This window comes from Arachis stenosperma, chromosome 8, assembly GCF_014773155.1.
Source record: "Arachis stenosperma cultivar V10309 chromosome 8, arast.V10309.gnm1.PFL2, whole genome shotgun sequence".
Classification (NCBI taxonomy): Eukaryota; Viridiplantae; Streptophyta; class Magnoliopsida; order Fabales; family Fabaceae; genus Arachis; species Arachis stenosperma.
Window position 1 is genome coordinate 25,437,956 of NC_080384.1, and position 110,418 is coordinate 25,548,373.

At 34.9% G+C, this 110,418-nt stretch overlaps 8 protein-coding genes and 2 pseudogenes across 8 annotated transcripts; 7 read left to right on the top strand and 3 right to left on the bottom strand.

Annotated features, from left to right (window-relative positions):
- Positions 1-3,128: 3,128 nt before the first annotated feature.
- LOC130943804 (protein SHORT-ROOT-like) lies at positions 3,129-4,825 on the top strand. Its single transcript, XM_057871826.1, has one exon. The coding sequence runs from the start codon at positions 3,221-3,223 to the stop codon at positions 4,613-4,615; it is 1,395 nt and encodes a 464-aa protein (XP_057727809.1). The 5' UTR covers positions 3,129-3,220; the 3' UTR covers positions 4,616-4,825.
- Positions 4,826-9,671: 4,846 nt separating this feature from the next.
- On the top strand, positions 9,672-10,520 carry LOC130944043 (60S ribosomal protein L38). The gene is made up of 3 exons (XM_057872169.1): positions 9,672-9,794; positions 10,002-10,185; positions 10,371-10,520. Exons 1-3 carry the CDS (start codon positions 9,792-9,794, stop codon positions 10,391-10,393), a joined length of 210 nt encoding a protein of 69 aa, XP_057728152.1. The 5' UTR covers positions 9,672-9,791; the 3' UTR covers positions 10,394-10,520.
- A 9,132-nt stretch (positions 10,521-19,652) lies between these two features.
- Positions 19,653-23,883, top strand: LOC130944981 (uncharacterized). The gene is made up of 4 exons (XM_057873606.1): positions 19,653-20,829; positions 20,998-21,306; positions 21,403-21,494; positions 22,206-23,883. Exons 1-4 carry the CDS (start codon positions 19,843-19,845, stop codon positions 23,065-23,067), a joined length of 2,250 nt encoding a protein of 749 aa, XP_057729589.1. The 5' UTR covers positions 19,653-19,842; the 3' UTR covers positions 23,068-23,883.
- Positions 23,884-25,734: 1,851 nt separating this feature from the next.
- On the top strand, positions 25,735-29,144 carry LOC130943375 (probable hydroxyacylglutathione hydrolase 2, chloroplastic). The gene is made up of 8 exons (XM_057871220.1): positions 25,735-25,966; positions 26,465-26,647; positions 26,780-26,983; positions 27,164-27,287; positions 27,383-27,483; positions 28,031-28,105; positions 28,503-28,601; positions 28,687-29,144. Exons 1-8 carry the CDS (start codon positions 25,913-25,915, stop codon positions 28,831-28,833), a joined length of 987 nt encoding a protein of 328 aa, XP_057727203.1. The 5' UTR covers positions 25,735-25,912; the 3' UTR covers positions 28,834-29,144.
- A 4,685-nt stretch (positions 29,145-33,829) lies between these two features.
- On the top strand, positions 33,830-36,994 carry LOC130946363 (probable transcription factor PosF21). Its single transcript, XM_057875088.1, has 5 exons — positions 33,830-34,119; positions 34,266-35,093; positions 35,508-35,640; positions 35,803-35,887; positions 36,226-36,994. Exons 2-5 carry the CDS (start codon positions 34,384-34,386, stop codon positions 36,591-36,593), a joined length of 1,296 nt encoding a protein of 431 aa, XP_057731071.1. The 5' UTR covers positions 33,830-34,119; positions 34,266-34,383; the 3' UTR covers positions 36,594-36,994.
- A 6,536-nt stretch (positions 36,995-43,530) lies between these two features.
- On the top strand, positions 43,531-49,145 carry LOC130945649 (uncharacterized; annotated as a pseudogene).
- Positions 49,146-49,697: 552 nt separating this feature from the next.
- Positions 49,698-55,131, bottom strand: LOC130946835 (electron transfer flavoprotein-ubiquinone oxidoreductase, mitochondrial). Its single transcript, XM_057875708.1, has 18 exons — positions 54,719-55,131; positions 54,542-54,618; positions 54,347-54,453; positions 54,150-54,231; positions 53,968-54,076; positions 53,606-53,652; positions 53,429-53,503; positions 53,206-53,322; positions 52,655-52,723; positions 52,416-52,508; positions 52,190-52,292; positions 51,660-51,784; positions 51,445-51,494; positions 51,264-51,330; positions 50,988-51,067; positions 50,383-50,511; positions 50,216-50,282; positions 49,698-50,010 (listed from the first exon to the last, which is right to left on the bottom strand). Exons 1-18 carry the CDS (start codon positions 55,071-55,073, stop codon positions 49,927-49,929), a joined length of 1,836 nt encoding a protein of 611 aa, XP_057731691.1. The 5' UTR covers positions 55,074-55,131; the 3' UTR covers positions 49,698-49,926.
- A 10,357-nt stretch (positions 55,132-65,488) lies between these two features.
- LOC130946752 (protein STRICTOSIDINE SYNTHASE-LIKE 13) lies at positions 65,489-67,909 on the bottom strand. Its single transcript, XM_057875595.1, has 4 exons — positions 67,503-67,909; positions 66,962-67,246; positions 66,710-66,877; positions 65,489-66,000 (listed from the first exon to the last, which is right to left on the bottom strand). The coding sequence occupies exons 1-4, from the start codon at positions 67,874-67,876 to the stop codon at positions 65,601-65,603; spliced, it is 1,227 nt and encodes a 408-aa protein (XP_057731578.1). The 5' UTR covers positions 67,877-67,909; the 3' UTR covers positions 65,489-65,600.
- A 1,166-nt stretch (positions 67,910-69,075) lies between these two features.
- On the top strand, positions 69,076-102,708 carry LOC130945650 (pentatricopeptide repeat-containing protein At1g03540-like; annotated as a pseudogene).
- Positions 102,709-105,786: 3,078 nt separating this feature from the next.
- LOC130945651 (transcription factor bHLH52-like) lies at positions 105,787-107,850 on the bottom strand. The gene is made up of 2 exons (XM_057874353.1): positions 107,083-107,850; positions 105,787-105,999 (listed from the first exon to the last, which is right to left on the bottom strand). Exons 1-2 carry the CDS (start codon positions 107,848-107,850, stop codon positions 105,787-105,789), a joined length of 981 nt encoding a protein of 326 aa, XP_057730336.1.
- Between the last annotated feature and the right edge of the window lie 2,568 nt (positions 107,851-110,418).

Sequence of the window (110,418 nt, forward strand, 5' to 3'; positions counted from 1 at the left end):
CGGATCAGTGTTAGAATTTTATTATAATTATGATCTAATTTGTTAATATAAAAAATTAAAAGTTAATTTTGGATAGTATTATAATTATTAAAAAAATTTATTAGTTAATTATATTGGGTTAATTAATTATCTGATGGAAGAAAATATGATTGTTCACAAAAAGTATAATTTGAGTTTTTAATTTTAATTATCATAATTCATAATAGACATTCTAGTTCCATCTTTATTGGTGGTTCAAAAATTGAAAATTCTAAATTTAGATTAAAGATTATTGATTATTGACAATAACTAGAGATAACTAAATTATTAGTTTTATGAGCATAAAAAATGAGTAGAAACTTTTTATGATTTTTCTCCTAAATTAATTCTAAAATTGTGAAAAGCTCAAAAACGCCTGTTTTAAAAATATGTTAGTCCATAAAAAATAAAAGAGAAAAAGACAAATAGGTCCCTAATTTTTTAAACTTTTGACAAATACATCCCTGACAAATTTTAAATACAAAAAAGTCCCTGACTTTAACAAACGGAGGACAATTTAGTCCTTCCGTCTATTTGCCTCTCATACACCTAACGGAACTGGCTGACGTGGCTGAAACGGTGTTCAGATGTCCGTTACGGTGCCACGTTGGAAGGAGAAAAAAGTTCAAAGGACAAATAAGTCCTTGACGTCATTTTACAAATAAAGTTCGAAAGACAAATAGGTCCTTGAGAATTTTTTTTTCAAAATTAAACTCATTCCTAAATTTCTACCTACCTCTCTCCTTTTTAATTTTAGATAACGAATGTTAAAATTAATTACTAATAAAAAATTAGACTTTTTCATATAAAAATAATAACTAAAAATCTTATTATTTAATTTTTTATCTGCAGATATCTTGGTTCTTATCAACTTACGACTTTTTTGTAAAAGTAGTTTGATTTATAAATCTTTTGTGTCATGCATAATTTATACTGTTAGAATAAAGTGAACTAATTTAAAAAAAAATTCTCGTAATGTTATTATGCATAAAAATACTAGTTCTAATATAATACACAAATGCACTAATGCTAACTTAATACATGAATGATGCACAAATGAACTAATGCTAACTTGATGCATAAATGAACTGATGCTAACTAATGCCACTGGTATGATGAAAACTGAATTAATGCAATTTAACAAATTCTAATATAATACACAAATGCACTAAAGCTAAACTAATGCAATTTAAGAAAAAGAGTAGAAACATAACAAGCCCAATTTCTACAATTTTAATACAAATAATTTAAATTGTAGAATAAAACAAGTTAACTAGATTTCAAAATACAAGCATAATTTTATCAGGAATTATTTTTAATATGGAAAAAAAATTGGTGTTTTGGTTGGATATTGACATTTGAAGTGTATTACAGTATTGTGGAAATTATTCAACACGCCCCCACGTGTTGGCTAAGATGCTGCCACGTGTTCAACACGCCTCCCACGTGTTGGCCAGAATGATGCCACGTGTTCACCACGCCCCCCACGTGTTGCACCACGCCCCCCACGTGTTGACTTTCCACAAAAAAAATCCACACATCTATAATTACACCACATTCTCCTATTTTCAACAAAAACACCAATATTTTTTCCATACAAAAAAATAGCCTAATTTTATAAACTAAATTCTCATAATAGAAGTATAATAGAAGTATAATGAAAAAAAAAAATTCTCAAGGACCTATTTGTCCTTCGAACTTTATTTGTAAAATGACGTTAAGGACTTATTTGTCCTTCGAACTTTTTTCCCCTTCCAATGTGGCACCGTAACGGACACCTGGACACCGTTACAGCCACGTCAGCCATAGACAGAAGGACTAAATTGTCCTCCGTTTGTTAAAGTCGGAGACTTTTTTGTATTTAAATTTTGTTAGGGATGTATTTGTCAAAAACTTAAAAAGTTAGGGACCTATTTGTCTTTTTCCCAAAATAAAATCTAAATCATATTCACCTAAGATCTTTTGTATATTTTACACATCTTCTTAAAAATCTTTTAAATTTTACTTTCAAACGCTATAAATAGAGGACTTTTAAGTACGTTATTAATCCATAATTATTCTTATAATTAAATCTCTTATAAATACAATCCATCACCATGAATATACTAATCTAGCTAGAGCGATTTACATATTGTTAATCCTACAAATTACAAGTAATCTAGGTCTCACCTCCGAATCAGAGCAATATATATAAATCATCATCGGAAACATGGATCGGAGCCGCAATATAAACTTTGTCATTGTCACTACTTCATAGCTAGATAATTAATAATTCTGCTTAAACTAAGAGATATATATCTTGCTAGCATAGCATTGATGAATGATGATGTTATTTTTCACGCAAGTTTAACTGCTGCTTCGCAACAAACAAATGTATAATTCCTTCTACAATCTGCTCAAACAGGACATAAATATAATATAATAATTTCTATTGAAGTTTCGCGCGGTAATTCAATCTTCTTTTCTTAAGAAAAAAAATTAGTACTTTATTTATTCTATACTTATAAGACGACCAAAAAAAAGATAAAATGTAATTTTTTTAAAAAAATAGTTTAAAATTTTTAAAATATCTATAAATTTTATTTTATTTTAATTTTATCCAAAAAAAATTTTTCGCATCAACTTTATCTATAATAATTTATTTTTTAAAAAATATATGACTAATTCAGCAATAATTTTATAAAAATAATAATCTTAACACAAATAAATTAGAGACCGTTATTAAGAATATATTTAATACAAATACAAAAATTTAAAATAAAATAAAACTTCAAAATATTTTTAAATTTTTAAAAAACTTTAAAAGTATACTTTATTCTAAACCCTAAAAGAAATATGTGAAAAAGGATCATTGTAATGACCATCCCCCCCCCCCCCCCCCCCCCAAAAAAAAAAAAAAAAAAAAACAGCAAAGATGCATATGGATGTGGCAACCACTACGTGCAGGCTAGAGAAGGCAATTAAGTACACAATGTATATCCCTAACACCACAAACTCCCTTAGCCTGTACTTCCATCTTATTATTATTATATTATAAAATAAAGTACTGTATCAATGACAAACTGTGACAACGACCCTATATATAATTTCCCAAATCATCAATGTCTAAAGTGAAATCTGAATTTTCCACCACAATATCTCCTTATTAGCACAAATTCTCACAAACTAAGAATAATGAATTAGAATACTAGAACCTACCACCATGCACCTAAGCCCTTACAAAAAAACACACTTCAATAACAACATTCCTCATCTTCATCATCATCATCATCATCATATCCATGATGATGATGCTTCAGCCATAGACATGCATAACAACACCACCACCACCAACTCAACCAGCCGGTGTTCTTCCGATTCCGGTGAGCCATGTGAGGATGGTAAATGGGCTTGCAAGCTCCTCAAGGAGTGTGCCATCGCCATCTCACAAAGAGACTCCACCAAAATCCACCACCTTCTATGGATGCTCAACGAACTCGCTTCCCCTTACGGCGACTTGGATCAGAAGCTCGCCTCTTACTTCTTGCAAGCCTTGTTCTGCAAGGCCACGGAATCCGGCCACCGTTGCTACAAGACTCTCTCAACCGTCGCTCAAAAGAGCAACAACTTCGACTCCGCCAGAAAATTGATTCTCAAATTCCAAGAAGTCTCCCCTTGGACAACCTTCGGACACGTGGCAGCCAACGGAGCAATACTCGAGGCCTTGGAAGGCGAGTCCAACCTCCATATAATTGACATAAGCAACACTCTTTGCACCCAGTGGCCAACGCTGTTCGAAGCCCTGGCCACCAGGAATGACGAAACTCCTCGTCTCAGACTTACCGTGGTGGCGCTCAGCTCCACCACAGTAAGTTCTGTTATGAAGGAGGTTGGACAGAGAATGGAGAAGTTCGCGAGACTCATGGGAGTTCCCTTTGAATTCAACGTAATCAACGGTCTCGATCGCCTGGGAGAGCTCACGAAGGAATCGTTAGGGATTACAAACGACGAAGCCATCGCCGTGAATTGCATCGGAGCGTTGAGGAGGATCGAGGTTGAAGAAAGAGAATCGGCAATTCGCATGTTCAGATCGCTTAATCCGAAAGTGGTAACCGTGGTTGAGGAAGAAGCCGATTTCAGCAGCAATCGAAACGATTTCGTTCAGTGCTTTGAAGAGTGCCTTAAATTCTACGGCTTATACTTCGAGATGTTGGAAGAGAGTTTTCCATTAACGAGCAACGAAAGGTTGATGTTAGAGAGAGATTGTTCTCGAAGCATAGTTAGGGTTTTGGCTTGTGGCGGTGGTGATGAACAAAACAATAATGATGAAAATAATAATAAAGAAGAGTTTGAAGATTGTTGTGAGAGAAGAGAGAGAGGGACACAGTGGTGTGAGAAGCTGAAGAAGGAGTTTTCAGGCGCAAAGTTCAGCGATGATGTGGTTGACGATGTTAAAGCATTGCTCAAGAGATACCGTGGAGGTTGGTCACTGGTTTTGCCACAACAACAACAACAAGAAGAAGGACATAATAGTAATTACAATAATAATACTCTCTCAGGAATTTTCTTGACATGGAAGGAGGAACCTGTAGTTTGGGCATCAGCATGGAAACCCTAGATATAGCTTATGATGATTCAATAATTCAATTGAATGTGTATTTATATATTATATATCACTGAAATTGTTTTCATATATATATATATATATATATATATATAGAGGTTGCTAAATTCTTAATTAGAAAACTCTAAATTGATGAGAATGGCTTAGCAATGGATATATATGTATATATATGGATGGATTTTGTTTTTGACTTTCTATTATGATTTATATTGCATGCATTTGTTTGTAAGTTTTCTTATAGCTTTATATATTGCATCGGAATTTGTGCTGTTATAGGGTTGGTTGGTGTTCTTTATGGTTTCCTTGTTTGAAGGTGTTTGAACTTGTGCTCTTTTTATGAATTCTATGGTGATTGCTTACTTTCCCCCTTTTTGCGCATCCATCATCAATACCATGGATGATTATTATTGTTTCATCAACTTTCTTTTCTTTAAGTGCATTGGTGCTATGTTGTCAGATCAGATCAGATTTCAAAGTGATTCACATATAGCATTCTCATCATATCCATGTTGATTTACACTATGGATTTTGAGGAACATTTTGCGTGCACTTATATCAATTTCCATGTTAATTATCTTTTTATAATCAACTTGATTTGTTAGAATAGTTAGTTGTTTTTGTATTTTGAAGTTCGAATTTTGTCTTGTATATACAATAATTTATTAGTCGACAATAAATTTTTAAGTAAAATTTAGATTTACAACAAATTATTTTTTAATTTATTGGATTGGAAAAGAATATTGTAAAAAATAAAATAAAATAAAATTTTTTGACATGGTAAAGATTAATTTTCTCTTGTTTAGTTTAAAAAAATGTTTTATTCGTATATTAAAATTGGTCACTAAAATCAATTACAACTAATATATTTATGTATAAATACATATATAGTTTAATTTATTTTTAATATGTATTTATATTTTATACAAGTGATTGATTTTGGTGACTTATTTTAATGTACTCGTAATATAGTAGTTAATTTAATTATATATTGTCAATTAGGTCACTCTCTATAAGTGTCTATCCATTATTAAAATAGCATAAAGCATATATAATAACAACATGGTGCATTAGGGTAAATAAGATAACACGGACAAGGAAAAGCACCATTATTCTCTTTATTTATTTTGCTTCAAACAATGAAATAACATAGATAATAGAATGGATTATATAATATTAATGACATTGTTACGTCATCTAACTAAAACGCATCTCTCTCACTGCATAGTAAGCTACTGATTTTCAGTTCCAAAAAGAACAAAACAAGATAAACTCAAATCGAATTAAGATATGCGATGATGTGGATTCTATTGATCACAATTGAGGTATATTATGGTTCCCCCCGTTGCACGACTCAGGGTTAGCATATATAATATACCTATTAATAATTGATAATATAGAACACATTTTAAAATTTAACAATTGGCCATCCCCTCTTAATTAAATGTCAAGGGTTTAATTATTTATTCTCACATTATATGTAATAAAACTTATATATGTATTTTTTAGATGTGTTTTTTTATATATGTTTTTAAAATATAATAATTAATTATTATTGGTAATAAATTAATAAATAGTATATTGGTATCTATACTTTTTCAAACTTTACATTTACGAGTCAACAAAAGAAAAATCGATGAGTCAATGTCACAATATGTTTGACAATAAATAAATACATCTTGATGAATTAGATGCCATGCATGAGCATTAATAATATATGTTTTATTGGATTGCAAAAGAAGGTAGGTTTTGGGGGAAAGGATCAAAAGAGAAAGACATAGATGAGTAGCATGAGTGAACCCAATGTACAGGCTTTAAAAAGGCAACTTGGTGGAAAGTGAGATCTCAGTGGGAAACATGGAAACGTACATGTGCTATAATTTTCAAAAGTTATCATCCTCTCCAATTTATCCATGGCCCATCCTCCTACTTTTAATTTCCACACTTTTCTATTCCTTTCTCTTTCTCTTTATATATCTATCTTTTATCATCACCTGCCTTGCTTCCATACAATTTTCTTTCCCAACATCTCCGAAGGGAAAGCACAAAGCGTTCTCAAACTTATCTAGAATCAAGGTGATTTCGATATGAACGTAAGATCTAAACGTCTTTAGGTAAAAATTTCAATATTTTTTTTTAATAAAGATGAAGTTGTTCGATTTTTTTGTAAGAAGATGGAAGTAATACCTGTAAAAAAAATTCTAATATTTAAGTTAACAATAATTTTAGGTAAATTTTTAATAAATTAGAGTTCAAAAAATATTTGAGAATATTAAGGTATTTTTGAACGACAAAGTTAATAACAAAGTAGTTTTATATTTTTTATGATGGATTTATTACTCCATTTAGTTGAAGGGATTGTTGAGATCTTTTTTTAGATGAATCGGAGAGATTATAAAATTTAGTTACTCATTTAGATAAGTAAGATTAGACTCATATTGCTGAGTCTGACCCCTATGAGATCAGATAAATAATAGTGTAAATCTAAGTTTTGTTTGTAGAATATTGATTAGATTTTATCTCTTTTGAACCTGATTAAGTTGTATACCAGAACATGAACACAAAACAAACTTAAATATCAACATCAATTTTTGAATAGATAATTACTAAAGATATCGTTTATCGAAAAAGACCGAATTACATGATTAAAATTAGTCTTGATCCCATAATGAGCTAATCAATCTGTTTTTTTATTTATTTTCTGCAGAATCCAATCAAATTGAAATATCCCATTGTTGAAAGAGGAGTTTTTGAATTTTGAAATCAAAATCATACTCTTCACATCTGTTCAAACCATAGAGATTTTGCAAAAAGAAAACATCTAAACAATCAATCAGCTCTTCATATAACCTTTTTAATATAACTTTTTTTAAACCAAAACACTCCAAACCACAAACAAGTCACATTTAAAAATATTTCAAGAAAAAATATTTCTTAACTAACCTAAAACTCACGTACCATCAGATTTTCTAATAGAATACAACTAAATTCAGGCATACCCAAATCAAAAAAAGATACTAGCATCATAATTAATTAAAAAAAAAAAAAACTCTGATCAGCCAAAAACTGAAAATCATTAGCTATTCTTTTAGCATTAGTAGCAACTTTGTAGTCAATCAAAGAGTCCTTAGCATTAAAGATATCATTGCGACAGTGTGTCTCCAAATCTACCAAAATTGGAACCACAAAGAAACTCTCTCCCACGCGATATCTTTCGGATTAGACAACAAAATTACCCTCTTCGACATTATCAAGAATGAAAGGGTCCAGCAATCTCCATATCATACTGGATTTTTCACAATCTCTTAGACAATGTTCTATGGTTTTAATCTCTACTCTGCATCTCGTGCAAACATCTGAAGCGAAAAAGATAACGCTTAAAACAAAACACTTTCGTTGAAAGAACCAAATGCAAAGCAACCCAAATAAAAAATTCGATCTTTTTAGAAAGACTAAGTTTTCATACCCATTTTGGGTTGTTCACTTGTTTGATCATCATTTCATATAATATATTATATGGAATGATCATCACTACTACACACTTAAATTACAAATCCATTTTGTAGTTGGTAAATATAAAAATGATTATATATTTGTATTTATATTTTTGAAAATTTAAGTTTTTTTTTTGAAAAGAATCTTTTTAAAATTAGTTTATATTTATTAAAATTAAAAAATAACTTTATCTATTATATTTAGATTTTTTTTAATTAAATTTCTTATTTTAAATTTATTCATAATCATTTGTTTCTCTATTTATGTATATTATGATATTTTAAATTTAAAAATGTTTTGTTAAATACAAATATTATTACTTAAACTTGTTAAAATTTATTTTCAATTTGATATATTAAACATAAGTGCCACAATTAAAAAAAAAGGTATTTTTTTTAAATACCATCTTTAATAAATTATTAATAAAATCGAACTAAGTATAACTATATGCTGTATGGAACAAAAATCACATTATTTTCCCCTAATGAAAAAAATGAACATGATTTAATTAAATGAATTTGGTGCTTAATGAGCTTTGTTTATAAAATATAAATAGAGAAAAGGGATGGAGGGCCCCACCCCATGGGAGGGGTTGATTGCTAGCAAAGATGGTAGCCGACTGAATGCACTGTGGCTTTTATGGTCCATTGATTTGATATGAATAGCAAATATTATTTGCTTTTAAGTAATCGAGTCTCTTTGCCTTGCATTGCTCTTTAGTGTTTAATAGGCCAACATTACATAGTGGCAAGCAATGAAACCTTTTCTTGCTTTGGATTGGACTTGTTGGTTTGGTACCATTAGTACTCTTTTATACGTTACTTGTCTATCATCACTGCCATGCCACAATCACTTCATTTTTTGTTTCTCCTTTTCGTTCTCATAGATATATACATTCATATCAGTGCAAACATAACAAACCAAATCATATATCATTATTATTATTATTCCTCTAATTCATAACTAATTTTATGCAAGTGCAACGAGTTTTCGTTGTAAAAGACAAGCAAATAAACCATTACTCATTACAAGGAGACAGGAATTTGCATTAAGCAATTGAAACACAAGGAAGTAGACTATAATAACACCAATATCAATAAGAAATAATAGAGGAGTATATATCCATAACGAAAATTATATTTGTATATCTGAATATGTATTTCAATTTTATGCATCTAATATAATATTGATTTAAATGTCATTTTCATATATTTTGATAGTGTTAAATATTTTTATATTCTCATCTAATTAATTAGATATTTTTCTTGGAGGATTATTTAAGCATCTCCTCTGAAAGATAGTTTATTGAGAAATTTTGAGGAGAAAAAGGGGTTAAATACAATAAGTAATTATTTTCTATGATAGTTGACAGTTTTTAGTTTTTTTTTTTAATATATAAATGTAAAAAAATTCTCTTTTTTTGGTGTTCAAATATGCAACACAAATGGATCCAAATGAAACATATTCAGTGGACAGAGTGAAACAAAAGAACCCAAATATTTTGGGCCTAGCCCAGATCGAGGCCCATCTTTCGAAGGTTAGAAACGGCATTTTGCATTATGGTATCTAGGGTTTAGTTTCCAAACCCTAAAAAGGGACGATTCTAAATCTGAATTGAGTGTGGAGCTTGCAGCTTCTGTTTGAGCCTTCGAGACGGAAACCCTAATCGAAGTCCACAATGGTACTTCATTCTATTCCCATCCAATTTTACATACCTTTGTTGTTCATTTTATCTGTTCAGTGTTCACGGTTTCTCTACCTGTGAAATCGATTCGCATTTTCTGCTTGTTGAATCCTCTAGATCTGAATATCTGAAACGTTCAGTATGTATTGGTTTTTTTTCTGTTCTTTAGCTTAATTTTCTGAACTTCTGTGTGATTTGGTGCAGCCTAAGCAGATTCATGAGATTAAGGACTTCCTTCTAACTGCAAGGAGGAAGGATGCACGATCGGTGAAGATCAAGAGGAGCAGAGATGTGGTGAAGTTCAAGGTTCGATGCTCCAAGTACCTCTACACTCTTTGTGTCTTTGACTCTGAGAAAGCTGATAAGTTGAAGCAATCACTTCCTCCAGGTTCGATTTCTTTTCTTTCCGTCAATATTTCAAGACTTTAGGAACCTGAATTGCATAGATAAATGGTCATGTGCGTTTAGCTGAATTGAAATTACCATGGATTTTAAAACTGATATGGTGTGAGGAAAAGTACAGTGGAGAATTCGATTGATTTTCATGCTGTTTATCCCGATTTATTCTTGCAGGTTTGAGCGTTCAGGATCTGTGATTCAGAGTAGAACAAGTTTTGTCTGCAAGATTGTTGTTCTTTTTTGTTGCATTTGATTATGAATTATATATTATGTTCATGACTGATTCAACTTAAACCTTCGTCAATTTAATTGTTTGCATTGCGACATTCCAGTTTCTTCGTTTTGGCATTGAGATTTGCGATTAAAGTTGCATTCCTTCCAGTAATTTACTCAATAGAAACCAGCTACTGAAACTTGCATCTGAAAACAACTGTAGAAGGCCGTGTGAGATATACACTAGAATCCATTTTATCCACATTTTTTTTTCTCTGTTTCAACAAGAAAGTGGAAACTCACATTCTAACAAAAAAAAAGAGTAAATTAATAAATTAATCCCTGAGGATTTATAGTTCGGACAGATTAGTCCCTAAAGAAAAAAACACCAATAAAGTCTTCTAGAATAGTAGATGTGCACACGCTACCTTCAAATTAGCCTCTATAATTAGGGTAGAATGTCTTAATTTGAACTAATTTGTCTATAAATTAGCCTCTATAATTAGGGTAGAATGTCTTAATTTGAACTAATTTGTCTATGTTTGTTATCTTGAAGGATTTTATTGGTTTTTTTTAGAGACTAATCTATCTGAAATATAAATCTACATGGGTTTATTCGTCACTTTACTAAAAAAAAAGGTGGTCTATGCCTCTAAGAGGGCGTCTTTGTTGGTATAGGACACAACAATGTTGAAACTTGTGTAACTGATTTGGATGAAACATACTTGAGTTTATAAATATTTTTAACAGATTTGAGAATATTCATAATGGTTCTCGTATGGTCTCTTAACTATAAAGATAGTTCACACTTCACAAGTTAATTTTTATGGTTAATAATACTATTATTTCTGAACAAAATATCAGAACTACTTGTAAATTCCATTAGAGATTGACTCATACAATATCACTGGAATTGTAGTATGAAGATGGAGTGTAAGTTATGTTGGCGGTTACCCGCAACCTACGAATCCTACTTAATCTCTATTTTTGTTTTAGTTCTGTAAGAATAATTTTAGGATTTTACTTCTTAACATATAAGCCATTGCTTGAACAAGCCTCTTCCATAATTTTGCCCATTGATTCCAAAAAGGAAATACCAATTTGACACTTGTAAGAAAGCAAACAACCAATAATTACAAAAAGAGTTTGAATTTTCTCAACAATTATAAGAGGAAAAAGTGGCAAGAACAATTTAAAATTTGTTTTCTTATAATTAAATTGTTTGCTCCCTTTTAATGGTCAAATTAACATTCTTTCGTGTGTTATTATTGCTTTCAATAAATCTTTTCATTTCGTTTCTCTATTGTATAGTAAACCAAGAATTTTTGTCGTGTAACTTTGGCCTATGCCCTATACTATTTTATTAGCATGTTGGTTGGCTCATTCATGGCTTGGTTTGTGGGAGTATAAAATATGATCTCTTTCTACATTTCATTTATTTCATTCTAAGCTTTATTTTCCATTTCATTTAATAAAAAGTCAAGGTATTGTTGTGTATAACAATCGCACCATCAATCATGGTCCTAAAGGTTGGCACTTGGCAGTTCAACTATTGGTGTGGAACTCGTGAAGATAAGAAATCAGAATACATGCCAACTCTGCTTTTAATACTTTTATTTTTATAAAAATAATTGAAACAGCACACACACACACACATATATATATATATATATATATATATATATATATATATATATATATATAACCTGAAATAATTCTGTAGCTAGCTAGAAGCTTACCTACTTTGATACACCAAATAAAGTCAGACCCGTGCCTTAGGGTAGTGGAGCGGTTGCTGCCTCTTAATTAATGTTTCGAAATACCTTTGATAATTAGAAGAGCGGCAAATCCCTTAAATAGAACGTTGATTTATGATGGATTAGTTTTTATCTTGTTGGATTAGGAGATATTATAAAAAATTGTTGATATACATTCATGTACTAATGTTTGTTATATTCTTTTGTATTTTTCTTTTGAAGTAAAAAGACTCAAAGTATGCAGATGATCGCAAAAAAATTAACCAACCACCACTTCCGTTCTATCTTTCTCGTTGATATATATGTCTAACTTTGATAGTGTTGCTTGAGCATACTTGGAATAGTCCATATCTTTTCAAAAGCGAATAATCAAGCACACAATACTTGCTAAGTGAGCTCACAACCAATAAACAAATAAAAAGTAGTTTCAACAGACTTATGACATAATATACACATGTTATCATTCTGGCTAACACAGTTTTTCCCTTGTATTCATCCTATCAACCGGTACAAACCAAGTAAACAACTTAACTTTTTGGTGGGACGAATTTTCTCCAAATAGTACTAGTGAAGTTATAGCTTATGATATCCATTGGAAGTACCTCTACCTGCAACACCTACACAAACGAATTAGTAGAATAAACACATTTTTTTTTATCAAATTTTCAGACCACTTTGTCCTCTCTTTCAGTTTTCAGTTTCACTAGAACCGCATGAAGCTGGTTTACTAGTTCTAGCTGCCATTAAAATAACTCTCGTCACCGTTGTAAATTCCAAATCTACTCTAACCCATTTCAAAACCCACAATCTCCTATGGCAGATCTTTGAAGATTTGAGACTTAGAAAAGTCTTAGAAAAGTAACTTTTAAAACACCACATGGTAACTAGCTATCCTTCCAGAAGTGGATTATCCTATCATTAACTAGTTCCATAGCCAAGCTTCTGATAATCTTCTCTTTCACTTGTGGCTCTCTTATTTATAGTTGACAAATATTCTTCTAATGATCCTTTCTTGTAGGTACAGGTTGATCACAAATCATCTCAAAAAAATTTAAGTTATTACAGGAACATACATTTTTTTTTTCAAAATGAATAAATCATTTTTCGAAAACCTCAACCACCACTTAAATAAGAGCGCTGTGTTCTTTTGTATTAGTAACAAATGTGAGAGTTATTATAACAAAATTATAAATTTTAATTTATCGATTAATTTCATAGGTCAGGGTATTTATATTTTTAATTGGTTAGGTTATCGTACATTTTAACCAGAATTTTAATTAATAAAATAAAAAATAAAATTTCAAAGTTTTTGTTTGGTCAATTGTTTTCGGCCCTATCCTCGACCAATTCAATTCCTAAACCAACATTTGCAATTATAATTTTTCAACACCGACATAAACAAGAAGTTGATAGGGAAAGATTCTTACATGCAATTATACGTTTCAATCATCAACCAACGACCCTGCAACCAAAAGTAATCAACACTATCAACGAAAAAAAGGTAATATAGTGGTTTATTGATTAGATGATGAGAAAACTAATCCTAGAACTTGTTCAGAGCATGTCAAATTTTGGATCAGGTGTTTTAATTTTTATTTGGTAATTTTTGGTTGGTTTAGTAGTTAATTCACTAATTTATTTAATTAAATGTCGGAAGTTTGAATTTAGTATTGTGCGTGCAATAACTCATTGATCAGTAATAAATTTTTAAATAAAGTTCAAATATACGATGAATTAATTTTTGACTTGTGAGATTAAAAATATCATGAAAAAAAAAGTCATATGTTACTTCTATGCTTGGTTCTCTTGTACATTCTTTTGCTTTAACTTTCATTTGATATTATAATGAATTTAATGTAGAAGCTTAAAATTGTTACTTTCTCTTTAATTAACTTCAAATTAGCGCATTAATAACCGGATTACTTTAATATACACGATTCCTTATGTTACACATGTCTGATAGAGGATATCTAACTTTAACCTATCTGTCTAATTGGCTAACCTATATTGCCCGTCCTTTAATTTCAATTTTCAACATAGTTAATTTTTGGTGATTAAACAAAAACGAAAAAGAAAAAAAAAGAAAAAAAGATAAAGCCAAATCAATTAGTTAGGATCAGGTTTAAATCTATTTGATGTTAAAGTTTATTCCACAATTAAATTCAATTCGAGTATGTATGTACTAAAAATAGCTATTTTAGTCATATAATTTACAATATTATTCACATTTTTTTAAATTAAAAGAATAAAAATTCTCTAATTCTAATTTGTAATCTCTTATATATGTTTCGTAAAATTTTATTCTGAATTAGTTAGCTTAATTTATTAGCTAGTTCAAGAAAACAAATTAAAAATTTGGAAAATTAGAAATAAAATGTACGTTATATATCTATAAAAAAGAAAGATAATTTATTAAATACTACATTAATTTTTTTTAAAATCCATAAACATATACACTCATATACTAAAAACAGTTGCAACTTAGAAAAGTAATTAAAAATAACCTCATTTTTATCCATAAACATATACACTATCATAATGTCATTCACATGTTTGCTAGAGTGTCATACATATAGCTCTTTGCTGTTTTCAGAAAGGTTGATCAATAAAAATAAAAAGAGAAAAAGAGAAATAAGTTTTTGATCTTTTGATTAGGAGATATTTAAATTTTTAAAAATTTAAAATATATTTAAATTTATGATTTTTTTTTAAAATTTGAACATATTGATTTATAGGTCTAATTTATTTTATTTTAAAAAAATTTTTATGTATATATCCGTATATTGATTAAGTCAATGTAATAAAAGTTATGTTTGATTTTTCTATTAAATTTGACAGACCCAAATGAATAGAAAAATAGATGTATTTAGATGTTAAAATGATCAAATTTTTAAAAATTTAAATATAGTGGATCAAAAAGTCAATAATTTATTTATTATTTTTTTCAAAATAAAATTATGTTATATACTTGCAAATGGTTATTTTTAGATATTATCGCATAACTGCTTGCTATTTACTCGCTCTATTGGTTTGGTATAAAATATTTGATTTCCAGTCCAAAAAGGTAAAAATATATATATTTTATTATATTTAGGATGTAATTAGTTTACCATAAAACATCTTTGTTGACTGGAAACTCTCGGAAAAAGTCTTTGTTGACTGGATTTAATTCTGTCTACCCCAAAACATTAGTTGCTCTTTTATGATAATTGAATGTACGATAAGTATATAGGTAAAAAATTATTCAATAAATTAATCATTTATATAGAATATAATTTAAAATATATATTTATATATAAATATAAAATGATTAGTTGATCTTTTTAGACACGTAATATTTTTAATTGATATAATACAGAATTAACAAGCGAACCACCGTAGGTTTTATTATTTTTATGAATATCCAGTTATTAACTTACACGTCAAGATTTTTAAACCCAAACATAATCAAACTCATCCAAGTTCTTTAGTTTTAGGTTAAAAGTTATTTTGACGGTAACAATAATATATCCTTATCGTTAATCGGTTAAAAGAATTAGGTGAGGAATATTAGGTGCAATTCATAGATTTGAGAACAAAATTGAAATACTTTTTGAATTTCGTCAATACTACATCCCTATACGGTAACCCAACTCGGTTACGGCATTCCTAATTTTCCCAGCCACCAAATCAAATGACCTATGACCAAACCATTGCAGACAAAATATTCCATATTATTATTATTTAATATTTAATATATTTCGTAATGTTAGTATAGGTTTATACTTTATAGCCATGGAATAAAGAATAAAGGTCGTATTTAATTTGTTCCACGTTATAATATAAGGTTGTATTTGAAATGGAAAGAAATAGAAAGGAAAAGACAAAGACTAAAGACAAAAATTAAATTAAATATTTGTATTATATTTGATATAAAATATATTGAAGTAAATTATATTTTAATATTATGATTAGTTTAAAATAAATATAGAGATTAATAGGTAAATTTAAAATTTAAATAAATATATAAGAGTATTTTTTAAAAAAACTATTAAAATTAATTTCTATCTTTAGAAATTTGAGTTTGTGTCTCTATTTTTTAGAAATACTAAAGTAGCATTTAGAAGACAGACACCGAAATAAATCTAGGAAAATTCTAGGGTGCTGATCCATATTATCAGCATGGGATGATGATAATGCGTGGCAGTTTGAGAGTGTGACACTTGGTTAATACTTCTTCTTTTCGTTAATGTTGTTTATTTTCCGTTCCATCACTTTTCTTAGTTATAATTAATAAAATTGCTAAGTATTTTTGGTTTGTGGGCTGATAATGGACTTTAGTGAATAATACTTTATACGATTCCCAATAAAAAAAGAAAACATTATCCCAACTAAAAAACATAAAAAAATTTTATTTGTTTAATAATTAAAATTTGCTAAATAATAGAGTTTTTTTTTAAACTTTGAAATACATAAAATAGATGATTTTATTTTATTTAAGAATTTCAATTAACTTGTCCTTATCTTTTTAAATGTATAAAATATCAAAAATATATTTTTTTTTATAAATAAGTGTCTAGCAAAAATAGTTTTATCAAAGATAGAATTATTTACAAATTAAATGAAAATTTAATATATTTAACAGTAATTTTAATTCAAAAAATAGAATTCAATTCTACTTATATATTAAAATCATTCCAAATCAAGAAAGAAAAAACTAAATTCTAAATAAAAATAAATTCTTTTTTTCATAGAATGCAATCCTTATCTCATATTAAAAAAAATTTCACACACAATTTTTAAAAATACAAACTTATCAACTGGATAATTTTGTATTTTCAAAGAGTGTGTTTGAATTTTTTTTTAATATGAGATAAGGATTGTATTTTATGAAAAAAATTATTTTTATTTAAAATTTAATTTTTTGATTTAGAATGATTTTAATATATATATAAGTAAAATTGAATTCTATTTTTTGGATTGAAATTATTGTTAAATATGTTAAATTTTTATTTGATTTGTAAATAACTCTATCTTTGATAAAAAAAATTTTGCTAGAGACTTATTTATAAAAAAAAAAGATATTTTTGATATTTTATACCTTTAAAAAGATAAAGACAAGTGAATTGAAATTCTTAAATAAAATAAAATCATCTATTTTATGTATTTCAAAGTAAAAAAAGAAAGTTCTATTCTTTAGCGAATTTTAATTATTAAACAAATAAAAATAATTTATGTTTTTTATTGGGATAATTTTTTTTTATTGGGAATGGTATGAAGTATTATCTACTATGGTCCATTAACAGCCACAAACCAAAAATACTTAGGAGTATCATTAATCATAACTAAATAAAGTAACGAGAACGGAAAATAAACATCAACGAAAAAAAAAGCTATTAACTGTCACACTCTCAAGCCGCCACGCATTATCATCATCTCATGCTGATAATATGCATCAGCACCGTAGAATCCCCCATAAATTTATTGTGTTTGTGTGTTTGTTGTAAAATATAAGACAAATACTGAAATATAATGAAACTCTAATTTAATTTGCACAAAAAATAGAATTAGAATTAATTAATTGAAATTGAATATTTTGGATATAAAATGTTATTAAAGTTTCAATCTGTGTTTTTAAAAATTCCAATTTCTTGTGTTTCTATTTTTTTGAAAGCACTGTGAAGTATTGAAATCTTAATACCAAATTCTAAATTAACAAATCTCTCAATCTCTATTTCAATACCTCAAAATAAATGCTATCTAAAAAAACTAATTTTATATCGCAGTAATAAAATTTTAGTTCTAATGTTTAATCACTATACTCAATATTCAGTTCCAATTCTTCATCTAAGTCCCTCTAATATTTTTTCCAGATAGCCGACACAGCATTACCTTGATCCGAACACCAATGTTACCTTGCACATGCACCCATTTGCAAATTGGCTATGTCACAGAGAGAAAGTTAAACCATAATCGTTATACAACATTATAAATATGGAACCAAACTTCTTTATCAATGAATATAACAATTTAGGCGAATGTGATAAAAATAGAATCATATTTGAGACCCCGTCACTCAGGTTCTCCTTTTGTCCCTCTTTGTATTCGGCTTTAAAACTTCTCTTCAGGTTTTGGCTTTTCAACTGCCCCCACACATTTTATGTGTTTGTTTGTGAAAGCAAATAAAACCATGGCAATAAGAGGAGTGGGTCAGGTCCCTCATATTATGTTGTGTGAATGAGATGAAATCCCTGAAGGAATTGCATGTGTGTTTATATGCATTTGTCAGACACTGACAGCTCTTTGCTTCTCAATCATGCAATGCACATTATTACACCTTCTTCACTCCTTCATTCACCCATCCCTTTCTTCTATCAAAACTCTCCCCCAATTCCATGGAAAAAAGAGTACCATTCAAGGGTTTATAATATTGACATTATCCTAACTTTTAAAAAGTCATTTCACTTTCACCAATTCTAAATTTGATGCGAGTTTAATCTTGATATATTAATGACTATTTATAATGTAAAAAATAATTATTTTTATTAATGTAATATTATGTAATTAGATGTATATATAAAACGATTTTATATTGTACATTAAAATTAAATTCAATTTTATATTGCTTATTTTCTTTTTGAGGAAGAAAAAAAACAATTTTGACAATGTTTAAGTAAAAGAAATATTTTATCTAAATAATATAGTAGCATAGTGTTTTGGACTTTTTGCAAGCAAGCTTGCTTTTGTTAGGTTAAATTTTACTTATTTAAAAATATTATTATTGTCAATGAATCATAAATTACACGGAATTTTGTCCTCTCCCCATCTCAAAAGTCTCGGACTCAAGTTCTATCAACTGCAATCGAAAAAAAAATAGTAAATATATGAAGAGTGTATGAATGTATATTGTGTACATAAAATTGAGAGTTGTCCAATTCACCTACCTAAAAAAAACTATTGTTATTAGAATACAAAACCATATATATGATTGTTTATAGAATTTGCATTTGATGCCAGAAGTTCTAAGATTAATTGATTATTAAAAGTCTAGTCCTTGCGTTTTGGGTCATGATTGGTGGGTTATCCTTCCTTCTCAAGTCCTTAGCTTAGCTGTACCCACCACTCACTTAAAAAAAAAAAAGACCATATGAACATTTTCTTGGTGAAGTAAACCCTCCTTCTTCTTTTGTTGTTATTGATATACCTTGAAAGTAATAATTTACCTGATTCTTGTCTTATTTGGTGATATTATTATCATTATTGCGAGCATGAAATATATTTTATTATTTTTTACTTTGACTAAAAAAAAATGTATTCCAAAAAGAGTTATATTTTTTAACCATGAATTAAAAAATTAGCTAGATATATTAATAGACTATTTGATTATCTATGTAAAATTTTTTCATACTGATGAAAATAAAATTCTTTCAGAGATAAAAAATACGACAAATGTTAAGTAACGAGATTGTATTCTATTTTGTATATATTCTACCTAAACTGGATTTTTCAAATCTGAAAATAAATTCCAAATATTTAATCCATTTTGCGGAGAAAAATATTATATCTGAAATTCTGGTACAAACGAGAGAGAGTCTTGTGCTTCTGCCACCAAAATCTGTGCTTGCAGAACGAAAAAAGCTTGCTTTCCGCCATTTGAGAGGAATAACTGATGCATATTGAAGCTGCTTCACACAACAATGGCGAATCTGGTTCCCGGCGTCCTTCTCAAGCTCCTTCAGCATATGAACACAGATGTCAAAGTCGCCGGCGAGCACCGCTCCTCACTGCTTCAGGTGGTCAGCATCGTGCCGGCGCTGGCCGGCGGAGAACTCTTCCCCAACCAGGGGTTCTACCTTAAAGTCTCCGATTCGTCGCATGCTACCTACGTGTCGCTACCTGATGAACACGACGATCTCATCCTGAGCGACAAGATTCAGTTAGGGCAGTTCGTGTTCGTTGATCGGTTGGAAAATGCTTCACCGGTTCCCATTCTTCGTGGCGTGAGACCTGTCCCTGGTAGACACCCTTGTGTTGGAACCCCTCAAGACATTGTTGCCACTCACCAACTTGGTTTTCTTGATAGCAATGACAAGAACAAGGACAAAGACAAAGACAAGAACAGTGTTTCTTCTGTTTCTACCATTGACTTTGAGAGATCCAAGTCTCCGAGGAAAATTCCTGTGAAGGATAAGGATAAGGATAAGGAGAAGGAGAAGAAGAGTAAGGAGAAAGAGAGATCAAATGTTGGTGCTGGTGGTGGTTTTGATAGGAGTTATAGGTCTTTGTCTCAAACAACTAAGCCACCACCATTAAAGGTTGATGTGAAGAGGGAATCTTTGTCTAGATTGAGGTCTTTGAATTCGAGGTCGATTCCTTCCTCCCCTAGCAGCTGCTATTCATTGCCAAGCTCCTTTGAGAAGTTTGCCAATGGAGTGAAGCAGCACCAGCAGGCGAAGGCGAAGAAGGTGGGAGTGGTGGAGGCAGGGAAGAAGGCTGCCCCTGCTGCAAAGAAGGAGTCTTTGGTGGTGAATCCAATAAGGAATTTGGTGCAAGGGATTGGATTGGGGGCGAAAGCGCTGCGCAAGAGCTGGGAAGGGACTATGGAGGTTAAGACAAAAGAGTCTTCGCCCAAACCCCGGCCTGCAAAGTTTGATCCCAAGTCTGATGCTCGAAATTCAGTTAGTGTGAGTCACAATCTAGAATCTGCACTTTCTGAAATGTTTGAATGAATTGAATCATATGCTCTATACTTTTTTTAATTTGATAGTTTGCTTATGGGTAATTTACATTGTCTCTAGTTTTGGGTTAATCCAGCAATTTTGATGTTATCCTTTCATTTTGTGGTGTGGCAGACTCCTAGGAGAAGCACTTCGAGTGACAAGTTGCCGTCTAAAGTGGAGAGCAGGATCCAAGCTCCGGCGAAGCCATCTAAGGAAGAACATAAGACTCAAGTGTCTGTGAAGAAGGCCAGTGCCAATGGAACTGTTGAGGAGCAAGAGAAATCAAGTAGGCTAAGAACTTCCAACGGAAAGAAGGCGGCCGATATTTCCAGCAGTGGATTGCCAGGAAACTTGGTTAGAGTTCCTGTAAATAGTAGACGAGTGACGGATGCAAGTGTTCAGTGGTCGTCGCTCCCATCATCTATTTCAAAGCTTGGAAGGGTATATTGACTTGAACTCATAGCCTTTTGCATTTGACTAGTTGACAATTCTGTTGAAAAATGAAAGGAGCTTATTCTTTGTTAAAATTTATGGCAGGAAGTAATGAAGCACAGAGATGCAGCGCAGATGGCAGCAACTGAGGCTATGCAAGAGGCTGCTGCTGCAGATAGTTTGCTGCAATGCCTAAGGTATGAATGTTGAATTGTTCTGAGCTGCTGAAATGATTTAGATCAGGTATTTAGTGACATGGTCAAGATTGCAAACTTCACACACCTGAAATTGCAATTTGTATTTGTATTTGAGTCCAAGATACTCTACTTATATATTGTTCTTTTGTGAAGGAGAGCACCTCTAGAATACGCTAAACAACGCTTTTTGCTAACTTCGGTAAAATGTAAATCAGTGTCATTCCAGAAAAGTAAAGATTGTTTTCAGAGAAATCTGTTTTCTGTCAGTTCTGTAATAATTCATACAAGCTTTGGACAATGCTGATAAGATTGAATATGAAACAGTTGGATAATTGAAATTGTATATTGAGGCAAAGTGAACAATGTGACCTTTTGAAATCACAAGTAAATAAAGCGAACAATCTCTACTACAGTTGTTGGATATATCAAGACTAAAAGTGAAGAACTATGCAAATGATTGTAATTCATGTTAAACTGTTAATTAGAATGTGAATTGTGGTTTGGTTTGAAATTTGGAAGCATAATTTTGATAGAATATAGTTGAATTTTGGTTTGGTTTGGTCTATATTTCACTAAATGTACAGCATGATTTCTGGTTCGGCCATAAATAAAATTAAACCATTTCGATTGGCAATTATGTTGGAATCTCATAATGCAATGCAACCTGCTATGTTGTCGCTGACACTTTTTCCCGATGTTTGTTTTTGGCAGTATGTATGTGGAGCTAACTAATTCTTCTAAGGAACACAACCCACAACCAGCAGTAGAGCAGTTTTTAGTTCTTCATGCTAGCTTGAATAGCACCCGAACAATTGCTGAATCCTTATCTAAACCTGTTCTAGACTGTTCGTCTCCTGATTATGAAAGGATCACAGCAGAAGAAGCACTAAAAGTGAAATCAGAGAGACAGAAACATGCTGCTTCATGGGTCCAGGCAGCCCTCGCAACCAACCTATCATCTTTCGCTGTTTTTGTGAAAGACCCTCAATCATCCAAGCTTCCAGCTTCAAGTAATTCTCAAAATCAAAAAACTGTTTTAGGAAGTCAACACATGCTAATCCTACAAAATTCGAGCGAAGATGCTTCATCTAAAGCCCCTGTAAAGCATCGTCTAATAGCTAACTCGAAGCATACCTCACAAGGAACTACTCGCAGACCAGGTGATGGGTTAGCAACAGGGCAGAAGCAACCAGTCCAACCGCTCCCGGATTGGTTTAGAGGAAATGGCCTTGGTGAGGTGGTTAATTTGACTGAAATGCTGCTACAACAGTCCCGAGACTGGTTTTTGGGATTTGTTGAGAGGTTCTTGGACTCTGATGGGGATGCTATCCTGTCAGATAATGGCCAAATAGCAGGTATGCTCACTCAACTAAAGAGTGTAAATGATTGGTTAGATGAGATAGGGTCGAGCAAAGATGAGGAAGAAGCGATATCACCAGATACAATCGATCGACTGAGGAAGAAAATATACGAATATCTTCTTACACACGTTGAATCTGCCGCGGCTGCACTCAGTGGTGGATCACAATCATCGCCTCCGTTGCAAACAACAGAGGCTAAAGCCAAAAGGTGAATGAGTACATAGTTTGGTATTTAAGGGTGCAATAGACTCCACTCTTTGTTTGTACATAAATCCTATATGGGGTTTGAGGTATAGATTGACTGCTAATTATTTGTTAGGGAAGGTAGCAAATGTGATTTGTGATTTTTTATTTCATTTTTTCCTCTGAATATAATTTATACGAAGTGAAACGTTGGAGGATATAGGCAGAGAGATAATCTTTCCTAATCACTTGCCTTCAATGTGTTCTTGTAAAACTAATTCCTGAATTCTTTTTGGCTCCATTTTCACCTCTATATCAAACTCACCCCTTAGATTCACAATAATATGGTTAGTTACCAAGGCTTGGAATCTTTTGTGACACACACAAGTACACAACCATGCTCATGAAGTCAATGCAAGTAGTCTAATAGACTAATGTTCTGAAAACTTTGTAGTTTATCCAAATTGAAATTATGCCAAATCATGATAACAAGCATTTTGCAACAAGTGCAAACATAGCAGAGTTGAGGAATAAGAGGAGAACTATGATTATGTCAAGTTGTGTGTGACATCTGCAACAGAATGATCATGTTTTGATCCATCACATAAAATTGGTGGGATCTTTGAAAAATAAGTGTATGTACAGTGTACTATATACAAAGGGCTGTGTAAATTGCAGAATGCTATCTTCATTGGCATCTTTCATGTGTGTGGAGTGTAGGACCCAAGCTGCAATTGCAATATGTTGGCCTATATATAGTGGATAAGAGACATAGTCCATAAATAAGAGTGGCTTGATTCGCATGATTGCTTTTGAATTATTAGATAGATTATATCACAGCTCAAAACTGTAACGAAACTTCCCCCACCCCACGTGTTCAGAATTCAGTTTTTCTTAACCAGCAGTAATATTTTCCATTTGCAATGCATGCATGTTTTGGCCTTTTCTGCCATCTTTTCATATGTGGCTTTGACCTTATCCTAAGCCTAAAAGGTACAAAAAGATTGACAACAATGTCAAATGAGTAGTAAACTAGCTTGGAATATGAACGCAATAGTTTTTTACTTTTTTTTTCTTTTTTCAAAATTTTCTTTTTCTTTTTGTAATCTTTATTCATTAATTATTTTGTTATAAACTACATGACATAATTCATATCTACATCTCAACTATCATGGTCTTTTTGTCAAAATAGAGTAAACGAATAAATAAGTCTCTCACTTTTTAGTTGGAAGATAAATAAATTATTAACTAATTAAAATATAAAAATGTCTCTTACTTTTTAAAATATGAGACATCTAAATTTATTCTTATATATTTTGGAGGAATTTAAATACTTTGTATTTTAAAAAATCGAGACGCTTTTATATTTTTAATTGTCTTTTCCTCAAAATAATTTTTACATAAGTAGTCATTTATTTTTTGAAAAAAAAAGTTATTAAACAAAATTGTATTAGATTTGTTAAATAAGTTAGAAAAAAGAATAAATCAATTCCTAATTTTTTGATCCGTATATATTTAAATTTTTAAAAATTTAAAAATATATTTAAGTTCTCGACTTCTTTAAAATTTGAACACATCGATCAGTGAGTCTAATTTGTCTCATTTTAAAAATTCTCTCACGTGTATATCTATATTAACCAGGTCAGTACAACGAAAGTTATGTTTGATTTTTTTGTTAAGTCTAACAGACCCAAATAAATATGAGAGATCGATATGTTCAAATTTTAAAAAAATCAAACTTAAATGTATTTTTAAATTTTCAACAACTTAAATATCTATAAATCGAAAGTTCAAAGACCTATTTATTTTTTCTCAATAAGTTATATAATTAGTATGGTTTTGACGTTGTCTATTTCTAGTCCTATGCATGTGAGAACTTAGAAGAATAGAAGACAATGGAAGCAAGATAAATTCAAGTTGATCTATGAATCTTATGTCAATTCCCATTTGATGGCTATCTAACTTAGGTATGGGGATTAAATGCTCTTCTTCTTTGACTTCCTTTCGGCACATAAAGCACTTGGTGGCCATTGACCACCCATCTAATGTCATTTTCAGTTTTTCTCCCACACCCAACTCAATTAAGCTCATTAATACAGTTATTTGGTTTAAAACTTTAAATTGAAATTTTGAGAATAATAATAATAATAATAAGAAGCAGCAGCAGCATAGACTTATCACATATCCATTCAATTATTATAAATAAAGTGATAAGTAGTATCCCCTAATCTCTTTTTGTTCTTATTCTATATTATATACCTACAACTATATAATATATTTTTTTTAGTTATTTTTTTAAGTGGTCTTAACACATTAGGTATATAAAAGTCTCTTATGGGTTAAATCAATTATTTAAATAGTTAGAAATTTATTAAAAAAAATAATTGTAAAAAAGACGTTTTGTTTTTCAAGCAAATGATCAATAACCAAAAATGATATTTATCCTTTTTAAAACTAAATTAAAATTGAAAATGAATATAATTTATACTTTGTAAAACAAATAAAGAGGGAAAAAAGGGGAGAAGTGGAGAACTTGGTAGAGAATATAAAAAGGGGTGATTCTAGGGGCCATGCCATGCCATGCCATGATGGTGACAAAGGAAGATTTGAGAGTATGTCCACGTGGAATACATTAACAATACTCATTCATGCCTTTGTGTGATGCATAAACAGGATTAAAATCTAAAATTCAAGTGGGTGTTGTAATTTTGTAGCCAATTTCACACCTCACAAAAAAGGTTATATATAAAAAACAGTTGAAATTGAAAATGAATAAACGAATGAATGCATGAAGAGGTGCAAGACAGTGTGGTGTGAAAAAGGAAGGAAACAGCAACTTGGTTTTCAACCAAACAAGAACAGTAGTAAACATAGATGCAGATGCTCTCAAGGGCTTCATCTGCCATGGCCACCTTCCCTCCCTCTAGGGTTCTTATCTCTCTCTCTCTCCCCCTCTCTCTGTGATATGCCTATTCTGTAATTAGCTTGTCAAATTGAAAGTGGTAGCAGCATAATATTGATTCTATCCTTCAAATTTTCTCCTTTTGTTCTTGGGGAGCAAAAAAAATTTAATTTTTTGCCTCGCCTATGCTTCTTGTTCGCATATGAAGTTGTTCTGTTTTCTGACCGTACTCTCCGTGCCAGAAATTGTTTCACCCCATCATCTGAAATCATGGAAAGATTAGTTTTTTAATGTTTAAAGAGAGAGATCATTGATTCTATTATTTTACTTGGAAGTAATATGAATAATTTGTGTGTTCATTTGTTTATTTGGTGTTTGTATTTGTTTGTTTGTTGTTATAGCATATGACTATATGAGTGTGTTGTGTCAGCAGGAATTGTTTACTTTCACACAGATTGAGCTTTAAGAGGTGAATGTTTGGTTTTATGGTAATATATGCTGGGTTATTCTGTGTTTTTATTCAGGTGAGAAGTGGGTTTTGTATGTGGCCAAATGCAAGACAACTTTGCTTTAGAAAAGGCATTCTGTATGGATTCATGAGGTTGTTTTCTACACCATTGAAAACGCTTCGGGTAGCTAGTCGTTCGATCCGAGTAGGACGATTTTGCAGTGTTGCCAGCATGTCTTCCTCCTTGCAGATTGAATTGGTGAGGAGGGGAGCAGGTCTTCCTCATCATAATGTCACTCTAGCTGGTTATGGTTTTGGTTTCTGATATAAAGAAACTGTGCTAGAAAACTAGATTTTTTATGTGTTACTGATTATTGCTCTTAATTTTTAGGTACCATGCTTGAGAGACAATTATGCTTATCTTTTGCATGATGTGAACACGGGTACTGTTGGTGTCGTCGATCCTTCTGAAGCTGTGCCTATCATTGATGCATTGAGCAGGAAAAATATAAATTTGACATACATACTCAACACTCACCATCATTATGATCACACTGGTGGAAATGAAGAGTTGAAAGCAAGATATGGAGCAAAGGTATCCTTGTCTATCTCACTTATCTAGTTTATTCTTTGCTATATGTATTTTCGGTGAACATTATGGGATAATTATAATAATGTAGTATGTGTTTGAAGTACAATTTCTCATGTGAAGAGCAAATTTAAAGTGATACTGCTACTTTTTACAAATGTCCATGCTTCCTTTATTTCGTTGTAGGTGATTGGTTCAGGAATTGACAAGGAAAGGATTCCTGGCATTGATATCTATTTGAATGATGGTGATAAGTGGATGTTTGCTGGCCATGAGGTGCATGTTATGGACACACCTGGTCACACTCGAGGTCGCATTGATCACCCATTTGCATTATGAAGTCCTCTCATTACTTTTATAGCGTCATTTTTTTTCATGATATCTTTTTACTTATATTGTAAGCAGGCCACATAAGCTTTTACTTTCCTGGATCTAAGGCGATATTTACCGGAGACACTCTGTTCAGCTTATCGTGTGGCAAGCTTTTTGAAGGAACTCCTGAACAGGTTGATTTGAGTGCCATTTATATTTCCAGTTTGTTCTAAGGTTTGAGATTTTTATCATAAGTGATGAGTTGATGCATCTTGTGCCTTGTGATGTGGCATAATAGTTTGCAGATCATGGTATATCCCTTTGTCTGCAGTCCTTGTAGATTTTAAATCCCTGCATAAATTGCAAGTAACTGGGGACAATTTCTTATTCTAGAGTAACTAGTATCCCTTGGGGCAAATCACAACTTTGTAAAAGTAGATGCTTTCATAATATACGTTACATTTATTTGATGACGGAGTTGTTTAAAATGAGTTTAGGAAAGTGTTTTCTGTAACCCTTACACATGCTTTAACCTTAGTATAGAATACAATTGAATTGAATTTTCTTATTGTTGTCATTTCTCTTTTTTATTTTCTTTTATTTTTTAATATATGTTATTAGCAGATTTACTTAAAAAGCATCCTAGCCAATTTTACGCAGCGATGCTGCTAGTTACTTTAGAAAACTTGTAATGCATGTGTTGTTATCAGCTATTGAGAGTTTTATCCATGTTTGTTACAGATGCAATCGTCTCTTACAAAGATAATGTCCTTGCCAGACGAAACAAGCATCTACTGTGGACATGAGTATACATTGGTTGGTCATTTTTTCCTCTTCGTATCGTATATTCTTTACGGCTAGGACTGGACACACTAGCAATTAGACTAGATAGGATTAAGATTTAGGTCATAGAATTTTGTCTTAGGCAGTATGGACATGTTCAAAGAAGGCTTGCAGAGACTCCAATTGAGTTAAGTTAGTCCTGTAGCTAGAGGTAACAAGAAATCTAAGAAAACCTTATAGGAAGTTATTGGAAGAGATTTAAATATAAATTATTTAAACAAAAATATGATTCATGAGAGAGCGCAATGGCGTTGTGTGTTTCGTATAATATACCAAGGCTTAGTTACTTCTTGTACTATTCATATTCTTTGCCTTTGTTTTCTTAGCTTATATGCTGCGGCCTTGACCTTCGGCCTTCGTAATTTGGCAGAGTAATTCAAAGTTTGCACTGTCCATTGAGCCTGGAAACAAGGAGCTTCAATCGTATGCTGCGCACGTAGCTTCCCTTCGAAGCAAGGGCATGCCGACGGTGAGATTCATTAATTGATGTTATCAAACTCATGGAATCCCTTTAGTATTGTCTAAACCAAACTAGCAAGTACCATTTTCCCCAGATTCCAACAACACTGAAGACGGAAAAGGCCACAAATCCATTCCTTCGAACGTCCAGCGCAGAAATCCGGCGAGTATTAAAGATTGCAGATACGGCCGACGATGCAGAAGCCCTGGGCGTCATTCGGCAAGCAAAGGATAATTTTTAGGAAATTTTTATTTTAATTTCAAAACCCTGAAGATACTTATTCTGTATAGGGTGATAGGTTTAATGAATCCACTTGGGTCATAATAATCTAAGCTTGATGCTGTATTCTCAACATGATTTTTGAGTTTAAATTGTGAGTCATTGTAAGGAATTAGATTAAGTAGTGTTGGCATGAGGGTACATGGAACTAAGGAAGTTGGAAGAGTAGCATTTACACTCCCTCATGCTAGCATTGTTGGTTGGTGCTTGAAAAAGTTTCCTTGTAAAGTTATCACTCCATATTGTCCAATAAAAAATCAACTCTTAAAATCAGTTATTATATATTTATATATAACTATATATAGTTTAATTAAAATATTATTTATACATTAAAATCAGTTATGAATAAATACATATGTTATGTTGTTTAAGTTTCGTTATAAAGTTATCACTCCATATTATTGAATAAAAAATATTATATGTATATCAAAATTAATTATTATGTATTTCAGTATTTATGTATAAATATATATAATTTAATAAAAATATTATTTGTTTAGTAAAATTAGCTATGTATAAATATATGTGTTATTTAATTTATTTTTGATATATATTTTTTATTTTAATATATATTTTATATTAGTAATTGATTTTGGTGTACATCTAATATGATTAAATTTTTAATGTGTCTTTTATATTTTAATATATATTATATATTGGTTACTGATTTTAGTATACATTTAACATAATTATTATTAAATATAATGTATGAAAAACGGATTAATTTGTTAAGTTCGTATATACTTGTTACTCGTAATGCATAATAAGTGTAAATAATTTTCTTACATAAATACTCAATTATGAATAATTATGTTTTGCATATTTTTTTATTAAATTACTTATTGTTTTAAAAGTTTTATAGTTAAAGTAATCATATCTTTATATTGGCAACGGTATCAATTTTTTTAAAATTTTATAATAGCTAATGCAAAGTCACGTATAAAGTCAGGAATTTAAAATCTCTATATTAATAGTGATATATTATAGTAAAATCAATTTTATAAATTACAATCATTAGCCATTTCTATATTATTTTTCTTATAGACTTATTTAACTAGAAAAGTATGTATGTTTATTATGTATAATATGTTTTGTTTTTACAAGATATGCATGTATACAACTTTAAGAAGATAATAATCTAAAGTAAAAATAATAATTTAAAATTATGTGATTTAATTTAATATTTATAATTTTATATATGTAAGATTTATTATATTATTAAATATTTTAACAGTAATTAAAAAATATATAATAAAGTAGTTCTGAATTATTTTAGATTAATTTTTTTATTATTTTTCAAATATTTTGAAGGATACAACATTATTTGCATTGACTATATAGAACTTGCTATTAAATAGAGTTCCTTAATTATGGTTATTATTTGACTTTTTGTGCGTACATCTTTATTTCTATTTCTTTAATGCAGGTCAAAGTTGTGTGTGGTCGAATTAAAAAATTAAAATATAATAAGAATCCATGCATTGCTGTTGAAAGAATTGTTTGATCTCTGTATGTCTAAGCAAGTGTGAGTGGGTGGTAGAATACTAGAATCTAACGGTTTAGCATGGGTTTGATTTGTGTTTTTATTTTTAATATTTTTTATTTTTATATTTTGTAAAAAGAAAAAAGTAAAAATTATAATTTTATTTTCTGTTTTTATATAATATTTTTATTTTTTCTTTCACAAAATTTAAAAATAGAAAATACTGAAAATAAAAACGTAAATCAAATGCAAGTTTTTTATATTTTTTTAGATGGCACTGAAAGATCTACTTTCATAAAATTCATGTGTTTAAATGATTTTTTAAATAATAAGTTTAAAAATTATTTATCAACAAACTATAACCAACATGATATAGTCTTTTTATACTCACTTAAAAATCGCGAGTTTAACTCTCCTTATTTTTAGTAAAAAAGAACAAAATTTTAAAATTATTTATTTTTGCTGATATAATAATATATGATAACTCTTTTTTATTGCACATGAAAATTAAATTATTTTTCTTCTAGAATTAATGACAATATGTAAAATAATTTAAGTGACTACCCTATCAACATTGAAAAGTTCTTTTGATTGCAACAACTGGAGGGAGGAGCTGAGGAACTAAGGCTTCAACTTTTTGGGATATGTTTTATTATCTGCCACAATCCACAATAATTTTCCATGGGAGAAAATGAACAGGATTTTACGTGTGCGAAGGGAAACAAAAAGAATGTAGACACATTACGATGTTAGTTGCAAAGTACCAACATACTTATTGACAGGTTACAAAATCACATGCATCCTAATCGTGTCGTTTAATAATGTATCTACGTGCATACTTATTCACAGATTTACAAAATCAACATCATATAATCACATGCATCCTAATCGGGTCCTTTAATAATGTATCTACGTGTAAGTAATGGATATGCCTGCACCTATATAGAATTTTGAGTTTCAGATGATAGTAATAATATTTTCTAAAATCATAATCCAAAGTCCCACATTAACATCACTAATTGAACAATTGAATCATATATGATCCTCTCTGCCTGCTCTTCTAATGGCTATTTTTTTTGGGAGTAAATTATCATTTTTACTAATAAAAGTTATAAATGTTAATAAATTTATTTGTGAAAAAACGAAATTAAAATTTATACTCATAAAAGATGACTTTCAACGATAAAATTATTTTGTATATGTTTTTATTCATATAAGAAAATTATTAATAATATATATGAAGTCTTTATATAAGTAAACTTTTATAATAAAATAATAATTCTTATAACAATTAAGTTTTATGAAACTAGTAAAAACTTGACTAGTCAAATTTCTTATTCAAATTTGCTTTAAATTTTTTATGTATAGTCATCAACTTAAAGCTTTAAATTCATGATTCTTTTAGTATGGAGGTGCTGAGTGTAACTTGTTATATAGACACTTTATGGCTTTTTCTTTATTTGTTTTATCAAAACTAACTTAATCTTATAGCTTTCAATTTTAACTAAAAGATAAAATTTGTCTTATAATTTTTGTAGTTTTAATTTTATGAAAGTTTTAATATAGTGCAAGATGATTTAACTTTTACTAACATTAGTGGAGGATTGATATTTAGAGGAGGAAGGGTTGATGTTTGGGGAGTCAGATAGTGAAAATTGAAAGGGACAAAAAAATCAAGATAATTAGCGTTAGAAAAAAGATAAAAGTTTTTGAGTAATTAATATTTGAATATTTTGTCGTAGGAAACCATCTTTAATAAGTACAATTTTAATTTTATTTTTTCGTAAATCTGTTAATGTTTAAAATTTTTGTAAGTAGAACTAGAAATAGTAGTTTAATTTTGTTATTTAAACTCTCTTTTTCTCTCGAGAGACGAGAGGGGTATTTTGAATTTTGTTTGTTAATAGGTGCTATTTTGTTAGGGTAAATTAATTACGTGACGTGCACGGTGAGGCATGATCTACAACTAGGATGCTACATTTAGTTGATTATGTGTTATTATTATATTTTGCATCATTACTTTGGTTGCGCAACCACGTGAATCAGTGAATGAAGGAGCCCAGCATGTATATATTAATCTTTTCCCCTCCTTTTTTCCCAGCACTCACAATAAAAACATATATGCTTGAATTCAATGACTCCAACCAATTGTCAATTGACATTTTGCTTCAAAATGGGAATAGTGTTACAATTCCTACTGCCCATGCATCTTCTTATTATTTTCTTTGGATATATGTATATAGCTGGCAGATAATAATGTGGATACATAATTAAATATAATTTATCACACAGACTGCACCTATCAGAGATGAAAATTCAACTATATATTATTGATGAAAAATTTGTTACTAGTAGAGTCAAATATGTAACTAACATATAATATTGTATTTCAACATAGGAGTACAGTGTAGGCATGGGCATGGCAAATTATAGCTATCAAATTCACATTGAAGGTTCATGTGCACATGCTGAAAGGAGGGCTATTTGAACCATAGTTATCAGAACCGAACCGGTAATTGACTCGGTCATACGACTGGGTCACTGGGTTACTGGTTCAACCGGTGGGTCACTGATTTACCCGGTTGATCCGGTCATAATTAAATAAAAATATAAAATTATAAAAATAAAATTAGAATTAAAAGTTAAATGCATATTTTTAAAAATATATTAATAACAATTAAATATCAATTCTTAAATATAATTTATAATGCAAAAAGAAATAATAAATTAGTTACTAATACAAAATATTTTTTTAATTTAAATAAATAAAAAAAGATAACACAATTAATATTAATATATCAATATATTTATATATTATATGTTGTTACTTGTTTGGTATCATGTGAATTGATACTTAAATGAATAAAAAAAATAAAAAATCATTCATGTTTTGTTATATATATAATATTTGTTATGTATTCTAATAACAAGCAAGTCTGGCATAGTGGCAAGGGGGAGGGTATCTTCCCACGTAGTCCCGTGTTCGAAACCCATGGTAACCATTTTTGGGTACCGTACTAGTGGGAGGCTAAGATGGTTCGGCGGTCCGCGGGTGTACCGTGGACCCGCGGCGGGTCTAATCCGATCTGACGCACGAACCGGCCGGTTTTCAACGGGTTTGACCACCGTTGACCGGTTTGAATGCTTGTCCGGTCCAATTTATCAACCGAACCGGTCAGACCACCGGTTCATCGGTTTTCCGGTCGAACCGGCCGGTCTGGTCCGGTTCTGATAACTATGATTTGAACACATAATCATATTGTCAATATAAAAATTTCATTTTGAAAAATATATTTTATTAATGAGAAACCAGAAAAAATATTTTGGACAATAAAACAGTGTAGCGGAAGATGAGGGATGGAAGGAAATGGGAAAATAAATTGAACAATAATATTGTCGCATAATAATTAATAAATAAAAAATAATAATAATTGCAGCACTTGTATATCTGTGTTGCAATGAATTTTATGTCTTGAATTGGAAGCTTCCCTCCTCTCTGCTCTCTCTTTTTTTTTTCCTCTTTCTTTCTATCAAAATTCAGATCTCATTTTCTCTCTCTTCGAACACACAGAAACCCTATCTCATCCTTTCGCATCCATTTCCCCGAACAAATTCCCATCTATCTCCTCCATTATCTCTCCCATTGTGCATCTCGTTCCCTCTAGGGTTTCAATCTGAATCTTGAGCTCCATCGTTTGTGGCTCTCTTCGATTCTTCGAACTCTCTGCTTCTCACTGCGATCTCACGCTACTGATCTGCGATAAGGTAAAGGCTTCACTCCTTCCCGATTCATTGATATCGATTCCGTATGCGATGATGCTTATTGTTTATCATTTTTAGAATTACCATTACTCGGACTTTCATATTAGAAAATTGATTTTTTTTTGCCTTTTTTCCTTCTTCGATTCTAGGGCTGTCATATTTCGTGGAATGAGATATACTGGAGGTTTGGAGTGATTGGACTGTATTAGCTTAGCAGTAAGATTGCAATTGCATAGTGTTCGTTAGGGTTGAAATTAAGGAATCTGCATGGACAAGGACAAACCTCTTGTTCATGGTGGAGGTCTTCCACCTCCATCAGGACGTTATCCGGGTTACTCACCCACTGGAAATGCCTTCAATGTGAAATCCGAGCCGTCTTCATCGTCGTCATATCCTCCAATGGTTCCAGGTTCTAGCCCAGACTCCAGTCACTTTGGTCATGGAATGTCCGCAGATTCTAGTGGATTTAGTCACGATATTAGCAGAATGCCCGATAATCCTCCAAGAAATAGGGGACACAGGCGTGCTCATTCAGAGATTCTAACCCTACCTGATGATATCAGCTTCGACAGTGACCTTGGTGTTGTTGGAGGTGCCGATGTGCCGTCGTTTTCTGATGACACAGAGGAGGACTTACTTTCAATGTACCTCGATATGGATAAATTCAATTCGTCATCTGCTACGTCAACATTTCAAATGGGTGAGCCATCTAATGCTGCTGCAGCTTCAGGTTCGGCACCCACATCAGCTCCTGCATCAGGAGGGCCTACCTCTTCTGCAGAGAACAGTGTCCTTGGTAACAATGAACGGCCTAGAGTTAGACACCAGCACAGCCAATCCATGGATGGGTCAACAACCATCAAACCTGAGATGCTAGTCTCTGGTTCAGAAGACATATCTGCAGCTGATTCTAAAAAAGCAATGTCAGCTGCCAAGCTTGCCGAACTAGCCTTAATTGATCCCAAGCGTGCAAAGAGGTATCGTTTCTGAATAAGTCCTATTTGTTTTGTCATTATCTTTAGCTTGGGGAGACTGAACCAATTATGGACTGGTGTGTGATTTTGTGCCTTATTTAATTCTGAAATTTAGATATGTTTATATACTGTATTTTGGTTGCTGTAGTTGAATTTAGAAGCATTTATCATATACTGTCCTGTTAACATCAATATTCTAATTTGATTTATGAAAAAAGTTCTTTGCCTTTTCTTATTCTCTGGGTTTACTACCTGCTAGGGGAAATTCTAGAAACTGCTTTGATAGAATGGCCCTTGTTGAGGGCATATTCAGTTGTATGGCTGGTTGTTGTCAATTTGTTATGTCGTTCCTTTTTTTCCCTTAATGAGCGGGAAAAATCTATATTGATAAGTGCTGTCTTTTGATGTGTGAAACAGGATTTGGGCAAATAGGCAGTCTGCTGCAAGGTCAAAAGAGAGGAAGATGCGCTACATTGCTGAACTTGAAAGGAAGGTGCAGACATTGCAAACTGAAGCAACATCTTTGTCTGCACAGTTAACTCTATTGCAGGTATTGTCCTTGTTCATTATCTACAACTTATGTTTCATGGTTTTCTATTGACTTGTGCACATGTCATTTGGATGTTGTATAGTGTATTACTTCTGTATTGTCATGCACCCTTCTTATTGAAAAGACAATTATAATCAATGCATTTTGGTCTATTATGAGCAGAGAGATACCAATGGACTTAATTCGGAGAACAATGAGCTGAAGTTGCGATTGCAAACCATGGAACAACAAGTTCACTTGCAAGATGGTAAGGTCATGTTATGATCAAGTTTCAAAATCTAGTCCTCTACTGATATCATCACTTCCCATCTTTTAAAACGTTGGCTCAATAGTTATGAGAGGACATTAGTTAACGATTCCCTTGTATTATCTCGAATTTTCTTTATAATTTATAATGATTCATGTTTAGTTTGAACCTGGCTGCAAAATTTGATTTTGAGTTTGGGTTCTTTTCCTTTTTAAAGGCAAAATGTGCTCGTGTATGAAATTTGATGTTCAAGGTTTTTAGCATATGCAAGGTAGATAGCTCATGCTCACCATGGAGCTTCTAGTATCATGATAACTAACCAACGTATGTACTTGCAGCATTAAATGATGCGTTGAAAGAGGAAATTCAGCATTTGAAAATACTGACCGGTCAAGCTATGCCACCTAATAATGGAGGGCCTATGATGAACTTTGCTTCTTTTGGAGGGGGACAGCAATTCTACCCGAATAATCATGCGATGCACACACTTCTAGCTGCCCAGCAATTTCAACAGCTCCAGATCCATCCTCAGAAGCAGCAGCAGCAGCATCAGTTTCAGCAGCTTCAGCAACAGATGTTGCAGCAACAGCAGGAACAGATGCATCAACAGTCAGGAGAATTGAAAATTAGGTCATCCACACCTTCTCCTGGCCCCAAAGATAATGCATCATCAGATGTAAATCCTTCAATGGGCAAGGATTGTTGAGTGAGGCTGCACATTGTTCTCTCCACCTCTTCATTTCCCTTCTCGTGTCTTAGTGCGTCTAGGTTTTGGCCTTCTGTTAAAATTTGTTCATTCTTAAACAGTAGTTACAAACGGGTCCTAGATAGGGATTGAGAATAACAAGTCGCGTATTTGCTATGTACAATACTAAAATTCTTTGGCACTTAGTTAATTGGTCATGGATATACAACTACAGTTATAGGGTAGATTTATGTTTGTTAAGTCTGCCTTCAGTTCCAGTTGCTCTGGGTTACCCTTTAGCTACCTGTTTAGTTTAACATACCTCGCCGTTTTTAGATGCATGATTTCAGAGGAGCTGTTTCTTCTCGTAGATTACTAACATTTTACATCAATTAGAAATATTAACTAACATGGTTTATCAATTTTTTAACTCTTTCTAGCAATGGACATGTTTTAAAGTAGTTAATCCATTCGCATCAATAATATTCGGGAAAATCATACAGTGCACACATTCTTAAACAAATATATCTATTCATCTGGTGGGCTTTTGAACTCTATATCTATTTAGAGTTTGGATCAATCATTAATACACGATATACTCTATATCTACGGTTTTAAAAACTATAAATATAAAAATCTAAGGTTTTATACTTTAAAAAACAATTATGAAATTGTTTAGTGTTTTAAACGCTACGGAAAATAAAAGCGTGTTGTGAACGATAAATAATTATACATTCATTTTTTTTTAGAAATTTAAATTTATATTATAAAATTATTTAGGATTTTAAACTCCAAAAAATGCTTATTTGTAGGGGGTTGCAAACCTTTATTACTATAGGAAAAACTTTTAAATATATTCGTACACTGGTGTTTCAGTGAATTTTAATTGTTTATCTTTAATTATATATATTATATATTTTTATAATTAAACCCTAGTAGAGAAAGAGTACGTACTCAGAGAGAATGAGAGAAGGAGAGAGCGGGAACGAGTGTTTGAGGGCGAAACACAATGAGAATGGCGGCCATGCTGTCGGAAGAGATAAGGGGGAGAGTGTGGGTGGGGTTGCATCCGGTGCCAAGGAGGGTTTTTCACGGGAGGGTTTTTCAAAGTCTACAAAGATCTCCTTTAGAGATAAAGTCATTGGTCAAGAGAAATCGAAAGCCTTTGCACTTGCAGGATCTCTATTTGGGAATAGTATAGCGACAGTGGTGGGCAAGCAGGGCGATCCCCAACCTCCATGTGTAAACTTCACTGAAGAAGCCAAGCTTTGTTTGGCAGAGCCTTATCGAGAAGCTTTGGTGATAAAGGTTCTTGATAAAAATTATAGTTACACAGCTCTTTCACACAAGCTTTGGATGGTTTGGCGTATCAAAGGTGGCTTTGATCTGCTTGATGTGGGGTTTGGGTACTTCATGGTAAAATTCGATGCAGGTGAAGATTGTGAGAAGGTCATGCTTGGTGGCCCGTGGTTGATTGAGGGACACTATGTTGCTGTAAAACCGTGGGATATAGATTTTCGGCCATGTGAGGAATCCTTCGGGTCTACACCTGTATGGGTTCGGATTTCGGGGCTCCCAATCTGGTGCTATCAGGAACAAGCCATGATGCGTATTGCTTCTGCAATAGGAGTTCCCATCAAAGTGGACTTAGCCACTAAGTTGGCTGAGAGAGGACGATATGCCCGAGTATGTGTTCAAATAAATTTAGGACTGCCAGTGATCAAGCATATCATTGTGGAAGGCGTAACTCATGTAGTGGAGTATGAAAGTTTAAATTTAATTTGTAACTCTTGTGCACGTTATGGTCACGATATGGCACAGTGCTTGGGTAGAGACTCTAGGAAAGGAAAGAGTGCTGATTCCGATGCCACCAAGCCACGAGATAGTACAAAGGCAGTGCCACATCCTGAGACCAAAATTCACAATTCAAATGAAGTAGAACCTGATGTGGTAGGTGGCGTTACTGGCGAGAATCCTGCACCGAGTTTACAAAAGGATTTAGAGGCTAATAATTTGGAAGGAAATAATGTTGAGGAGGCTTGCATGCATGATGAACCAGGCTGGGAGCAAGTTGTGAGGAAAGGTAAAACCAAGCTGGGCCAGAAGCAATCTAACAAGGTCCAAAGAGGCACTAAATCCAGAACCGATTCGGATAGAGTAATCAGGCCCACCATCCACTTCTCTCACACGAGTGGATCCAGCTCTTATCGCGCCAGGGTCGGGTCACGAGTCAAGGTCGCACACAGCGCTTTCCGTGTTGGTGAGACGTCGATCTCCTCAACCCGACACACCCCAGTGCCTTGCGGGTCCTCTCTCCGAAAACGACCAAGGCCGGGGTCCCTACAAAGCTCGCCAGTTGAGAAGAATGGAGGCACGGTGGTGGAAGCATCGTCATGTCTTCCTGCAACCGTGAAGGAGGATGTTACCGTGGCGGTTCCATTGGTGAAGGAAGGCGCATTGCCGGCTGTTATTGCGTCGGTATGCGAGAATAAGGAGACATTCCATGGAGATCCGAAAAACCTGAAGGTCACGAGAGTCACTTCTGCTGGGCAAGCCTCGGTTTGAGGTTGGTGAAGCACTTTGATTTCCTTGTTTTATAATTTTATATTTTATATTATGGATAGCTTAAATATAATAGTTTGGAATATTAGGAGTGCTTCTAATAAGTTAACCCGGGTGAATTGTAAAGAGCTGGTTAGGAAATTTAAACCTGTAATTTTTATTGTGGTTGAAACTCATTGTCCTTTTCAACACTTGGAACTGTTCTGGGAAAGACTTGGTTATCACCCTATTGGTATAGTGGAGGCGTCAGGACATAAGGGGGGTATCTGGTTCTTTTCTGCAATGCAGGGTGTTCACTGCAAATGGGTTGATGCTTTCGATCAGTGTGTTACAGTTGAGGTTCAGGTAAATAATGTGATTTGGAGGTGCAGTGGTATCTATGGTAGTCCTCAATTTAATACTAGAGTTCTGCTATGGGATTATCTTGTTACTCAGTCTTCGTCTTTCTGCGGGCCATGGATTGTTCTTGGTGATTTTAATGAAGTACTATTCTCTCATGAATCTAAGGGTTGCCTCTTCTCAAGTCGTCATGCAGATCGGCTTGCTACATCTCTAGGGGATAGTAATCCGTTTGACTTGAAGACTATTGGAAGACGGTTTTCTTGGTACAGAAGGGTTAAAAATGGTGTTGAGGTGGTGAAAAAACTTGGCCGGGTCTGTATCAATAGTGGCTGGCTATCTCTCTTTCCAGAGGCTTATGCAGAGATTTTAAATAGGCTTCAGTCTGATCATTGTCCTATCCTAGTGCGCTGTGCAGGTCGTCCCCAACCGAAAAAGAATAAACCTTTTCGGTTTATTGCGGCTTGGGCAACTCATCCGGAGTACAGAAATATTGTGAACCAGTCATGGCAGGTTGGCTACAGAGAGATGCATGGCAAGCTTTCAGAAGTGCAGAAGAACTCTTTGGAGTTTAATTCTAAAGTATTCGGCAACATTTTCATTAGGAAATGCAAATTGGAGAGACAGATTAATTTCCTTCAGAAGCGACTTAAAGTAATGGAGGATTTGTCTATACGGCAAAAAGAAAAACAACTGATTGAGGAATTTAATAACACGCTTGTGCAGGAGGAACTTCTATGGTTTCAAAAATCTAGAGAGCAGTGGGTAAAATTTGGGGATAGAAATACCAAATTCTTTCATGTCCAGACTCTTGTGCGGAGAAAACATAATAAGATTCATGGTCTCTTTCTTCAAGATGGGGTATGGGAAACGGACCCGGATGTCCTTAGAAGGGAAGCTGAATCCTTTTATAAACACCTTTTCTGCCAGTCGGAGGATGTAGACTTAGGTTGTCTTGGTGATGTGCCGCTACCTTCCCTGAATGATGAAGCCTGTTGTAGCCTCACAGCGCCAGTTACTCTGGAAGAAGTTAAGTCAGCCGTTTTCAGTATGCATTCTTTTAAGGCGCCGGGCCCTGATGGGTTTCAAGCTTTATTCTTTAAAGAATACTGGGAGATTGTTGGTTTTGATGTTTGGACTATGGTTCGTCATGCGTTCTCTGGTTTGGATATGGATCCAAGGATGATGGAAACTCTTGTGGTTCTTATTCCGAAGGTAGAAAACCCGATTTCCATGAAGGATTTCCGACCAATTAGTCTCTGTAATGTGGTTTACAAAGTTATAATGAAGGTCCTGGTCAATAGACTTCGTCCCCATCTCAAAGAGATTATTGGGCCCCTTCAAGGAGGGTTTATCCCGGGGAGAGGAACGCCAGACAATATCATTGTAGCACAAGAGGTTCTCTATTTCATGAAGAAGACAAAGTCAAAGAAAGGCACCTTGGCCTTTAAGATTGATCTAGAGAAAGCGTACGATAGAGTGGATTGGGGATTCCTGAAACAAACCCTGGTGAGTTTTGGCTTTCCTCCTTCGACAGTCAATCTGATTATGCGTTGTGTCACTGCTTCTTCACTGTCTATCCTCTGGAATGGGGATAGATTAAATAGCTTCACTCCGAGCAGGGGTCTTAGGCAAGGAGATCCTATATCACCGTATCTGTTTGTGTTGTGTATGGAGAGATTGTCTTGTTCTATTAATCAGCAAGTTGATAAGGGCTTGTGGAAGCCGGTTGCGATTTCTAGAGGGGGTCCAAGAATTTCTCATTTGATGTTTGCCGATGATTTGCTTCTTTTCTGTAAAGCTGAAAAACAGCAAGTTCAAACTGTAATGGTAGCTTTGGAAAATTTCTGCAAAGCCTCTGGGATGAAGGTTAATGTGGAGAAATCTAAAGCGCTATGCTCTAGGAATGTTTCAGCAACAAGAAAAGAGATTTTCACTGGAGTCTCCTCCATCAGATTTGTCCAGAACTTGGGCAAGTATTTAAGGGTGAACCTTAATCACTCTCGGGTGACACGCGCAACTTTCAATGATGTTCTGGACAAGATTCGGGGAAGGCTAGCCAGCTGGAAAGGGAGATTGCTTAATAAGGCAGGTAGACTCTGTTTGCTCAACTCGGTAGTGACTGCGATTCCTACTTATCGTATGCAAGTATCTCTCTTCCCTAAAGGGGTAACTAATAAGATAGAATCCATGATGCAAAACTTTCTATGGAAGGGTCAAGCTGATGGTAGAGGCCTGAATCTAGTTAACTGGAAAGTGTTGGTCACCCCTAAGAAGTTTGGAGGTCTGGGAATTAGAGATCCTTTTTGTGCCAATATTGCTCTTCTTGGAAAACTAGTTTGGCAACTTTTTCACCATCCCGATAAGCTATGGGTTCAACTGTTGACGGAGAAATACCATTCTTCTAAGGATGATTGTCTTAGTCGGTCTCGAGAAAGGGGATCTTATGTTTGGAAGAGTATATGTCGAGCTTGGGATATCTTGAAGGAAGGTTTTATTTGGTGCATTGGGGATTTGGAACAAAACTTTTGGTTTTCTAAATGGAGAAGAGAGGGGCGACTGTGTCAGGAGATGGATTATGTTCACATTTCTGATTCGGATCTCAGGATCTTGGACCTTTGGTCATCTGGACAGTGGAACCTTGAGAATATCTATTCTCCTCTGAATCAATCACTACAGAGCAACATTAACTCTTATAACCCAGATGTTCAAGCTGGTTCAGAGGTCGGTTGGTGTTGGACTGGTGCGGTTTCAAAGGTTTATGATGCTCATAGTGGTTATTTGTGGCTCAGTAAGAAGATGTTTAGTTGGGAGGATAGGGGTAATTGGCTTTGGCTTTGGCGTCAACATGTTTCAGAAAAGCACAAATTTTTGGCCTAGCTATGTCTTCGGGAGGCTCTTCCTACTGCTGCATTTCATTTTAGGAGGGGCATTTCGCACACGGATAGCTGTCCACGATGTTTCTCAGGTCAGGAATCGGTATTACATTATATTCGGGATTGTCCAAAAGCCCAACTTGTTTGGCAAGCTTTAGGGATCTCCGATCAACCAGTGGATTTGATGAGTTGGTTCTTACATAATAGCAAACAGCGCCCCTTTAGATTCTTTTCTGGTCTCTGGTGGATTTGGCGTTCGAGGAATAACGAGATCTTTCATCCTCACGACCATTGGACCACAGACAAGGTGATTGGTATGGCTTTGTCCTTGGAAAAGGAGCTCCGAAATATTTTTGAGTTGCAACGACTATCTATCCCCTCAACCATTAGTGGCTCTTGGATTCCCCCCTCAGTGGGTACCTTTAAGATTAATTGTGATGCTAGCTATCCTGGCAGTGGTGCTCGAGTTGGTTTTGCTTGTGTTAGCAGAGATTGGAAGGGAAGGTGGCAACGAGGCTGTTTGGAAACAATTGAGAGTCATAGCATTTTGCAAGGAGAGTTGTTTGCTATTTGGAGAGGCTTTCTTTTAGCATGAGACTCGGGACAAAGAGACATTATATGTGAGACAGATTGTGTGGAGGCTTTTACTATTGTCAATAATTTACAAGATTGCTCTGGGTTTATTGATCCTTTGGTGTTAAAAATTCGAGATATCATGTCTTGGAAATGGCGTGCTGATCTTCGGTTGATCTTGAGAGATGCAAATACAGTAGCAGACATCATGGCAAAGACCGCAATGAGGACCCTTTCTCCCCAAGTGGAGCTTCCGTTGTCTTGGAAAGAATTTGAGAGTAGTATTCAGCGGGACTGTCTTTCTTAAGCAGTTTCTTGTTTTTTTTCTCGTTCTTAGTTTTTTTTTATTTTCTTTTAAGTCACAAAAAAAAACATCAGTGTACCGATATACTTAAAAGTTTTCTATTACTAATCTATCATAATATATAAAAGAAGAGCCAAAGTAATATTATGGTAAATAAACGACACAATTTTAATTCATACAAAGTATTTAAATTCTATTATAAGAGAAAAATGATTATAAATCCAAGTATATTTTCAAATTAAAAAACTGACAGAGAAAAAAAAACCCTAGCAGAGAAAGAGTACGTACTCCGTGCTCAAGGAGAATGAGAGAAGGAGAGAGCGGGGGCAAGCAGTTGAGGGTGAAACACGGTGAGGAGGATGGTCATGCCATCGGAAGAGATAAGGGGGAGAGCGTGGGTGGGTGTGTATCCGGTGTTAAGGAGGGTTCTTCTCGATATGGGTTAGAAAAGCCATCCAATGTCTCTTTTCGAGATAAAGTTATTGGTGCAGAAAAGTCTAAGGCCTTTGCATTAGTATGGTCTTTATCTGGGGATGGTATCGCGACGATCACAGGTAAGCAGGGTGATTCTCGTCCACCAAGGGTCAATTTTACCAAGGAGGCAAAGAGCTGTCTGGCTGAACCTTATAAGGAAGCCATCGTGATCAAGGTGCTGGATAAGCATTATGGCTACACGGCTCTCATGCATAAGCTTCGGATAGTATGACGCATCAAAGGAGGGTTTGATTTGTTGGATGTGGGGTTTGGATATTTTTTGGTTAAATTTGATATTGCTGCAGATCGTGAGAAAGTCATTCTTGGTGGCCCGTGGTTGCCCGTGGTTGATAGACGGTCACTATGTTGCAGTAAAGCCATGGGATGTGGATTTTAGGCCATGCGAAAAATCCCTTTGATCAACGCTGGTATGGATTCGAGTCTCGGGACTTCCAATTTGGTGCTACCAGGAACAAGCAATGCTGTGAATTGCTTCTGCAATAGGGATTCCGGTGAAAGTAGATTTGGCCACTAAGCTTGCAGAAAGAGGAAAGTATGCCCGAGCTTGTGTTCAAATTAATCTTGAGTTGCCTGTAATTAAACATATTATAGTGGAGGGTGTGACTTATGAAGTGGAGTATGAGAGTTTACAGTTGATTTGTGCTACTTGTGCACGGTATGGGCATGATAAATCGTTGTGCATGGAGAAGGAGTCTTTGGAAGGAAACGGAAATTCCTTTGGTGATGGAAAAAATAATGAATCCCCGACACTAGTGCCACACAACAATCATGAGATTCAAAAAGAGACTGAATCAGAAGCTCGTGATTTAGGTGAGAATCCTCGTAATTTGTGTGAGAAATTAGGAGTTGTTAAAGGGAAGGATGTGGTTATGGAATCATTGGCTCCTCACGTGCCTGATGGTCATGTTAATGAGGCATGCATGGATGATGAAGAGGGCTGGCAACAAGTGCTGCGTAAGGGAAAATTCACAATGGGCCAGTCATCAAGTTTGAAGGACCAAGATGGAAAGCAGCACAAGTTTGATTCGAGAAGGGTTCCAAGGCCCAATTTGCATGGTGATGGAGGCAAATCAATTGGCATTAGGATGGGGAAGCGAGAAAAACATGAAATTGCGCCATCTCCATCGCGCAGAACTCCTGCGCATCGTGGAATTTCTCTACGGAAGCGTCCTCGGCCTTCCTCCTTGCAGAACTCGCCAGTTGATAAAAATGGTGGCACAACGGAGAAAACTTTAGTAGATGGAAGCATGGCAGGTACAGTGTCAGGAGGTCCGAAGGTGGCAATTATTAAGGATCAGAGTGTGCTAGTACCGCAGGACAAACCACCTATTGAGGTTGATGATTCTGTTTAGAGTTTATATTCTTATTTATTCTGTCCCTATTATTTATGGATAGTTTAAATATGATTGTTTGGAATATTAGGGGTGCTTCTAATAAGTTAGCCCGGGTGCATTGTAAGGAACTTGTTAGGAAATTTAGACCTATTTTCTTTATTGTGGTTGAAACTCACTCCCCTTTTCAGCATTTAAAATTATTTTGGGAAAGGTTGGGGTATTACTCTGTTGGTATAGTAGAAGCAGAGGGGCATAAGAGAGGTATTTGGTTTCTATCCTCTATGAAGGGTGTTTGTTGTAAGTTCATTGATGCTTTTGATCAGGGTGTTACTGTTGAGGTTCACTTTGATAATTTAATTTGGAGGTGTAGTGGTATTTATGGCAGTCCTCAATTTAAGAAAAGGGTTCTCCTTTGGGATTATCTTGTTGCACAATCCATGGTTTTTCAAGGACCTTGGATTGTTCTTGGTGATTTTAATGAATTCAAATTTTCTCATGAATCTAAAGGCTGTCAATTTTCTCATCAAAGAGCAGACATGTTTGCTACTTCATTAGGGGATAGTGGTTTGTTTGATCTGAAGACTATTGGGAGGCAATTTTCTTGGTACAGGAGGGTGAAAAATTATATTGACGTGGCAAAAAAGCTTGATCGAGTCTGTATAAATAGTAGTTGGTTATCTATCTTTCCAGAGGCTTATGCAGAAGTTTTAAATAGGCTTCAGTCTGATCATTGCCCTATTCTGGTGCGTTGTAAAGGTCGTCCTCAGCTTAAAGGGAATCGACCTTTCCGATTTGTTGCTGCTTGGGCTACTCATCCTGGGTATAGGGATATTGTGAACCAGTCATGGTGGTCTGGTAATAGAGGGATTCATGGCAAGCTTTCGGAAGTACAGAAGAATTCACTAAAGTTTAACTCGAAGGTATTTGGTAACATTTTTGTTAAGAAATGTGAATTAGAGCAGCAGATTAATTATTTACAAAAGCGTTTGGAAGTGGTGGATAGTATTTATTTGCGTCAGAAAGAGCAACAGTTGCTTGATGATTATAATAATACTCTAGTGCAAGAAGAGCTCCTATGGTTCCAAAAGTCTAGAGAGCAGTGGGTTAGGTTCGGGGATAGGAATACAAGATTCTTTCATATTCAAACTCTTGCGCGAAGGAAGCATAATAAGATTCATGGCCTTTTTCTCAAGGATGGAGTGTGGAAAACTGATCCAGAGGTTCTGAGTCAAGAAGCAGAGTCTTTCTATAAAAGTTTATTCTGTCATTTGGATGATGTTGATTTGGGTTGCCTTGTTGATGTGCCTCTTCCTTCTCTAAATGAGGAAGCTTGCAATAATCTTACGGCACCAGTTACTATGGAGGAAGTCAGAACAGCTGTTTTTCACATGAACTCTTTTAAAGCTCCGGGTCCTGATGGATTTCAAGCTTTCTTCTTCAAAGAATATTGGGAGATCATTGGTCTTGATGTTTGCAAGATGGTTAAGCAGGAATTCTCCGGTGTTACTCTTGATCCGAGAATGTTGGAGACTTTACTGGTTCTCATTCCAAAGGTTGAATCACTGGTATCTATGAAAGATTTCAGGCCGATTAGTCTCTGCGATGTAGTTTACAAGATCATCACGAAGGTCCTTATTAATAGGCTTCGTCCTCATCTTGCGGATATTGTTGGCCCGCTTCAAGGAGGATTTATTCCGGGATGAGGAACTCCTGACAACATCATTATTGCTCAAGAAGTCCTCCACTTTATGAAGAAAACTAAATCAAAGAAAGGCACACTGGCCTTTAAGATTGATCTGGAGAAGGCTTATGACAGAGTTGACTGGAGGTTTTTAGCTCATACTCTTAAGAGTTTTGGTTTTCCTATTCCTACACTTAATTTGATTATGAATTGTGTCACTGCTTCTTCTTTATCTATTCTTTGGAATGGGAGTCGTGTGAATGGCTTTACTCCTAGTCGAGGTCTTAGACAAGGAGACCCTATGTCACCCTATCTTTTTGTGTTGTGTATGGAGCGATTGGCATGCTTTATTAGTCATCAGGTTGATTTGGGCTTGTGGGAGCCGGTTGCTATTTCTAGAGGGGGACCAAGAATATCCCACTTAATGTTTGCGGATGACTTGCTTCTATTCTGTAAAGCTACAAAGAGACAAGTGCAAAATGTGATGTTGGTTTTAAAGACTTTTTGCAAAGCATCTGGGATGAAGATTAATGTGGAGAAGTCTAAAGCGCTTTGCTCTAAGAATGTCTCTGCAACAAGGAAAGAGATTTTCACTGGGGTATCTTCTATCAGATTTGTCCAGGACTTGGGCAAGTATCTTGGAGTTACTCTTAGCCATTCTAGGGTGACTCGTTCAGCTTTCAATGGTGTCCTGGATAAGGTTCGGAGTAGGCTAGCAAGCTGGAAAGGGAGTTTACTCAATCGGGCTGGTAGACTCTGCTTGGTTAATTCTGTTGCCGCCGCTATTCCCACGTACCAGATGCAGGTCTCTATTTTTCCCAAAGGAATCATTAGTAAATTGGAGTCTATGATGAGAAATTTTCTTTGGAAAGGATAAGTTGATGGAAGAGGATTGAATCTTGTTAGTTGGAAGGTACTAGTTACTCCAAAAAAATATGGAGGTTTGGGGATTAGAGATCCTTATTGTGTAAATATTGCTCTTCTTGGGAAGCTAGTTTGGACTTTTTTCCAGCAGCCAAACAAGCTATGGGTCCAATTGTTGGATGCCAAGTACCGATCATCTCTATATGACTGTTTTAGTTATCCTAAGAACAAGGACTCTCCCATTTGGAGGTGTCTTTGCAAGGCTTGGGAAGTGTTGAAGGATGGGTTTGCTTGGTGTATTGGAGATTTGAACCAGAATTTTTGGTTTTCTAGCTGGAGGAGAGAAGGACGGTTATCTAAGGAGATGGATTATGTTCACATTTCTGATTCGAATCTCCGGATACAAGATATTTGGTCGGTTGGTAGGTGGCATTTGGATACTCTTTATTCTCCTTTATCTCAAAATTTGAAAGGTAATATTCTCTCTTACAATCTAGATGAACAAGCAGGTCCGGAAGTGGGTTGGTATTGGAGTGGGTCTGCTGCCAAAGTCTATAACTCACGCAATGGTTACTTGTGGTTGTGTAAGCAACTGTTTGGTTGGGAGGAGCGGGAGAATTGGCTTTGGCTTTGGCGTCAGCTTGTTCCGGAAAAGCATAAGTTTTTGGCTTGGTTGTGTCTTAAGGAGGCTCTTCCTACTGCAAGTTTTCGCTTTAGAAGAGGGATGTCGTCATCGGATAGGTGTCCAAGATGTCTTTCTAGCCAGGAATCGGTTTTACATTGTATTCGGGATTGTCCAAAAGCTCAGCTTATCTGGCATAGGTTGGATATTTCTTGTCATCCTTTGGATTTGAAGAATTGGTTCTTGTATCATAGCAGAGAGCATCCGTTCAAGTTCTTTTCGGGACTTTGGTGGATATGGCGAGCAAGGAATAATGACATATTTAATCCTCATGAAACTTGGCCTTCGGAAAAAGTGATTTGTCTGGCATTAACTTCAAAAAAAGAGCTTAGGAATATTTTTGAATTACAACGTATGTCCCTTCCCTCTACTCTAAATGGTTTTTGGAATCCCCATCCATTGGTACTTTTAAGATTAATTGTGATGCTAGTTATTTTGGTTCGGGTGATAGTGTTGGTTTTGCTTGTGTTATTAGAGATTGTAATGGGAGTTGGCAAAGGGGGTGTTTGGGAATGATTGAGAGTAATAGTATTCTTCAAGGAGAATTGTTTGCTATTTGGAGAGGATATCTCTTAGCTTGGGATGTAGGTCAACGAGATGTTATTTGTGAGACGGATTGTGTGGAAGCATTTAATCTTGTTACTCAAGATGGTTTTGGGTTTATTGATCCATTGGTGCTTAAAATAAGAGATATCATGCATTGGAATTGGCGTGTTGACTTTCGTTTGATTATGAGAGATGCAAACACGGTGGCAGATACTATGGCAAAGATGGCGATGAAGTTACAACTTTCGCATGTGGAGCTTCTTTCACCTTGGGAAGAGTTTAAGAGTAGTCTTAAACGGGACTGCCCCTCTATTTAAGCAGTTCCTTATTTTGTTTGTTTTGTTTTTCTTTGTTTAATTTATTTCAGTCACCAAAAAAATTCATACAAAGTTGTCATATCCATGTAAGAACATAGTATTTAAATTCTTATATTGTATATCCTATTTAGAAAATAAATTTTATTTTACGAAAATCAATTGATTTTTTTATCTATCTAACTATTAATTTATTTATAATATATAAAAAAAATTAAATAATGACACAACAAACTCTTGATATATTAAGTAACTTCTAATATTGTTATGTAAATATTTTAGTAAAATTGTCATTTTATAATTTTATCATTACAGCGTATTATATTCTTATATAGTGTTTAGCCTTACTTTTTAATCTTGATTAACTCTTTACTTTTATGTAAATTACTCTATGTCTTTAATAATAATATTATTTTTTTAATAAATATAACTTAGTTAAAATATAATTCATTTTCTCCTTTTATTCTCGCTTCTATTCATATTTACCATATAAATCAATATTTACTTTACACATCTTTATCTCTTCTCACATAATCATATACCTTTCACTCTTTCTACTCTATCCTTGACTAATATTTTGCATAACTAAATACTTTCTTATATATAAAAACAAATTCATGTTAATTCTGCATAACGCACGGGTCTAAATTTAGTATTATTTTATTCCGTGTAACATTATCCTTTTGGTGTACATGATCGGTCCGGTCAGGTTGGAGTTTCGGGAAATGATACACAATGACTAACATGCCAGCAGCCTAAAATAGTTTATTAAAGGTGTGTAAATCTACATGACTGAGTATCCAGGGCCTCCACCCCCTTCTGGTACCGTCCATTCTATGTTTTGCTTTGGATCTTTAATATCACAAGCCTGAAATATCAAAGAACTGTATTAACCAGTGAATAATGAAGATAATACGCTACCTTAATGCAAGATCACGATAGGATAACATAAAATTCAAAACAAAGGATGTAATGAAAATCATGTTTTGACTATCTGCACATAAAGAAAACTTCGCCGTACTATTCAACCACTAAATTCAAACAATTTCCAAATTAGGTCTAAAATATTTCACCTTGCAATGTAAGCAATTTTGTGCATTAATCTGCAATTTGAGCTGATTATGCTCATCTGCGACATACCTATATTCCGGAAAGGTAAAAAAAAAAAAAAAAAAATTCAAGAAATGATTAAAAAAACCAAAAATCCCTTCATAAACAAGCTGTAAAAAGTGGCCATTACTCGTATACTCGCGCAGGACAATATCGTGACTCGGGGGCTGCATACACCGGTAAGTTTACAGTTTCAGGAATCTTTGGGTCCCTCAAACGAAGGTGAGGAGGTTGATCGTGCTCATGATTTGTGTTGCTCCTGAAAATAAACTGAACATAAATTCCTATAAAGCAACGGGATAAAGCAGTGTTTAGTGTTTACCATCCTAACTTCACAAGGATAGCATTCTTAAAATAGAAAATGTCATCCTACTGCTTACCCTCAAGTGAGAAATATGAATGGTATTCAATTTTATAAGAAATATGAAGGCCTTCCCCTAGAAAACTTGGTATTAAGTGTATCCAGATATGTAAAAGGACTACATGGATTTTTCAATTTGCGTTCTCTTCTGTTATGCATCAATCTCTCAGCAGCACCCATCTCTATGCTCTATTTCTCTTTGTAAGTGCATTCTACAAGTGTATTAGTCTGGAACTAGGTTCCATATGCAACCATGCAACCTTATAGTTAGACTAGCTAGCTAACTTTCCCTTGTTTTCATCATTATTTAAAATGATCATTTGTCACAACTCTAAACAATAATAAGCTACAGGAGAGAATTAGTGCTCCAAAACCTGTGAAGGGAGGTAGGAACATCAAAGGACAAAACCCCGTCTGCCTTTGGATATTGAATTGGAGAATGCAACTGTGCAGCCTGCATTAATGTCCAAAAAAAAAAAAGAAAAGGTAAAAATTAGCAAAATAAAGGTTATATGTTGTTTTTACTGGAGAATAAACAAGAAAAACAAATCAAATGAGCAAAACTCACTACACTGTCCACATCCAATAATGAAATGCTTAAATATGAACTTTAAATTTGGAAAAAAAAAATCTTGAATAATGTTTCTTACATTTGTAGCTTCATGATCGGCTTTACCATGCTTCAAAGTAAATGGGTGCTTCCCCCGGAGTAGATAACTGACAGGAAAACCACTAAGCTAAGTGAAATCCCATACAAAAGGGAGCACAGAAAAAGGCAACTTTCCTGTGCTGAAGTGATGAACATAACCAGCAAGAAAAGTTGGATCTTACTGTTCCAGACCACTTAAGGCCAATCCTGGAATAAGCCCGTATTCAAAGGCCTACAACAAGATGTTAAAAAAGGTCAATATGGTATAATAACAAATTAATAATTCTAGAGCTATTATATGGCATAAATAGTCCCAATGGCTTTTCATCAAGCAAAAGAATGGTGACTCAGGATAAAGAGCGAAAAAAAAGGAGGGAGAATGAATTGCTTCACTAACTGGTCGATAATTCCGAGCTTTATATAGTTCGTCCCAAATCCATGAATTCCTCAGAGCTTTCCAATACATATCCATATCCAGACCTTCGTTAAGCACACCGAATGTAACTTCAGCTGCAAGCATTCCTGCAAGAAGAAGCATTAGAGATATGTAAGAACAACTTTGGAATATGGAATCATTCACAAATATGCACATATTACTGTGTGCTTGATTAATAATGAATTGAGTTGAAATGAAGATTTAACAAATGGAGAAACTGATATAATTGGAACACTACCATTCTACCAACATTGGAGAATGTACTATTTAATCGGCCATAAAGAACACCAAAAAAATCCTAGATATTGAAGATCAATATTTTGGATCTGGGTCAAATGTTAATGCATATCCTGAAAAAGAACTTTCACATTGAAAGTTTGAAACATGATATTTTGAAACTCCACTGACCAAGAAAACAAAATTAACTTCTGTGAAAAAAATAGTAATTAGATGTGACAGAGTCAACCCGGCAAACTACACGAAACCAATACCTGATTTCATCGCTGTGTGAGCTCCCTTTATCTTTGGCACGTTTAAGAAGCCAGCTGAGCATCCAATAATTGCTCCTCCAGGAAAAACTGGATATGGGATAGACTGAAATTTAACTAGAATCATATTTGTATTTGCATTATGTATAATAAAATAAAAGGAAGCTGTTATTATTTGCATTTCTAATTGACTGAACATAAGAAAGGAAACCTGCTATCAGTAGTGTACCTGAAATCCACCTTCGTTTAAAGTGCGAGCTCCATACTGGATGACTGTACCGCCTTCCAAATATGGTCTGATTGCAGGATGATGCTTAAATTTCTGGTGAAACAGGAGAGAGAAAAAAGGAGATTGAGGAAGGTAAGGAGGAGGTACTGAACAAGAGTAGTGATCAGGAATTGAGAATATGTAATGTATCAAATATCAATCGTTCAATGGAATTTCAACATTAAGACAACAAAGCATACCTGGAATTCCTCGTAAGGATTCATGAAAGGGTTCTGATAGTTCAAAGCAACAACAAAGCCTATAGAGATCTGTCACAATGGTAAGTGTACTTCTTAATGTGTTGAATATATTGGAGTATAAGAAAATTTGAAACTCAGTTTTGTGCACTATGTGCTATTTTTGCAATATTCATTATCAGATATGAAGCACATAGTAAAATTTGCTGTAGAAAACAAAGACCATAATATGTTTAAATATTTCATTGGGGGGAACTAAGTGATAAGTCTGCCAAATGGAACTATAACATCATAAACTTTTAAGTTAACAGACTTCAGAATTGAAGGCCAGCTGAAAAATAAAAGCAGTCACACATCTAACTTCTTCCTCAAATTTTCTTTTGGGAGGAAAATAAGAAGAAAAAACTAAGTGTTACTAAAATTGCACACACACCAAGGTACCCTATAATATCTTAACAATCAACTGATTCAAAAAATAGATGGTGTTTGTCGCAGTCCAAAATTACAAAAAAAGTGAATACATGAATACTGAAGATGGGGCAGGAGACTCTTACCTGATTATCTTTCATGTGATACAGAAAAGATCCTCCATATGTTTTATGATCCAAGGGCCATCCCAATGTGTGGAGTACTGCACCAGGTTGATGCTTTCTCTCATCAATTTCCCAAACCTGCAAGTGCAATGTTACAAAAATTGAGGTGGCAGCAAGAAAAGTTTTACTGAGCATGTTAAGCTATCAGAACATTCAACATGTGAATCAAGTGACATAATAATACCTCTTTGATTCCCAGAGCATATGTCTGATGTTCTGCTCCTCCCTTCTCCCTCAGGTTGTACCTTCCTATTATTTTCTGTAGGAAACACAGGGATGAAGGTTGAAGATCATGCTATAAAAACAATATTTGACAGAAAAGACCGAATCTATATCAATCTTAAAATTGGAATTTTCAAACCTCTGAGAGTGATCCTCGACATCCCTCAGCTAGAAGTGTTATGCGACCTGCATGAGATGCCGTGCTTACATAGTTTACCAATCAAACCCAGAGAGATTTAACCAAATTACATGCAAAACCATAAATATATCTAGATATAAACATATAAATGATTTACATAATAAACAAGGAAAACCATCAAAATCATATGCCTTAAGTGAGCAACGATAAACAAATTGTATTAGGCTTTACTTATATTAATTAACGATAACTAATTTTCAATACTTGTTTGTGTCAATAACTAAACTAGGTGAGGAGCAAGCTGAATACGCATCAAGAAGGGAAAGCACAAACTGAAATGAGAGAAAAAAACATGTTAAAACCTTTGACCTCAACACCACGTTGAAACTTCTCCTTCTTGGAACCATCTTTTGCAATACCCATGTCATTTGTACCAATGCCGATAACTTTGTTGTTTGCATCATACAATATCTGGCCACCAAAAAAAAAAACAATAAACAACAACGAATGCGGAGAAATAACATCCAAGCAAATGTAGAAATACCTCACTAGCAGCAAAGCCTGGGTATATTTCCACTCCTAACTCTTCAGCTTTTGCTCCCAACCAACGTACTAACTGACTCAGACTGTATCAGATGTCCAAATAGAAACTTCTTCAGAAAAAAAAAAGGAAAGAACAGAATCCATGATTTTATAGATATAAAACGCAAAGGGAAGGAATGAATTGAATGTCATAGAAACCTTATTACGTAGTTGCCTTTGTTGTGAAAAGGAGACGGGAGAGAAATAGCACGATTCTTAGTGAGAAACCAAAACTTGTCCGAAGAAACAGGGGTGTTGATTGGAGCCTGCGAGTAAAAAGACACAGTCGGAATCAGATAAAAAACACGAATCACAAATCATATACTGTAACTAAATTCAACAAACAGAATGCACCTCCTCCTGCTTCCACTGTGGGAGAAGCTCGTCCAGCGCTCGAGGTTCAAATACGTTTCCGGAAATAATGTGAGCACCTAATTACATATAACATGTAAAGATTAACTTAATAATTATCAGTTCACGATTACATCAAAGTTAATTAAGCAATTAAGATGAGAGTAGCATGGAACCAACCTACTTCAGCACCTTTCTCCACCACACACACGGATAAATCAGCTCCTTTCTGGTGGCAGAGCTGCTTGAGGCGTATGGCAGCCGATAAGCCAGCAGGTCCAGCTCCGACGACGACAACATCGTATTCAATAGAGTCTCTGGCCTCTGAATCGGTGGCGAAGCTTCGAGAAGGCGGAACCCTAGAAAGGGAGGCAGGTGCGAGGAGCGAAGAGTGCTTGGAATACGGAAATATGCGCCGGGAGAAGGTGTATGCAGCTGGAGAAGATTGAGACCTTGAAGTAGATTTGGTACGACTCCGAAGAAGAAAGGGGTTCTTCGATTTCGATTTGGAGAAGATTGAACAAAACTTGAGCATTGTGAAGAAGAGGAAACAATGATTGAAGTGAAGTTGGTTAGTTACAATTTCAGAGCCATGCTCTTTCTCTACTCTTATATAAGTAATAGTGAATGTGATTAGCACGTAACTAACATCATCTCCAATTTCTGCGATGTAATTTTTTATAATTTTAAAATCTGATCTTCTTTAAAGTGCATTTGTCCTTTTGGCTTCATTCAGCGTATGATCATATTTAAAAATTTTTAACATCATAAATAAAAAAAAGTAACACATATTTAAAGTATATTATTTATTTATAATTTGGATAAACTATAAAAAATACACTCAAATAATTTTGTTGTTGACAATAATTTATTTGAATTTTATTATTAACAAAAATATTTTAAATAATTTAAAAATACGATAAAAATGTCCAACATTAAATATGTATTTTTAAAATATACTTTAGAGATTAAATTTTACGGGCCTGCTACACATACAAGCCTACAAGCAAACAAGTTGGCCCAGCCCAAACACGAATCACGCGCATGAAGAGAGATAAGATGGCGCGTCAAAATCACGCGCTCAACATTCGAACGGTTACGTATGGCAGACTCTTCCACTTCTTCCACTTCTTCCATTTCTCAAGGCACTTTCAAAACAACAAAACCCTCTCATTTTCGAGCGAAAATCAAGTTTCAAAATATAGAAATCGTAGTTCGAAAACTGCATCAAAACACCATCAACCTCTCTGTGAAGAATCTGAAGAAAAAACAAACCAAGAATACTCAACGTAAGTCCATTAAAATACTGTATATTTTACTTTTCTTCTACGTCGTTCTTCTAGGGTTTACTATTACTCTTGCTTCTTTGTTATACGTCGTTCTTCTAAGTTATACGTCGTTCTTCTAAGTTCTACGTCGTTCTACATTGTCATTCTAAGTTTTCCTGCTATTTTTGTTGATTTTTGGGGGTTTATTCCGTAGATTCGGGGGTGTAAACTGCTTAACCTTGTAATGTGGCTTTATATTGAAGCATGGTTGAGTGATATCTGTCTGATATCTATATAGATGTATCTGAATAATATCTATGGGTGTATCTCACTGTAATCAATGGGTGTATCTTCTTTGACATCTTTGGGTGTATCTGAATAATATCTATGGGTGTATCTCACTGTTGTCAATGGATGTATCTTGCAAATATCTTTGGGTGTATCTGACTCATATATATGGGTGTATCTTACTGTTATCAATGAATGTATCTTATTGTTATCAATGGGTGTATCTCAGTCATATATATATGGGTGTATATTACTGATATCTTTGGGTGTATTTTTAGTTTCAGAGAAAATGGCAGCAAGAAACCAAACTAAAGACCTGAAATGTGCCACACATCTCCTGAATGATAAGTTCAGAAACATGACTGAGGAGAAGAAGGCGATTGTGAGGGATCTTGGATTCGGTGGGTTGATGCACATCCCACCACTGAGGGTGGATCACCAACTCTTAAGGGAGCTGGCAAACAACTTCAAACTTGGGGAGAACAAACTGAAGACAGGATATGGTTCTTTCCATATAACCCCAAAAAAAATAGGTGATGCGCTTGGCATCAATGCAACAGGTAATTAGCTCAAAATTATAGATGTATATTAGGTTGTTGCTTGGGTGTATATTAACCTGATGCTTGGGTGTATTTGAACCGACTTGGATGCTTTGTTGTCTTCCTTTTTGTAGGAGATCTATTTCCTGAGAAAGTTGACTATAAGAAACTTTCTGATGATGACAAAATAATTTATAGAAGATTCCAGGGTAAGACCCTCAAAAGTCTAACCGATGAAATGATGGACATCGGCGTTGGCAACGAAGAGGAACGCCTGATGTTCAAGAGGATATTCATCCTCTACATACAGATGGCGTTCCTTTTGCCAACAACGATAAACAAAATATCGCCCGTGCACCTGGTCCCAATTTTTAAGATGGACGGCATAGAGGAGAGAAACTGGGGGGCATGTTTTGACCTTCATGATCAAGGGCATAACAGACTATCAAGAGAAGAAGAAGAAGGCAATCAATGGCTGCCTCTTCGCCCTGATGATAATCTACTTTCATCTTTCAAAAAACAAAGGCAAGAACAGGGTTGAAAGACCACCAAAGCCATGGATTGCCAACTGGACTAAGGAGCAGTTGGTGGAAAGAATGAATGCAGAGAGAGAGAAAATTTTGGTGAGTAATCATAATAAGTTGGTGTATTTTATTTACCCGAATGGTGCTAACTAAAATATCTCATGTTTCAGGGGATTCTGAATTTGGCAGAGACAAAAGAAAAAATGAGAAAAAAACAAAAAAAAAACAAAAAAAACAAGAAATAAAAAAAACAAAAAAAAAGGAAGGCGAGCTCAACATCGTCTTTGGAGACAGAAACTACTGACAGTGACACTTCTACCTCTGAGTCTGAGGCTCAAGAAGACTCGGAGGATTCGGGAATTAAACACCCCGGCAAAAAGGGGAAAAAGTAAGTACCATACTTGGGTGTAATTTCTTTTTCGGTTTGGGTGTATTTTGTTTATCCACGTTGGGTGTATGTAGCTTATTAAGCAGGGTGTGTTTCGTTTGCTGTTTTGGGTGTATATTGTATATTTAGTTGGGTGTATCTCGTGAATCCATTTGGGTGTATTTTTAGTATGTTCTAAATGACAATTGTTTGCCTGCAGAATGGACTCAAGAAAAAGAAAGCAGAGGCAAGAGGAGTCAGATTCTGATTCAGAATCTGAATCTGAACCAAGTGATGAGTAATGTCCTGAAATTATTACTCCTTTCTTTTGGCTTCTTTATAAAGATTTTGTGTATTAACTGAGGTGTCTTTTATTGACTTATAGGAGCGAAGAATCATCACCTGGGAAGAAGGAGAAGAAAAAGAAAAAAACAAAAACAACACCAAAAGAGTAAGCACTTCTTTCATTAATATTCTGTGATAAAATTAATTTTTTATTTCTGATTGGTACTGTTTTTTTTTTTCACCCAGAACACCACAAAAAAAGAAAAAAGTAGTTGTGGAGGATTCACCTCATGAAGAAGATCAATACTTTTACGGGTACAGTACCTCGTAAGCTATACTACGGTCTTTCATTGTAATTATTTTTGTTAACGTCTTATTTTATGAATGTAGTGAGACATATGAAATATCAAGTGACGAACTTGATGAATTGCTAGGGGAAAACGTTCATAAATCTGCTGCAGAGGGGTATGTCTTGCTGTGCTGTGTATTTGAGATTTTGGTGTCTTTTGTTTGCTAATAATTGTATCTTGTTTTGCAGGGACAACCAAGCTGACCTGCGATCGACAGAAGGTCGCTATGTGTCCTCTGAAACGTAAGAAGCTTTATTATTTAATAAAATCTTGTTATCATGATTTGGATGTATTCTGTGAAACAATATGGGTGTATTTTGTGGATCAAGTTGGTTGTATCTTGTTTACTAAGTTGGATGTATATTTCGTTTGAATAACATGAAATCTGTTTAGACTACCGGCTGTGAACTTGGGAAGTGATGATCCTTCCTCTCAAGGACGCACAGAACAGAGTAGTGTAAACCAGCCGTCTCAGAGCATGTAATTTCTCTTTCAAATAACCGTTACTTTTGTTCTTCTAATAACTTCTACTTCTAATTCTGTATATATTTTTTTTAGAAAAAAAGCCCTTTATTATTTTATTCAAGAAAAAAAAGGCAGCAAAAAAAAGCAAAAACTGCAATTATGTAAGTTCTCAAAAAACAAAGCCCGTCTTCTTTTTGAATTGTTCGGGTGTATTTTTTGACCTTCTTTGGGTGTATTTTAGGTTGACTCCGGATGATTCGAATATGATGGTTGTTAGGGAACAAACGCCGTCGGAAGCGCTTGCAATGTGAGTTATCCAAGAATATTTCAACCTTATAACCTTATTATTTTCAAATACGTTGTTAACCTTTCATTTTTATTCTTGTTTAGAGTCCCGATCCAGTTTTTTGTGCCGCCATCCCAACAAACAACCACTGACGCAGATTCCGAACCAACCCCTATGCTACAGATTGAAGGGGCTAGAGAAACGTAAGAAAATAGTATTGGGTGTATATTTGTTTAGGGTTTGGGTGTATATTTGCTAAGAGTTTGGGTGTATACTCTTCCTGATCGATTTTGTGTAACTGTGCAGCACTTCTGAAACCCCCAAACAACTTCAAGAAACAACACCCAAGCTTCCCCCAGCTCCAACAAAAATGTAAGTTAATTAGACTAGAATCAATCTTTGCTTGTCATCCGTATATTCTTATTCTTACTCTTATTCTTATACATAATGATGCAGTCATCCAGATGCCGAGGACGCTGCTGCCCTGTTGATGATGGCACGGACAGCAAGCTATGTTCCTAAAACAGATCCGGGGATGCCATCATTCAGCCTCGGATTGACAGATTCAAGCCAGGAGGGGGCGTCGACGCAGGAGACAGAAAGGGAAAAATCTCCAGAAACTGCAACTATGCTAGAACAATTGGACAGTTTGGTCCAAAAGTTAGCAAGCAGTGCGTCAAAGGGAAAAGACGAAAGTCCACAAATTCAGAGGGAGACTGGGGGAGAAAGTTCTGCAAAGTTTGAAACCCCGGGGGGAATAAATCAAATTTCGGATGATATGAAAGAAAAGTGCTACATCTGGGGGACGAGACTGAAGGAAGATGCAAAGGGCAATACTGACGAGTTTGAGGAGATATGCACTCTGATTGGCCAAGGAGAATACATTTTGATGAGAACGCACCTTGCATCCCTCCAGGCAAAAAGTGATATAGAATCTCAGGTAATTTTAGACTAACATTAATGTTTTTACACCAAAGTCAACTGCAATGTTTATTAATTTAAAATTGATTTCTAGATTGTATCTGCCATCTGCCTCATCCTAAACCAGAAAAAGAAAAAGAGGTTTCAGGCACAAATATACTGTCTCCCCCCCCCCCCCCCGATATTGTGGTAAGTGTTACTTCTACGAACTTTGGGTGTATTTTATGGATTGATTTGGGTGTATTTTTTTAGCTTAGATTGGGTGTAAGTTGTTTATTTTCATGTTTTCATTTCTTGTATTGCAATTCTTGCAGAGCATGGCACTTTCGGATCACCCAATGGGGAATTCATATCTCCGAAAACGAACAGAGAATTCAGGGTGGAAGCCTACCCGAGTTTCATTCACTTCATAGATAGAAAAAAATTAAGTTCGCATCCATATGTAAGTTTTTGTTTCGTAAATTTGTTAGTATGCTTATTTACTTATATGCCAAATAAAATAACAGACTGTTGAAATGTGGCAATCCTTCAGATTTTTGCTCCTGTTTGCCACTCGGGACATTGGTGGTTATGGCTGATAAATACAAGAACGCGGAAATGTCAAATACTTGACCCGCTACACAAAAAAGCTCCAAGCGCTGAGAGAAAGGACATTAATAAATTCACTGTAAGTTCCCTCTATCTTCTTTACTTTAATAGATAGGTCTATTTTGAAAGTTGAGTTGGGTGTATATTCCATATTCAATTGGGTGTATATTCCATATTAAGTTGGGTGTGTCTTGTCCATTCTTTCGGGTGTATTACTGATTTGTTTTGGTATTTAAGGGATATGTATTTTCAAGATTGATAACATATGCCGGCGGAAAACCTCTCGAGAAAGGCGAGAAGGAGAAGGAAATTAAAGCACCATATGTTAAAATTTCAGGCCAAAAAACAAGGTATAAATTTGTGACTCTGAACATTAAACTTTCCTAAATGAGATTTGTAATTTATTTTCTTCATTTTCAGCTATGACTGCGCTATCTACGTAATGAAGTGGCTTGAGTTAATAGAGCCGGAAAACATTAAAAAGGGGAAGTATGAATGGGATAATTGGACACAGGTAACTGTCTTTAGAACTATATAACTCTGTATTACTTTACTGAATTAATATTTCTGTTTAAACATAACATACTTTTTAATTGTAGGAGGAGGTGGACCACTATAGAGTGGAGTATGCTTCCCGGATACTATTCAGTGAGTTGAATACACAGAGAGATCGGGCAATTAGAGAGAGTAGTGCTATAAGATTGTCAAAGCCATCCTCTGTATTATTGAGTCCGTTTTGTCAGATTAATTCTGCTGATATAGAAACTGGGTAGTTTGTAAATTGAACAAATGATGTAAATGTTTGCCATTTATCAACAACTTCTATTCCATGTATATTTTTTCCCATAGTTAAACTATCTGTGCTGATAAACTGTCTGTGATGTATTCAAAAACTGTATTACAGGTGGTAAAACATAAAGCAAAAAATCAAAGCATACGCATATTATAAACTGTTACACCCAACGCAAGTCTAATAATACACCCGAGGTTGAATAAAATATACACCCAATTGTCTGTGCTGTATTCAAAATGAATGAATTACATGTACTAAAATATGAAAAAAAAAACATCAACTGAAATATACGCCCATAACCTGTGAATTTTTACAGCTTTTGTTCTATATGTATCTATATATGTGTCTATATGTAAATTGTCAATTAACAAAAATACACCCAAAAGTAACAGTGATTTTACACCCATACTCTTTATAACTATACACCCAAAGAGTTATCCCCTGCTGCTGGTACCCTGAACTGATAATTTATAACTTGTCCCTGATATTGGCTGCAACTTGAATGCGCCGCTGATGCAGCATCAAACAGGTTTATCTGAATATAACACTCACGCATTAGCTAAACTATTAACTAGAAAAATAAACTCAATCGCCACAAATTTAAAGAACATTACATTTACCTCGCTTAAAACTTTCGTCTTCTTCTTCTTTGTGGCATTTGCAATCTGTTTCTCCAGCTTTGAACCTAGCCTGTTTTTTGGACGTCCTCTTGTTCGAATCCTTGGCGGGCTTTGAAGCTCGTTAACGGATTCCAAGTTGGCGTCTTCGTGGGATAAAGAAGATGTCCCCTTCCTTTTGCCTTTTATTGCTTCCATCTCGGCCATGACGTTATCGTACGCACGGTGCAGAATTGCAGTCAGCTCCTCCGATTCGGAGGCAAATTCGCAATATTTTGCGAACGAAAAACCAATTGGTCGAACCTCTTGCTTCTTGGCTCCATTAGTGGCTCGTCGTGGCTGCTCTTGATGTGTGTGTGTCGCCTCTTTACCTTCTTGCTCCATCGTTCCAGTATGTATCTAGGGGACACTTGGCTTACTTGTTCGAAGCTTAAAACGCTTAGTGCGTGACGGCACAGTATCCCTCTCGACTCGAATAATAAGCATTGGCATTTTACCTCGGCTGCAACTGAGTCGTAGGTAACCGTGAACTTGTCGAATATTGAGCTGGAAACTTGTTCTCCGACTTCGTATACTGAATAGCCTAGAGCAGAATTCTTTAATCTGGTGATGCAATTCGCCTTTCCTCTGAATTGGGCTTGGACTTCCCTAAACTTTGCGTGGGTGTACGCATCTTGAAACTGAGCTTCGATGGAGGATTTGGTTGCACACGGTATGACCGTATGAAAATCTGCAGCATCTGATTCTCTCTCTGCTTGCTCCCTGCTTCCGAGGCAATTATCGTACTGTTTGACGAACTGAATGAGCGAGCTGTTCCGGGTGATGTACTTGTTAAAAATGAATGCATGCTCTCGCTCCTTTGTGTGCTTCTCATCCCTGCCCAGAAGTGGTGGTCCAGATAGATAGGAACCCATATGTGACGGTCTTCGTACAGATCTGCATAATACACCCAAACACACACAGTAAAATACACCCGAGTGATCCTACAATTTACACCTCTGCTGCAGATTTTAAAAACACATTACCTGAAAGCCACTTGTTGTCCGCAAGACCAAAATTCACCAGAAAATCGTTCCAATTCCTATCGAATGAGTCTTTGCTGTGAGAGTTCCAAACAACATGGCTCATTTGTTGTTCGATATCGGCATGTCCCTTGTACCCGTTTAATTTGCTTGGAATCTTCTTCATGATGTGCCAAATACACCAGCGGTGAACTGTTGTTGGCATACAGGACTCTAAAGCCCTTTTCATTGATGCACACTGATCGGTGAGAAACCCTTTCGGAGCGTTTCCTCCCATGCAACGAAGCCAGCATTGAAATAACCATTTGAATGATTCAATTTCTTCGTTCTTCATCAAAGAGCATCCGAGAAGTGTTGACTGACCGTGGTGATTCACCCCGACAAAAGAACCACAGACCAAATTATACCTGAAACGAATTACCATGGTCCAGAATGCAAAATCATTAGGTACACCCCAACAAATGCTTCGAATACACCCAATGAGACAGCCAATATACACCTCTGCTGCGGATTCGTAAAAATAAATTAATTTAGCATCATAAACAGGGACATTTTGTTACCTGTTTGTATTGTAGGTGGTATCGAATGAAATGACGTCTCCGAAATACTCAAACGCGGCTCTGCTTCTTGCGTCGGCCCAAAAAGCCAGCTTAATCGATTGATCCTCCTCGAGTTCGAGCTCAAAAAAGAAATTCGGATTCTTCTCTTTCATTCGTAACAAATATTTCCCGAATTCCTTTGCATCTTCTTGTTCGGAAACATTCCGCACTTCCCTGGTAATGTAATTCCTCACGTCCTTTTCGATAAAGTTTAACTCGCGGTGACCCCCGGCAGCCGCAACAAATGATTGGTAGGTTTTGCTTGGTCTGATACCGACCTCGTCGTTATTCTCTATCGTACGACGAATGGACATGCTTAGTTCCCTGTGCTGTTTGAGCATCTCTGCTTTGCTTGGACAGCAGGGGTGTGAATGATCCAGCACAACCTTTGAAATGATCCAAGCACCGACATCCTTCAATGTGTGTATATAAATTCTTGCAGGACAGTTTAAACCGGCTGTCGGATTGGTCTTCTCGGTTGGAGATATTTTAGATTTCCATTTTCCCTCTCTGCTACATGTAATCAGTTGATTCTTAATCTCGTTTCCCTTCCTATTTGTGCACCGAACTCTTGTAGAGAAACCTGCAGCCTTAGCGTAGTTCATGTAAAATTTTCCGGCATCTTCAAGGGTCGTAAAGGTCATTCCGACCTTCGGAACAAGCTCGTCATCAACAACAGAGAGAGGCTGCAGAATACACCTGGTCAGAACTGTGAATACACCCATAGATATGATAAAAATACACCCAATCATGTCTAATATGATACACCCGAACCGAAACAATTCAACTACAGAATGACCTTTAAAGCCATAAACTGTCAATACACAGGCTGCAGAATACACCATGTCAAAAACTAAAAACACACCCAATCATGTCTGATATAATACACCTGAACAACAACAACTCAATTAAAAATAACAAAAACCAGTAAAGTGTATATACACCCACACTTATAACTAAAATACACCCAAAGAAGAGTTGATCTACACCCGAGCGTCTGCTATAAATTCCAGGTAATTAAACAATGTTCAGCAATTTTTAAACTACACAATGCTATACAAATTACTGTAAATCAAACCTCAGGAACTTCGTTAGATTCAAATTCATAATCCACATCGTCTGGATTCAGCGCAGAATCTGAGCTTGAAGGATCCATCATCTTCAAAACGAGTTCGAACTTTGATTTCAGAAAACAACAAATCAAAAGAGAAAACGAAACTCGAGTTGCAGAGAGAGAAAAAGAGAACGTAAACGAAGAACATACCAGTGAGAAAAGAAGAGGAAAAGATCGATGGAGAAGAATGAGGGAAGACGCGCGAGAAGAAGAACAACCAAATCTCAAAATAACGAAAACGAAGAAGGAAACAAATATTTTAAATTTGGAAGTTAGATATACGCGGCATATTATATAGCGCGTGTAATCAACGAAGGTGGAGGAGCGCGTATTTTAAATTTATTGTTTAATAAACTTGTAAAGCATACAAGCCCTAATGGCTTGTATGCAGAGCTTTTCCGTAAATTTTAATGCAATTTTTTGTAAGTATAATTAAAGAAATGAAATATTTTTATTCCTAAAATTCGATGATTTTTTGCTAAGTATATATTTTTTGTAATTTTCAAATGTATTATTGGTTGTTGACAAAAAATTACAAAAAATATATACTTAGCATAAAATTACCAAATTTTAAAGATGAAAATATTTCATTTTTTAATTATGCTTGTAATTTACATCAAAATTTAATCTTAAAAGTATTTTTGAAAATACATATTTAAAATTAGTTATTTTTGTCGTATTTTTAAATTATTTAAGAATATTTTTATTAATAATAAAATTTAAATATATTTTTGTTGAAGACAAAATTATTTGAGTGTGTTTATTTTGTTAAACCTTATCATTTTTATTATTATTAAATTATTACTGATTTAAATATTAAAATTTCTTACAAATATATTTAGATGCCAACCCAAAATCCTACAAATTTGTGTTCAAGAGAATTCCAATTTCACAGTCAGAATAAATGTAATAAAATAAGTCGATGTAATATGCGGCAAAATATTTTATTATAAATAAATATTGTTACACATAGATCATGCAGTTCGCTGACTACTACCGATGAGGAAAATCCTACGTGGAGGAGAATTGAGTCATTTCAGGGATAAGGTAAGGTGGCGATGTGGTTATGGGCGACCGTTCCTATCCAGAGCTTGCCGTTGACTTCTTTGACTTCACTGACGAGCTTCATGACGTCACCTTCTCGATCCTCAAGAACTTCGAGGATGCGTCCATTGTCGTCGAGAAGCGAGATGACGGTGTACATCTTCATTCCCATGGCTCTGGCGAGCAAGCTCATTCTAACCGGCAACCGGAAATAGATGTTCCTGAGCCATGGGTTGTGACTGAGAACCTCTTGTGCCGGTGTCCGACAACAGTCTATTGCCACCCAAAACTGCCCTTTCTCGTTCATTCTCACGTTGTCTGGGAAACCTGGCAGGTCTGCTACGTCTTCCACTCTCCCACTTCTTGGACCATCTATCCAAAGCCTCCTTAGCCTGTCATCATGTCATCTACCATTCATTATCTCCTAAATAATATAATGTTATCAAATCTGGAATAACTTTATTTCAACACAATATAGTATCACTTGAAAAATGTCTATGATTTTAATCATAACAAATATAAATTAAGGTGATATTCATTAAACATTGAGGTAGTTTCACGAAATTAGTTGTTGAAGTGCGTTTGTGGACAATTAATTCTGCCAAACTAATTCAATCTTTTAGTTGACTAAAAATGCAATCGAATAGTTTTATCGCTAATAAGAATGTACCTAAATTTTGTTCATAGATAAAAGTATTTCTAAATAATTTAAAAATACTTAAAAATTATTAAAATTTTATCGTATTTTTAAATTATTTAAAAATATTTTTGTTCATAACAAAATTTGAGTATATTTTTGTCAACAATAAAATTATTTAAATACATTTTGGGAAATTTATTCCTTTCAGTATTATATTCTATTGTTAAAATTATAATAGCAAAATTTTTTTTATTTGACTGAAATTTGAATGATTAATTCATGTTATATAAAATTAATCATGCTAGAATTACATTAAAATTAATCACTAAAATAAATTATTAGTATAAAATATTAAAATATAATTTATACATAAATACATAATAATTAATTTTAATGTATAAATAATATTTTTTAATATAAAATATATGTTAAAATATCAAATACACCAAAATTTTGGTAACCTGCAATTGGTGGTTTCGGTGTAAAGGAGGAAAGATTGATCTTTAGAGAATTGCACACCATTAGGAAAAGCAAGGCCATCCAAGACAACATGAGTTGTTTTAGTTGGAGGATCATATCTCAGAAGCCTACCAGTAGCTTCTCCTTCCAACAATATAAAGAAGTGCGCACTGCAAATTAAACAAGTAATTAATAACTAATAACCCCCATAATATTAATAAATTAACAAGAAACAGAGAATAGTATAGTAGTACACTCTGTTGTATCTTTTGCTGGTGTCAGTGAAGAAGATGGAACCATTGTTATGAATGTCAAGATCATTAGCAAAGAGAATAGGCTCTCCATCAACATGAGTTGCCAAAGGTGTAGCAAGTCCACCATTTGGTCCAACCACAAGAAGACCATAATATGCATCAGCTATATATAGATCTCCACTCCCTTTGTCAAATCTTAGACCAAGTGGACGCCCACACGTTTTCTCATGCTTCCACTGCTTCGCAGTTGTTGAATCATTCCCTCTCAAGCAAATCTTCTCCGTCCTAATCATAATTAACATTAGATTAGCTTAAAATATATGTATTGCATATCCGAAATTATGTATTTTCTAAAATTTGTTCAGTAACTGTATTAGGACAAAAATAACTTGAAGATAGTATTACAAAGGGCTAAATGATTTGATATGTTTGACTAAAGTATTTAGCAGTTTGCAATATGATCTTCGGATGAAAATGTTTTTATAGAAGTAACTGCGTGCCAAAATAATAAAGGGAGAATACTATAGCCATAGATAGTAACCAATTGGAGGTGACAACTGCAAATGTTTCCCAACCAAGTTCCTCTCCCATCCATCGAACCACACGGCCATCGGCTAAACCGGTGTAAGGACCGCGACCCAAGTTGTCGAATTCGAGTGATTCAGGTCCATAGACTTGGTCCTTAAATTCTGATTTGCCATAAAGTCCTAGCCTGCTTAAGTTGTCCCTAGGCCAATTTTTCATGACTTGATGATATGGTGCAATGTCATGCTTCACGGGTCTGAACTCATGATTCCCCAATGGACCCAGATGAAAAGGGTCCATCACAACAAATCCCACAATCAGAACAAGAGAAACAATAAAAGGGTGTTGGATAAAGGGTTCATCTTTGATGAGTAGGTTTCTCTTCTCCATTCATGGAACGTTTGTATTGAGGTTTCTCTTCACTTCAACTTCAATAACTTGGTAGAGTTTTGGTATTTGAAAGGTTAGAACTTAGAAGAGTTAAAAGCTATGATGCATGCATTGGTGATGACACCATTCAAGTTGGGAGTAGGTTGTCATGTTGATCGCATTCTTATGACTTTCGTTGGAAAACAAACATTTGGTTGCTGAAAAGTTCCGTGGTTTTTAATTCCAGAGTGTCATAATGTGTTTACTCATGAACAAACAAATTAGCACAACGGTCAAGATTATATTTCTATAGAGTGATGAATGCCAAAGTATATGTAATTGTTTTTTTCCTTTGTAAGGCATACTTGAGTCTCACCTAATAATGATTCTTGTTCATGATGCATGTTCCGTATCTTGGACAACAATAATTCCAAACTAAAAATTAAATAAGAAGAAGGACCCCTCACATGTGATGATGATGACCTGTATAATTTGTTGTGGAAGACATTGTTCATGTTTTAGCTGATAGACTAAAAATTCTTTTCGATCTCTAACCATTTACACGATAGACATTGTGTTGCTTAATAATTTTAAAATTTTAAATCGATTTTCCAACCATCTGTGTATTCATTCGTTCAGTCCAGCAACAAGTTGAAAATAGGGTCACATACTGATCGTGCAAGTAATTTTAAATTGTTTTTTAATCTATTTTTTAAAAATAAATTAAATATAGTAAAATATTATTATTTTTTATACATTTTTTAATTTAAAAAATACTTCATAATATCAAATATGTTTAACTAAAATTGTTATTCATCCTAATTTTTTAAAAAAATTAGATATGAATATAATACAATATTATTACAATTAAAATTAGCATAAAACATCTAAATTAGGCTGAGAACTCTCTAGTCTCTTCCAATCATTCTAAATGCAACATCAAATGTGCAAGAACGCTCATCTTTTGTTTGGAATCTATGCTGCTAAAACAGTGAAGAACCAAGATGTTATATTGTTATTATAGATACAACATCAAAATTAAAAACTCGAAAGAAAAAAAAAAAACAAAAGCAAAACATTACACCAGACGAACAAAATGTAAAAGACATAAAGAAATTAATTAGCTCAGAAAGATGTCAACTTAATTCAATTCATAAAAAAATAATTAATATATATAATTTCGAAGACAAAAAGAGAAAAAACAAAAAAATATATCATTGATGATTGATGACATTGAAAGCTCTCCACCACTTGAAGCGCGCTGCAGCTTCCTCTCCACCACCACCACCACCACCATTGAACCACCAACAACAGAATCTCAGATCCTTCAACACTGCAGAGATGCCTCACTCTCAAAAGCCGTCACTCTCCTCGACAAAACCCACATCATCTCCTCTTCCCATAAATCTATCATCTATGCCTCCCTCCTCCAAACCTCCACTAAGACCCACTCCTTCCTCCACGGTCCTCCACTGCCACGTCATCATGTCCGGCCTCGACACCGACCGCTTCGTCGGCAACAGCCTCCTCGCCTTCTACTTCAAGCTGGCCCCACACTTCTACCAAGCCCGCCGGATCTTCGACGGGCTTCTCTTCAAGGATGTCATTTCTTGGACTTCTATAATCTCAGGCTATGTTCATGTCGGTAATCCCAAAAGCTCACTTATCTTGTTCTCTCTGATGGTGGGCTTTGAAGGCCTTCAGCCTAATGCCTTCACACTTTCTGCTGTTATCAAGGCCTGCTCCGAACTTGGTTTATTGAGGCTCGGAAGGTGCTTCCAGGGGTTTTTGTGAGCCGTGGGTTCGACTCGAATCGAGTGGTTTCAAGTGTGTTCATTGATATGTATGGGAGGAATTTTGGTGTGGAGGATGCACGCAAAATGTTTGATGAATTGCTTGAACCGGATATTGTGTGCTGGACATCAGTTATTTCAGCGCTTATAAGGAATGATAGGTTTAAGGAGGCTGTGGAGTTGTTCTATAAGATTCATAGAGGTTGCGGGTTGGAACCGGATGGTTTTACCTTCGGGACATTGTTGGCTGCTTGTGGTAACTTGGGGTGGTTGAGACAGGGGAGAGAGGTGCATGCTAAGGTGGTTACTTCTGGGATATGTCGGAATGTGGTTGTTGAGAGTAGTCTTTTGGATATGTATGGTAAGTGTGATTCCGTTCGCCCGTCTAGAAAGTTTTAAGCCAACTTGATTTAACCCCTCCTTCTTAAGTTCAAGTAGAACCATTAATTGATATTAAGTGCAAGATCTCAAGGAGTAAAATTTCACAACTTAGAGTAAAGATGCATGACCAATAATATGGATCCTAAGATCATGGCTTTCATTCTCAATGAAAGGCAGTCTAACAACAGACTTCCATACTTCAATGGCAGCAACTATTCTTACTGGAAAGAGAAAATGAGAATCTTCGTGCAATTAATCGACTACAACATCTAGAAGATCATCCTCAACGGACCAGACGTTCCCACTAAACAAAATGTTGATGGAGAAGTTGTGGCAAAAGAAGACAGTGAATGGACAGAGAAAAAAAAAAAGAAGAAAGTTGAACTCAAAGCCAAGGCAATCAACCTGATGCATTGTGCAATCAATTTTGAAGAATACAGAAAAGTGTCAAGGTACAAAATGGCTAAAGAAATATAGGACAAGCTCAGACTCGCCCATGAAGGCACTAAACAAGTGAGGGATACCAGAATTGATATGCTGATGAAGGAGTATGAAATGCTCAGCATGAAGGAGGATGAGAGCATCAATCAAATATTCAAAAGGTTCTCAATAATCATCAACAATTTGGATGCCATGAGAAGGAGCTATTTTAAAGAAACCTTAGTGAGGAAGATCCTGAAGAACTTTACTAAAAAATAGGAAGTAAAAAATACAGTCATCTCTGAAAGAAATGATTTGATAAAAATTATCTATGATGAGCTAAGAGCTCTTGGCCTATGAAACCACTCATATGTCTCAAGACAAAAATGATAGAAAGAAAAGTATAGCACTGAAATAAAAAATGACAGCCAAAAAAGAAGAATCTAATGCCAGTTTCTTAGATGAAGAAATGGTGACCTTTGCAAGAAAAATGAGAAGATTACTGAGATTCAAAAGCAAAGGCAAAGGAAGCTCTTCATCAAAAGACTTCAAGAAAGATCAAGTCAAGTTCACATGCAACCATTGCAAGGAACTAGGTCACTTCAAGTCAGATTGCCCTTAGCTAAAGAAAGGCGAAAAATCCAAAAAAGACAAAAAGAAGGTGATGATGGCAACATGGGAAGACTTGGAGAATGACACTAGCTCTGAGAACTCAGATCAAGAAGCTCAGCTATGCCTGATGGTTGATCATGATGAAGAAGATGAGGTAGATCTCTCTGACTTATCTATTAATAAATTGCACTACATTATTAAAGACATTGCTGTGAATTCTAAGAAACTCTTAGATAAGTATGCTAAATGTAAGAAAGAAAATAAGACATTGAGGACAAAAAATGATCTTTTTTTTAAAAAGGTTAAGGCAACCGAAACTTGTAACGAAAATTTTTTAAAAGAAGAAAGTTGTGCTTTACGAGCTGAATTAGAGAAATTGAAACTCAAGCATAAGGTTACTGCTTCCACTTATTTGATTTCTAAAAACAAAAAGCTGAATGAACAAATTAAAAATCTGAATGAAAACTTAGCAAAATTTGTTCAAAGTTCTCAAAATTTGAATAAACTGCTTGCTTTCAAAGGTTTGAATCTGAAAAATCTAGACTTGGATTCAAAGAGGAAAGTAAGACTATTTTTAAACAAAATGTTTAAAAATCTGAAGCCTCCTCTTCCAAGTTTTTCAAACAAAAAGGCTTCAGTAAACCTCAGAAATCAATGAGAAAGAACCATTACTATAAGTGCAATAGAAAAGGTCATGATCCTCCTCAATGTTTCATCTTTATAAGGTCTTTTGGTAATGATAGTAAGTTATATAAAGTTGTTCATAATTTTAATGCTCTTGGACAACCAAGAAGATTTCACATCAAAGGATCCAAATGGATTTGGATACCTAAGGTTAATTGAAGAACATGCAGGTTTGCCTTACATCCAAGAAGAAATTGGACATGTGGTATCTTGATAGTGGATTTTCAAGGCATATGAATGGAAAGGATACTTTCTTCATTAAACTCAACAAGTATGATGGAGGATTTGTCACTTTCAGAGATAATGGTAAAGGTAAAATAATTGTCATTGGTAAGGTTGGCAAAGATTTTTCTACTTGCATTGATAGTGTCTTTTTAGTTGATGGGTTAAAGCATAATCTATTGAGCATAAGTTAATTGTGTGACCTTGGATATGCTGTAACCTTTAGAAAATCTGATTGTAGGGTTATAAATGAGAAAATGTGGGCTGTTTTATTTGTTGCCAAAAGAAGTGACAATATTTATGGTCTCACACTAGATGATCTTAAAGTTCAAAATGTAACCTGTTTCTCTTCAATGGAATATGAAAAATGGATGTGGCACAAAAGATTAGGACATGCTAGCATGTTCCAAATCTCTAAGCTTGTAAAGAGAGGCTTAGTAAGAGGTCTTCCTAATATAAAATGGGTAAACAAACAAAAGCCTATTTTAAATCCAAGGAATATGTCTCAACTAAGAAACTATTGAAGTTGTTGCATCTTGATCTGTTTGGACCAACTGGGACTCAAAGTATTAGAGGAAAAAGTTATGGAATGGTTATTGTAGATGACTATACTAGGTTTGGCTGGGTGTTCTTTCTAGCTCATAAACATGAAGCATTTTCTGTCTTTGAAAAGGTCAGCAAGAAGATTCAAAATGAAAAGAGTTTAAAAATTATTTCAATTAGAAGTGATCATGGCAAAGAGTTTAAAAATCAATACTTTGAATCTTTTTGTAATGAACTAGGCATATCACATAACTTCTCTTCTCCTAGAACACCTCAACAAAATGGTGCTGTAGAAAGAAGAAATAGAAGTTTACCAGAAATGGCTAGAGCTATGTTATATGAATATGAAGTTCCCAAGTTCTTATGGGCTGAAGCTGTGAATACAGCTTGCTATGTTTTAAATAGAACCATCATAAGGAAATTTTTGAAGAAAACTCCATATGAACTTTGGAAAGGACATCCTCCCAATCTTAGTTACTTTCATGTGTTTGGCTGCAAGTGTTTTATACTGAATATCAAATAAAATTTATGAAAATTTGATCCTAAAACACATGAAGGCATTTTTCTTTGTTATTCCACTTATAGAAAATCATATAGAGTATATAACAAGAACTCCAAAACTGTTGAGGAAACCATGCATGTCACATTCTGTGAGTCCAACATTGTTCCTAGTGTTTGCATTGATGATAGCCCAGATTTTGAAGCTGAATTGCCCAAGAATACTGAGTCAGTTCCTCAAAATTCAAGTTCTCATGAAGCTGCACCTGTTAGCAGCAAAAATTCCAATTCTGCAGGAGACAATTTGGAATTATCTCCTATTGTAGCAGAAAATACTGATGCAGAGGCCATTATTGATCAAGAGGAACCTGAATCCTCAACTCAAACCAGAAGGCCCAAGGAATGGAAGTTTCTGAAAAACTATCCTGAGGAATTCATAATAGGTGATCCCTCCAAAAGAATATCAATTAGATCATCTTTGAAAAGAGCTGAACCCAACAACTTAGCTCTTATATCAAAGATTGAACCTCAAAATATCCAAGAAACACTTGCTGATCCATCTTGGGTATTAGCTATGAAGGAGGAATTACAACAGTTTGAGAAAAATTAAGTCTGGACCTTAGTGTCTCACTCAAATGGAAAGAAAGTCACTGACACTAAATGGATTTTCAGAAACAAATTGGGTGAAGATGGAACCATTATCTGAAACAAGGCTAGATTGGTTGCTCAAGGCTATGATCAAGAGGAAGGGATTGATTTCGATGAATCCTTTGCACCTGTAGCTCGAATGGAAGCCATCAGATTACTCCTTGCATATGCAGCTCATTGTGGCTTCAAGCTATTCCAAATAGACGTAAAATGTGCTTTCCTCAATGGTATAATAGATAGAGAGGTTTATGTGGCTCAACCACCCGGGTTTGAAAACAAAACTTTTCCTAACCATGTTTTCAAACTAGTTAAATCCTTATATGGTTTAAGACAAGCTCCTAGAGCTTGGTATGAGAGGCTTAGCCCATTTTTATTAAAAAATAAATTTCAAAGAGGAGCCATTGACATTACTTTATTTATTAAGAATTATAATGATCATTTTATTCTTGTGCAAGTTTATGTTGATGATATTATCTTTGGTTCGGCTAATGAGGTTTTGTGTGTAGATTTTGCTAAACTTATGACCAATGAATTTGATATGAGCATAATGTGAGAGCTCAATTTCTTTCTAGGTTTGCAAATCAAGGAAACTGCAGAAGGCATATTCATTCATCAAGAAAAATATGCAAAGGAACTTGTTAAGAAATTTGGGCTGGAATGTGCCAAGCCAATGGGAACCCCTATACATCCAAATATCAAGCTGGACAAAGATAAGCATGCTAGAGATGTTGATGAGACACGCTATAGAGGGATGATTGGCTCTTTGATGTATCTAACCTCCTCAAGGCCTGATATCATCCAAAGTGTTACAGTGTACTCTATGTTTCAATCAAAGCCTAAGGAATCTCATCTCTCAGCTGTCAAAAGGATCATCCTATATGTGTTTGGTACCACCGATTATGGTTTATGGTTTTCAAATACTGATTCCTTTCAATTAGTGGATTTTTGTAATGCAGATTTTGCTGGGGATAAAATTAATAGAAGAAGCACAAGTGGCATGTGTTGCTTTCTTGGAAAATCACTCATTGTTTGGTGGTGGACGAAATTGTGATCCTCTTTGTATTTGCAGGAGATTTAAAAATTGGCTCTATTCGAATTTATGATCACAACTTCATTCAACTTAACCAGCAAGTGTACTGGGTCATCCAAGTAATACCTTACGTGAGTAAGGGTCGATCCCACAGAGATTGTTGGTATGAAGCAAGCTATGGTCACCTTGTAAATCTCAGTTAGGCAGATTAAATGGTTATGGGTTTCGAAAATTAATAATAAATAGAAAATAAAAAGGGATAGAAATACTTATGTAAATCAATAGTGGGAATTTCAGATAGGCGTGTGGAGATGCTAGAATCCTTTCGAATCTCTATTTTCTTACTACTTTCATCCAATCATTCTTACTCCTTTCCATGGCAAGCTGTATGTAGGGCATCACCATCATCAATGGCTACTTTTAATCCTCTCGGGAAACTGGTCCTATGCGCTGTCACTGCACGGCTAATCGTCTGGAGGCATCACCCTTGTTGATAGCTACATCCCATCCTCTCAGTGAAAATGGTCCAAATGCTCTGTCACAGCACGGCTAATCATCTGTCGGTTCTCAATCAGGTTGGAGTAGAATCCCTTGATTCTTTTGCGTTTGTCATCACGCCCAGCCTTCAGGAGTTTGAAGCTCGTCACAGTCATTTAATACCGGAATCCTACTCGGAATACCACAGACAAGGTTAGACTTTCCGGATCCCCATGAATGCCGCCATCTATCTAGCTTATACCACGAAGATTCTGTTGGGGAATCTAAGAGATATGCGCCCGGCCTAAGGTAGAACGGAAGTGGTTGTCAGTCACGCGCGTTCATAGGTGAGAATGATGATGAGTGTCACGGATCATCACATTCATCAAATTTTTGTGCAACGTATATCTTGGAATAAGAATAAAAGAGAATTGAATAGAAAGTAATAGTAATTGTATTGAAACTTGAGGTACAGCAGAGCTCCACACCCTTAATCTATGGTGTACAGAAACTCTACCGTTGAAAATACATAAGTGAAAGGTTCAGGCATGGCCGAATGGCCAGCCCCCTGAATGATCAAAAGACTAAACAGTCAAAAGATTAAACTGTCAAAAGCTCAGACGTCTAATACAATAGTAACTTATCCTATTTATACTAGACTAGCTACTAGGGTTTACATGAGTAAGTAATTGATGCATAAATCCACTTCCGGGGCCCACTTGGTGTATGCTTGGGCTGAGCTTGATCTATCCACGAGCTGAGGCTTTTCTTGGAGTTGAACGCCAAGTTATAACGTGTTTTGGGCGTTCAACTCCGGATCATGACGTGTTTCTAGCGTTTAACTCCAGACAGCAGCATGTACTTGGCGTTCAACGCCAAGTTACGTCGTTAATTTCCGAATAAAGTATGGACTATTATATATTGCTGGAAAGCTCTGGATGTCTAATTTCCAACGCCGTTGAGAGCACGTCATTTGGAGTTCTTTAGCTCCAGAAAATCCATTTTGAGTGCAGGGAGGTCAGATTCCAACAGCATCAGCAGTCCTTTTGTCAGCCTTTTTCAGAGTTTTGCTCAGGTCCCTCAATTTCAGCCAGAAATTACCTGAAATTATAGAAAAACACACAAACTCATAGTAAAGTCCAGAAATATGAATTTAACATAAAAACTAATGAAAACATCCCTAAAAGTAGCTTGAACTTACTAAAAACTACCTAAAAACAATGCCAAAAAGCGTATAAATTATCCACTCATCACAACACCAAACTTAAATTGTTGCTTGTCCCCAAGCAACTGAAAATCAAATAAGATAAAAAGAAGAGAATATACTATAAATTCCAAAATATCAATGAATATTAATTCTAATTAGATGAGCGGGACTTGTAGCTTTTTGCTTCTGAACAGTTTTGGCATCTCACTTTTTCCTTTGAAGTTTTAGAATGATTGGCTTCTCTAGGAACTTAGAATTTCGGATAGTGTTATTGACTTTCCTAGTTAAGCATGTTGATTCTTGAACACAGCTACTTATGAGTCTTGGCCATGGCCCTAAGCACTTTGTTTTCCAGTATTACCACCGGATACATAAATGCCACAGACACATGACTGGGTGAACCTTTTCAGATTGTGACTCAGCTTTGCTAGAGTCCCCAGTTAGAGGTGTCCAGAGCTCTTAAGCACACTCCTTTGCTTTGGATTCTTTTTACCCTTGCCTTTTGGTTTTAAGGGCTATTGGCTTTTTCTGCTTGCTTTTTCTTTTTCTTTTTTTTTTGCCATTTTTTTCGCAAGCTTTTGCTATTCACTGCTTTTTCTTGCTTCAAGAATCAATTTCATGATTTTTCAGATCATCAATAACATTTCTCTTTGTTCATCATTCTTTCAAGAGCCAATAATTTTAACATTCATAAACAGCAAGATAAAAAATATGCACTGTTCAAGTATTCATTCAGAAAACAAAAAGTATTGTCACCACATCAATATAATTAAACTAAATTCAAGGATAAATTCGAAATTCATGTACTTCTTGTTCTTTTGAATTAAAACATATTTCATTTAAGAGAGGTGAAGGATTAATGGATTTTATTCATTGCTTTAAGGCATAGTTACTACATACTAATGATCATGAAGTAGAGACACAAAACATAGATAAACATAACATAGAAACTGAAAAATAGAAAGAAATAAGAACAAGGAATGAATCCACCTTAGTGGCGTCTTCTTCTTGAAGGACCAACAATGTCCTTAAGCTCTTCTATGTCCCTTCCTTGCCTTTGTTGCTCCTCCCTCATTGCTCTTTGATCTTCTCTAATTTCATGGAGAATGATGGAGTGCTCATGATGTTCCACCCTTAATTGTTCCACATTGTGGCTCAAATCTTCTAAGGAAGCGTTGAGTTGTTCCCAATAGTTGTTGGGAGGAAAGTGCATCCCTTGAGGCATCTCAGGGATTTCTTGATGATGAGCTTCCTCATGCATCTCTTGAGAACCGTGGAGGGTCTCTCTTGCTTGCTCCATCCTCTTCTTGGTGATGGGCTTATCCTCTTCAATGGAGATATCTCCTTCTATGATAACTCCAGCTGAGTAACATAGATGGCAAATAAAGTGAGGAAAAGCTAGCCTTGCCATGGTGGAGGGCTTTTCGGCTATTTTGTAGAATTCATTGGAGATGACTTCATGAACTTCTACTTCCTCTCCAATCATGATGCTATGAATCATGATGGCCCGATCCACAGTAACTTCAGATCGGTTGCTAGTGGGAATGATGGAGCGTTGAATGAACTCCAACCATCCTCTAGCTACAGGCTTGAGGTCTAGTCTTCTTAGTTGGACTGGCTTGCCTTTGGAGTCTCTCTTCCATTGAGCTCCTTCCACACATATGTCCATTAGGACTTGGTCCAACCTTTGATTAAAGTTGACCCTTCTAGTGTAGGGGCGTTCATTTCCTTGCATCATGGGCAAGTGGAACGCCAACCTCACATTCTCCGGACTAAAATCTAAGTATTTCCCCCGAACCATTGTGAGATAATTCTTTGGACTCGGGTTCATACTTTGATCATGGTTCCTAGTGATCCATGCATTGGCATAGAACTCTTGAACCATTAAGATTCTGACTTGTTGCATGGGGTTGGTTAGGACTTCCCAACCTCTCCTTCGGATCTCATGTCGGATCTCCGGATACTCATTTTTCTTGAGCTTGAAAGGGACCTCAGGGATCACCTTCTTCTTTGCCACAACATCATAGAAGTGGTCTTGATGGCTCTTGGAGATGAATCTTTCCATCTCCCATGACTTGGAGGTGGAAGCTTTTGTCTTCCCTTTTCCTTTTCTAGAGGATTCTCCGGCCTTAGGTGCCATTGATGGTAATGGAAAAACAAAAAGCTTATGCTTTTACCACACCAAACTTAAAATATTTCTCGCCCTCGAGCAAGAGAAGAAAGAAGAGAATAAGAAGAAGAAGAAAATGGAGGAGAGTGAGGGGAGATTGATTCGGCCAAGGTATAGTAGAGGGGGTAGTGTTGTGTGAAAATGAAGTAGAATGGAAGGGTATATATAGGGAGAGGGGAGAGGGTAGGTTCGGCCATTTAGGGTGGGATTGGGTGGGAAAATGTTTTTGAATTTGGAAGGTAAGTGGGGTTTATGGGGAAGAGTGGATGGATGTGAGTGGTGAATAGGTGATTGGGAAGAGAGATTGAGGTGATTGGTAAAGAGTTTTTGGGAAGTGTGACATGGGGAAGAGTAAAATAGGATTAGGAGGTAAGGTGGGAATATAGTAGGTGGGGATCCTGTGGGGTCCACAGATCCTGAGGTGTCAAGGAATTCCATCCCTGCACCAAATAGGCATGTAAAATGCCTTTGCACACCATTCTGGCGTTTAAACACCGAGTGGTGCACATTCTGGGCGTTCAACGCCCAAATGTAACATGTTTCTAGCGTTGAACGCCAGTTTTATGCTTGTTACTGGCGTTCAGCGCTAGCTTTTCTTCTAGGCACATTCCTGGTGTTCAAACGCCAGAATGTTGCTTGTTTCTGGCGTTCAGCGCCAGATTCATGCTCTGTTCTGGCGTTGAACGCTAGCTAGATGCTCCTTACTGGCGTTGAACGCCAGTCTGTACTTCCTCCAGGGTGTGATTTTTCTTCTGCTGTTTTTGATTCTGTTTTTTTAATTTTTATATTTTTTTCGTGACTCCACATGATCATGTACCTAATAAAACACAAAATAACAATAAAATAAAATAAAATAAAATAAAAATGAGATAAATAAAATTGGGTTGCCTCCCAACAAGCGCTTCTTTAATGTCAATAGCTTGACAGTGGGCTCTCATGGAGCCACAAGGTGATCAGGTCAATGTTGTATAGTCCCAACACCAAACTTAAAGTTTGGATATGGGGTCTTAACACCAAACTTAGAGTTTGGTTGTGGCCTCCCAACACCAAACTTAGAGTTTGACTGTGGGGGCTCTTCTTGACTCTGAACTGAGAGAAGCTCTTCATGCTTACTCTCTTTTGTCACAGAGAGATGGCCATGTGCCTTAAACACAAGGTAGTCCCCATTCAATTGAAGGACTAATTCACCTCTGTTGACATCTATCACAGCTTCTGCTGTGGCTAGGAAAGGTCTTCCAAGGATGATGCATTCATCCTCTTCCTTCCTAGTCTCTAAGATTATGAAATCAGCAGGGATGTAAAGGCCTTCAACCTTTACTAACACGTCCTCTACTATTCCATAAGCTTGTCTCAATGACTTGTCTGCCAATTATAATGAGAACAAGGCAGGTTGTACCTCAATGATCCCCAGCTTCTCCATTACAGAGAGTGGCATAAGATTTATCCCGGACCCTAGATCACATAGAGCTTTTTCAAAGGTCATGGTGCCTATGGTACAAGGTATTAAGAACTTGCCAGGATCTTGTCTCTTTTGAGGTAAAATTTGCTGAATCCAGGTATCCAGTTCACTAATGAGCAAAGGAGGTTCACTTTCCCAAGTCTCATTACCAAACAACTTGGCATTCAGCTTCATGATAGCTCCTAAATATTGAGCAACTTGCTCTCCAGTCACATCTTCATCCTCTTCAGAGGAAGAATAGTCTTCAGAGCTCATGAATGGCAGAAGGAGATTTAATGAAATCTCTATGGTCTCTATATGAGCCTCAGATTCCTTTGGATCCTTAATAGGAAACTCCTTCTTGCTTGAGGGACGTCCTAGGAGGTCTTCCTCACTAGGATTTTTGTCCTCCTCCTCCCTTGTGCATTCGGCCATATTGATTATATCAATGGCCTTGCACTCTCCTTTTGGATTCTCTTCTGTATTGCTTGGGAGAATACTGGGAGGAGTTTCAATGACTTTCTTACTCAGCTGGCCCACTTGTGCCTCCAGATTTCTGATGGAGGATCTTGTTTCACTCATGAAACTGAAAGTGGCATTTGACAGATCAGAGACTAGATTGGCTAAATTAGAAGTGTTTTGTTCAGAATTCTCTGTCTGTTGCTGAGAAGATGATGGGAAAGGCTTGCTATTGCTCAGCCTATTGCGTCCACCATTGTTAAAGCCTTGTTGAGGCTTTTGTTGATCCTTCCATGAGAAATTTGGATGATTTCTCCATGATGAGTTATAGGTGTTTCCATAAGGTTCACTGATGAGCGGATAATTTGTACGCTTTTTGGCATTGTTTTTAGTATGTTTTTAGTATCTTTTAGTTAGTTTTTATTATATTTTTATTAGTTTTTAGTTAAAATTCACTTTTCTGGACTTTACTATGAGTTTGTGTGTTTTTCTGTGATTTCAGGTATTTTCTGGCTGAAATTGAAGGTTCTGAGCAAAAATCTGATTCAGAGACTGAAAAGGACTGCAGATGCTGTTGGATTCTGACCTCCCTGCACTCGAAGTGGATTTTCTGGAGCTACAGAAGCCCAATTGGCGCGCTCTCAACGGCATTGGAAAGTAGACATCCTGGGCTTTCCAGCAATATATAATAGTCCATACTTTGCCCAATATTTGATGGCCCAAACCGGCGTTCAAAGTCACCTACAGAAATTCCAGCGTTAAACGCCGGAACTGGCATAAAACTTGGAGTTAAACGCCCAAACTGGCATAAAAGCTGGAGTTAAACGCCAAGAAGAGTCTCTACACGAAAAATGCTTCATTGCTCAGCCCAAGCACACACCAAGTGGGCCCGGAAGTGGATTTTTATGTCATTTACTCATCTTTGTACACCTTAGGCTACTAGTTTCTATAAGTAGGACCTTTTACTATTGTATTTGACATCTAGAAATCTTTGGACATCTAGTTCTTAGATCATTGGGAGGCTGGCCTCACGGCCATGCCTAGACCTTGTTCTTATGTATTTTCAACGGTGGAGTTTCTACACACCATAGATTAAGGTGTGGAGCTCTGCTGTACCTCGAGTATTAATGCAATTACTATTGTTCTTCTATTCAATTCCGCTTGTTCTTTTACCAAGATATCACTTGTTCTTCAACTTGATGAAGGTGATGATTGACGCCCATCACCTTTCTCACCCATGAACAAGGTGACTGACAACCATTCTTGTTCTACAAGCATCCGAGGCTCTAGTGAATATCTCTTGGATTCTTCGGAATCTTCGTGGTATAGGCAGGACCTGATGGCGGCATTCAAGAGAATCCGGAAGGTCTAAACCTTGTCTGTGGTATTCTGAGTAGGATTCAATGATTGAATGACTGTGACGTGCTTCAAACCTGTAACCTACTGGGCGTTAGTGACAGACGCAAAAGAGTTATTCTATTCCGGTAGGGGAGGGAACCAAACCGGTGATTGGCAGCACTGTGACAGAGTGTGTGCATTAGCTTTCACTGCACGGATGGGAGGTAGCTGCTGACAACAGTGAAACCCTACACGAGCTTGCCATGGAAAGGAGTAAGAAGGATTGGATGAAGGCAGTAGGAAAGCAGAGAGACGGAAGGGAAGGCATCTTCATACACTTGTCTGAAGCTCTCACACCAATGATATACATAAGTATCCCTATCTTTATCTTTTATGTTATTTTCGTTCATCACTATACCCATTTGAGTCTGCCTGACTGAGATTTACAAGATGACCATAGCTTGCTTCATACCACCAATCTCCGTGGGATCGACCCTTACTCGCGTAAGGTTTATTACTTGGACGACCCAGTGCACTTGCTGGTTAGTTGTGCGAAGTTGTGTTTATGCCATGGTAGTGAGCACCAAGTCTTTGGAGCCATTACTAGGGATTGTTTATGTTTTGAAAAGTATTGATCACAATTTCGCCGACCAAGTTTTTGGCGCCGTTGCCGGGGATTGTTCTTGTGTATGGACAACTGACGGTTCATCTTGTTGCTTAGATTAGGTATTATTTTTCTTCAGAGTTCTTAAGAATGAATTCTAGTGTTTCAAGGTGATGTTCTTATCATCACCAAAGCTGATTGATCCTCATCAATTTAGCTCTTGAATGCAATGTCCTGCTGAAGCTTAGCCGGCCATGTCTAATTCCTTTAGACTAAAGCTTTAGACTAACATTGCATGATTCCTGGAATTCTCATTAAGAATTTTGATACCTTTATTTTCTTTTCCACTTAATTTTCGAAAAAGCCAAAAAAAAAATTATTACAAAATCATAAAAACCAAAAATATTTTTTGTTTGAGTCTAGAGTCTCATCTTAAGTTTGGTGTCAATTGCATGTTTCTGTTCTTCTTGCATTTTTCGAATTTTTGCATGTGTCTTAATTAATCTTCAAGTTGTTCTTGATGATTTTCTTGTTTTGATCTTTGAATTCTATTGACTTGAGTGTTTTGTTGTTTCTCATATGCATTCTCATTTTGTTAGTGTCAGTAATATACAAACTGCTAAGTTTGGTGTCTTGCATGCATTGTTATTTGATTTTAGTTGCATTTTTTATTATTCCTCATTATTAAAAATCCAAAAATATTTTTAATTTGTGTCTTTTCAAGTCAATAATACAGAGAATTGAAGATTCAGAACATACTGCAGAGGAATCACACAGAAAAAGCTGGGCATTCAAAAATGCCCAGTGAAGAAGACAGACTGGCGTTTAAACACTAGCCAGGGTGCCTGGCTGGGCGTTTAACGCCCAAAAGGGTAGTAGTTTGGGCGTTAAACGCCAGAATGTGCACCATTCTGGGCGTTTAACGCCAGGATGGCAAAGGGGGAAGATTTTGTTTTCAAAATCAATTTTTTTCAAGTTTTCAAAGTTTTTCAAAATCAAATTCAAATCATATCTTTTCAATCAAATGTTTTCAAAATCAATTTCTTTCCTTTTTCAAAGATACTTACTAACAATTAATGATTTGATTGAACATTTTTTGCCTTGAGGAAGGTTTTATGTTTGAATCATATCTTTTCTTGTTAGGCAAGTCATTAATTTTTAAAATCAAATCTTTTTAAAATTGTTTTCAAATCATATCTTTTAAAATTGTTTTCAAATCATATCTTTTCAATCATATCTTTTTAAAACCATAATTTTTCAATCACATTTTTTTCAAAATAAGTTTTCAATCATATCTTTTTGATTTCTAATTTCAAATCTTTTTCAAAAATCACTTGATTCTTTTTCTATTCTTAGTTTTTGAGAATCAATTAGTGTTTTTCAAAATGTTTTCAAAATCTTTTACTTAAATTTTCGAAAATTACTTCCCTTCTTCTCACATCCTTCTATTTATGGACTAACACTATTCCTTAATGCAAAATTCGAACTCCATCTTCATTGATAAGTTCGAATTTTCTACTTCTGTCTTCCATTTTTCTTCCTCTGACACCTCAAGGAATCTCTATACTGTGACATAGAGGATTCCATATTTTCTTGTTCTCTTCTCTTTCATATGAGCAGGAACAAAGACAAAGGCATTCTTGTTGAAGCTGACCCTGAACCCGAAAGGACCTTGAAGAGAAAACTAAGAGAAGCCAAAGCACAATTCTCTTTAGAGGACCTGACCGAATTCTTCAAAGAAGAAGAAGACATGGCAGCCGAAAACAACAATAATGCAAACAATGCAAGGAAGGTGCTTGGTGACTTTACTGCACCTACTCCTGATTTCTATGGGAGAAGCATCTCTATCCCTGCCATTGGAGCAAACAACTTTGAGCTTAAGCCTCAATTAGTTTCTCTAATGCAACAGAATTGCAAGTTCCATGGACTTCCAATGGAAGATCCTCATCAGTTTTTAGCTGAATTCTTGCAAATCTGTGACACAGTCAAGACTAATGGGGTTGACCCTGAGGTCTATAGACTGATGCTATTCCCTTTTGCTGTAAGAGACAGAGCTAGAATATGGTTGGACTCTCAACCTAAAGAAAGCCTGGACTCTTGGGAAAAGCTGGTCAATGCCTTCTTGGCAAAGTTCTTTCCACCTCAAAGATGGAGTAAGCTTAGAGTGGAAGTCCAAACCTTCAAACAGAAGGATGGAGAATCCCTCTATGAAGCTTGGGAAAGATACAAACAATTAATCAGAACAAGATATTGACTCAACAAGTCAATTTGATTTCTCAAAGTCTGTCTGGAATGCAAAATGCACCAAGCAGTACTAAGGAAGCTTCATCTGAGGAAGAAGCCTATGATCCTGAGAACCCTTCAATGGAAGAGGTGAATTACCTAGGAGAACCCTATGGAAACACCTACAATTCTTCATGGAAGAATCAAGAGAGACCTCAACAAGGTTTCAATAACAATAATGGTGGAAGAAACAGGTTTAGCAATGGCAAGCCTTTTCCATCATCTTCACAGCAACAGACAGAGAGTTCTAAGCAGAATACTTCTGACTTAGCAACAATGGTCTCTGATCTAATAAAGACCACTCAAAGTTTCATGAATGAAACAAGGTCCTCCATCAGAAATTTGGAAGGACAAGTGGGTCAGCTGAGCAAGAAAGTTACTGAACTCCCTCCTAGCACTCTCCCAAGTAATACAGAAGAAAATCCAAAAGGAGAGTGCAAAGCCATAGACATGGCCGAATATGGAGAGGAAAGAGAGGAGGAGGACGCCACTGAGGAAGACCTCAGTGGGCGTGTACCAATCTCCTCTGAGTTCCTCAATGAGGAACAATGTGAATCTGAGGCTCAAAATGAGACCATAGAGATTCCATTGGACTTACTTCTGCCATTCATGAGCTCTGATGAGTATTCTTCCTCTGAAGAGGATGAGTATGTCACTGAAGAGCAAGTTGCTAAATACCTTGAAGCAATCATGAAGCTAAATGACAAGTTATTTGGAAATGAGACTTGGGAGGATGAACCACCTTTGCTCACCAAAGAACTGGATGACTTGTCTAGGCAGAAACTGCCTCAAAAGAGGCAGGATCCTGGGAAGTTTTCTATACCTTGTACCATAGGCACCATGACCTTCAAGAAGGCCTTGTGTGACTTAGGGTCAAGTGTAAACCTCATGCCCCTCTCTGTAATGGAGAAATTAGGGATCTTTGAGGTGCAAGCTGCAAGAATCTCATTAGAGATGGCAGACAATTCAAGAAAACAAGCTCATGGACTTGTAGAGAATGTTTTGGTGAAGATTGAAGACCATTACATCCCTACTGATTTCATAGTCCTAGAGACTGGGAAGTGCATGGATGAATCCATCATCCTTGGCAGACCCTTCCTAGCCACAGCAAAGGCTGTGATTGATGTTGATAGAGGAGAGTTGATCATTCAAGTGAATGAAGAATCCTTGGTGTTTAAGGCCCAAGGACATCCCTCTATCATCATGGAGAGGAAGCATGAAGAGCTTCTCTCAAAACAGAGCCAAGCAGAGCCCCCACAGTCAAACTCTAAGTTTGGTGTTGGGAGGCCACAACCAAACTCTAAGTTTGGTGTTGAACCCCCACATTCAAACTCTAAGTTTGGTGTTGGGAGGTTCCAACACGGTTCTGAGTATTTCTGAGGCTCCATGAGAGTCCTCTGTCAAGCTAATGACATTAAAGAAGCGCTTGTTGGGAGGCAACCCAATGTTTTATAGTTAACTATTTTCTTTTGTTATTTTATCTTTTTTGTAGGTTGATGATCATAAGAAGTCACAAAATCCATTGAAAAAGCAAAAACAGAATGAAAAACAGGAAGAAAAATAGCACACCCTGGAGGAAGAAGCTGCTGGCGTTTAAACGCCAGTAAGCCTAGCAGTTGGGCGTTTAACGCCCAGTCTGGCACCATTCTGGGCGTTTAACGCCAGAAAGGGGCACCAGACTGGCGTTAAACGCCAGAAAAGGGCTACAACCTGGCGTTAAACGCCAGGAATGGGCACCAGCCCGGCGTTTAACGCCAGAAATGGCTCAAAACGTGGATTTTGATGCCATTTGGTGCAGGGATGACTTTTCCTTGACACCTCAGGATCTGTGGACCCCACAGGATCCCCACCAACCCCACCACTCTCTCCCTTCTTCTTCACCCATTCACCAATCACCTCAACATCTCTTCAACACTCACATCCATCCTTCATAAACCACCACTTCTCCCCCTTTTTGGCCGAACCACAAAGCCATCTCCCTCTCCCCTATTTCTTCTTCTTCTACTCTCTTCTTCTTCTTTTGCTCGAGGACGAGCAAACCTTTTAAGTTTGGTGTGGTAAAAGCATTGCTTTTTGTTTTTCCATAACCATTTATGGCATCCAAAGCCGGTTCAACTGAGAAGGCATGACCTCAAGCCCATCACTAAGAAGAAGATGGAGCAAACAAGAGACCCCTCTCATCAAGAGATCCCTGAGATACCTCAAGGGATGCACTTTCCTCCACAAGACTATTGGGAGCAACTGAACACCTCCCTAGGAGAATTAAGTTCTAACATGGGACAACTAAGGGTGGAGCACCAAGAACATGCCATCCTCCTCCATGAAATTGGAGAAGATCAAAGGATCATGAGAGAGGAGCAACAAAGACAAGGAAGAGACATTGAGGAGCTCAAGCACTCCATAGGATCTTCAAGAGAAAGAAAGAGCCGCCATCACTAAGGTGGACCCGTTCTTTAATCTCCTTGTTCTTTATTTTCTGTTTTTCGAATTTTTATGCTTATGTTTATCCATGTTTGTGTCTTATGATCATTAGTGTCTTAGTGTCTATGCCTTAAAACTATGAATATGAATCCATCACCTTTCTTAAAAGAAAACTGTTTTTATCACAAAAGAACAAGAAGTACAGGATTTCAAATTCATCTTTAAAACTAGCTTAATTAGTTTGATGTGGTGACAATACTTTTTGTTTTCTGAATGTATGCTTGAACAGTGCATATGTCTTTTGAATTTGTTGTTCATGAATGTTAAAAATTGTTGGCTCTTGAAAGAATGATGAAAAAGGAGACATGTTACTGAGGATCTGAAAAATCATAAAAAAATGATTCTTGAAGCAAGAAAAAGCAGTGAACACAAAAAAAAAAAAAGAAGGAGAAAAACGAAAAAAAAAGGGGAAGAAAAAGAAAAAGAAAGAAAAAGAAAGAAATAAAGTTGTGATCCAAGGCAATAAGAGTGTGCTTAAGAACCCTGGACACCTCTAATTGGGGACTCTAGCAAAGCTGGGTCACAATCTGAAAAGGTTCACCCAATTATGTGTCTGTGGCATGTATGTATCCGGTGGTAATACTGGAAGACAGAGTGCTTTGGGCCACGGCCAAGACTCAATAAGTAGCTGTGTTCAAGAATCATCATACTTAACTAGGAGAATCAATAACACTATCTGGATTCTGAGTTCCTAAAGAAGCCAATCATTCTGAACCTCAGAGGATAAAGTGAGATGCCAAAACTGTTTGGAGACAAAAAGCTACTAGTCCCGCTCATCTAATTTGGAGTTATGTTTCATTGATAGTTTGGAGTCTATAGTATATTCTCTTCTTTTTATCTTATTTGATTTTCAGTTGCTTGGGGACAAGCAACAATTTAAGTTTGGTGTTGTGATGAGCGGATAATTTGTACGCTTTTTGGCATTGTTTTTAGTATGTTTTTAGTATCTTTTAGTTAGTTTTTATTATTTTTATTAGTTTTTAGTTAAAATTCACTTTTCTGGACTTTACTATGAGTTTGTGTGTTTTTCTGTGATTTCAGGTATTTTCTGGCTGAAATTGAAGGTTCTGAGCAAAAATCTGATTCAGAGACTGAAAAGGACTGCAGATGCTGTTGGATTCTGACCTCCCTGCACTCGAAGTGGATTTTCTGGAGCTACAGAAGCCCAATTGGCGCGCTCTCAACGGCATTGGAAAGTAGACATCCTGGGCTTTCCAGCAATATATAATAGTCCATACTTTGCCCAATATTTGATGGCCCAAACCGGCGTTCAAAGTCACCTACAGAAATTCCAGCGTTAAACGCCGGAACTGGCATAAAACTTGGAGTTAAACGCCCAAACTGGCATAAAAGCTGGAGTTAAACGCCAAGAAGAGTCTCTACACGAAAAATGCTTCATTGCTCAGCCCAAGCACACACCAAGTGGGCCCGGAAGTGGATTTTTATGTCATTTACTCATCTTTGTACACCTTAGGCTACTAGTTTCTATAAGTAGGACCTTTTACTATTGTATTTGACATCTAGAAATCTTTGGACATCTAGTTCTTAGATCATTGGGAGGCTGGCCTCACGGCCATGCCTAGACCTTGTTCTTATGTATTTTCAACGGTGGAGTTTCTACACACCATAGATTAAGGTGTGGAGCTCTGCTGTACCTCGAGTATTAATGCAATTACTATTGTTCTTCTATTCAATTCCGCTTGTTCTTTTACCAAGATATCACTTGTTCTTCAACTTGATGAAGGTGATGATTGACGCCCATCACCTTTCTCACCCATGAACAAGGTGACTGACAACCATTCTTGTTCTACAAGCATCCGAGGCTCTAGTGAATATCTCTTGGATTCTTCGGAATCTTCGTGGTATAGGCAGGACCTGATGGCGGCATTCAAGAGAATCCGGAAGGTCTAAACCTTGTCTGTGGTATTCTGAGTAGGATTCAATGATTGAATGACTGTGACGTGCTTCAAACCTGTAACCTACTGGGCGTTAGTGACAGACGCAAAAGAGTTATTCTATTCCGGTAGGGGAGGGAACCAAACCGGTGATTGGCAGCACTGTGACAGAGTGTGTGCATTAGCTTTCACTGCACGGATGGGAGGTAGCTGCTGACAACAGTGAAACCCTACACGAGCTTGCCATGGAAAGGAGTAAGAAGGATTGGATGAAGGCAGTAGGAAAGCAGAGAGACGGAAGGGAAGGCATCTTCATACACTTGTCTGAAGCTCTCACACCAATGATATACATAAGTATCCCTATCTTTATCTTTTATGTTATTTTCGTTCATCACTATACCCATTTGAGTCTGCCTGACTGAGATTTACAAGATGACCATAGCTTGCTTCATACCACCAATCTCCGTGGGATCGACCCTTACTCGCGTAAGGTTTATTACTTGGACGACCCAGTGCACTTGCTGGTTAGTTGTGCGAAGTTGTGTTTATGCCATGGTAGTGAGCACCAAGTCTTTGGAGCCATTACTAGGGATTGTTTATGTTTTGAAAAGTATTGATCACAATTTCGCCGACCATTCACCCATGTAATTAACCTCTGCCATGGCAGGGTTCTCAGGATCATAAGCTTCTTCAGAAGTTACCTCTTTAGTACTGTTGGATGCATGTTGCCATCCATTCAGATTTTGAGAGATCATGTTAACCTGTTGAGTCAACACTTTGTTCTGAGCCAATATGGCATTCAGAGCATCAATTTCAAGAACTCCTTTCTTCTGAGGTATCCCATTACTCACGGAATTCCTCTTAGAAGTGTACATGAATTGGTTGTTTGCAACCATGTCAATGAGTTCTTGAGCCTCTTCAGGCATTTTCTTTAGGTGAATAGATCCACCTGCAGAATGGTCCAATGACATTTTCGAAAATTCAGATAGACCATAATAGAATATATCTAATATGGTCCATTCTGAAAACATATCAGATGGGCACCTTTTGGTCAGCTGCTTGTATCTTTCCCAAGCTTCATAGAGGGATTCACCATCTTTTTGTTTGAAGGTTTGAACATCCACTCTCAGCTTGCTCAGCTTTTGAGGAGAAAAGAATTTATCCAAGAAGGCTGTGACCAGCTTATCCCAGGAGTCCAGGCTATCCTTAGGTTGTGAATCCAACCATATTCTAGCTCTGTCTCTTACAGCAAAAGGGAAAAGCATGAATCTGTAGACTTCAGGATCAACTCCATTCATCTTTACAGTCTCACAGATCTGCAAGAACTCAGTTAAAAACTGATAAGGATCTTCAGATGGAAGTCCATAAAACTTACAGTTTTGTTGCATTAAGGCAACTAGCTGAGGTTTCAGCTCAAAGTTGTTGGCTCCAATGGCAGGAATGGAGATGCTTCTTCCATCAAATTTGGACGTTGGCTTTGTGAAGTCACCAAGCATTCTCCTTGCATTATTATTGTTTTCGGCCGCCATCTCCTTCTCTTGTTCGAAAATTTCTGAAAGGTTACCTTTAGATTGTTGTAACTTAGCTTCTCTTAATTTTCTCTTCAGAGTCCTTTCAGGTTCAGGATCAATTTCAACAAGAGTGCCTTTTTCCTTGTTCCTACTCATATGAAAGAGAAGAAAACAAGAAAAGAAGAGGAATCATCTATGTCACAGTATAGAGATTTCTTTATGTTAGTAGAAGAAGAAAGGGGAGAAGAGTGAAGAAGAATGGGTTCAGATTTTTAGATGAAGAGAGGTGAAGAGAAGTGTTAGTAATTAAATAATTAAATAGAAGAAGAGAAGAGGAAGAGAATTCGAAAATAATTTTAAAAAGGGGTTAGTGATTTTCGAAAATTAGAGATAAAATGTAATTAAAATTAAAACATGAAACAATTAGTTAATTAAAAAGAATTTTTGAAAAAGGGGTGAGATATTTTCGAAAATTAGAGAGGAAAGAGTAGTTAGGTGGTTTTGAAAAAGATAAGAAACAAACAAAAAGTCAAAGAGTTAGTTGAAAAAGATATTAAAATCAAATTTGAAAAGATAAGAAGATAAGTAGTTAGATAAGATATTTTGAAATCAGAATTTTGAAAAAGATAAAATTTTTTTTTGAAAAAGATATGATAAAAGATAAAAAGATTTAATTCAAAAATTTAAAATTACTTACTTCACTAACAAGAAACTACAAGATAAGATTCTAGAACTTAAAGATTGAACCTTTCTTAACAAGAAAGTAACAAACTTCAAATTTTTGAATCAATCACATTAATTATTAGTGAATTTTCGAAAATATGATATAAAGATAAGAAAAAGATTTTGAAAATATTTTGAAAAAGATTTTTTTGAATTTTTCGAAAAACAAAGATAAAACTGAAAATATATGATTTTTGAAAAAGATTTTGAAAAGATAAGATTTTTAAAAATTGAAAATTTGACTTGACTTGTAAGAAACAACTAATTTTGAAAATTTTTGACCAAGTCAACCTAAAATTTCGAAAATTATGAGAAAAATAAGGAAAAGATATTTTTTTATTTTTGAATATTTTAATTATGAGAGAGAAAAACACAATTATGACCCAAAACATAAAAATTTTGGATCAAAACACATGATGCATGCAAGAACACTATGAATGTCAAGATGAACACCAAGAACACTTTGAAGATCATGATGAACATCAAGAACATATTTTTGAAAAATTTTAATGCAAAGAAAACATGCAAGACACCAAATTTAGAAATTTTTAATGCATGGACTCTAACAAACGAAAAATGCATATGAAAAACAACAAACAACACAAAACAAGAAATCATCAAGATCAAACAAGAAGACTTGTCAAGAACAACTTGAAGATCATGAAGAACATTATGAATGCATGAATTTTCGAAAAATGCATAATAAATTTTAAAAAGCATGCAATTGACACCAAACTTAAAAGTTGACTCAAGACTCAAACAAGAAACACAAAATATTTTTGGTTTTTTATGATTTTATGATTTTTTTTTTGTATTTTTATTATTATTTTCGAAAATATTTTTGGAAAAAAAACGAAAAAGAAAAGAAAAATTTTGAAAAAGATTTTTGAAAAATTTTGAAAAGAAAATTACCTAATTTGAGCAACAAGATGAACCGTCAGTTGTCCAAACTCGAACAATCCCCAGCAACGGCGCCAAAAACTTGGTGGACGAAATTGTGATCCTCTTTGTATTTGCAGGAGATTTAAAAATTGGCTCTATTGGAATTTATGATCACAACTTCATTCAACTTAACCAGCAAGTGTACTGGGTCATCCAAGTAATACCTTACGTGAGTAAGGGTCGATCCCACAGAGATTGTTGGTATGAAGCAAGCTATGGTCACCTTGTAAATCTCAGTTAGGCAGATTAAATGGTTATGGGTTTCGAAAATTAATAATAAATAGAAAATAAAAAGGGATAGAAGTACTTATGTAAATCAATAGTGGGAATTTCAGATAGGCGTGTGGAGATGCTAGAATCCTTTCGAATCTCTACTTTTTTACTACTTTCATCCAATCCTTCTTACTCCTTTCCATGGCAAGCTGTATGTAGGCATCACCATCATCAATGGCTACTTTTAATCCTCTCGGGAAACTGGTCCTATGCGCTGTCACTGCACGGCTAATCGTCTGGAGGCATCACCCTTGTTGATAGCTACATCACATCCTCTCAGTGAAAATGGTCCAAATGCTCTGTCACAGCACGGCTAATCATCTGTCGGTTCTCAATCAGGTTGGAGTAGAATCCCTTGATTCTTTTGCGTTTGTCATCATGCCCAGCCTTCAGGAGTTTGAAGCTCGTCACAGTCATTCAATACCGGAATCCTACTCGGAATACCACAGACAAGGTTAGACTTTCTGGATTCCCGGGATCCTACTCGGAATACCACAGACAAGGTTAGACTTTCCGGATCCCCATGAATGCCGCCATCTATCTAGCTTATGCCACGAAGATTCTGTTGGGGAATCTAAGAGATATGCGCCCGGCCTAAGGTAGAACGGAAGTGGTTGTCAGTCACGCGCGTTCATAGGTGAGAATGATGATGAGTGTCACGGATCATCACATTCATCAAAGTTTTGTGCAACGTATATCTTGGAATAAGAATACAAGAGAATTGAATAGAAAGTAATAGTAATTGTATTGAAGCTTGAGGTACAGCAGAGCTCCACACCCTTAATCTATGGTGTGCAGAAACTCCACCGTTGAAAATACATAAGTGAAAGGTTCAGGCATGGCCGAATGGCCAGCCCCCTGAATGATCAAAAGACTAAACAGTCAAAAGATTAAACTGTCAAAAGATCAGACGTCTAATACAATAGTAACTTATCCTATTTATACTAGACTAGCTATTAGGGTTTACATGAGTAAGTAATTGATGCATAAATCCACTTCCGGGGCCCACTTGGTGTATGCTTGGGCTGAGCTTGATCTATCCACGAGCTGAGGCTTTTCTTGGAGTTGAACGCCAAGTTATAACGTGTTTTGGGCGTTCAACTCCGGATCATGACGTGTTTCTGGCGTTTAACTCCAGACAGCAGCATGTACTTGGCGTTCAACGCCAAGTTACATCATTAATTTCCGAATAAAGTATGGACTATTATATATTTCTGGAAAGCTCTGGATGTCTACTTTCCAACGCCGTTGAGAGCGCGCCATTTGGAGTTCTGCAGCTCCAGAAAATCTATTTTGAGTGCAGGGAGGTCAGATTCCAACAGCATCAGCAGTCCTTTTGTCAGCCTTTTTCAGAGTTTTGCTCAGGTCCCTCAATTTCAGCCAGAAATTATCTGAAATTATAGAAAAACACACAAACTCATAGTAAAGTCCAGAAATGTGAATTTAACATAAAAACTAATGAAAACATCCCTAAAAGTAGCTTGAACTTACTAAAAACTACCTAAAAACAATGCCAAAAAGCGTATAAATTATCTGCTCATCATTTGGTCAAGCAAGAAGCAAGCTACAGTGGCACTTTTCACAGCTGAAATTGAGTATATTGCAGCTTCCTCTTGTTATTCTCAATTATTATGGCTGAAAACTCAATTAGTTTACTATAAGCTGAATGTTTCTAATATTTCATTGTTTTGTGACAACATGAGTGCTATAAACATTTCCAAAAACCCAGTTTTGCACTCAATAACAAAGCACATTGAAGTTCGATTTCATTCTATAAGAGAACATATGCAAAATAGAAATTTAGATATTCAGTTTGTTAAATCTGAAGGTCAGCTGGCTGATATTTTAACCAAATGATTGATAAGAGAGAGGTTCTGCAAATTACAGACTGAACTGGGCATTCTTGCTTCATCTATGTTTTCTTAATGATTCCGATATTGGTATTTTTTGTGTTTTGTCTCATAGCTCGAGCTGAGACTTTTTTGGGCAGATGATGAGTAAGCTTCATTAACTCACTATGAAGCTTACTAGATTCATAACTGGTCAATATGAGTGATTGACCTCATGTGCTGGAGCAGTTTTACGAAATATGGGCTTTCTTTATTGAAACCTTTAGGCCCATTCCATTCTTGCAGTCACAAATTTTTTTTAGTTCAAGCATTTGCATTTCATTTTTATTTGGGCCTCATTTCAATTGCATTTTTTTAAAATCAATTTTGGTTTACTTTTTGTCCTTTTTTTTAAACGTATGAAGGTTACAGCTGTTACTTTTAAAGATTTTCAAAGCTTGCATTTTTATTCCTTCCCAAGATGCAACCTTTACACTCCTCCAAGCCTATATTAACTTCCCACTACATGCATCTTTTTACATTACTCTCTCCACTTCTTCATCTTCTGCAAACCAGTGCTCTATAAATATGGCACGCAAGAAAAGAGCTGTTCGCAGAGGCTCTCACAGTGGCACTCATACCAATCGTTCTAATGATAGTAGTGTTGGGTGGAGAGGAATGAGGAGAGTGAGTGGGAGATTGTGAAGGGGAAGAGTGGGAATGATTAGAATGATTGATATGAGTGCTACTATAAGAGCTTCTGTGGACAGCTCTTTTCTTGCGCGCCATATTTATAGAGCACTGGTTTGCAGAAGATGAAGAAGTGGAGAGAGTAGTGTGAATGGGAAGTTAATATAGGCTTGGAGAAGTGTAAAGGTTGTGTCTTGGGAAGGGATAAAAATGAAACTTTGAAAAGCTTTGAAAGCTATAGCTGTAACCTTCGTACGTTTTAAAAAACACAAAGAAAAACAAAAATTGAAATGAGAAAAAAATTGATATTGAAATGAGGCCAAATAAAAATAAAATGCAAATGCATGAAAAAATAAAATGTTGAAACTGCAAGGATGGAATGGACCTAAAAGGTTTCAATAAAGAAAGCCCATTTTTCGTAAAACTGCTTCAGCACATGAGGTCCATTACTCATATTGACCAGTTATGAATCTAGTAAGCTTCACAGTGAGTTAAATGATGCTTACTCATAATCTGCCCAGAAAAGTCTCAGCTCGATTGATGAGACAAAACACAAATAATCTCAACATTAGAATCATTAAGAAAACATGGATGAGGAAAGAATGTCCAGTTCAGTCCGTAATTTGCAGAACCTCTCTTCTATCAATGGTTTGGTGAAAATATCAGCCAGCTGACCTTCAGATTTAGCAAACTGAATATCTAAATTTCCATTTTGCATATGTTCTCTTATAGAATGAAATCAAACTTCAATGTGCTTTGTTCTTGAGTGCAAAATAGGGTTTTTGGAAATATTTATGGCACTCATGTTGTCACAGAACAATGGAATATTGGAAACATTCAGCTTATAGTCAACTAATTGAGTTTTCAGCCATAATAATTGAGAACAGCAAGAGGAGGCTGCAATATACTCAGCTTCGGCAGTGGAAAATGCCATTGTCGCTTGCTTCTTGCTTGACCAAACAATGAGTGACTTCCCAAGGAAGCAACACATGCCACTTGTGCTTCTTCTATTAATTCTGTTTCTAGCAAAATCTGCATCACAAAAACCCACTAATTGAAAGGAATCAGTCATTGGAAACCATAAGCCATAATTAGTGGTACCAAGCACATAATGAATGATCCTCTTGACAGTTGAGAGATGTGATTCCTTAGGCTTTGATTGAAACCTTGAGCACACTCCAACACTTTGGATGATATCGGGCCTTGAGGAGGTTAGATACATTAATGAACCAATCATCCTTCTATAGCGAGTCTCGTCGACATCTCTAGGATGTTCATCTTTGTCAAGCTTGATATTTGGATGCATGGGGTTCCCATTGGCTTGGCAAATTCCAGCCCAAATTTCTTGACAAGTTCTTTTGCATATTTTTCTTGATGAATGAATATGCCTTCTGCAGTTTGTTTGATTTGCAAGCCTAGAAAGAAATTAATCTCTCCCATCATGCTCATATCAAATTTATTGGTCATAAGCTTAGCAAAATCTGCACATAAAGCCTCATTAGCCGAACCAAAGATATCATCAACATAAACTTGCACAAGAATAAAATGATCATTATAATTTTTAATAAATAAAGTGGTGTTAGTGGCTCCTCTTTGAAATTTGTTTTTCAGTAAAAATGAGCTAAACCTCTCATACCAAACTCTAGGAGCTTGTCTTAAACCATATAAGACTTTAGCTAGCTTGAAAACACGGTTAGAAAAAGATTTGTTTTCAAACCCAGGTAGTTGAGCCATATAAACCTCTCTATCTATTATACCATTGAGGAAAGCACACTTTACGTCTATTTGGAATAGCTTGAAGCCACAATGAGCTGCATAAGCAAGGAGCAATCTGATGGCTTCCATTCGAGCTACATGTGCAAAGGATTCATCAAAATCAATCATTTTCTCTTGATCATAGTCTTGAGCAACCAATCTAGCTTTGTTTCGGACAATAGTTCCATCTTCACCCAATTTGTTTCTGAAAATCCATTTAGTGACAGTGACTTTCTTTCCATTTGAGTGAGGCACTAAGGTCCAGACCTGATTTTTCTCAAACTGCTGCAATTCCTCCTCCATAGCTAATACCCAAGATGGATCAGCAAGTGCTTCTTGGATATTTTGAGGTTCAATCTTTGATATAAGAGCTAAGTTGTTGAGTTCAGCTCTTTTCAAAGATGATCTAGTTGATATTCCTTTGGAGGGATCACCTATTATGAATTCCTCAGGATAGTTTTTTAGAAACTTCCATTCCCTGGGCCTTCTGATTTGAGTTGAGGATTCAGGTTCCTCTTGGTCAATAATGGCCTCTGCATCAGTATTTTCTGCTGCAACAGGAGATAACTCCAAATTGTCTCTTGCAGAATTGGGATTTTTGTTGCAAACAGGTGCAGCTTCATGAGAATTTGAATTTTGAGGAACTGACTCAGTATTCTTGGGCAATTCAGCTTCAAAACCTGGGCTATCATCAATGCAAATACTAGGAACAGTGTTAGACTCACAGAATGTAACATGCATGGTTTCCTCAACAGTTTTGGAGTTCTTGTTATATACTCTATATGCTTTGCTATAAGTGGAATAACCAAGAAAAATGCCTTCATGTGTTTTAGGATCAAATTTTCCTAAATTTTCTTTGATATTCAGTATGAAACACTTGCAGCCAAACAAATGAAAGTAACTAAGATTGGGAGGATGTCCTTTCCAAAGTTCATATGGAGTTTTCTTAAAAACTTCCTTATGATGGTTCAATTTAAAACATAGCAAGCTGTATTCACAGCTTCAGCCGATAAGAACTTGGGAACTTCATATTCACATAACATAGCTCTAGCAATTTCTTGTAAACTTCTATTTCTTCTTTCTGCAACACCATTTTGTTGAGGTGTTATAGGACAAGAGAAGTTATGTGATATGCCTAGTTCATCACAAAAAGATTCAAAGTATTGATTTTTAAATTCTTTACTATGGTCACTTCTAATTGAAACAATATTTAAACTCTTTTCATTTTGAATCTTTTTTCTAAATTTTTCAAAAACATAAAAAGCCTCATGTTTATGATCAAGAAAGAATACTCAACTAAACTTAGTATAGTCATCCACAATTACCATGCCATAACTTTTTCCTCCAAGACTTTGAGTCCTAGTTGGTCCAAACAAATCAAGATGCAACAACTTCAATGGTTTCTTAGTTGAGACGTCTTCCTTGGGTTTGAAAGAGGTTTTTATTTGTTTACCCATTTTACAAGCATCATATGTGATGTCCTTATCAAATTTGATATTAGAAAGACCTCTTACTAAGCCTCTCTTTTAACAAGCTTAGAGATATGGAACATGCTAGCATGTCCTAATCTTTTATGCCACATCCATTTTTCAGATTCTATTGAAGAGAAACAGGTTACATTTTGAATTTTAAGATCATCTAGTGTGAGACCATAAATATTGTCACTTCTTTTGACAACAAATAAAATAGCTCCTGTTTTCTCATTAATGACCCTACAATCAAATTTTCTAAAGGTTACAGCATATCCAAGGTCACATAATTGACTTATACTCAACAGATTGCGCTTTAACCCATCAACTAAAAAGACACTATCAATGCAAGTAAAAAAATCTTTGCCAACCATACCAATGGCAATTATTTTACCTTTACCATTATCTCCGAAAGTGACAAATCCTCCATCATACTTGTTGAGTTTAATGAAGAAAGTATCCTTTCCGGTCATATGCCTTGAACATCCACTATCAAGATACTACATGTCCAATTTCTTCTTGGATGTAAGGCAAACCAGCATGTTCTTCAACTAACCTTAGGTATCCAAATCCATTTGGATCCTTTGATGTAAAATCTTCTTGGTTGTCCAAGAACATTAAAATCATGAACAACTTTATATAATTTACTATCATTACCAAAAGACCTTATAAAGATGAAACATTGAGGAGGATTATGACCTTTTCTATTGCACTTGTAGCAATGGTTCTTGCTCACTGATTTTTTAGGTTTGCTGAAACCTTTAGGTTTGAAAAACTTGGAAGAGTAAGCTTTAGATTTTTGAACATTTTGTTTGAAAACAACCTTACTTTCCTCTTTGAATCCAAGTCCAGATTTCTCAGACCCAAACTTTTAACATGCAAGTAATTTTCTAGATTTGGGAACCTTGAACAAACTTTGCTAAGTCTTTATTCAGATTTTTAATTTGTTCATTCAGCTTTTTATTTTCAGAAATCAAATAAGTAGAGGCAGTATTTTCTTCTTTCAAAAGATTTTCATTACAGATTTTGGTTGCCTTAACCTTTTTCAAAAGAAGATCATTTTCTGTCCTCAATGCTTCATTTTCTTTCTTACATTTAGCATACTTATCTAAGAGTTTCTTAGAATTTACAATAATGTCTTTAATAATGTAGTGCAATTCATCAATCGATAAGTCTGATAGATCTACCTCATCTTCATCATCATGATCAGCCATCAGACATAGCTGAGCTTCTTGATCTGAGTTCTCAGAGCTGGTGTCATTCTCCAAGTGTTCCCATGTTACTATCATCACTTTCTTTTTGTCTTTCTTGGATTTTTTGCCTTTCTTTAGTTGAGGGCAATCTGGCTTGAAGTGTCATGGTTTCTTGCAATGGTGGCATGTGAACTTGACTTGATCTTTCTTGAAGTCTTTGGATGAAGAACTTCCTTTGCCTTTGCTTTTGAATCTCAGTAATCTTCTCATTTTTCTTGCAAAGATCACAATTTCTTCATCTGAGAAACTGTCATCAGATTCTTCTTCTTTGGCTGTCATTCTTGATTTCAGTGTTATACTTTTCTTTTTTTATCTTTGTCTTGAGCCATGTGAGTGGTTTCGTAGGCCAGCAACTTACCTCTTAGCTCATCATAGGTGATTTTGATCAAATCATTCCTTTCAGAGATGACTGTACTTTTTACTTCCTATTTCTTAGTAAGACTCCTAAGGATCTTCCTCACTAAGGTTTCTTTAGAATAGCTCCTTTTCATAGCATCCAGATTATTGATGATTATTGAGAACCTTTCGAACATTTGATCGATGCTCCCATCCTCCTTAATGCTGAACATTTCATACTCTTTCATCAACATGTCAATTCTGGTATCCCTTACTTGATTAGTGCCTTCAAGAGTGACTCTGAACTTGTCCCATATTTCTTTCACCGTCTTGCACCTTGACAGTTTTCTGAATTCTTCAAAACTGATTGCACAGTGCATCAGGTTGACTGCCTTGGCATTGAGTTCAACCTTCTTCTTTTCTTCCTCTGTCCACTCGCTGTCTTCTTTTGCCACAACTTCTCCATCAGTATTTTGTTTAGTGGGAACGTCTGGTTCGTTGAGGATGATCTTTTAGATGTTGTAGTCGATTGAATGTACGAATATTCTCATTCTCTCTTTCCAGTAAGAATAGTTGCTGCCATTGAAGTAGGGAGGTCTATTGTTAGACTGCCCTTCAGTGAGAGTGAAAGCCATGATGTTAGGACCTATATTGTTGGCCATGGATCTTTACTCCAAGCTGTGAAGCTTGACTCCTTGAGAGCTTTTTCTGATACCAATTGATGGTTCTACCTGAACTTGAAAAGGGGGGTTGAATCAAGTTGGCTTAAAACTTAAAGTTTCAATCTGTTTTCTGTTTTAACAGAAGCTTAAGTTGCAGGAGATTATTTCATTTTGTCTCGTATGAAGAACAAGTAAAGAGTAGAGAAGAGGAGAAAAAGACCAGCATGTATCTTGGTTCAGATTCTTAGTGCAATGAATCCTACGTCCAGTCTCCACCACAAACCATGATGAAATTTTCACTATAATCCACTGATTACATTCACCAATACTATTGAATTACTCCCTAATTCAACTGATATCTATCCCTAAGCTTTCTTCACCAAAGCTTAGTAACCCAAAGTGCTGTCCAAACTTGGAAGGAGAATCTAAACAGATTCTAACTCACCAAGTGCTAAGTCAACTTGGCAAGAAGAACTAATCCTAGTTCATCAACTCAATTACATCAGAAATCAGTGGCTCTTTTGCATCACTCTTGCATTTTTTCTCTTGCCTTTTCAACTCACAAGATCAGCCTTTTTCTCAAAACAGAAAATGACACAAGACAGCTATAACAATAAAAATAAAAACTTAATCTTGAGTAGAAGAAAAATATTTCAGCTCCATATTTGAGATGATGCTCTGCATTTGTGCTTTCTTTTTCTTGTTGTGAAATGTTGGAATGAGGCTTGTTATATTTCTTCTACTTGCCTTTAATTTTTGCCTCTTTCATTTGCTTGTCCTTGCTGTCTGTTGGAGCTGTCACTGCTGGGATGCAGTCCTTCTTCATCATGCTCCACTATCTCTGCTGGATGAGGAGCCCATCCACCACCTCTGTTGTCCTTTATTTTTCTTTCTTCCTTGGCATACACTCCTTTTTTTTCTCCATAACCCCTACTGCTATAGCTATTAGAAAGTTTGTGTTTTGCTCATCTACTAGCCGAATGTTGCTCAGATGATATCCTTAGGATAGTGGAGATGTCCTTGTGTCCTTCTTGCTTTCATAGAGCCACACCTATCCTTGCATGGTTGTTGTTCCCTTATTTTTTCAGTTGTCCTCACTCTTTCTTTAGCAACACATAGCCTTGTATTTACTGAACTGTGCTATGATGAGATTTGGGCTTGTTTATTATTCTTGGAGCACTAAGGAACAAATGAGTTGCGTTCTATTTGCTGTGATGGGCTTAAAGTTTGGAGATGTAACACTTTAATTTGCTGAAGCATTACTGGAGTGGGCTGAAGCAACATTTGATTGGGCCTGCATCACTTAACACACAATTAAACACATTTGGGCTTTAACCCAATAGATGTTTGTCATCATTTATAAAACCCAAAATCAAACTAAGCTTAACAGTTTTGATAGGATGAGGAATAAGAATTTGGTGTCATAGACTGCTATACTTGGCACATATTGTCATATTCGAGAGTATGAGACTGTGCTCAATCTTGTTAGGGAGAATGTGATTGTGGATGTTTACATCTTGGGGACTATTGCTCGGGACTCACTGCTACGAGACAGGGAAAAGAGGTTCATTGTATGTATGTGAGAAAGGGTGGTTGGAGAAACATTATAGTGGAGTCAGCCTTGGTTGATCTATATGCAAAATGTGGGTGCGTTGATTTTGGGTATAGGTTGTTTCTGAGTATGCAAGTTCGAAATCTGATAACATGGAACTCAATGATTGGTGGGTTTGCACAGAATGGAAGAGGGATGGTAGCATTAGCCTTGTTTGAAGATATGATCAAAGAAGGGATGCAGCCTGATTATATCACTTTTATTAATATTCTCTTTGCTTGCAGTCATACTGGTTTGGTTAATGAAGGGAGAGAATATTTTACTTCAATGACAAAGAAATATGAGATTCAGTCTGGAGTTGAGCATTACAATTGCATGATTGATCTACTAGGTCGTGCTGAACTGATAAAGGAGGCTAAGATTTTGTTGAAAAATTCAAATTGTAGACACGATCAGTCACTTTGGGCAGTGCTTCTTGGAACTTGCACTAAGTGCTCAGACTATATCACTGCAGAACGCATAGCCAAAAAGATGATTGAGCTGTAACCAGGATTCCATTTAAGTTATGTTCTGCTTGGTAACATTTATAGAACAGTTGGTAGGTGGAATGATGCTATAGCAATCAGGAAGTTAATGGAGGATAGAGGGGTTAAGAAGATGCCTGGCAAGAGCTAGATTGAATGCGAGAATAAAAGAGATCTCATTTTGATCTGGCCAACATGGAGGAAGCTGTGTGATGATAGAATTTGGAAGGATGGATCAATTAACATCATGAACTTTTTTTTTAATCTCAGTTCAATGAAAGCTAATTGATCTTGGTCTATAAGATAAAGTGATTTATTCCTAAAGATACAAAAAAAATTAGTCCAGCTACACATTCAAGTTTTTTTTGGTAACTAAGTCTAATCAAATTGGCCCAAACTTAACAAAAATTACTTTCATTACACACGCACTTTATTAACGCAAATATATTCACATATTCTTCTTCTTCGCATTCCTCCTTCTTCTTCGTCACGTTCTTTCTCCGTCTTTGCACTTTTTCTCTTAATCGTTATTCTTTTATTGCTGCTACGATTTTTAGGTTCATTTGTGTGTTAATTGAAGTTTATCTGATACTATTGATTAGGGGTGTACATGGCCCGGCCCGGCCCCGAACACTTTAGAGGCTAATTTAGTGTGATTTTATCGGGTCTAGGATCAGGTAAGGGTCTCAAAAATAGATCCGGTCATTATTTCAGGTCGGGTCCGAGCCATAGCTCGGGTCACCCGAATTCGGCCCGGTGACCCGGTCATCATACACGATTAATATTTTGTGTTATCAGTAATGGATGATGGTTATTCTTATGTGGAATTTAAATATTGTAAACTTTAATATTTTGTGTTATTAGTCATTATAAGATTATAAGTGCATATTTTATGTTTAAAATGCATAAGACTTTAGACTAATGCATAATATTGTGTTATTTGTATTGATTTAAATATTTGGTGTTATTAAACTATTAGTATTGATTATGCTTATGCTTTAATTTTAGAGAAGGGTTGGTTCTTGTTATATTTTTTTAAGTGAATTTTACTATGTGAATTGTGAAATAATAGTTGAAAATTAGGTAATTTTTACATGCTAAAGACCCGATTTTTACCCGTCTCGAAGGTGCGTAAGTTTCATCCGGTCTATAATCGGATTAGGGTCTAAAAATTAGGTCCGGTTTATATTTTGAGTTGGGTATGGATTAAGCTGAATTCGGTGTTGTCCGGCCCATTTACACCCCTACTACTAATAAGTATTGACCAAATGGTAATTAATATAGGTAACATACATATTTGAACAGTAATCACCCTTGGGAGCCACTCAGATAAAGACGCTGAAAACGTCTTTTTATAAAATGTTTTTTAATAATTAAAATTTAACACATATAATCGATTAAATCGTGTTATTTTTGTCAAATTAAGCTAGACAAATTGATTTGACCAAAAAATGGCGAATCAAATCTTGAATTGGTCTTAATATTATTTTTTATAAAAAATGACTACCATACTCTATTATAGAAAATGACTAAAATACTTCTATTATATATATTAATTTTGAGAATCCTAAATTTTAGTCCTTTATTTTTGTATCGTAGGGTTAGGATTTAGAATTTTTAATATATATATATAATAAGAGTATTTTAATAATTCTCTATAATAAGGGTATTGTAGTCATTTTTTATAAAAAATAATAATTTAGATCAATTCAAAATTTGATTCACTATTTTTTCGGTTAAATCAATTTGTCTAGCCTAATTTTGACAAAAATAACATGATTTAATTGATTATGTATGTCTAGCCTAGTTTTAGATGTCTTTATCTGAGTGACTTTCATCACCCTTACTTTCATCACCCTTACTTATATACTAAGTTACTAACTCTGGATGTGTTACAGTTGACTAGTGACCGTGAGAGTCAACAGCAGTTAGAGTGACTATTTTTTAAAATTTAAAAGGCATACTAAAATTAATGTTCGAGTTTAAATTATGTTAGATAGCGTTTGGTTTGAGAGACATAGACACTGAGACATAGACACAGTGGTACACGGTGACACATGTCTGCTGTTTGGTTTAGTGAGACACAGATTTTCGAAGGACATGGGAGGACACGGATGGACACAGAGACATTAAATTTGTGTACCTCCAATTTGGTGAGACACTAAGACACAACTTATGAGACACTAATCTTTTACTCTTTTACCCTTATTGAAATTTTAAAATTTGTCCTCTTATCTTCCCAAACCTTTCTTTTTCTCTTCCTCTTTTAGATTCTATTACTAAATTTATCTTTCTATTTTCTTCAAAAAAAATTGTACATTTAATTTTTTATTTATTTAAATTTTGATTTATCTTTCTATTTTTTTCAAAAAAAATTGTACATTTAATTTTTTATTTATTTAAATTTTGATTAATCTTTGATAAAATTCTGAGCTTTAGTTTTTTATTTTTTTTTAAAAATATATATATTTAATATTTGAATGATAATTTAAGATGATATTAGAAGAAATAAAAAATATTAAGAAAATAAAAATTCAATGGTGATGACATGTAGTGTTTGGGATAATGGATGTACAGTAACAATAATAAAACTTGTGATAAAATGAAGGGTAATTCAGTCTTTTTAAAATATATGTGTCTTGTTCTTTATTTTTACCAAACACAATACATAGACACAAATATTTTATGTCTATGTCTTTAATGTCTATGTCTTTGTGTCTATGTCTCATCATATACATCAACCAAACGGAGCCTTATATATCACGGTAAAATGGGCAATTAAAAAAAAGAAAAATAAACTATTCATATAAATCTAGACCATTTATACGAATGTAAAAAAATATATGGTCAAAATTTATTCGTATAAAAAGGAGACTCAGTGTTCCTTGAAAAATGACATGCTATTGGTAATAAATAATAAATAAAGTAACATTCATTAAAAATATGTACAGTCTATTCAAAAATTTATAAAAATTAACCTGATCATTAAACATAACAAAATTAACTGTTAACAATAAGTGTTGAGGTGAATTCACCATTTGATAAGAAAAATTCAAAGAAACGCATTAAATTTGTTCCGTTCATATAAAATGAAATCTAAGGCTCTCGAGAAAAGAGCAAACATATCTACTGAAGCAACAGAAAAAAAAAAGGAAGAAAAAATTGTATGCTGAAAACAACTCATGCTAGCATCTAATAATAAATAATAAATAAAAAAGAATGAATGTTGCTATGCTTTCTTCTGCACATTGTTTGTTTCAATCAACTCTTTAAGATCCTTAAAGATGGTAGGCTTTGATCGAATATCACGCTGATTTGTCAAAGCTGTAACAAAGTCTTTAGGGACAAAGCATAGTTCCTCAGAATAAAGATTCTCTTGAACACAGGGAGAAGTAATAAGAGCACGTAGATCTTCACTTGGAGGAGCAACCTCATCTTCTTTCTACAACCATTATTATTATAGTAAAATATGATAAGCAAAAATGTTTGAACAAACGCAATTAAAACTTATAAAAAAGCAAGAATGTTAGATACACACAAGTCACAAGTGCTCAGTCCATTATTTCTAATTGCACTTCTCATGAACTAAATTGCTAAAATTATTGTTTTTAATTGGTGGACCACTTCTCTAATATATAGTTCAAAAAAGAATATTAAAAAATCTCTTGCAAATACCCAATATAAATAATAGAAAAGAGGCAGTTACATATTAACAGTTAGATAAGTGGGTCGTTTTATTTTTTATTTCTCTAAATTTATAATTCTTGTTCCTAAAGTTTCTCTTGTTGTGTTGACCAAATCCTCCCAGTCAAATAACTGTTTCGTTAAAATGCTCCTTCACTTTCTCTCTCTCTCTCTCTGTATCTCTATCTCTATCTCTCATACTAAATTTAATCGTATATAATCTTCAATCAATTACTACACAAATTTTTAAGGAAGTGGCAGCAATAGTGAACACATGTAGTGGTATATAACTAACCACATGTATGCAATAATAACAAGTATTTATTCCTGAGGAGCAATAATGTCGAAGTCATGTAGAATTAATCTTCGGTTATTCTATTTTGTTTAAAAAAATAAAACATTTTAAATTCGAATAGAAATTATTATGCACAAGTGAGGGACAAGCAAAAGATTCTAAACCATTAATATCTAATATGTAATTAATCATTGATTTCAAATAATTTTAAATATTAGAGGTAATAAAAGAAATTCATGAATAAATAACATACAAATAATTTCTCCAAAAATAATATTTCGGATATTTACAATTAATGCAACCTTAAACAATGTAGAAAAGGAACGAGCAAAAATTAAGGCAGCAAAGAGTACATGAAGTTGCATATAAAACTTAATTCTAAACAAAAATTTCTAAAAAAATATATTAAAAAAAAATATAAACATCATTTTTCATTCTCAGATCATAGTAATATTACAGTCATCCAAGAAATACTATTATAGATGTAACAACAACAATAATAATAATAATAATAATAATAATAATAATAATAAAAGAAGCAGTTACCTGGAGTGTGTTCATAAGTTGAAGCATACCAATTTGAGTTTGAAGGTACTTCACATATTTAGAAGTTGCATGGAGCATCTCAGCTGTGTTCATCTTTGGTCCACCAGGAACCAACTTTCCAAGCTCTTGTGTCTTATCTGTGATCTTCCTTCTCCTCTCCCTTGCCGCTATGCTTTGTGCAGAGATAGTTCTCTCACTGTTCTTCTTCTTCTCACTGTCATTATTAATTCCCACACAAAAACTATTGAGTATAACATTAGGAACCATGAAGTCTGATGACGGTGTTGCTACTGCTGCGGGTAATAGTAGTTCTTCTGGTAGTGCAGCTCCTTCTGATGGTAATAGAGAAGATGAATTCATTGTAAACCCATCAAATAGGTTGGGCGATGAATACTCCTTGAATGGAGGAGGCAGTTGGCGTTCTTCATCCTTGTGAAAGTACTTTTGGCGTTTGGGAGATGAAAAAATAGTGTTGACATTAGAGTATTCAGTCTTATTGGGTGAGATAAATGGGTCATGAGAAGAAGTGCAACTAAGACCAAGTTGATGAGAAGACAAAATTTCAGGATGGAAAAATCCATTGTTAAGGTCAAAATAAGGGTCAAAGAAAAAGTTATTAGGAAACAAGCATTCTTGGTTGTGTTGGTGGTAATAATGGTCAGGTGTAAGTTCTTTTGGTGCAGTTAGTTCATGAAAATTGGTGGTGAAAATTTCTGATATTATTGAATTTTGAAGTGCATCTCCATTCACGTATGTATTGAGTGCCATTGTTGAAAATAGTAATAGAAAAACAAAAGATAAAACCTGAAATGATAGTGAAGCTGAATTAGTGTAATGGAATAAAATATAGAAAATCAGTGTAGCATTTAATTAACTACTCTACTCTACTATGTATATGAGAATGTCCAAATCAATGGTTAAGCTAAAACTTAAATAAATACATGCTAAAAATCTTTCTATATAATGACAAAGAAATGACAGCAAAATCTTAATTTAAAAGCTACAAAATCTTTTAAAGTACCTTTTCTCGACTTAAAAGCTATCAAATCTTTGCAGAGAAAAAGAAAGAAAAGAGAGTAATAAGATTATAAAAAAATTATACAAAAAGTACAATACAACTGAACAAAAATGACAGTTACACTTGGATACATAAACGGACTCCTATGCTCTGCCTAGTGTGCTATTTTATAGGGTCAGATTTTTTAGGATAAGTTATAAAGTAGTTACGTTTCTATTTTTTTTAATTTTATTTTATGATTTATTTTGTCAAATGATTATAACATATATTGTTTATGTTATCTATTAATTTCTTTTTTTCATCAAAATATTAAGTTTGATATCAAAATTATTTATTAAAAATCAAAAAAATGTCATATTGATAAATTTTATATGGATTATTTTCATAAATTATTTTATACTATGGTTTAAATGAAAGAATAGATTAACAAACATTACTAACGTATCACTAAATTATATTAAAGACAACCATAACAAGAAATACTAATCAAACTTTTAATAATTAAAATATATATTTTATTATGTATATCTATAAAAAATATTTGTTAAAAAATATTGGTTAACTATCTTACTTAATTACATGTTTATTACAATTATACTTATTTAAGAGGGTGATAAAATGGGTCAAACTTATTGGGCCGACCTGTCGAATCCGCTTAAAAAGACGGTCGGACTAGGATTTGTAACCTGCCGAATTAAAAAAAAAATCTGTCAAACCTATACCGCCAAAGTTGTGAATTTTGGCTGACGATATGCCGCACCAAAGATTTTTATTTTTTTATTAAATAAAAGAATTATTACTATTACAAAATTAATAATTATATAATTTTTAAACACCTTTTTTCATTTTTTTATTCTTCTTTTAGTTATTAGTTTTATTTATTTTATTTTATAATTTCGTATATATGTTCAAATTATGTGACTTATTTCTTAAAATAAAGATGGTTCTATTGACAAATATTATTTTAAATAATTTTATTAAAATTAAAAATTAAAAAAATAATAAAAAATTATATTATAATTTAACTATTTTTTATTTGTATTTAATTTTATTATTATTATTATTTTATTAATTTTAATAAATTTTATTTTTAAAAAAAATCAAGTGGCCCGAACCGGCTCGCTAATCCGCCATAAAACAGGACGAACTAGTATTTTGAGCAGAGTGGGTTGGAGCGGCTCAGCGCTTTGCCACCCTTACTATTTAACAAATAAATAAAAATGTAGTCTATTAGATACAATAAATGTGCATGATAATACAATAATATTTTATTAATTTTTTCTTTTTGTTTTTTAAAATTTTCTTCCACTTAATTTTTTTTATTTTTAATTTTTTCCTAATAAATATGTGTCAAATATGTAATTTAACTATGTATAATTATGTATTAAATATGTATCATGGTTTCTTTTACTTGTTTTTTTTGTGACCGTTTCTTTTACTTGTTTATGTTGAGTTGAAGTAATATATAATTATCGAAGAAATTATTTGTATGACTTAGTGTTAATAATTAATTTATAGTATACTTTGAAAATACATTTAATTTATATTTCAAAAATAATTATAACTACTTATTTTTTGTATAAGCATGTAATATAAAATATTTACTTCAGAAAACAGGTACTAATGTTTCATAATTATTATTATTATTATTTTCTGTAGCCAAACTTAAATGTGCTATGAGAATAATGAAAAAATTCAAAGACAAATTTTATTTAAGAAAAAGATAGTGTAATATTGCGGGGATAGGATAAAATGTGTCAAAGATGTGTTTAAAAGATAGAGTACAATGAGTATTTTATTATTCATGATTAAATACTTTTAACTTATCTTATAATGAATGTTAGGATTATTTTAATTTATTATTTTTTGTCATTACTTAATTATTAATTTAATTTTTTTAATTTAAGTTTTTTAGTTTAATAATTCAACATCATATTTTATTTATATTCCTAAATATTAATCTGATAATTAAGAATAATAAATTCTCATGGTTTTCTAATATTTTTTTTATTAAAAAAAAACTCTTGTGGTAATATCCAATATATCCTTTGGGTGGAGGGTATATATAGAACTTTCAAAATATCCTTTATTCAGAAATTGGTTGGTCATCTTTTCTTTAAAGATGTTTATTTTGAGAAACATCAGTTTTATTTATATACACCTCATCATGCTATTTTAAAGTATTAAAAATATCGATAAAAATAAGAAAAGATAAACAACTATGCTATAAAATAAGATCTACATTTAGTAATACATAAAAGATGGTATAAATATAATTTCTATTTTATTCTTATACTTTTTCTTAATCTGTCCTTAAC

Excerpts from the sequence above, each read along its gene's own strand:
- LOC130943804 (XM_057871826.1), top strand. The coding sequence starts at position 3,221 with ATGCACCTAAGCCCTTACAAAAAAACACACTTCAATAACAACATTCCT.
- LOC130944043 (XM_057872169.1), top strand. Across the intron at positions 10,186-10,370 it reads GAAGCAATCACTTCCTCCAG|GTTTGAGCGTTCAGGATCTG; the intron begins GTTCGATTTCTT and ends TTATTCTTGCAG.
- LOC130944981 (XM_057873606.1), top strand. The coding sequence starts at position 19,843 with ATGGCGAATCTGGTTCCCGGCGTCCTTCTCAAGCTCCTTCAGCATATG. Across the intron at positions 20,830-20,997 it reads ATGCTCGAAATTCAGTTAGT|ACTCCTAGGAGAAGCACTTC; the intron begins GTGAGTCACAAT and ends GTGGTGTGGCAG. Across the intron at positions 21,495-22,205 it reads AGTTTGCTGCAATGCCTAAG|TATGTATGTGGAGCTAACTA; the intron begins GTATGAATGTTG and ends TGTTTTTGGCAG.
- LOC130943375 (XM_057871220.1), top strand. The coding sequence starts at position 25,913 with ATGCAGATGCTCTCAAGGGCTTCATCTGCCATGGCCACCTTCCCTCCC. Across the intron at positions 26,648-26,779 it reads CCTCCTTGCAGATTGAATTG|GTACCATGCTTGAGAGACAA; the intron begins GTGAGGAGGGGA and ends CTTAATTTTTAG. Across the intron at positions 27,484-28,030 it reads TTGAAGGAACTCCTGAACAG|ATGCAATCGTCTCTTACAAA; the intron begins GTTGATTTGAGT and ends TGTTTGTTACAG.
- LOC130946363 (XM_057875088.1), top strand. The coding sequence starts at position 34,384 with ATGGACAAGGACAAACCTCTTGTTCATGGTGGAGGTCTTCCACCTCCA. Across the intron at positions 35,641-35,802 it reads CACAGTTAACTCTATTGCAG|AGAGATACCAATGGACTTAA; the intron begins GTATTGTCCTTG and ends TATTATGAGCAG. Across the intron at positions 35,888-36,225 it reads ACAAGTTCACTTGCAAGATG|CATTAAATGATGCGTTGAAA; the intron begins GTAAGGTCATGT and ends ATGTACTTGCAG.
- LOC130946835 (XM_057875708.1), bottom strand. The coding sequence starts at position 55,073 with ATGCTCAAGTTTTGTTCAATCTTCTCCAAATCGAAATCGAAGAACCCC. Across the intron at positions 53,653-53,967 it reads ACGTGGTGTTGAGGTCAAAG|GTCGCATAACACTTCTAGCT; the intron begins GTTTTAACATGT and ends CATCTCATGCAG. Across the intron at positions 52,724-53,205 it reads ATCACATGAAAGATAATCAG|ATCTCTATAGGCTTTGTTGT; the intron begins GTAAGAGTCTCC and ends CCATTGTGACAG.
- LOC130946752 (XM_057875595.1), bottom strand. The coding sequence starts at position 67,876 with ATGGAGAAGAGAAACCTACTCATCAAAGATGAACCCTTTATCCAACAC. Across the intron at positions 67,247-67,502 it reads GCAGTTGTCACCTCCAATTG|GACGGAGAAGATTTGCTTGA; the intron begins GTTACTATCTAT and ends AATTATGATTAG. Across the intron at positions 66,001-66,709 it reads ACCGAAACCACCAATTGCAG|GCTAAGGAGGCTTTGGATAG; the intron begins GTTACCAAAATT and ends ACATGATGACAG.
- LOC130945651 (XM_057874353.1), bottom strand. The coding sequence starts at position 107,850 with ATGGCACTCAATACATACGTGAATGGAGATGCACTTCAAAATTCAATA. Across the intron at positions 106,000-107,082 it reads AACTTATGAACACACTCCAG|AAAGAAGATGAGGTTGCTCC; the intron begins GTAACTGCTTCT and ends TAATGGTTGTAG.